This window comes from Capricornis sumatraensis, chromosome 2, assembly GCF_032405125.1.
Source record: "Capricornis sumatraensis isolate serow.1 chromosome 2, serow.2, whole genome shotgun sequence".
In the NCBI taxonomy this organism is placed as follows: domain Eukaryota; kingdom Metazoa; phylum Chordata; class Mammalia; order Artiodactyla; family Bovidae; genus Capricornis; species Capricornis sumatraensis.
Window position 1 is genome coordinate 110,853,753 of NC_091070.1, and position 121,896 is coordinate 110,975,648.

A 121,896-nucleotide genomic window follows, 5' to 3' on the forward strand; every position below is an offset into this window, starting at 1 on the left:
ACCTGGGGCTTCAAGTAGCTTAGGATAGGGCTCTGGGCCAAGGACACACGCGGATCTGGGTAATTCTGCCGTATCTCTGTTTATTCTTTGGCCTCCCTGAGGGGCTCAATAAAGTTCCTTTAGAAAAGATCCCTTTGTCTTAGGTGAACCAAGGGGAAAAGTTTTCTCTTGGCTACAACCAAGGTAATGGGGAAGGAAAGGGTCCCCTATGGTAGCAGCAGCCCAGGAGGTCCAGAGATCATGGTCAAGGCAGAAGGCAGAGGAGGCAGGGAACTTTTCCAGCTTCCTTCCCACGGCAACTGGAGACTTGCTGCAATGTCACAGAAATGGGGCTGCTAATCTTCATCTACTGCAGCCTCGTGTAAAAACAGGACCAGATGCTGGAGAAAAGGGAACCCTCCTGCACTACTGGTGGGAATGTAGAGTGATATAGCCACTACAGAGAACTGTATGGAGATTCCTTTAAAAATTAGAAATAAAACTACCATATGATCCAACAACCCCACTACTGGGTGAATACCCTGAGAAAAACTGTAATTCAAAAAGATATATGCACCCCACTGTTCACAGTATACACTAGTAGATACAATAACTAGGACATGGAAGCCACCTATTTGTCCATCAACAGAGATAAAGATAGGGTATGTATGTGTGTGTGTGTGTGTGTGTGTGTGTGTGTGTGTATATACATATATGGAATATTACTCGGCCATAAAAAAGAATGAATTTGAGTCAGTTCTAGTGAGGTAGATAAACCTAGAGCCTGTTATACAGAGTGAAGTAAGTCAGAAAGAGAAAAACAAATAAAGTATATTAATGTATATATATCGAATCTAGAAAACGGTATTGATGAGTCTATTTGCATGGAAGGAATGACGATGCAGATATAGAGAATAACTTATGGACACACTGGAGAGAGGAAAGAGTGGGACGAACTGACATATACACACTGCCATGCATAAAACAGATAGCTGGCGAGAAAGTGCTCTATAACCCAGGAAAGCCAGCCTGGAGCTCCCTGACAACTTAGAGGGCGGGCTAGCGGGAGAGGAGGGAGGCGATATATGCACGATTATAGCTGATCTCTGCCACTCTATGCACCTTCTGGCAGAAATGAAAAATCACTTTATGGCAGAAAGTGAAGAGGAACTAAAGAGCCTCTCGATGAAGGTGAAAAAGGAGAGTGAAAAAGCTGGCTTAAAATTCAACATTCAAAAAAGTAAGATCATGGCATCCGGTCCCATCACTTCATGGGGAAACAATGAAAACAGTGACAGATTTTATTTTCTTGGGCTCCAAAATCATTGCAGATGGTAACTGCAGCCATGAAACTAAAGGACACTTGCTCCTTGGAAGAAAAGCTACGACCAACTTCAGTTCAGTTCAGTTCAGTCACTCAGTCGTGTCTGACTCTTTGCAACCCCATGAACCACAGCATGCCAGGCCTCCCTGTCCATCACCAACTCCCAGAGTCCACCCAAACCCATGTCCGTATGACCAACTTAGACAGCATATTAAAAAGCAGAAACATTACCTTCGCCAACTAAGGTCCATATAAATCAAAGCTATGGTTTTTCCAGTAGTCATGTATGGATGTGAGAGTTGAGCTATAAAGCTGAGCACTGAAGAATTGATGCTTCTCAACTGCGGTGTCAGAGAAGACTCTTGAAAGTCCCTCAAGGAGATCACACCAGTCAATTGTAAAGGAAATCAGTCCTGAATATTCACTGGAAGGACTGATGCTGAAGCTGAAACTCCAGTACACCTGAAAATCCAATACTTTGGCCACCTGACTCCTTGGAAAAGACCCTGATGCTGGGAAAGATTGAAGGCAGGAGGAGAAGCAGATGACAGAGGATGAGATGGTTGGACGGCATCACCGACTCGATGGACATGAGTTTGAGCAAGCTCTGGGAGTTGGTGATGGACAGGGAAGCCTGGTGTGCTGCAGTCCATGGGGTCGCAAAGAGTCGGACACGACTGACAGACTGAACTGATGGCTGATTTGCACTGTTGTACAGCAGACACCAACACAATTTATAAAGCAATTTTCCTCCAATTAAAAGAAAACTTTTTAAGAAACTAAAAAAAAAAAAAAGGAACAGGGTCAGGGCTCCCCTCCTCCTTCAAAGCCTGGAGGTCACGTGTGAGGAAGGGCAGAGTCCCAAGACCCTCCGTTCCTCCCCTGTAGAAATACCAACAGGTGAAGGGCCCTGGCAAGCAGTCGACACCAAGAAAGAATCTTCAGGCATGAACAGCACTCACATAACAATGTGAACAGGGAAAAAGGAAGCATGAGGACAGTGTTTAAGAATTTACCAAGATATGGGCACTAGAGCCTCATTTTTTGCAGGGAAAATGTACCATCTGCTGAGCATGCCTCCAAGATCTACTGGAAGGAGGACTGGTCCAGCCTCAGCCCCTGCCACTGCCAGGGAGGCTCACGGGCTTTAACGGTCCCTGCCCCACGGTGCAGGCAGAACTCAAAGGCCCCATCCACCCCCACCAGATCCCAGTCCCCTGGTTATCCAATAATCTTGGTATGTTTTGCAGAGGTAATGAACGTGTCAAGTTGGCTGACTTTAAAATAAGGAGGTTACCCTGCAGGTAGTCTTCATCACGAGCCCTTTGAAGTGGAGTTCTCTCCAGCTGGTGGCAGAAGTCAGAGACCTGGTCTTGCTGGCCTCAAGGAAAACTGCCTATGGGTCCAGGTGACCAGGAATTGATTCTGCCAGCAACCAGTGAGCTTGGAAGGGGACCCAGGCTAAAACTAGATTTGTTCTCGCTTTCAGCTCACCTGTGCCTGACTCTCAGGACTGCAAGACAGTAAGTGTGAGCTGTTTCACAGCACCCAGTTCATGGTGACTTATTAAGGCAGCACCAGAAAACGAACGCACACATCCCATCCACATCACCATCGGTTGCAGAAGCCAGGTGGCGCTCCTCTCCCCAGCCTCCCAGCAGCCCCACACAGCCCCACTCCTCCCCGAGACCCACCTGGCCCTCCGCTTGCGCACCCTCCGCTCATGCTCGGCCTCCTCGTAGTAGTACTCGTTGTGGCTGTTGTCCCGCCTGCGGGCCGCCGCTGCGATCACAGCTCGGGACTGACCCGTGGAGTTGTTGGTACTGTTTTCTGTGCAGAAGCAGGAGAGAGAGAGGTTGGTCCCTTCAGAGCGCCGCCTTGATTCCCACTCCAGGAAGTCTGGGGCCAGCCCCCCGACATGTCCAGAGGAAGCCATGTCCACCCCCCAGGAACACCTCCCTTTCCCAGCCCTCCTGGCCACGACGTCTGGGCGAGGCCCACAGGAAGGCCTCAAGGAGGGCGCCAGAGGGCAGGAGTCCCCCACGGGCTCCTCCCCAGTGCGGGAGGGTCGGGCCTCCGAGAGCGAGGGCTGAAGGGCAGACACAGCGGAGCCAGAGGAAGGGGACGCACGGTAGCATAAAGGGAAAGAGAGCAGAATCAGCAGCTAAAACCAGCCACCTGGTGTGGAGGGAGAGGACAGAACGGGAGGGGCTGGGACACAGTCTGAGGAAGGAGAAAGCACGGGAAGAAGGGTGAAAGAGAAGCGGGAGGCAGGAACTTGGGAGTCCTGCTTGGGAGGAGACCAGGAGGCCAAGGAGCAGGGCCGCTCACCCTCTCCGAGGGAATACACCTTGAAGCCAGACACTTTCTTGGCCAGGACGGACTTGGGCAGGTTGAGGAGGGCAGGGTTGTAGACAGGGAAGTCATGGTAATACTTCTCCAGGATCCACACTGCCACACGCTGGATGCTGCGGGGGAGACGGCAGGACGGGCAGGCAGAGAAGACAGACAAGGGGCGCGGGGGAGGGACACAGCAGGGCGGGTCAGCAGGGCAGGCAGGACAGAGGGCAGGGACAAGCTGCTTCCAGGAAGCCTGGCTCGGGGACTGCGGTCTACTCACCAGAGCCCTAAGCCTTCCCCAGGGCTGGGCCTGCTACTCCTTCCCTGCTGTGCTGAAGCCCAGGGGAGCAAGGGCACCGGGCCCGGATCCCCAGCCAGGGGTCACCTCCTCCCCTCCAGCATTCCCCTGAAGATTCCCTGCAGGACTAATGATAATCTGGGTGGCCGGGGCGGGGGGGGGCACCCTGCCCACAAGTCTGGGGGGCCGAAGAATCTTCCTCCTTATCTTTTCCCTGGGGGGCCCTTCCTCTTGCCAGCTCATCTGAGTCCTCTCAAGAGGCTGCACCTCCAAGAGCTAGAAACGCGGTGATTCCAAAGAATCACACCTATCTCCTCTTTGGTCCATCCCTCTGTAAGATCCCCAATCTCTGTTCATCTATTCACTCCCAGCTCCTAACTCCCACCCTATCTGCTCCAGGACCCCTCAAGCAGCAAACACTATCGAAAACCTTGAATGTGCAGAGCACACAACTGCCCACCCAGTCCTCCGAGCGCACCACCTCCGGCCCCGCCATCACACCCCGCCGCCCTGTGCCCTGCAGCCCCCTCCGCCCCCGCCCCAGGCCGGGCTGCCTGTCCCCACGCGCTTGCACCTGAGATGGCCCACGTTGTAGAAGCGGCTGGCCCCGTCGGTGGAGCGCACGACCTTGAGCGTGAACTGCGGCTGCAGCTGGCGCAGCTCCAGCAGGACCACGGCCAGGTAGTGCACAAAGAGCAGGGCGTCCACCAGCGACACGGCAAACTGCACCACGCCCTGGTAGCTGCGCTCGCGGGCGTCCAGAATGCGGACACCATAGAAGAGCCAGTAGGACACGACGAGCAGGAAGACGAGCACCATGAGCAGGGCGCGCAGCACGAAGACGCGGGGCAGAGCGGCCTTGGGCCGGCGGAAGAACAGGGCCCAGCTGCCCAGCAGCAGGATGAGCAGCTTGAAGGCCACGGAGATGAAGAGGCCTTCGCAGGCCGTCCCGCACGGCTCCAGCTCCTCCCGCCACAGCAGTGGCGGCAGCAGCAGGAAAGCCAGAGGCGTGAGGAAAGAGAGCAGGGCCAGCGTAGCCCCCGCCGCGACACCCAGGTGCCGGGAGCAGTCCAGCGGGACGCTGTCTTCCATGTCCTTGGCGATGCGCGTGAGGTCATCGTGGGAGATGCTGTGCTCCGAGGTGCCCGTTACCACTGTGGTCGTCTCCCCCCAGTTGTCGTCCTACAGCCGGAGCGGTCGGAGCGGCCGTGGTGATGGGGAAGAAGAGGAGGAGGAGGAGGCAGGGACACGGAGAAGAGGCGAGTGGGAAGAAGACAGCAAAGCAGGGAGAGGAGAAAAGAGGGAAATCAACACACACGCAGCCGTCCAAGTATTTACTGAGCTCCACTGTCAGAGGAGCCTGGCGGACTACGGTCCACGGAGTCACACAGAGTCGGACCCAACTGGGAGACTAACACTTTCCCTGCATGCCCGAGTCTGGCCCCCGCAGGGATGGCACATCTGAGACCGGGGCCCTCGGAGAGCTTCATGCCATCAGCCAACCAGGAAAAACCTGCACATGCACCCTCATAACAGAGGGTCCAAGAGAGATGCCCAGGAGCTGCTCAGAGCGTGGGATCTGGGGTCAGACTCTCCAGGCGAAGCAGGCAGGCTCGAGCAACCCACTTGCAAGGCCAGGGTGAACCATGCTGTGCTGTGCTAAGGTGCTTCAGCCGTGTCCAGCTCTTTGCGACCCTATGGACTGTAGCCCATCAGGCTCCTCTGTCCATGGGGTTCTCCAGGCAAGATTACTAGAATGGGTTGCCATGCCCTCCTTCAGGGAATCTTCCCAACCTAGGGATCAAACCTGAGTCTCTTACATCTCCTGCATTGGCAGGTGGGTTCTTCACCGCTAGCACTACCTGGGAAGCCCAAGGCCAGGTAGGTAGGCAGTAGGTACCTGTCCTCGGAGTACGGAGGGCCACTCGAGGATCTGGTTAAGGGAGTGAGCTGACCAAGGCGGCATGGGGGAGAGGAGAGGACACCGAGAAGGGATGGGGAGGTGAGAGACTAGCGCAGGGCATGCGAGACACGGTGCAGACTCAGGGCCACTCTGGGTCGCTGGTCTGCCTGGCTGACTCTTCTGGCCCATCTGAATGCCCACCACATGGGCATTTCCCAAGGAAAGGGGAGTCTGAACGGAAGGCAGAAAGTGGAGGCACTGCCTGTCTCAGCTCAGGAAACCCATGAGTAACCACAACCACTATACCTACACGTGTGCTCCAAGTTTCAAGAGCCTGGGCACACTCCCCAACAGAAGAGCTGATCAGGCTCACTTCAAGAACTCAGGAGGCCAGGTCTCTGGGAGAAGATGGGATTGGGAAAGAGGGAGAAAGATCATTTCCCTTAGGTACTGATCTGCTTCCAAGCCCCAGGAATCCCCAGAGTCTCATGCCTCATGAGATCTCCAGCTCCGTAAGATGCTCCTAAGAAGGAGGAATGATACATGGACCACCTCAATCATCCCAAATCCTGCCTCTTCCCTCTTCTAGCACTGGGTGCTGCCTCCTGCCCTCCCTGCCAGGGCCACACAGAGGGCCAGAGAGGCCAGAGCAGGAGCAACCAGCCGAAAACCCCCTCCCATCTCCCCAAGTTCACTTCCTCCCCTTTCTCCATCAACTCCTCCCTCTGACCAGCGGGTGCTATTCTACAGTCAGACACCAGAGGGCACCAGAGTGCCCAGGGGAAACGGGGCTGCCACACCTCCAGCCCCCACCCACCACCGTCCTCCCACTCCACACTCCCAGCCCCTAACTGGCTGGCATGAGCCCAGAGAAGAGGCAATTCCCATTACACAGCCCAGGTCACATGGGCCATAAAAGATGAAGGAGGCTGCTGCTTCCAAAGGGATCTCTGAATTCTACCAAGATTCTACAGAATTCTACTAAGATGAGGTCCTACCTTGGAACCCTTAACAGGGGTATGACCCAAAATGCCCTCCTTTCTCTGTCGAAAGAGGCCAGGTTTCCAGTCCCTTCCCCTTTTGGATGGACCTCCAGCTTCTCCAGAGATCCGAGTGGAAACACCTGGTCCAGACCTCAGCCCCTGACGCTCACCCGCTCATCCCCTCTCGTGGACTCATTGTCCAGCAGGGGCTCCCCTGGAGCCTGGATCGTCACCGACTTGTCCCCCCGGCTCCCGTCTCGGCTCTTAGAGCGGTGTCGGTCCCGGCGGTCCCTGCAGCAGAAGGCCAGGGGAACGGGCACGGAAGGTCAAGGGGAGGACCCGTGCTTCTCAGCGGCCAGCTTCAGCCCGCCGGCCCTGTGGTGCTCCCACCCCGCGCCCCCACCTGCGTCAGCTCTCATGCACACCCACCTGTGCTTGCGGGAGCTGCGGGAGTGGCCAGACTTGTAGGAATAGCCCGAGTACTGGGACTCGGTGTCCATGGCGTCCGAACGCCGCGCCTTGTAGCGCTCCAGGGCCACAGGCTGGGGCCTTCTGGGGGGCCCCCCTGCCACCTCCTTCAGCACCGGCTTCTTCAGGCCAAGGGGCACCTTCAGGAAATCAACCGTCACCCTGAGGGACTCTATTTTGCTGGACAGGTGGGCTTGTCTCAGAGAAAATCAAGCGGCGCTCCTGAGGAAAGGAAGCAGCTGGTTGGGGTGGGGCTGGAGCTCTCTGTGGGGTCAGAGCAGAGAGGGAGGCCGTGCCCAGGAAGCAGCCGCAGGAAGCTCAGGGGAGCCTCGCTCCCACCTGAGAATGTCCCCCCCAGGCTCCTGCTCTGTCCAGTGGGCCCAGTTCCTCCCCCCCTGCCTCCTAGAAAGAGCAGCCCCAGACTGTGCCCCCGGGGTGGGGGAAGATGACAGCAAAGTCCTCCCAGAATGACCCAACTCTGGACCCCCTGCAGGCGAGAGCTGGGCAGCACTTTCCTATTCTCAGCCAGGAACACTGGAGAACGTGGGTTCTGGCCAGGCCAACTGGCTGGCCCGGTGTAGACCGCAGCAGGAGGCAGCTAGCTTCAGTCCAGAGGCTACCCCAGGCCTCTCATCTCCTCCCATTCTTAATGCCTGAGTGCCCACAGGGGGCTGCCTACGGCTGCTTCTCTTGGCGTTGTCTCCCCGGCATGTATGTCAAACATACCCACAGTTACTGTGAGGTTAAGCTGGCTGCTCCCCTTAAGGCTGTGTGTGTGTGTGTGTCTGTGTGTGTCTGTAAGTGGCCTGACTTGTGTGCGTGCACAAATGTGCTCACATGGCCAGGGTGAAGAATGTAAACTACAGATCACATGGTGAGGGGCAGGCGGGGAAGGTAAGCAGAAACCATTCTCTAAAAACCTGACATCCTGAACCAGGCAATGTCAAGAGCTTCTCTGACCACTGTGGACCTAGGGGCAGTGTCTTTCTTCCACACTTTCACCTTCTGGTTCAGCAGAGGAGAGGACCTCTCCGTCTCCCGTCCTCCCTAACTCTCACCCAACCCTGTTTACCACCTCACAACCCAGCCCCAACCCCTTCACAAAAGCCCCCTTCACTCCCAGCACCCAAAGGTACATCCCTGGGCACTGAACAGTTATTCCCCACCTTTGCTCACTGAGTCGTCACCTCTTGCTTAGGCCCCATCAGGAAACCATATCCCCTGCCAAGTCCTGAGCACAGTGGGGAAGAAACCCCAGATTCACAGCCCAGCAGGGTTGGTGTATGTAAACAGGTGCATAGAAACAACTAACTACATCAGAGATGAAAGGAGAAGGACAAGGACAGTATGACAGACAAGTCTGGGGAGCAGGGCTCCTTTAAACTGAGTGGTTCTGGAAAATCTGAGAAAACAACAACTAAGCCTGAAGGAGCACAGGGGCTAAGCAGGTAGAGTGGAGGAGAAAGCCTGCAGAGCAGACAGCCACCCACAGGAAGGCCAAAGGCGGCCGAGAGTTGGGTGGCCCAGTGGAGCCAACTGGGTATGAGGGGGGGAGAGGCAATGGAAGGTGACGCTGAAGAGGTGGCCAGGGGTCGGGGCATTGCAAACCCCAGGGGTGAGGGAAAGAGTGCGCGCATACTAAGTTGCTCAGTCATGTCAGACTCTTTTCGACCCCATGGACCACAGTCCAGCAGGCTCCTCTGTCCAGGGAAGTCTCCAGGCAAGAATGCTGGAGTGGGTTGCCATGCCCTTCTCCAGGGCATCTTCCCGATCCAGGGATCGAACTCGCGTCTCCTGTGACTCCTGCACTGCAGGCGGATCCTTCACTGCTGAGCCACTGGGGAAGCCCCAGGTTGCAGGAAGAGCTAGGTTAATTCAGTGGGAAGCCTGGGAAGGGTTTTAGGTCTCCAGACAGAGACTGGAAAGAAGGGAAGGCAGAAGCAGGGAGACAAGGAAGGAGGTGACTGCAGTGATGGGGCAGAGCAGCACACGAGGTGTGAAATGGTCACATTCGTGACATATGCTGGGCAAGACCAGCAGGACTTAACTGGACTGGCTGAGGGAGAGGGGAGCACCAAGATCTCTGGCCTGAGTGTGAGAGGAGGTGGCAGTGCCATTTCAGGTGGGAAGGCTGGGGAGGAATTGGTGAGTTTGGTTTCCGGCATGCTGAGTTCATGCCTGTGAGACAGGCAGTTAAACAGGCAGCTGAGTGTCAGAGGAGCTAGACTCAGAAAAGAGTCTGAGCTGGAGGTATGGATGGTGTGCAAGGTCAAGGGAACGAATGAGATCACCCAGTGAGAGGGTTAAATAGGGGGTCCCTTTGAACCCCAACATGTAAACACGTCCGAGGACACAGAACAGGCAAAGGGGCTGAGGCCATGAGGCCAGAGGAGCAAGGAGACCCGAAGAGCGGGCTCTTGTGCAGCCAAGAATTACTGTTCCAAGGTGGGAATAAAATCAGCCAAGCCAAGTGCTACCACGAGGTCGATTCTGCTAAGAACTAAAATGAATTTGCCTTATGTAGCTGTTAACTTTTCTCCAACCAAACTGAACCATCAGTGACTTGAGAATAAGAACCATGATTGGTACGGACTTGCAGCCTCCACCTCTCCATCGGCACGCAGCTAGGAACTGACACCGCCTGACTCTCGGGGAAACTGCAAACACTGAGGGGGATGAAATAAATGCTACCTCCATTCATTCATCTTCCTCACAGAGGTATGTGGAGACACTCCATGGCCTGGTGACGTTTGTCCGTAGCCCCACATCAAGACAAGTATACGACACAGACACCCTCAGGCAACGGAGACGACGTCTTCACCCACCCACCCTAAACCCTTCTAGAGACCTTCGCCACAAACAAGGCCCTATTCACCTTCTTACCTGCAACTTATGTTGGACTCCTCTACCCCATCTCCCAAGAACCCATTCCCTGATATAGTTCAGACACATCGCCTGTATCTCTCCTGCTGTGGTTCAGCCCATTCTTTCTGGTCTTCCTCCTACAAACTCAATTTCACCAGGAGGTTCAAAGAGAACACGTGGGTGACAGGGTGAGGGAAGTGGAAAAATTAAGAGGAAAAGGACTGCCATGGCCTCGAGTCTAGACAGAGACACAATAACCCAGACTCTCTGAATTCTCACATCTGCCAGAGGAGTCAACAGCAAAAAGAGCCTGGGATTTGCCCCCCGAGTATCTGAGTTTAAAACCTAACTCTCCCACTGAGGAGCTGTGTGTTCATGCGCAAGTTACTTAACTTTGCTGTTCCTGGCAGCCTGGTAGGCTCATTGGTAAAACAGGGGAAATGATCTTTTACATCAACACCTCATGGGGTTGTTGTTAAGTATACTGGGGATAAAATAAGTACTTTAACAAACTGCTCAGCAAGTAATAAGTTAAGCAATTAATACAATCTGACTTCACGGTCACTCCTGCTCCAATCCCCAGACACTTCCTCTGAGACTTGGGAAAAAGGTGGTATAAATAAATCTTGCTGCTTGTACAACTAAAGTCACACACACAAACACTCACACATACACAGCAGATCAGAACCACCACTTCAAACACAGCCAGGAGGGAAGCTGATGCCATTGTGCTTCCCCTACAGATAAATTTCAAACCAGACAGGGTGCCAGTCCCCTCCCAACCCTTTGTTCTAAACTGTTCCAGCCTAGAGCTCCCTACCTTCCTCCCAGCTGCTGATTAAAGGCCCAACATAAACCTGGCTCCCCTGGCCTGCTTCTCCCCCTCCTACCAACCCAACTCAAGGTATTCAGAAAGCACCCAAACATGCTGCTCCCTCCCCTTCCAAACAGACAGGCCAAAACGAACCCAGTTTCTGAGACCTTTGCCTGCTGTCTCATGGAGCACCCCAGGAATCTAACCCAAGCACTGGAGAGGCTACGGGGAGGGACTTAGGTTGAGAAACAAGAAGGGCAGAAGTTCCCCTTGTTTAATCGGACCCAGGAGTCAGGGGTTTGGAGGGTCTCCCAGGTGGGCAGCATTCCCAGGGAAGAGGGTGGGGGAGGGGATCACTGGATGGGATCAACAAGTGGAAATATGGGAGGCAGGACGGACCCGGACTGGGAGGGAAGTCCGGACTTCGTCCAGGGCAGGGAGGGCCCTGGTTTAAAGGGTGGGAGGCTGTAAAAGGGAATATGTTCCACTGCTTTTCACCATGCCCCCAACCCCACCTCAGACACAAAAACACAGTGACTCGGCCCCCTGCTCAGGCCAACCATGGATTATCTGGGGTTAAAAACAGGCCAGAGAGGAGTGAGGGAAGGAAGAGAAAGTCTGTCACAAAAAGGAGACCCTTCTCCCCTCCAAAGGCCTTTCAGAAATAAAATTAATGGAATGTGTCTCAGTATCATCCCATGAGGACTGGGGTGAGGACCGGGGGGAGAAATGTGGGGGCTTTTGTCCCTGCTGCCCAGCTTCTCCCACATTGATCACCATGGCAACCAAAGCCCCCCGTTGCCTAGGTGATGGCAGCCAGGTCCTGGAACCCATACCCAGCATCCAAAGCGAGAGAGGTTATGGAGGTGGGGGGGTAGGGACAGAGCGGGAGAGAATGGGGTTTCTCCTCTGGCGGCCCCAGCTTTTGTATAAGCTCTGGGATCAGGTTTCTTCAGGAAACAATCAGCGGCCTTTGGAAAAAATACACTCAGAACCTGGCAACAGGCAGAGGGAGTAAGGCCCTGGGTAGACTGGGAGGCATGGGAGGGCTTGGTGTTGGCCAAAAGGCAGACCAAGACTAGACCCATCCCCACTGCCCCACTCGGAGGAGCAGCCTAGGTGGGTGGGACCTTGGACACAGACTCGGCAGCCTCTGGCCAGGCGCGGGCTGAGGACCAGAAGGCGGGCGGCTCTGGCCACCACCTCTCCCCACTGCTCTAGGCCACCACACCACTGGTCCCAGCTCCTTTCAGGAGTGGGGAAAGAAGGCAGTGATGACGACCCGACCCGGACGGGGCTGGGGAAAGCAGTGGGGGCAGGGCAACCAGGCGGAGAAGGGTGGGGAGGGACAGAACAGATACGCACCCGGAAGACAGGCCGGGGAGCTCCAGACCAGTGCTGCCACGGAAGGCCCTCGCAGAGGAGTCCAGAATGAACTTCCAGCTGCAGCGGGCAAGAGGAAGAGGAAGAGGACAGGAGGCCAAAAGTTCTCCTCTGACAGGGGCAGCACTCTGGTCGGACCATCTTTTAAACAAATGGCCTTCCTCTCCTCAGCCCAGGACAGGGGAAGGGTGGTCCTGCCTGGATGCAAGGAAATGGACGTGATCACCCCTTCAGACCCCTCCTGCAGAGTTGTCTGTGGACCCTTGCCCACGAAAGGTCTCTGGCTCCTGCAGCCTTCAAAAAGACTGAATCGCTGTGCTGCACATCTAACACTAACAAACACAGCAGTGCAGATCAACTATACTTCAATTTTTTTTAAGTGTCTGTTTTTAAGAACCTACGTCTTACTGCATGTACCGTGCACCCGTCTCCCCACTAAAACCCATGGGAGGTGTGGCCATGTTGGCCCCCAGCCTCATGGCTCCCTAAGCGTCCCCCACCACAGCCTCAGTGTCCAAGGATATCAATGTGAGTTCCACCCAAAATGCTGGATGCCCACCCTCCAGAAGGCCCGCCTCCCAGCCCGGTATCCAAGGAGCTAGATGTCTGTCCACAGAGACGGAGCCCCTTGCCAAGACATCAGCTAGTAGGAGGCAGGGCAGTTTCCAAGTCACAGCTGACTGTCCAGCTTGGTCCTCCCCTTGCCACATCGCTCCGAGTCTCACGGGCATGCTCAATCCAGGCCGCCCTCTCAGACACTGGTGGACACAGGAGGTGTCTGGTGTTGGGATTGGGGGAGGCAGCCCCTAACACTCTCACACGGAGGAGAGGGAGGTGCCAGGGCCTCTGACCGCGCCCGCATCATTCCCCATGCTCACCCTAACCACCACAGGAGGAACAGTGGGCTGACCCACGCAACTCTTGGTAGACTCCAGCACTAACGCAGAAGAGGCCCTCCAAGGTGCGACCCCAAGCTTCACAGATGAAAAGGTAGGGCCCAGAGAAAAAAGGGCACTCACTCCTGGTACTGCATCTGAGGCAGCCCTTTCTGGCCTCTTTGTTAGAAAGACCTCACTGACACTGTGACTCGGACGTGCTCCTCTCAGAGTGAGACCAGGTCCCTCCCTGGCACTCCTTCCAGACTCCGGTTCTTGAAATAGCCAAGACTAGAAGATGGCCAGGACAGGAGAGAATTCACTGGCTTCTGCCTGTCCCTTCTTCTCTCTAGTGACATGGAGACAGAGACTGGACAGGCCTCAGCTTGTTGAGACAGTTGAGACTGAAGAGCCCCTTGCCCTAAAGAGGTAGTTCCCTTGCCCACCCAGCAACCACTCCTGCCTGAGGATCTCCACGTTTCCTGGTCATTCCCATGTAGCTGTGCACCGGGGACAAGCCCTCCATCCCAGAAGGCCCATGCTGGGTTCTCTCTACCACAAAAACAGCTGAGACACAGAGTGGGCCAGGACCAGCCCCAAGCCCTAGACCACAAGGGGGTTTCGCCCCCAGCCCTCATTCCTGTACCCTGAAAAAAACAGTGTCCTTAAGTGACAATACCGTCCAGGGGGCCAGAGAGAACAGTTGGATCTCAGTGGGCCGAAGGGTAAGAAAGAGCTGGACCCAAGAGTCCAAAAGCTGGCACTGAGCCCTGCCCCCGCCCTATAAACCCGGCACTCTCCCAGGGCAGCCCCAGACATGAGCTCACCATCCTGAGAGCCCTAGGGCAGGGGGCAGGATCCCTCTCCTCCCTGGGCTGAGTAGCAGGGAAAGGCCCATGCTTGGGTCACCCAGACAGCCCATGCGGCTGTTCACCACCAGACCCTGGTGCAAGGAGCCTGCCGGGGAGGGCGGCGGGGGAGCCTCAGACTGGGCTCCTGGCCAGGATACCTGAGCTGGCGTTCTAGCTGAAAGGAGCTGGTGGAGCCAGAGGCAGGCCTTTCTCCATCTATTTCCCTCACTTCCCTCTATCTAAAGCAAGGGGGAGGCTGAGTACCCTCCAAGTCCACAAACACACTTGAACACAGATACACGCACGTGCACCCCCACACTCATATTCCCCCTCGGAAACCTGGAATGGCTCCTGACTGCCCCACCCAGCTCCACCCGCCCTGGCCAGGCAGGTTCTGTAGAGACCTGCTCCGCTTTCTCGCCAGCACCCCCACCCCCACCCCACCGCTCAAAGCCCTGCTCCCAACGCACTGCACACAAGTACACGCATGTTGCACACACACCGCAGCGGTCCATTCCCTGACTCCCCCAGACCCATTCCCAGTCCCTCTGGAAGGGAACCCTGGGTGGGAGGATACAGCATGGGGCAGAAAGGGTGAGTAATCCCTTTGGCATCTCTCCCAGGGGTAGGCCAGAAGGGAGTCGGATGCTGAGCTGTTGAGAAGGGAAGCAGGGCTTCCAGGCGGCTGGATCCTCTGTTTAATTCTCACCCATGAGCAGCCCCCTAATTCCCACCCACCAGGATCTGGACTTCTTCCTCCCTCAGCTGGAGCAAAGGCCCAACCCCTGCATGCCCACCAGGTAAGCTGTGGAAGAGTCAGGCAGGAAAGCGGGCCCCATGAGTTGTCCTCAGGGCCAGGAGAAGGTGGACCATGGGGGGCAGACAAGTTGGGTTGACCCAGAGGCCACACCTCGCCCTCTTCTCAGCCTGCTCTCTGAGGTGGGCCCCAACCGTCCCTGACCCTGAGACCTACAAAGCCTGCTCACCCAGCCGCCGCCTCGGGGTGGAGTCAGGGGGAGTAGAAAGCAGTTTCTCAGGATGAGAAGTCAGCCACCTTAGATCTGCATGTGGATGGGAAGAGCTGTGACGTGGGGACATGGGCAACAAAGGCCGGTTTGTGTGGCAGAAGCAGTAAGGTGCAAGACGCAGTGTGACTAGGGGCAGGGGTGGCAGACCCGGGTCTCCCCATTCTGAAAACCTTTTCCTCCTGCTTCATTCCAGGGCCTCTGGCCTGGTAAATCACCCGGTTCTTATCTAGGAAAACCGCGCCAGCTGAAAGGCCCAAGCACCAACCAACCTCCTCCATCTTGACAAATCCACAACCTGAGGTTTTCACTCTTTTGGAGGGGCCTCAACATGCCCCAACCCTTGTATCTGCCACCCCAATCCTGGAGGAAAGCCAGTGACAAAATAAGTGCTTCTGTTCATACTCGGTTGCTTTTTAAGTCACTGCAGTCACACCTCCTCGGGCTCAGCACCTGCTTCTGCGCACCCCCACTCCTTAAAAGGCCAGAGCCCCTCCCCAGACTCCCTACACAGACACACCTTCTCTTCTAGCCAGAGTGGGGGAGCCAGGAACTCTCTGGTGAAACTCTCTGGCATCTGAGGGATACTGTTAGGGGGTTGCTAGAAAACTCTCCAGGGAGAGCCAGGCCCTTCCAAACAAAACAAGACTCCATGGGTCACGGTGCTGGAGCCCCCATGTGCAAAGTGACCCAGCAGAGAGGAAGACGCCAGCCCCCGAGAATGTTCTGTCCAGGCGGCAGGCCTGCCCCAGGCTGTGCCAGCAAGCTGTTCCACCCAGGAGACCCCCATTCTTCCAGCAGACTGACACCCTCTCTAAGGACAGACTTCTTTTACATCTCAGGCTGACACCTGGACTCATGTCTGCTTTTCAGGAGACAGGGAAACTATTCAAGTTCAAGAATAAAGGCAATAATGAGCAAGCCTGAACAAACGAAACAAAAGGATGGAGAGGTGGAAAGAGCGCTTTGGGAAATGGAAGAGAAATGACATCAGACAGACCTGGCACAGCCTCTGAGGAGCTACATAATCTTAGATGAGCCCCTGGCCCTCTCTAAACCTACTTTCTCATCTGCTAAATAAACCTCAGTTTTCTCACCTGCAAAATGGAGATAATGGTGACAACCTCAGAAGGTGGAGGATTCAACGAAATAATGTATACAGAATACCACAGACTCAAGCACATAATAGATGCTCAATAAAATGTTAGTTTCCCACCTCTTTCTCCAACAGAGGGTGAGCAGCCAGTTCCTTTCACTCACTCCCTGTTCCCAAAACCTCACTGTGAGAAGTAAGACCCCACCCAAAATAAGACGGAACCAGCACTTTGGCTACCGTGTTGGCCTCAGCCCCTATGTGATGGCCGCTCTCTAACCTAGACCACACCCAGGTCTGAGAGAGCAGCCGAAACCCCTCATCCCACTCTCTGCCTCTTTCCTCGGAGGCTCCCGGATCCCCCAGCCTCTCTCTTCCCCTCCCTCCTTCCACATTTAGAGTGAGGCAGGGCCTGAGGTCTAATCACCTCCTTCTCTCCTGCAGGTGCTAAGCCCAGCTGTGTGTGGAGTGGTAGAAGGGGACCCCAAGCCTCCCGCCCCACTCAAGCCCCCAGCTTCTTCCCACTCTCCCCTCTCACTGCCCCACCCTGATTACCAGGATATCCTCGGCTCTGCTGATTCTAAGCCGCTTCTCCCAAGCCCGTTCCCAGCTGTCATGTCTGTAATTACCAGCCTTGCCAGGGGCATCAGACAGGCACAGCAACACCTAATTTCCAAAGTACTCTTGGAAATTAAGTAGAGGCCATACGAGGCCTCTACTCTGTACCAAGCAGGGTGGAGAGAAGAATGGAGGGATTCTTCCTGACCCACCTCATTTCCCTCCAGAACACAGGAGAAAAGGTGACAGAAGGCTGCCCAAGCCAGATCAGCAAAAGACAGGATTAAGAAAAAGGGAAGGCTTCTGGGGAATGGGTGTGAGTAGGATTTACTCCCAGGCCTTTTCCTTCATCTCTGCTATCAAAATCTCCCCATGAACAGGGTCACCCACCTGGAGAGTGTGAGAGAAATTTCAGGTCAATTCAGAGAGAGGGGAAGTCAGTGCCGAGTAAAACAAGAAGATGGGTACCCACAGGGATGACGGCAGATGCATACAGGAGGGAGCTGCCCAGGAAGGAGGAAAGAAAGCAAGTTTTAAAAAGTCCCATCTGCAACCCAGACTCTGAGAACACGCAATAACATCCCAGCCTCTCCTCTCCCTAATACCTCCAACCCCATCCACCACACACGGCTTCGTTTCATAGGCAAGAAAACCGAGGCCAAACCCCCAGTTAATACTTCAGGATCCAGTAACACCCACTGCATGCGGTTCCCTGGCACCCCTGCTCCTTCTTGCTCGTGCTCAGCCTCTACCTGCAGCGCCCTCCCAAATCCCTCCCTGCTTGCCTAACTCATCCTTTAAATGCAGCTAAGGTGGACCCTCAGGGCTAACCCTGAATCTTCACTGGAAGGACTGAGGCTGAAGATGAAGTCCCAGTACTTTGGCCACCTGACTTAAAGAGCCAGCTCAGTGGAAACGACCCTGATGCTGGGAAAGATTGAGGGCAGGAGGAGAAGAAGGCAATAGAGGATGAGATGGTTGGATAGCATCAACGACTCGATGGACATGAGTTTGAGCAAATTCTGGGAGATAGTGAAGGACAGGGAAGTCTGGCATGCTGCATTCCACAGAGTTGCAAAGAGTCGGACATGACTTAACCACTGAATAACAAAGTTTGATCCACACAGTGAAATATCATTCAACCACAAAAAGGAGTGGAGTTATGATGCTCTAATGTAGATGAGCCATGAAAAAATTATGTTAAGTGAAGGAAGTCAGACACAAAGGGTCACACATTGCACCATTCCATTTACATGAAATATCTTGAATAGGTAAACCCATAGAGACAGAATGCAGGCTGGTATTTGCCAAGGGCTGGGAGAAAGGGAACGGGGAGCAACCTCTTAAGGCGTACAGGTTTCCTTTGGGGATAATGAAAGCGTTTTCAGATAGAGGCAGTGGTTGCACAACACTATAGGTGTACGAAGTGCCACTGTTCACTTTAAAACAGCTAACTTTAGGGAATCCCCTGGTGGTCCAGCAGTTAGGACTCCATACTTTCACTGCTGAGGGTGCAGGTTCAATCCCTAATGGGGGAACTAAGATCCCACAGGTTGCATGTGCAGCCAAAATAAATCAATAACTGGCTAATTTTATGTTTTGTGAATTTCACCTCAGTTAAACAATTTCCAGTGGTCACATACAGTTATGTACAGTTGTAACAGTTGGACCATAAAGAAGGCAGAATGCCAAAGAATTGGTGCCTTCAAATTGTGGTGCTGGAGAAGACTCCTGAAAGTCCTTTGGACAGCAAGGAGATCAAACCAGTCAATCTTAAGGGAGAATATTCACTGGAAGGACAGATGCTGAAGCTGAAGCTCCAGTATTTTGGACATCTGATGTGAACAGACAACTCATTGGGAAAGCCCCTGATGCTGGGAAAGGTTGAAGGCAGAAGGAGAAGAGGGCATCAGAGGATGATATAGCTGGATGGCATCACTGATGCAAAGAACATGAACTTGGACAACACCAGGAGATGGTGAGGGACAGACAAGCCTGGCGTGCCGCCGTCCATGGGGTCACAAAGAGTCAGACACGACTGGGCGACAGAACAACAACAAAAACTTCCAATGAAGGGCACATCTCCTCTGGGATGTCTCCCTGCCACCCACACCTGGACCAAGCACTTTTGCTCCATGCTCTGGTAGCCTCAACACACCTCCGTATACTACTCACGGGGTTACAGTGAATCGGCATGTTTATGCACGTCTGCCTTGTGAAAGCCCATCTTCTTCACCCTCCATGCCTGTACTTCACACAGCGCCTGGCAGAGAGTAGGCAGTGCCCAACATGGTCTGCCAGAAGAAGTGCAGAACCAATGTCTAGTTCTCCACCCCCCAACCCAGAACCCGCTCCCTTACTAGTCATCCATCAGAACATGAACCGTTCCAGTTATCACTTGGTGAGGGCGTCCCAAGTGCCAGGTACCGTGCGAAGTGCTCTCTATTACTTCATTTAATCCTCATAAATGGGCTTCCCTGGTGGCTCAGGGGTAAAGAATCCACCTGCGGTGCAGTAGTCCCAGGAGCCACGGGTTCATTCCCTGGGTGGGGAAGATCCCCTGGAGGAGAACATGGCAACCCACTCCAGTATTCTTGCCTGGAGAATCCCCATGGACAGAGGAGCCCCGTGGGCTACAGTCCATGGGATCCCAAAGAGTCAGACATGACTGAAGTAACTTAGCACACACGCACAATCCTCATAAACCTAAGAGGTAGGGCCTATTATTAACTCCATTTTACAGGTGAGGCTTCAAAAGTTATCTAGTCTATCCAAGGTTTCAGATCTAGGAAGTGGCAAAACCAGAACTTAACTGCAAGCTGACATCCTTCTAAGTCCTAATTTCAGCCAACTCTGCTGGACTCTTCACTTTGGCCTCACAGTGTGAGATGCTGGGGGAAAAATAGCAAAGAAGACTGGAGATCCTCAAACTCAGGGGATGGGGGTGGGGGTCCCAGATGTCTTCCCTTTCTGCTGGAAGCTTCTATAAGCCAAGTTCATGCCCCTTTGACTGGAAGGGGCTCTTGGAAACCAAATGAGCAAATAAAAGTCTGTCCTGCTCTAGAGCCAGGGAAGGGTACCCTTCCTCAGGTCTTGAAGAAGCAGAAGGAGCCGAGGGGGCATACCAGAGAGGTCAGCCCCCAAAAGAATTAGAGCGAGAGAGGGAAGGAGCAAGACAATGGGGGCGGAGGGGCCAACTTGACCACTAGTTCCAATCTGAAGTACTTTCAAAGGCGGCCTTTCCTAAGGTCTGACCACAAGTCCTCCTCTTTGGAAGAGCTCCTCACCTCCCCAAACACACCAGTATAATATATCATGCATTCAATCAGAGGACAGAAGCAAACAAGGTACCCCAGAGCACACCATCCTAGATTCAAGTGCCTTACTCACCCCTGGGAACCTTACCCAACGGATAGGTGTCAGGTTTGGGGCAACCATGCATTTTTTTAATCCAGTCTTTTCCTTCTCTGCCCCACTTCTAGTCCCAACATTTTCCAACTCTTACTGCTATTACCACGGGGACTTAACAAATGTGGGGAGCCCTGGGGGCTAAAATGCAAGCATTCCGATTGCACATGGCCCTCAAGGACTCCCATTAGGGAATTACCCAGAGACCCTGACAGGCCTGTGCCTTCACAGTCTCAGCTTCTAAAGCTGGATGCCTCGACCAGTTCCTCTGGCAGCAAGAGGAAAATGACTGACAGTGAGATGTGCAAACAAGATGCATGCCCGCCCTTCCCCTTCATCCCAAAAGAGAAATAATAACAGAGAGAAAACAGCCCTCAATGGGTTCTTGCCTCGACATAGGGACAGCCACCCTCCTGCCGAGTTGAGCCCCCTATCCATCACCCTCAGACCTGGCCCCAGATCGCCTCTCCACCCCAATCATGCTTCTCACCAGGAAAAAGGGGAAAACTGTGAGATAAATCTGTACAAACTCCTGAGAAAACATCCCCCTCTGCTCTCCCCAGAGCTCCCATGCCACCTTCTGAACCCCGTGCAACAGAGAACCGAAGATGTCCGGACCAGGTCTCATCCCTCCGGACATGCTCCTTCCCCCGCCTCTATGCCATACCAGAATCCCCAGACTCCTCAGGAACTGTAGGATCCCAGAGGCAGGGCAGAGTGAGTGGGCTCTGAAGCAGCAAACTCCAAGGCGGCTTTACAAGACAAGTGGGGCCTGAGGGGGCTGAACACCGGCTGAGAAGCCAAGAATGTGGCCTCTCCAAGTACAAGAACCCAACCTGTAAGGTGGAATAAGAGGATATCCCTCTGATTCTTTTCCCTGACTTCTCCAATCCCCCAGACTCCCCTTGGACTACAACCCAAATCCTTATTCCGTATTCCCCACCACGCACACAACCTTTATCTAGAAAAGCCCATTTCCCAAAACAGGTACCTCAGGGGTCTCAAATACTTAAGGCACTACCCTCAAAACCAGGGCAGGGCATCCAAGAAGCCTCAGAACCCCTCTTGGCAGGTACAGCCCTCCCTTTGGGCTCCCTGCCAAGAAAATCCGCCTGCAGAGACAAGTGGCAGTACCCCCAACACACACTCAGAAATACACACACCGCCTAAGGCAGGCACACGGTGGCACTTATCTATCAACACAGGTTGTACACAAGAGAACACAGATTCACTCACATCTCTTTCTAGTACACAGGTGTACACACACCTACCCAGGTTCACCCTATTCTGCTCTTACACACCCACTTTCCTCAGAACCTTTCCCATAAACCCCTCCCCAGTTCACACACAGAGACACACACCCCTTCCCCAGAGTATACCCATAAATACATATCCAAACACACCACACATGGATGATCAGCTGCTCCTTGCGTGCACACACACTCGGGCACAGAAAAACACCTTCATCTCCAAATCTAGGGGCCCACCTGCAGGGACACGCAGCATGTCAAGGCGCACACATACACAAAAACAAAAGAATCACGCACACTGATGCTTCACCAAGCCTCTAAAACTCACCAATGCAGAGCCCACAGCCCCTTAGACGGGGAGAGACAAGTGGAGAGAAGGATGCCGGCGCCTGTCCTCTGGGCCCCGGGATACAGTGCCGGGGTCTCCAGCCTCCAGTCCCATCCTCCAGCCGCACACACGCCTCCTCCACTCCCCTCGGGCGGCTGCCGGGACTCCACCTCACGCCCTGAACGCATACCTGCCCGGGGTCCTCCCCACACTCCTGAGGTGTGTATGCACCCCTAAACATCCTCGCCTTCCAGTACCTCCAGACTGCGATCCTTTCACTGCCTCTGCCTCCACCTCCAACACACACACTCCCGAGTCTCCAGCTCCAACCGGCTCCCCTGGGAACGCTGAGGCCCCCGCCCCGGCCCCGGGCCCAGGAAAGTCCCCGGCTCTCCAGGCCCCGGCTCCGCCCCCTCCCCAAGCGCCCCTTCCTCTCCCCAAAGTTGGGGGGCACTCCGCTGTGCAGTGGGGGGATGGACCGGAAGGGGGCTACCCCACGCCCCCTTTCCCCATAAGCCACCCGCTCGCTCCGGGGCTGGGCACCCCTGGCCCCTTGCATGATTGTCCCTCTTTCTGTTTCTTTTTTTTTTTTTTTTTTTTCAAACTTTGCTCGCGCCCCCGCGGCCCGGCACTCACCCGCCGCTGCGAACTGCCGGGTGGGCTCGGCCGGCGCCCGGCTCGGCCCGGCGCCTTTGTATCCGCAGCGTTCGGGTCGCTCCGAACTCCGCGCTCGTAGATGGGCAGCGCGGACGCTGGGGGGTGTAGAGGGGGGCTCCTGAGTCCGGTCGCCCCCTTTCCGTCCCAGACCGCTGTCTCTTCCCCCTCAGGGCCCCGGGGGCAGGGGGCCAGAGGGGAGTGGGGGCGCTCAAGCTCCCATGGCGGGACCAAGGATCAAGGAATCAGGGATCAGGAATCAGATCGGGAGCCCGCGGAGGAGGGGGAGGGGGTCGAGGGGGAGGGGACGGGAGCCGAGGGGGTGCAGGGGGCGGGGGAGCGCGCGCTCCCGGGTGCCGCCTCCCGGCTGTTCCCGCAGCCGCCGGCCCGCCCGCCGCCGCGTCCATTGTCTGCGGCCCCGCTCTTCCCCGAGTCGCCGCCTCCCCCCCAGCCCTTCGCATCCAGATGCCCGGCGGCCCCCCCAGGATCCTGGGAATCGGCAGCGGGGCTGTGACCCCGGCCCGGGACGGTGGTCTGGGAGATGCCTCGATTCCTGGGCTGGGCCCAGCCCGCAGCCCCTCCTGGGGCTGTTTCCCTCTACCCGCCTGCGGGAGACCGAGCCCCCAGACCCTCGGGGATGGCGATGTTCAATTCTTAGGGCCACAGACCCGGCTACACGAAATCCAGTGGAATCTGGGACGTGGAAAGATTGAGTTTTACCCCCCGAGGGCTGCGAGAAAAGAAAGTCATCCTTGATTTTAATTACTGGCGAGAAACGCTCCCTTCTTGCCATTCATACGGGAGTTTTTCTGACACTGTCACCACCATATCCCCCCCGCTTCCCAAAATAATTTAATTACTTGGTGTTCTAGCTGCGAGCGGCGACCGCCCAGTCAGTCTGGGATGCTCTTTCATTAACACTTTTTTCCTCCCCTCTGGTTTGAGCGTTGGGATTAATTACAAAGGGAACCCTGCCCTGGGGGAGTGGGGGAGGGGGGACGACGAGGGCGCCCGGGAGTTTGGATGGCGAGGGAGAGAGGCCCCTCTCCCAGGAAACCTCCAAGTGTAAAAATGCGTTGGCCTGTCGGGTCCCTAACCCCAAGCAGGCAAGGCTCTCGTCCCCAGGGGTTTCACATATCCTGGAGTTCATAGCACTACACAAGGCTTGTAGGGTATCACCAGTATCCGACATAATCAGGCATTCCTGCCTTAGCGTACACCAAGAAACCAGTTAGGTTCATGAAGTTGGGTTAAAAGCTTTGAACCCAAAGAGATTGACCCCCATTATGAAAGTCTGGGTTTGTGAGAAGTCTATGTAGCCCTTGGAGTGAGTGAAAGCAAAAGTATCATTACAATATCATTAGTATTGTGTGCAATTCTCCACTTACTTAGAATAGTAATACTTCAAAAGCACCTTTGCACACTTCTCCTCCAGCAGGGCAAGGTCTCTCCATATTCTCAACATCCTCTGGCTTCCAATCCTGATACCTTCTCACCCAACCTGTGATTAAAAGTCTCAGGGTAGGAGACTCCCAGACTCTGTTCCTGACTTCTTTGGGGATTTTTCTCCTCTCTGATGAAAATTTTTTTTGAGACTTAATCTCATTCCCTTTGGTCATCCATTCTAACCTGACTAAAGATGAGAACAAAGTCATCTTTGTGCCCTGCACTGTGACCATTCCAATATGTCATTCTTTAGGTCTTAAGAGAGCCTTAGGACACACTTCCCTTCTTCACCCAAACATTTGCCTTTCTTCATCCTCTTTCCCACATCACAGGTTAGCAAGTGACTCAGCACCAAGACTACATGAAATGTGCAGACTCATCATTTCAGGTACCCAAGTCCCTGCATGCATCTGAGTGCTCATGTACTGGGTGCCTATCATGGGCCAGGCCCTGGGCTGCACTGGGGGCCTTGGCAGTGCCCTTGACCAGCTGTATGGGGGGACAGCTGGCAGGAGAGCTGGGGAAGGATAAAGGGAGGTAGGCTTAGGGTACTACCAGCTCTGCCCAGAGCACCCCCCCACACACACCCCCATGCTGGGCAGCAAGTGTGTAATTTGACACAGTGTTAGGCTTGCCCTAGCTGCCACAGCCCTGACTGACTATCCAGCAGGTTTACTGTGAACTGTGTTCAACATGATGGTAGCCTGTTTCACAGACCTCAAAAGGGCCCAAAGAATGGGAAACATGACTTCTGTTGCCAGAATTACAGATAACTCTGTAGTTTCTCCCCACCTAAAGCTTGAAACTTAAGTCAGGAAATCAACAAATGAAGCTTCAGGATTAACAGAAAGAAATCAGGCATCAAACTGGAATAAGTTCATCCCTCTTCTCTCTCTGAGGATGAGATTGGGGGCTTTCACTTTTAGCTCTGTAACGAAACCACTGGATTACAGAGGAGAGGTCCAACATTAAATCTGATTGGTGTGTGTGTGTCCCATGCACCTATTCTCTGAGCTGCCCTCCACCCTAACCCCTAGGATGGAAGCCCATCTGGACTTCACATATCCTTGATTCACAGAATGAAGAAAAGGAGACCCAAAGAAAAGGCCCATACACCTTGGGGCCCAAGGGAACTAGTCTAATTCTTTAGCAGGGAGGAGGATGTTGAGGTGACAGGATTTCCCAAAGAGGTCAACCTCAGTGACAGACGGAAGTCAGGAGCCTGAAGGACAGCAGAATGGAGCAGACTGGAGTTCAAACGCACAGCTCCTAACTTGGAGCACGTAGGCAAGCTTCTTAATTTCTTCAAGCCTCAACTTCTGCATATAAAATGGAACTAATAAGGTAACAGAAGGAACCACCTCGCAAAGCCATAATGCCCCAGTCCATGCCCAACCAAACTTCCCCATTCTGTTATGTGCCTCGGGGATTCCTGCTGCTCTGGTGAATCTTGATTAAGGAAGGGGGCATCCAGACAAAAGCCAGGGTCCTCAGTAATAATCCTTTCAACTCCTTACCAGCTCATGGGCCTGAGGCAGCAGGGTTGGGACAGGCCGACCGCAGGCCCGTCTGGAGCCCTGGAGGTTTGAGTCTCCAGCGGAGATGCAAAGGGCTCAAGACATGGCAGTGGACACTCTCCAGGGAGGGTCAGCTCTGAAGAAGTGTGTGCTTTCCATGCAGATGAAGCTGTTCCCGGAAGTAAGGGCCCGCAGAGTAACAAAGGTTAGGTCTTCAATTCTGATGAAAAGTAGGGCTCTTCCCCAGCTTCACTGCTTAGAAAGAGAAATCCTTAGTATCTTGACCAGATAGGGAATTTACAGCCTATAGGATGGCCATCAAAGGTTTCCAATGTCAGTGATTAACAATATCAGCCACCTCCCAGGTACAGGGAACCCCAGTAATGGACCCCATGCAGGATCAGAACCACCATCTTTTTGTAACCCTGTTGATAAAACTGGGGACAGGTCAATCTCCCAGGTTAACTCGTGCTTTCTCCCCAGCACCCACTTTCCTAGAAAGGCTAGTCTCAGTGCTTACAATAGTATTTCCAGACCCAGTTTGTATTGTGAAATAACTGGACTTTTTTCACTTTCAATGAAAAAGGAAACAAACAAACTAATAAAAAGCCCTTACTTGATTAAGAACTGTGAGATGTAATAGGTTTACTGTGAGGAGTCTCTTTCAGATAAGCTCCTGATCTCTTTGAGAACAAGGACCAAACCTCATTCATATTCACATGAATGTCACATAAAAGTCACTAAGTTAGTACTAGTTTCCTTCCCTTCTAACTTTCCTTCTCTTTCTCTATTCCATATGCACGTGTGTGTGCTAACTCACTTCAGTCGTGTCCGAGTCCGTACAACCCTATGGACCATAGCCCGCCGGGCTCCTCTGTCCATGGGATTCTCCAGGCAAGAATACTGGAGTGGGTTGCCATGCCCTCCTCCAGGGGATCTTCCCAATCCAGGGATTGGCCCACGTCTCTTTGTCTCCTGCATTGCCCAGAGGGTTCTTTACCACTAGCGCCACCTGGGAAGCCCCTCTAATTCCTCACCTATCCCCAGACTTTACTATTCCCTATTCGTCCAATCTCTATCAAGTGCGAGCTTCCTCAGATCCCATCCTATTATCACCAATTTTAAAAGTTGCCTATAATTAAACCAGTGGTTCTCAACCGTGACTGCAGATTTTAATCACCAGGGAAGCTCTGAAAACATACCAATACCCAGGACCCATGCCAGACTAATTAAACCAGAAACTTCCAGGTTGTAGCCGAGCTATCTGCACTTTTGTGTATGTGTTACACTGGATATTTGTTGCTGCACGAGGGCGTTCTCTAGTTGTGGAGTACAGGTTTTCTTTGCAGTGGCTTCTCTTGTTGTGCAGCACGGGGCTCTAGGGTGCTTGGGTTTCAGTAGTTGTGAAGCATAGTTTAGTTGCCCCACGGCATGTGGGATATTCCCAGACCAGGGCTTAAACCCATGTCCTCTGCATTGTCAGGCAGATTCTTAACCACTGGACCATAAGGGAAGTCCCAGGTAAGTTGCCTTAGTGATACTAATGTGAGAACCACTAAATCAAACTCTTTGTGATACTCTTCCTCCTTTCTTGGCACAATAAATGCCCCCACCTCCCTTGCCCAGGACTAATCCCTCCATATTTCATTAGATCCTATCCATTCCCACTTCCAACTCTTATCCCCAGGCTCTCCTATATCTATTATAGCTTCCAACTCTAGTAGCAAAATAAAACATCTCCCACCACTCTGCAGCCTCTTCTTGCTTCAGCCCTCTCTTTTATTTTCTTATCATCCAGTGTTCTCTAAACAGTAGGTTCCTCTCTTGCCTGTTGGTGGGAATGTAAACTGATATAGCCACTATGGAAAAACAGTGGGAGATTTCTTTAAAAACTAGAAATAAAACTACCATCAGTTCAGTTACTCAGTCATATCTGACTCTTTGCAACCCCATGGACTGTAGCACACCAGGCTTCCCTGTCCATCACCAACTCCTGGAGCTTGCTCAAACTCATGTCCATCAAGTCGGTGATGCCATCCAACCATCTCATCCTCTGTCGTCCCCTTCTCCTCCTGCCTTCAATCTTTCCCAGCATCAGTATCTTTTCCAAGGAGTCAGTTCTTCACATCAGGTGGCCAAAGTATTGGAGTTTCAGCTTCAGCATCAGTTCTTCCAATGAGTGTTCAGCACTGATTTCCTTTAGGATGGACTGGTTGGATCTTATTGCTGTCCAAGGGACTCAAGAGTCTTCTCCAACACCACAGTTCAAAAGCATCAATTCTTTGGTGCTCAACTTTCTTTATAGTCCAGCTCTCACATCCATACATGACTACTGGAAAAACCATAGCTTTGACTAGACAGACCTCTGTTGGCAAAGTAATATCTCTGCTTTTTGATATGCTGTCTGGGTTGGTCATAGCTTTTCTTCCAAGGAGTAAGCATCTTTTAATTTCATGACTGCAGTCACCATCTAAAGTGATTTTGGAGCTCAAGAAAATAAAGTCTATCACTGGTTCCATTGTTTCCCCATCTATTTGCCATGAAGTGATGGGACCAGATGTCATGATCTTAGTTTTTTGAATGTTGAGTTTTAAGTCAGCTTTTTCACTCTCCTGTTTCACTTTCATCAAGAGGCTCTTCAGTTCCTCTTTGCTTTCTGCCATAAGGGTAATGTCATCTGCATATCTGAGATTATTGATATTTCTGCCGGCAATCTTGATTCCAGCTTGTGCTTCATCCAGCCCAGTATTTCTCATGATGTACTCTGCACATAAGTTAAATAAGCAGGGTGACAGTATACAGCCTTGATGGATTCCTTTCCCTATTTGGAACCAGTCACTGGTTTAATGTTCAGTTCTAACTGTTGCTTCTTGACCTGCATACACATTTCTCAGGAGGCAGATCAGGTGGTCTGGTATTCCCATCTCTTGAAAAATTTTCCACAGTTTGTCATGATCCACACAGTCAAAGGCTTTGGCATAGTCAATAAAGCAGAAGGAGATATTTTTCTGGAACTCTCTTGCTTTTTCGATAATCCAATGGATGTTGGCAATTTAATCTCTGGCTCCTCTGCGTTTTCTAAATCCAGCCTGTTCACAGTTCATGTACTGTTGAAGCCTGGCTTGGAGAATTTCCAGCATTACTTTACTAGCGTGTGAGATGAATGCAGTTGTGCGGTAGTTTGAACATTCTTCAGCATTGCCCTTCTTTAGGATTGGAATGAAAACTAACCTTTTCCACTCCTGTGGCCACTGCTGAGTTTTCCAAATTTGCTGGCATATTGAGTGCAGCACTTTCACAGCATCATCTTTTAGGATTTGAAATAGCTCAACTGGAATTCCATCAGCTTCACTAACTTTGTCCCTAGTGATTAAGCCTAAGGCCCACTTGACTTCACATTCCAGCATGTCTGGCTCTAGCTGAGTGATCACATCATCGTAATTATCTGGGTCATGAAGATGTTTTTTGTACAGTTCTTCTGTGTATTCTTGCCACCTCTTCTTAATATCCTTTGCTTCTGTTAGGTCCATACCATTTCTGTCCTTTATTGTGCCGATCGTTGCATGAAATATTCCCATTTCATGTGTCTAATTTTCTTGAAGAGATCTCTAGTCTTTCCCATTCTATTGTTTTCCTCTATTTCTTATAAAAGTAAATAGACAATACAGTATTGTAAAGTAAAATAAAGTAAAAATAAAAATTTTAAAAAAATCCTAAAAAAAAATTAAAAAAGTAAATAGAGTTTTCTATTTCATATAAAACTACCATATAACCCAGCAATCCCACTACTGGCCCTATACCCTGAGAAAACCGTAATCAAAAAAGACATATGTGCCCCAGTGTTCATTGCAGCATTATTTATAATACCTAGGACATGGAAGCAACTTAGATATTCATCAACAGATGAGTGGGTAAAGATGTAGTACATATATACAATGGAATATTAGTCATAAAAAGGAACAAATCTGAGTCAGTTTTAGTGAGGTGGATAAACCTAGAGCTTGCTATACAGAGTGAAGTAAGTCAAAAAGAGAAAAACTAATAATGCATACATATGGAATCTAGAAAAATCGTACTGATGAACCTGGTTGCAGGCAGGAATAGAGATGCAGATACAGAACAGAATTGTAGATACAGTGGGGGAAGGAGAGGATGGAATGAATGGAAAGAGTAGCATTGAAACACACGCATTATCATATGGAAAACAGATAGTTAATGGGAAGTTGCTTTATAACACAGGGAGCTCAACTTGGTGCTCTGTCACAACCTAGAGGTGTGGCATGGAGTTCGAGGAGGGAGGGGCGTTCAAGAGGGAGGGGCTGTATGTATACCTGTGGCTGATTCTTGTTGTAAGGTAGAAACCAACACAATATTGTAAAGCAAATATCCTCCGGTTAAAATGTTTAAAAAAGTATAGGTTCCTTACTACCATCCTTCACTCTTCAGCTCCTTATAACCAGCCTTCCTCTCAATAACTCTCCTCTTCCTGATTTCACATATCTATATTTCGAAGAATGCAGCCTTTGGCCCCTTGACTCCTTACCTTAAAAGCTCTCCTGAAGTAATGTCATTCTCTCCCTTAGCTTCAGTCAGTACTTACTTATTGATGTTGTTCAGTCGCTAAGTCGTGTCCAACTCTTTGTGTCCCAATGGACACAGCACACCAGTCTTCCCTGTCCTTCTCTATCTCCTGGAGTTTGCTCAAATGCATGTCCATTGAACTGATGATACTATTTAACCATCTCATCCTCTGCTATTTAACCATCTCATCCTCTCATCCCTTCTCCTTTTGCCTTTAATCCTTCCCAGCATCAGGGTCTTTTATTAATGCTCCTAAATCCAGATCTCTCTTCTGAACATCACGCTCATATTTCTAGGACATTTTAACTTGCCTATTCTTTGGGTCCACTAAATGTAATAGGTTTCAATGAAACATATTATCTTCCCTCCCCCATCCCAAGTCCTTTGGCTTATTCAGACCTTTCTCACTTCCAAACTTGGATCACTCCCTTCCACTCTATCTTTCTCTCTGTTGCCAGTGTGATTTTTCTGAAAGAGAAATCAGTCTACCCCTCCGTCACCTAAAACAATTCAGTGACTCCCCATTGCCCACAAGATGAAGTCAAAACTTCTTGGCACTCTGTGTAAGGACCTTGAGTCTCCCCCTCCAGCCTTATCTCCTGTTGCTCCTTGTGTATTCAAATCTCACACTTGCAACACACACATTTTCTAACTAGACCCACCAACTGGTTGTTCTACCAGCTTGGGGCTTTGTTTCTGCCTCTGCCTTTACATGATATCACAAAAGACTTAGCGACTAAAACAAAGTGCTCCCTTGACATGCTGTTTTCTTTGCCTGAAATCCCATCCCCCTCCTCTCTGCCTAGAGATCCTGTATGTCCTTCAGGACTCAGCTTTGGTCTCCTTTTTGTGCACGTGTGCTCAGCTGTGTCCGACGCTTACAGCCTGGAGTGGGTTGCTGATTCCTTCTCCAAGGGAATCTTCCAACCCAGGGATCAAACCCATGTCTCCTACATCTCCTGCGTTGGCAGGCAGATTCTTTACCACTAGAGACTTCAGAGATGCCCCACATCTTCTCGTTGACTCCTCCTCAACTTTCCTGAACAGAATTAGATGTTCCCTTCCCCAGAGAGCCTCCTTTGCACTCCCAGAGCTCTGCATTTTACGACATTCTATGGCAATTTTCTATTTACTTTTCTCTCTGTCCTGCTGGTCTGTGCACTTCTGGAATGAAAGAAGCAGTGCTTAATGTATCTTTCTGCACCCAGAACTTGGCTCAGTAAGTGAGACTCAGGAGTAAATGTTGTCTAGTGAAACAGAAAGGAGAAGAGTATGAGAGGAGATAAACTAGAAGCTTGATGTCAAAGGGATCTTTCTGTATTTTACAGATAAGGAAATAGGGGTGGAGCAGGTAACTCATTGTCCCAGAATCATGCAGCTAATTAAATGGCAACACCAAAACTGGAAACTAAATGTCCTGATTTCTTGTTCAGTAGTCTGTCAACTGTACCATATTAACTGAATATTCATTGTTTCACTTGAAATAAAGCTACAAGGCAGTGGCTCTTAGCTTTTTGTGGACCCATGCTCTCTTTAAGTGGAGAAGGCAATGGCACCCCACTCCAGTACTCTTGCCTGGAAAATCCCATGGATGGAGGAGCCTGGTGGGCTGCAGTCCATGGGGTCGCTAAGAGTCGGACATGACTGAGCGACTTCCCTTTCACGTTTCACTTTCATGCATTGGAGAAGGAAATGGCAACCCACTCCAGTATTCTTGCCTGGAGAATCCCAGGGATGGGGGAGCCTGGTGGGCTGCCGTCTATGGGGTCGCACAGAGTCGGACACGACTGAAGCCACTTAGCAGCAGCAGCAGCAGCAGCTCTCTTTGAGACTTTAGTGAAAGCTACAGGCTCTCTCCAAAAAAAAAAAAAAAAAAAAATTGCACGTAGAATCTCACATCCATTTTCAGGGGATTCAGAAAGTTAGTGGTTGAGTGAAGGATGACTGGAAGGAAGAAGAATCTAGAAATGGAGAGACCAGTGGAAGACTAATGCAGTAGTTGAGGAGTGAGACAGAGCAAGCAGGCTGCAAGAGTAGGGGGATAGAAAAGAAAGTCCAGCTTTCAGATGTGACCTGCATGTGGGATGCATACAGCTGAGAAAAGAGGAAACATTTAAGATGACTCAGGTTTCTGGTATAGATGTTAAGGAAGATGGTGATGCCACACATCAAATTAGGAGCTGCTGAGAGAGAAGGTTTGAAGGGTAGATAATGTGTTTCATTTGACAGGTGTCTTAAATGTCTGCAGGCCATCAGGGTGGGGATGTCTACAGGAAGCTGGCAACAGCACAAGTAGCTTCCACATCTACTCCTGCCGCTCTTCCTCGGGCCATCTGGATGATCTATTTTTCCCTGAACCAGATGCATACTTTCCTGCCTCCATCCCCTTTGTTCATCCCACAGACCTTACACATTCACCCTTATCCAAAATATTTCAAGGTCCAATTCAGGGGCTGTTTTCTCTGTTAAGTTATTCCTGACACCACCAATGTGATCAATTTAATCTCTGCCCTCTCTAAAATCCTAAATTTTTCTCTGAACCTCTCTTATCATATTTTCCATTTTGAATTTCAGTTGTTTTATTGAGAAAAGGGCAGGAAAAGAGAGAGTAAGAAACCAAGGAAAGATAGCACAAAGAAATGACAAATAGCAAGATGGAGAATTTAAACCTAGCTATATCAATAACCATATTCAATGTAAATGGTCTAAACACACCTATTAAAAGGCAGCATTTGTCAGATTGAATTATAAAGAGTGATATTAAACTATATACTGCCTACAAGAAACACCTTTAAATATAAAGATATGAATAGGTTAAAGGTAAAAGGATGGGAAAATATATGCCATGCTAACACTAATCAAAATAGAGTTGGAGTTACTATATTAATACTGTGCTAAAGTAGATTCCAAGGCAAAGGTATTAATAGAAATAAAGAGTATCATTTGTTAATAATAAAGAGGTCAATTAACAGAGATAAGTACATGAAGCAAACACTGATAGAACCGCAATGAGAAATGGACACAGTTATAATCAGAAATGTCAATAAACATCTCTCAACTCATAAGACAAGAAGACAGAAAATCAATAAAGATATAAAGGACTTGACCATCACTATCAACTCACTTGACCTAATTGACATTTATAGAACAGTCCACTCAACAACAACAGAACACTTCTTTTTCAAGTGACATCGAAGACTTTCAAAGATAGACCATATCTTGGGCCATAAAAATGGGCTTGATAAATTTAAAGAAATCAGATTATACAAAATATATTCTCTGTCCACAGTAGTATTACATTATATATCAATAATAGAAAGATAGCTGGAAAATCTTGAAATATTTGGAAACTAAGTAACACATTTCTAAGTAATTCATGGATAAAATAAGAAATCAAAAGAGAAATTAAAATTTTTGAACTGAATGAAAATAGGAACACAAACATAATCAAATCTGTGGGATGTATCTAAAGCAGTACTGAAAGGGAATTTACAGTTTTATCAACCTACTAATAGAAGAGAAAATATCCTCAAGTCAAAGATACCAGCTTCCACTCTACAAGATTAGGTGAAGAGTGCAAGTTAGGCCCCAAGTAAGTGAAAGAAAGAAAATAATAAAAATCAAGCAGAAATCAATGAAATAGAAAATTAATAGAGCAAATTAATGAAACCAACAGCTAGTTCTCAGAGAAGACAGGCAAAATAATAAATCTAGCCAGACTGATCAGAAAAAAAACAAGAAAAAAAATACAAATGACTAATATCAGTAATGAAAGAGATGACATCACTACAGATTCTAAAGATGTTAAAAGGATATCAGAAAATAAGTATTAAGGTGGCTCTATGCCAATAAATTTGACAGTTTAGATGAATGTAAAAATCTCTTGAAAGTACCAATATGTCAAACTCACTCAAGAAGAAATAGATTATCTGAAACACCCTGTAACTATTAAAGAAATTAAATTGTAGTTAAAAACCTTCCCACAAAGAAAACTCCAGGTGTAAATGGCTTTACTGGTGACTTTTACCAAATATTTCAAAAAGAAACAATATCAATTTTATACAAGCTCTTCCAGAAAAGTAGAACATAGGGAATACTTCCCAAGTCATTATATAAAGCCAGCATTACTCTGAATAAGACAAAGAAATTACAAGAAAACTACAGACCAATATCCAATATAAAATAGTTAAAGAATCCTTGACAAAATTTTAGCAAATCACATCCAACATCATGTAAAAAGGATAATACATCCGGAACAAAAAATTCTAGTTGGATTTAACGTTCGAGACACTGAAAACATTTTAAAAGATTAAAAAGGAGGCAGAGGGAATACATGGTCATCTCAATATCTATCAAAAAAACATTTGACAAAAATTCAATATCAATTTCCAATTTCAAAAAACTTTTAATAAAGTTGTAGCAATAATAGTGGGCATCTACAAAAAATTATGGGTAACATCATATTCAAAGATTGGTTCTCCTAAGATCAGGAAAAAAGCAAGGATGTATGTTCTCCCCACTTTTGTTCAACATTATGCTGGAGGTTCTAGCCAGTGTAATATGCCCCCCCCAAAAAAACCATTGGAAAGATTGGAAAAGAAGAAGTAAGATTGTCTTTATTCAGAAACGACATAATCAGACTTCCCTGATAGTCCAGTGGTTAAGAATTTGCCTGCCAGTACAGGGGGCACAGGTCTGATCCTCGGTCTGGGAAAATCCCACATGCCATGGGGCAACTAAGCCTGTGTGTCACAACTGCTGAAACCCACACACCTAGAGCCCACGCTCTGCAGTAAGAGAAGTCACTACAATGAGAAACCCACGCGCTGCAAGCGCAGAGGAGCCCCCACTCTTTGAAACTAGAGAAAAGCCGATACACAGCAATGAAGACCTAGCCCAGTCAATACATAAAGGAATAATAAATGAATAATTTTTGCTGCTGCTGCTGCTGCTAAGTCACTTCAGTGGTGTCCGACTCTGTGCGACCCCATAGACAGCAGCCCACCAGGCTCCCCCGTCCCTGGGATTCTCCAGGCAAGAACACTGGGGGTTGCCATTTCCTCCTCCAATGCATGAAAGTGAAAAGTGAAAGTGAAGACGCTCAGTCGTGTCCGACTCTTTGCGACCCCATGGACTGCAGCCTACCAAGCTCCTCCGTCCATGGGATTTTCCAGGCAAGAGTACTGGAGTGGCGTGCCATTGCCTTACAAAATCATCTTTAAAGAAAATTCAATGAAATCTTTTTAAAAAGTTATTAGAACTAATAACTAAGTTTAGCAAGTTTTAAATATATAAAATCAAAATGCAAAAATAAATGACATTTCTGAATACTAGCTATATGAATTTCCTAAAGCTGTCAAAACAACAAAATATCACAAACTCCAGTCTTCAATCTTTCCCAGCATCAGAGTCTTTTCCAATGAGTCATCTCTTCCCGTCAGATGGCCAAAGTACTGGAGCTTCAGCTTCAGCATCAGTCCTTCCAATGAATATTCAGGGTTGATTTCTTTTAGGATTTACTGGTTTGATCTTGCAGTCCAAGGGACCCTCGAAACCCTTCTCCAGCCCCACAATTCAAAAGCATCAATTCTTTGGCGCTTAGCTTTCTTTATGGTCCAACTCTCACATCCGTACATGACTACTGGAAAAGCCATAGCTTTGACTATACAAAACTTTGTCATCAAAGTGATGTCTCTGCTTTTTAATACACTGTTTAGATTTGTCATAGCTTTTCTTCCAAGGAGCAAGCATCTTAATTTCATGGCTGCAGTCACCATCTGCAGTGGTTTTGGAGCCCAAGGAAATAAAATCTGTCACGGTTTCCACTTTATCCCCATCTATTTGCCATGAAGTAATGGAACTGGATGCCACGATCTTTGTGTTTTGAATGTTGAGTTTTAAACCAACTTTTTCACTCTCCTCTTTCACTTTCATCAAAGGGCTCTTTAGTTCCTCTTCACTTTCTGCCATTAGAGTGGTATCATCTGCATATCTGAAATTGTTGATATTTCTCCTGCCAATTTTAATTCCAGCTTGTGCTTCACGCAGCCCGCATTTCACATGATGTACTCTGCATATGAGTTAAATAATCAGGGTGATAATATACAGCCTTGTCATACTCCTTTGTCAATTTTGAACCAGTTCATTGTTCCATGTCCAGTTCTAACTATTGTTTCTTGACCTGCACACAGGTTTCTCAGGAGGCAGGTAAGGTGGTCTAGTATGCCTATCTCTTTAAGAATCCTCCCCAGTTTGTTCTGATCCACACAAAGGCTGAAGTAGATGTTTTTCTGGAACTCTCTTGCTTTTTTGATGATCCAGTGAATGTTGGCAATTTGATCTCTGGTTCCTCTGTCTTTTCTAAATCCAGGTAGTACATCTGGAAGTTCTTGATTCATGTACTGCTGAAGCTTAGCTTGAAGGGTTTTGAGCATAATCTTACTAGCATGTGAAAGTGAAAGTGAAGTCGCTCAGTCGTGTCCAACTCTTTGCGACTCCATGGACAGTAGCCTGCATCAGGCTCCTCCGTCCATGGGATTTTCTAGGCAAGAGTACTGGAGGGGGTTGCCATTTTCTTCTCCAGGGAATCTTCCCGACCCAGAGATCAAACCCAGGTCTCTTGCATTGTAGACAGATGCTTTACCATGAGTGCAATTGTGCGGTAGTTTGAACATTCTTTGGCCTTTCCTTTCTTTGGGATTGAAATTAAAACTGACTTTTCCTGTCCTGTGGCCACTGCTGATTTTCCAAATTTGCTGGCCTAGTGAGTACAGCACTTTAACAGCATCATCTTTTAGGATTTAAAATAGCTCAGCTGTTATTCCATCACCTCCACTAACTTTGTTCCTAGTGATGTTTCCTAAGGCCCACTTGACTTCACACTCCAGGATGTTTGGTTTTAGGAACATAACCACACCACCATGGTTATCTGGGTCATTATGATCTTTTTTGTATAGTTCTTCTGTGTATTCTTGCCACCTCTTCTTAATCTCTTCTGCTTCCGTTAGATCCTTACTGTTTCTGTGCTTTATCATTCCCATCCTTGCATGAAATGTTCCCTAGATATCTCCAATTATCTTGAAGAGATCTCTAGTCTTTCCCACTCTATTGTTTTTCTCTATTTCTTTGCACTGTTCATTTAAGAAGGCCTCTTATCTCTCCTTGTTATTCTTTGAAACTCTTTTCTCATGACAAATAGAAGGGGAAAAAGTGGAAGCAATGACAGATTTTATGTTCTTGGGCTCTAAAATCACTGTGGATGGTGACTGCAGCCACAAAATTAAAAGAAGCTTGCTCTTTGGAAGGAAAGCTGTGACAAAACTAGACAGCATATTAAAAAGCAGAGATATCACTTTGCTGACAAAGGTTCGTATAATCAAAGCTATGGTTTCTCCAGTGGTCATATTACGGATGTGAGAGGTGGACCATTAAGAAGACTGAGCGCTGAAGAATTGATGCTTTCGAATTGTGGTGCTGGAGAAGACTTTTGAGAGTCCCTTGGACTGCAAGGAGATCCAACCAGTCCATCCTAAAGAAAATCAACCCTGAATATTCACTGGAAGGACTGATGCTAAAGCTCCAATACTTTGACCACCTGATGTGAAGAGACAATTCATTGGAAAAGACCCTGATGCTGGGGAAGATTGAAGTCCAGAGGAGAAGGGGGTCAGAGAGGATGAGATGGTTGGATGGAATCACTGGCTCAGTGGACATGAGTTTAAGTAAACTTTGGGAGATAGTGAAGGACAGGGAAGCCTGGCATGCTGTGGTCCGTAGGGTAGCAAAGAATTGGACGTGACTTAGCAGCTGAACAACGACTCGGTTCTGGAAGCTAGAGGTCTGATATCAAGGGGTTGACAGGTCCATGTCTCCTCTGAAGGATCTGGGAGAGAATCCTTCCTTGCCTTTTTTAGCTTCTGTTGTTTTCTGGCAAGCCATGGGCTCCTTGGCTCATAAAAGCGTCACTCCAGGCTCTCCCTCCGATGTCACATAGCCATCTGTTCCCTGTGGATGTTTACATTATCTTTCCTCTCTGTATGTTTGTGTCCAAATTGCCCTCGTTTTATAAGGACACCAACCATATTGGATTAAGGACCCACGCTACTTAAGTATGATCTCATCTTAACTCTAATTACACCTGGAGAGAGTCTATTGCCAAAGAAGTCCACATTCATAGGAACTGGGGGTTAGAATTTTTACTCTTGGGTGAGATACAATTTAGCCCATAACATTAGCAAAGAACACTCAAAAAATTAAAATTATAATTTATAATTGCCTTAAAAAAATATAAAGTATTTAAGATAAGTCTGAGAAAAGATGTGCACTGAAAACTGGAAGACATTGCTGAGATGAATTAAATATGACCTAAATAAATGGGAAGATAAACATTGTTTATGGGTCAGAAGACTCAGTGTTAACATTTCAGTCCTCTCAAAATTGATATAAATATTCAATGCAATCCCAAACAAAATCACAGCAATCCTTTTTTAATATAAATTGACAATATGATTCTAAACATGATATATAAATGCAAAGTACTTGGAACAGTCAAGACAACTTTGAAAAAGAAGAATGAATTTGAGCAATTTATATTATGTAAATTCAATATTTGTTATAAAGCTATAGTAATCAAGACAGCATTGCACAGGCAAAAAAAAAGATAAATAGATCAGTGGAACAGAATAAGGAGTTCATAAATAGATCCACATACATATGGTTAACTGATCATTGATAAACATGCAAAGGATAGTCTTTTTAATATAGAGCATTTGGGTATCTACATATCCAGGAAAAGAACACCAATCCATATCTTGCATCATACACAAAAATTAATTCAAAGTTGATCACAAAACTAAATGTAAAACATAAAACTTCCAGGAGAAAATCTTTGTGACATTTGGATGGGAAAAAAGCTCTTAGATATGACATTCGAAACGTGGTCCTAGATATAAAATTATAAATTGGACTTTACCAAAATGAAGAAGTTGTGGTTTCAAAAGACACATCTAACAGGTGAAAAGATAAGTCACAGACTCAGGGGAAGTATTTGCAAATCACATATTTGATGAAGAACTTATCCAGATTATAAAAATAATTCTCAAAATTGAAAAAAAGAAGTGATATATAAAAATATTGCAAAGGTATAAATAAAATTGCTCTTTTAATAAAAAAAAAAAAGATGGATTGTTCAGTAAATGGCATTGGGATAATTAGCTAATCATTGGGAAAAAGCAAAATTGGATTCCTATCTCGTTTCTTATATCTAATGAAATGCAGGTAGATCAAAGGGCCAAAGGTAAACAGCAGCAACACCAGAACAATAATTATAATATAAACACTAGAAGGAGGCCATGGAGTTTCTTTCTTATCTTATGATCTTGGAGCAGGGAAGGCCAAGGCCTAAAATACAAAGTCCATGGAAGAAAACAACTATAAATTTGACTAAATAAAAATGTTTTGCATGGCAAAATAGTTAGTATCTATAATTCTATAGATTTTACAATCCTATAATCCTACAATCAATTAGAAAATTCCCAACAATCTAACAAAACAGTAAAACAATACTTACCACTGTACATCTACCTGAACAGCAAAACTTACAAGCAGGATAATGTCAGATGCTAGTGAGGTGGTAGGAATTAGAGATCATCACAAGCTGTTGGTGTGAAGATGCATTGATACATCTTACAGTACAGTTTAGAGGTGTCTCATACAATTAAATATGTGTGTAGTCTATAACCCAGTTCCACTTCTAGGAATATAGTCACAAAAATGACCCTGCAAAGAATAAATAAACTGACATATTCAAGGATATCCATTGCAGAAAAAAGCTGGCGGGAAGATCTTATATAATAAATACATGGTATCAATAGAATATGCTTATGGCATATGCAGATAAAAAAAGAACTAGTTCAACATATGTTCAGTTACTTCAGTCGTGTTACACTCTCTGCAACCCTGTGGACGGTAGCCTCCCTGGCTCCTCTGTCCATGGGATTCTCCAGGCAAGAATACTGGAGTGGGTAGCCGTGCCCTCCTCCAGGGGCTCTTCCTGACCCAGGGATCGAGCCTGTGTCTCCTGCATCATCTGCACTGCACGCAGATTTTTTACTACTGAGCCATCAGGGAAGCCCATATATTGAGTTTTAAATTCCATCTCACAGGAAAAGCAGAATAGGGTTTTAAAACACAATGTTCAGTAAAAATAAAAAAATAAGATAACTTATACATCACAATATTGTCCTGAAATATAGAAACATGCAAAATAATGTAATGCACTGATCATGGATACACTCATGCATCAGTAAGGGGAGGAAAGGGAGATTCAAAGACGTGCGCTAAGAAAATGAGTAGATTCCTATGGGAGGGGTGGCAAGGAGGATAGGGTCAAGGATGGGGAGAGAGGGCGCAACAAAAAGGGACGCATGGGCAAATTACTCAGTGTGCCACAGACTGAGGCATTTGTTTGATAAAAGTATTGTAGTTGAACAAAAGCAGAACAGAAGCATTTTTGTTTTACTTAAAATCAATTGTATTATTTTATTTTCCTCTTATGTATTTATTTGGCTGCTTCAGGTGTCAGTTGCAGTACAGCAGCTTAGTTCCCCACAGCATGTGGGATCTTAGATCCACAACCATGGATCAAACTGCATCCCATGCATTAGAAGGTGCCTTCTTTATCACTGAAGTACCAGGGAAGTCCTCAATTGTATTTTTAAAAGCAAAAATATTGCCTAAAAATTTTAAAAGCTAAATGAAGAAGCTTTTTTCAATAAGCCAGTGATATGAACAGGGAATTCACAGAATAAACACAAACATCTAATAAGCATATGAAATTATCATCAACCTCAGATAAGGAAAATTCTAACTGAAGAAAAATTTGATATTTCTTTTGCCCATAAAGTTGTAAAAATTAAAAAAGAATGATAATATCCTTTGCTATGAAGGGTATGAAGAAATGTAGACTCTTGTGTGTGGTTGGAACTAGTACAGAAAATAACTTATAAGAACTTCATCTGAAAAGCCAAATGGACTGGAATAGATGAATACATATTCTCAAGGTAAATGGTAACAGGTGCGTGTTCAGAAAATATAGCAACAATGAAAGCATAATTTCTCTTAATATAACCACTGTTTATTGACTTTTGTTATGCGTTAGCGTGGGGTTAAGGGCTTTATCTCTAATAAGAATACAGATATTTGAAGATTTCAAGCAACTCACTCCAGGTCACACCAAAACCCATGTGATAGTAGATAGATGATCTCAGTACAATTCAACGTGGTGATTGAGATGTGCACAGAAACGTGAGTTGAAAGCTAAGAGGAAGCTTAGCTTCCAAGTTTGGGGTGTCCTGGAAGAGAAAACATCTCTGTTGTCTTGAAGGATGAGTAGGACAGACATAGGTGCAGTAAGCAGAGGAACCACAGGAGCAAAGGCACAGAGCTGGGGATGATGTGGAGCGTGTCAGAGACCTCCCCAGAACATCAGAGAACAAAGTGTGAAGGGTGGGATAGTACTAATAGTTGGGGTGGAAAGGTTTGCAGGAGCTGCACCATGAAAGGACTTTCATGCCATGTTGAAGAATTTGGATTTTATTCCAGAAACAGTGTTGTTGTTGTTCAGTCTCTAAGTCACGTCCGACTCTTTGATCATGGACTGCAACACACCAGGCTTCCCTGTCCTTCACTATCCCAGAGTATCCTCAGATTCATGTCCACTGAGTTGGTGATGCTATCTCATCATTTTATCCTCTGCCGCCCTCTTCTCCTCTTGCCTTCAATCTCTCCCAGCATCGGGGTCTTCTCCAATGGGTCGGCTGGAAATAATAGGGAGCCACTAAAGGGTCTGATGAGTTTGGGTGAACTCCAGGAGATGGTGATGGCCAGGGAGGCCTGGCGTGCTGCAATTCATGGGGTCACAAAGAGTCGGCCACGACTGAGCGACTGAACTGAACTGAACTGAACTGAACTGAAAGGATCTGAGTCTAGAACTGTCCTGATTAGATATGCACTGGGGGTGGGTCACTGGTGCCAGTCTGGCGGGCGGACTTAAGGAGAGGAAGCCAAGAGGCAAGGAGACAGCTTGGCAGCTGTCATAGTCCAGGCAGACAAAAGCAGGGGTGGTACTGGTGGAAATACAAAAACAGTTCCAAGTCTCCTTTAGAAAGCAGAATGGATAGATGGTGATGATGGATTGGAGGTGGGAGCAGAAGGAAAGAAAAGTGTGGCAGTCAGGGCAATTGCATGTGGATGGATCATTATTCATTTAAGAATACCAAGGGAAAAGTTGGGTTGAGGGGTAGAGAGAATAAGGGGGCCAGTTTAGGGTTATGAAGGTGGAGATTTCTGGGAGGTATCCTGGTAAAGAGGTCCAGCTCTTTAGTCACAAACCCAGAGAACTAGCTTCTTTCTGGACAGCTCCTCAATGGCTCTTTAAAAAGAAAAAAAAAAAGTATTGATCTGGCTGCACCAGGCCTTAGTTGCAGCACTCGGGAACCTTTCAGCTGTGTCATGCAAACATTTAGTTGCAGCATGTGGGATCTAGCTCCCTGACCAGGGAGAGAGTCTGAGCCCCTGAATTGGGAGCATGGAGTCTTAGCCCCTGAACCCCCAGGGAATCCGCCCTCAGCAGCTGTTGTTCGTTGTGTCCTTAGTATATCACCACTACTGCCACCATCCCCGCCGCAGCCTCCGACAGTTCCTCCCTCCATTTCGTCGGTTTGGGAAGGTAGTACCACCATTCATTCGGGCTCCCAAGCCAGAAACCTGGGGGCTGTCTCCTAACCTAGCACATTTCATAAAGCACCAAGTCCCACTGAATCTACATTTAAGTAGCCTTCCTAAATCTGTCCTCTCCTCTCCATTCCCTCTGCCACTGCCTAAATAGATTCTCTTTCTCTCAGCTGACCCTCTAAAACTGTTCACAGCACAGATCCTACTGCTGCTTGCCTGTCTTCAGAACTGCCCTTAAAGTGATATTTCTAAACTGCAAATCTAACAGCGTTTATCCACCCTACTAGACAACATTTACTGGGCTTCCCAGGTGGCTGCAATACAGGATACACGTGTTCGATCCCAGGGTCAGGAAGATCCCCTGGAGGAAGGCATGGCAACCCACTCCACTATTTTTGCCTTTAGAATCCCATGAGTAGAGGAGCCTGGTGGACTATAGCGCACAGAGTCACAAAGAGTCGGACACAACTGAAGCAACTGAACACGCACTCACAGACAGCATTTACTATTTTCCCATCTCTACGTGGCAAAGGACATGCTCCCTAGCATAGCAAACACCACTGCCATTCATCACTCTCCTGCCGCACCAGCCCGCTGCCTTTTAAGTCCTGACAATACCAGACTGTTCATAGTGTACTGTTGCTCACAAGGCCTCTTCAGGCCTCCATGCCTTCATATCTACAGTGTCTTCTACCTGGAATACTGCTGTCTCACGTGGGGTTTCCTGGGAAAGAGATTCTTACACACTGAGGTATATGCAGGAGAGTGCTTCCCGGAGGGAACTTGGGAATACCTGTTAGGTGTGAGAGAGGCTGGATTAAGCCGCAAGAGAAGTTGAAATACACTGTGACTGCAGAAGAGGCATCTGGCAATCCCATGGGGAATCTCAAGCTGGGAGAGCCCTTCATGGTTGTCCCTGGAATGGGGCTGTGTAAACCCACACGCCAAGCAGTCCCTGCATCCACACTGCCTAGGGAGGGAGGGCAGTCTGAAGCAAGATGGCTTTCCTCCTCCACAGGCAATTCTGGAGAGACTTGGCTGTGAGTCAACACTGCTGTATCTGGGGAGGGGAAGGCTTTGTCCAATGAAGGAGGAGATTTGTAAAGGGGGGTCTTGGCAACATACTGCAGAATTCTCTGCAAGCACCTTCATAGATCTGGCAAATCCCATTCAGTCTTTGAAACCCAGCTCAGATTTTACCTGCTTCCTTTCTCATCGACACTCCCTCTGAATAAATCCTGACTTCTGTTCCTCGCATAGGCTTCTCATCCTCGGGAAATGCATGTTTCCCTGTCTGCCACCCCAGCAGATAGTGAGGAGAGTGTAGGCCTGTATTTCAGAAACTACAACAGTGTCTAGCCCACATTGGCTAGTTAATAAATGGACAATATACTGAATTAAATGGGATTGACTCGTGAAGGAGACAGCTACAAGGTTATAAAAGAAGGCTGGAGTTTAATCGCCAGTAAGGATGGCAGAGAGGTACTCATCTCAGGTCCCCCTCACTCCTCTCACTTCACTTGGGAACCAGGTGAAACCCAAGAGTCCCAGATTAAAGCAAAACAAGGCTCTCCTGCTTGGAATAATCAAAGCAGGGCAGGAAGACTGTCACTTGTAAATAACCGTGAGGCTGATGGAGCTGAGAGGCAGAGGTAAAACCTAGAGGGAAGGAGAGGAAGTTAAACAGCTTCAGGCCTCTGCACCATACCTGACAATTGTCACTTAGATTCCAACATGAAAAGCGACAGAAAAACAAGCACACCGTCATATGCACATAGAGCCGCCGAAGAAGCAGTCAAGCATCCCCAGAGACAGAAAACACACACACACACACACACACACACACGCGCACACACACACAATGAATAGAAATGGACACAGGAAAAGGCAATCTGAAAATTATAGAGCACTGTTATATGTAAATGAAACACCTATGAATTTCTGTCTTTATTTATCCCCAGACAGCAATCAACCCTCATTCACCTTCCAGAAACCTCTGGCAGGAACAGTAGTTTGGATTGCAGGTCCCACCACATCTCCTTCGTCCTTTGTCCCCAGTCTAGCATGGTCTTTTCGTTTCCTGTTTCTCAGCAGCTCCCACACATAAATGCTTAAGCACAGCACAGCACGTATGTGTGTATTTATAAGGGCCCTGGTGGCTCAGACGGTAAAGAATCCACCTGCAATGTGGGACACCTGGGTTTGATCCCTGGGTTGGGAAGATCCCCTGGAGGAAAGCATGGCCACCCACTCCAGTATTCTTGCCTGGAGAATCCCCATGGACAGAGGAGCCTGGCGGGTTGCAGGATCCTCCATGGGGTGGTAAAGAGCAACTAAGCACAGCGCAGCAGCTCCCAGCCAGAGGGAGAAATGTGAGAACATCCCTGACTGTGGCCAGCAGGGGGCAGTGCTCCACAAGAAACAACCAGAACTGGCTTAAAGAAACCTGCTTTAAGTGAAGGAACAGGGAAGAGGAGGAGCAAGAGGTGCAACCAACACAGCGTTCTGATCATATTCCCAGACCCGGGGCTCCCTGCTTTTCAGCTTCCGCAGCACCCACTCCCTCTTCTCAGCTGCAATGTCTCCATGCTCAGTTTAGCAGAGGTCAGACTTTGGCTCTACTCAACTTTCCAGAGAAGCCCGAGCTAAGGGATCCCACTCTCTAGTGCCCCTCCACCGAGTCTCTTGTCCCCTCCTAGCATATCATGGTTTCCAAGATGGTCAGGACTCCCGAGTTTTTGCCTGGACTCCTGACTGATGCCCGGGAACCCACACAGGGAGCTTGATTCCAAGGCCACCTCTTGAAGGAGCCAAGCATCCTCACTGGCACCAAGGGCACAGCTGGTCTGGTGGCCCCTTCTCTTCTCTGGCCTGGCACACGGTACAGTACACAAACTGGGCAACAGTACAGGTTGGTCCTCTTGCTTACTGCCCCTGAGGTGCCGTAAGTGAGCACTCTTCATCCTAAGCACTGCCAGGACGATCTCATTTAATCTTCCTAACTAACATCCCTGTGTTGTTGTTCAGGGGCCAAGTCATGTCCGACTCTTTTCGACCCCAGCATGCCAGGCTTCCCTATCCCTCACCATCTTCCGGAGATTGCCCAAGTTCGTGTCCATTGAATCAGTGATGATTCAGCATCCCTGCAAGGCAGGTCTTACCTTCCCATGTTACAGATGAAAAAGTTGAGGAGCAGGGAGGCATGTGCTTTGCTCGTTATGGCACAAAGCATAAAAGTTGAGGATGGGGCTAGGATGCAGGGCCTTCTCTCCCCTCCGACACAACTCTGCTGCTGCTGCTGTGGCCGCCACACCGCCTCCCTTCTCCCCAGCTCCCTCTCTGCTCTCTTCCCTCTTCTCTCTGGCAAACTAGCATTCAGGGATTGTGACCTTCCTGTCTGCTTCTTTCTCCTGCCTCCAGTCCTCACTCAATCAGGTTTCAAGAGCTTATGGAAAGGACGTAAGAAAGCAAGAGTCGGAAAGAGAAGGCAAAGAAGGCCAGCACTGCACTGGGAAGGAAGGAAGGTGAGTGAAAGAAGGAGAGGAGCCCTGTGCCCAGATGAAAGGGGCACAGGCAGGCTCTCCATTGTGTGGGTACAAAGGGGCCATATGCCTGGCAGCCTACACAGTGTGTGTGTGTGTGTGTGTGTGTGTGTGTGTGTGTGAGGGGAGGAGTGGCTAAGAGGTCCCCTTCAGCCTCTGAAACCCCTGAGGCCCTGCTGTCTGTCACTAGGGGTGGAGTTTACTGATAAAAGGGCAGAGGGGAGTAATTATGACAGACAGCACGGGAGGGTCAAGGCTGGAGTCCACCGGGGATATGCAAGAGGACTTGGAAAGCTGAAAGGGGCAGGGCTTGATGGGAAGGGGCTGGAGGAGGAAAGGGTAAGACCCATTTGCCAGGTGCCTCCAAACCACCCCTGCCCACCCACTGGCCCCACGTGCTGCATTTTGGAGGTTGTGAAATGAGGACCCCCCAGATGCTTCCTCTACTAACCTTCCGTTCCTCCCTGCTCCCTGAATGTTAGCCCCTGAGTGCTCTCTCTCCCCTCATCCAGGGACTTCTACCTCCTTGACAGTCTCCTCTCCCAGGGCCTGGTCCCCTGCTCCCTTCCCCCTCCCCTCCCCACCTCCTTCATCTCCAGTCCCCTGGAGCAGAGCGGCAGCCGAGGCCAATTGATTATCTGAAGAAATTCGGAGCTAGCGGTAGAACAGCTGCAGCTGCCCCCTCTCACCACCTCCAGGCCCTCAGGGATCCTTGAGGGGAGGGGCCCAGTAGCCCCTTCTGCTTTCCAGCGGGACACAGTGTTGAGAGAGAGGCAGGGCGCTCAGGGGACTGAGGTTGCTGTGCAGGGGAAAGCACAACGCCCTCGGGGCCAGGAATGGAAGACGCTGGTTCTAAATCCACCATCACCTTTGCATTTTACCTGCTTTTTAGACAAGGGTGTCGGAGTCAGCAAATTCTGTTTTCCCTTCCAGCCCTGGCCCCTTGTAGTCCTCAGATTCTCCCTGGTCTCTGTGGTCTAGGCAGAGCACATTTCATCAAAATCAGATGGGAAGGGAAGATGTCAGCCTCTTCCTCTATGGGAGTTCCTCCCTGAGTCTAACTCAAACTGCTCCTGCTGCTGATGTCATTCTTTGCCCATCAGAGATGACAAGAGCACCTATCAGGTGCTGAAGGACATCCCAACATTTTCCACCCAGTGTTGGGACCTTATGGTTGAAAAGGATCTTCAAGTTCACCTAGCCAGTGTTTCATCTCTGCGGGAATGGCTCACTGGTAATTCTGCCTATTTGGACTCCTTATTCTTGAGGCAGGCCCCGCCACTGCTGGACAGCTCCAGATGTTGCAAAGGTTTTTGGAGTTAAAAATCTGTTTCCTGTCACTTCCACCTGCTGGTCTTCATTCTGACTCCCAGGGCCTTATAGAATGTCTGTTTTTGTTTTTCTTTCAATATTTGAAGATGGGTATCCTGCTGTCCCTAAGTCCACACTTGTAAAGGGCTTCCCTGGTGGCTCAAACAGTAAAGAATCTGCCGGCAGTGCATGAGACCTGGATTGTTCAATAAGTTCAATCCCTGGGTTGGGAAGATCCCTTGGAGAAGGAAGTGGCTACCCGTACTCTAGTATTCTTGCCTGGAAAACTCCATGGACATAAGAACCTGGGGGGCTGCAGTCCATGGAGTAGCCAAAGTGGACACTACTGGGCAACCTGCACTTTTTCTACACTCGTAAAGACACATGTCCTCCGTGTTTCACCTGTTCCTTCTCTGAAGTTATTTCCAGGCTTCACAGAAGTCAAGTGTGTGGTGCCTTCTTGACCACACAACTCTGAATACTCTCTAGTTTATCGAAGTTCCTGTTAAAATAGGAGTCCATAGAGCAGCACCTGGCAGGCTGGTTCATTTCAGAGAAGCAGAGAGGTCCTGGCAGTATAGGACCCAGAAAAATCTAGGTGTGAACTTCCTCTCTTCCCCTAACTAGCTGTGTGACTTTGGGCAAGGCTCTTGTCCTCTCTGGACTCCAGTTCCCTCATCTATAAGGTAGCTTTAGAGCTGCTCCCAGAGCCCCTTTGCTATTCCTTCAGCTCCCCTTTGCATCCCTGCCCCTATTTCCCTCTTAGTCCCGGGGGCTCCACTGTGTTCTTTCCTGCATCCAAACGCTGAGGAACACAAATGTGCCAAGAACTGTGACGGCGAGGAATTTTGACCCAGCTCAGAGGCGATAACGATTCATAGCCACGGCATGAATTGTTGCATAGCCCAGCAGCAGGGACCCACAGACACACGCTTAACATGGGTTTCACTAGGACACTCAGCTCTTTCTCTGATCCACAGAGAGCAGAAGCAGAAGCACAACATCAGAAGACTCAGGAAGTGTCCCTGGGTGCGTATCAAGGTGGAGGTACTCCACTTTAGGTGGAGGAGTCTGGGACCTGCTACACATTCCCCTACACACTCTGGCACCCCTCTTCTCTCTTTTCTCATTTTCCCACCATAATGAGCTCTCATGACCCCATAAGAAGTCTTCAAAGCTTGGGACCCTCAGTGCCTGCCCTACCGTAACCTGCAACCCAGCGTCCCAACCCAGTCGAATGATCCACAGCCATACCTGGTGCTAGAATGAGGTCACTTTAATTTTTCCTTGTATATGAAATCAGAATTTCAACAGGAGGGACTCACACACGGGACACAGACCCCTGAGGGCCCACTGTTGGGGAGGGGTTCTTGGGAAGAAGTGAGGATTGTGGGGGAGGGTTGGAAAGAGAAAAGAAGCAGGCAGGACTGGGGTGGGATTGTCTGGGGATGAAGGGAGCTGAAGAAGGATCCAGGAGTGCTGGCAGGGTAAAGGGGGTATCATCCCGAGGATTAGGGCGTCAGGACAGATGGGTCCTAGGAGGGGCTATGCTTGTGGTGAGGGAAAGGGATCCCCCACACACCTGGAGTTGCAGAAGGAACAAGAAAGGGAAGGGAATAACCAGGGAGGAAGTAAGGAAGGCCAGGCGAGGGCTGCCAGGAGCCTCCTCACTCTGCCCCAAAGTGCACGACTCGGCAATAAATAGTAATATTTATAAATAAATAAGTAAATAAATAGATGAATAAATAAATACGTAAATAAATAATATCCTTGTAGAGCTTAGGAGTTTGGTGTGAAGGAGGTGGAACATGGGAAGTGTGGGAGCGCATCTCTTCTACACAGGTTCTCTGGCCCTTCATTCTGTCACTGACCCCAGCTAGTGAGCAGGTGGGCTCAGCAACATGGGGGGAGGGTGGGGACAAGAGGGCCTCAAGGTGGGGTGGGGTAGGGGTCTCTCCCCTGCTAAAGGCAGCTTAAGGAAAGAGAAGAAAATACAATAAACAAGTCATGGGGCAGAAGAGCTGAGCTTTCCCAGAGGGCAATAATGGGGCATAACCCCTGCACCCGACAGGGAAACCAGCGTGGGCCTCTCACGTCTTCGTGGTGGGCGGGGAAGGAGGGAGCAGACCCGAGATCCAGCCCACCCACTGCCGCGGCCTTTTGCAGATCCTCTGGGCTGAGTCTGGGGACATGCTCCCCTACCCTACCCCCAGATCTAAGTTTCCCTTTCTCTAGCTGCACACAAGGAAGAAGCAAGTTGGGACGGTTGGGTGGAAGGGGAAGGGAGAGGGCCAAATAGCTCAGAGAGGGCAAGGCACTCACTACCAAGTAAGAACCGAGGTCTGCATATGCTAAGCCTCAGGAAAGACGTAGAAAACAGGGAGTTTTCCCACAATTCCCAGCTACTGAGATGCCCCTCAGAGGAGTTAACTCCCGGAGCCCCCGCCTCCCGGGGCTAGACTGGGATGCTTAAGAAAAAGCCCACCCTACTCTACTCCCAGCCTTCCCCTTCCTGTTCTCATGCCCCTCCCTGCTATGGGCAGGAGAAGCTGGAGCGGGGCAGAAGGAGGGTGGGAGGCAGAGTCGGGGTCTGGGGAAGGGAGGGGGGAGGTCTCTGAAAATCTGGGACTAGGAGTAGAAGAGGGGGCAGCCCATGAGCAAGCCAAGACTATACCCCCCAGCCCAGCAAACATTTCGAGCCAGCTGGGCCCCGACCGCTAACCGTGGAAGGTACCCACGAGAGGGGCCCTCCGGGTGCCTGGGTGAGTCAAAGAAAGTCGCCTCCATGACCCACCAGTGGGCTCTCTGCCTGGGCCCGGGGCCTGTGGGTACATGCCATGCCGAGGTACAGGGGCTCAGGAAGGAGAGGCCGTTCTAAGCAGTGAGAGGGTGAGACGGGACCCCGGCGAGGCCGGGGGAGACGGGTGGACCCGGCTGGGAGGCAGGCCGTGTTCACACGTCCAGCACGTGGTTCAGGTAGGAGATGTAGCAGATGGCCAGGCGCAGGATCTCAATCTTGGAAAGCTTCTTGTCGGGGGGCAGCGTGGGAAGCAGCTTGCGCAGCTCGGCGAAGGCCAAGTTGAAGGCTTCCACACGGATCCGCTCCCGCGTGGCATGGGCCGTGCGGTACTTGGCTGTGGCGCGCCGCCGGCGCCGACGCTCCTCGCGGCTCAAGTGCTGCAGGTCTTTCCGGCCCGGCTCTCCGGGTTCCAGGCCCCGGGCCGGGCCGCCCCTCGGCCCCCCGGGCCCCGCCCCGTCAGGGCCCGCCCCGCCCCCACAGTCGCTGAAGCCGGACTCGGTCTCAGAGTGGGTGAGCGGCAGGTCCAGCTCCATGGTGTCTGAGTTGAGCATCATGATGGATGCCCCCCGCCCAGTGAGATCAGGACCCCCTCCCCACCCCTCCCTCTGGGAGCCTGAAAGCTGGTGGCGGGAGGGGCAGGAAGGGCCTGGGGTGGGGAGGTCTGCCACTGAGCTCAGGAAGCCAGAAAACTTCAGGGTTCCATGGTCAGGGTTCCGGTTGGGAGTCTGGAAGAGAGAAGGGGAAATGAATAAGGTCAGAGGCAGGAAGGAGGGGACCGCTCAGAGACGCGGAGCCAGGAGGAAGGTTTAAGATGGGCTGGGAGGGGGAAGATACTGTAAGCTTGGGGAAAGGACAGCAGAAACATGGGGAGGATTGGGCGGGTGGGGCGCAAGAGAGAGGAGCAGGTGGCCACAGTGTAAAGAAGAGGAAAGCTGGAAAGAAGGGAGGAGACCCAGAAAGTCAGCAACTGGAAAGGAGGAGGACCCATGAGAAGAATACAGGGCAGGATAAAACTAAACAAGAGGATTAAAGACCTACACGTAGGACCTAACGCTGTAGCTCCTAGAAGCAACCGCAGAGGAAAAGCTTCACGACACTGGACCTGGCGATGCTTTCTCACATGACACCAAAAGAACAAGAAACAAAAGCAGAAACAGACAAACTTAAAGTCTCCTGTGCATCACAGGACACAAGCAGCAGACTGAAAGGGCAGCAGGAGAGAATATTTGCAAATAATATGGATGATAAAGGATTAATATCCAGAGTAGTATAAAGAGCTCCCACAGTTCAATGAAAAAAAAAAAATAACTTGACCAAGAAATGGGCAAAGGACTTGAAGACATTTCTCCCAAGATGATATACAAATGGCCAGCAAACATAAGAAAAGATTATCAACATCACTAATTATCAGAGAAATGCAAATCAAAATCACAATGAGATGTAACCTCACATTTGTTAGGATGATTATTGTCACACACACACACAAACACACACACACACACAACAGGATAGGGAGACATTGGGACACTTTGCCCTGTTGGTGGGATTGTAAAATGGTGCAACTGTTATGGAAAGAGTATGCAGTTTCCTTTAAAAATTAAAAATAGAAGTACCACGTGATCTCACAATCCCACTTCCGTGTATATGTCCAAGAGAATCGAAATCAGGATCTTGAAGAGATGTCTGCACCCCCATGTTCACTGTAGCATTATTCACAATAACTAAAATATGGAAACAACCCAAACGTCCATCAAAAGATGTACGGATTAAAACATGTGGCATATACTCACAATGGAATATTATTCAGCCTTTAAAGGGAAGAAAATCCTATCACCAGTGTTACAGTATGGAAGAACCTTGAGGACATTATGCAGAGTGAAATGAATCAGTTGCAAAAATACAAATATCCTTTGATTCCACTTCTATGATGTATCTAAGTAGTTAGCAGAAAGTAGAATGATGCTTCAGAGTCTGAGGCCAGGAGTAAGGGGAGGTATTGCTAAAAAGTTACAGAGTTTCAAGTTTCCAAGATGAAAAAGTTCCAGAGCTCTGTTTCACAACAACGTGAATATACCTAACATTATTGAACCATACACTTAAAATTTCTAATTTTATGTTATGTGTTTTTATCACAATAAAAAAAATGTTTAATAATTAAAAGGACAGAGGACTGAGCAAGACTGGAGCCGCAGCTCCAAGGGAGATGGTCTATGGCTCTAAACCTCTCCCAGTTGTGAGGGGAGCATTGCAAGCCTTGGCCCTGCCACCCCCACCCTCCCAGGGCCCCTCTCCACCCTGGCTGCTTCCAGATGTGTGTGTGGATGGGTACAGGTGATAAACACACAGACTGCCCTTTGTAGAATGAACTAGGGCATTTGGAGCTCAGCACTGCTACCCAGCTCAGTCCTTCCCAGCCCTCAAACCCCACACAACAGGACCATAGCAGACGTCAGATCCTACCACCCTGACCGCTAGAATCAGGGGGACGTAGCTCCTTGGGCAACGGTCCCCCTGCCCAGAACAGCCCCTTCCTCCAGCTCCGTCATCAACACTCTCGACCTTGCTGCTTCCTGGCCCTTTTAGCAACTGTGCAAGGAAAACTGGGGAAAGGGAATGTGATCAGCTCTCCATTCCACAGCCTCCCCCAGCTCAAAGGCAGTTCAGAGATGGTCTGCACAGGAGGATGGGGATAGCTTTGGGGACATCTGTTTGGGGCGTGGCTAGGGTTTGCTTGTCTCTGGGAGCAGAGGAGGTCAGGGAGAGGCAGCTGGAACATGGGCCGGGAAAGGCTGAGGAAAGGGCTTCGCTCTGGGGGAATGTCAAGCCGGAACAGCGGATCACTCATTGTGAGCTCTGCGGACCTAACTTCCAGAAACAGAAGCACAGAGGCTCCTTTGCCATCACCGTCTCCCCTTCCTCACCAGCCTGAGTTCTCCTGCCTGAAGCAGACCTTCACAGGGGTCAGGACTCCGCAGCCTTGCTCCGCCCCACCGTGCAGAAAAGAGGCTCAACCGAGTTGTTCACTAACAGTAAGCTCTGAGGGTTGAGGGGTGTGAGATCATCACCATCTGATGCATGTATACACACAACCATAACAAAAAACAGAAGGAGGTGAGTGCTGAAATTTAGGACACACTCCACACTCCAGGATTCAAAGGAACAGGAAAGAATGCAGGGCAACAGCGCAGGAGGCCCTGAAGTCAGCGCCTCCCAGTATGTCTTCAGTGCAGCAGCCCCCCACTCTCACGCTCCAAGAGTTCAGTGCCGGGTTCTCCGCGCCAGTCACAGCCCGGTTCCCCCTCTCCCCAGCCCCCACATTCCTTCATCCCTGATCACTTTACCCTTCCTTCCCTCAGCCCACTCCATCTGCTCCCAATCGGACCCCAGTCCCATTGCCACCTGCCCCGCTGTCCTCCCCGACTCCAATCTGCACAGCAGCGTCTATTTACCCATCAAGTCAGTCCTCGCCCCAAAATCCACTTCTGCTCTCAAAGTTCCAGGCTCCGAAGATCTGCAGTTCCAAGCATCCGGGGAAGGACTTCCTGCCCCGCTTCTGCCATCCCCAGCCCCACTGAGAATGATAGGCACAAAGAGTCCAAGGGGAGAAGTGGGTAAGAGGGAGGCCCAGGGATTCAGGGAGACACGGCACGAGACAGAACTAGAGGGAGGCTCTGGGAGCGGACTTGAGCCAGAGAACGGGAGGGACACGCCCAGCCTTCCCAGCCCGTGGTTCCCCCTTTACCTAGGAGGACCCTGTGAGGGGATCCAAGCTGGCAGGACAGGGGGCCAGCGCTGACAGCCCCAGTCTCCTCTGGCTGCTCAGAGCTCATCCGTCTGCAAAGTTACTGACCAGCTTTCTAGACCTCTCCAGGGCAGCGTGGCATGGCTGCACAGGCTCCGGGGCAGATGAGAGGGGTACACATGTTGGGAATTAGAGGGCCCAGGTGGAGGTGGTGAGCTTAGCCAGGTACTGGAGCCACCCACACTCACAGACACACACCTGAGCTGGCCCAGCCCTATGTATATATATGGAGATACGCACACACACCCCCAGCTCTCCATTGGCTGGCCCAGCCCTCCTTTCTCATCAATATTAAACAGTCAGGCCAGGCAGCCATTGGCAGAGAGATCTGGGAACCCCCCTGGGAGCTGGGGGCGGGGGCTGGCCCTGGGGGGGGCCGGGAGTGGGGGAGCAGGGACATCTGTTCTCCATGCATATTTCATAAGCAAGAAATGGAGAGCTGGGGAAGGGGTGGGGCTGGGGCGAGAGCCAGGGCAGGATCGCAGATGAACCCCCTCAGTCTCTCACACCAGAGGCGGCAGGGACAGAGGCCCCTGGCAAGCCAGGTTAAACCACGGTCCCTTCGGAGTCCCAGCTGGACTGTGATAGCCGCTTCCCCTGTCTCCTTTTCCCTGGGAGAAAGACTCCCCAAGGTACTAACAGGGGAGTCCAGAAAAGAGCTAGTGGACAGCACTAAAGCACGGAAGAGGACCCTAGAGCCCTTACCCTCACCAAGCTCTCATTCTTTGCAAAGCTGGCTCCCACCAGCCCGCTTGCCAGGCTACCTGTGGCTACTGTTCAGGCCCCTGCCCTCATCACCCCTGAGACTCACTGCACCCTCTTATCCCAGCCCCCAGCTTCCCACCTACCCCATCACCAGAGGAGGAGTGGGGTCAGATGCCTGACGCAGATCCTACAAAGGGTTTTTCTAGGCTGGCTGGCCCAGTCGGACCCACTGGGAATTGGGGACTCTCAGGAGGAAAGAGGTGAGGCTCAAAGGAGCAGAGCACAGGAGTGCCGAGAGAGGAGGAACCGGGCTGGGAAGGACATTGGGGGAGGAGGGCAGGGCACCCAGGCAGGCGCCAAGCATGCTGGGGCATCAGATGAGCAATGCAGAAACCCAGCTATAAAATAATATGCAAATGGGCATTGATTAAGTCCACATCAATAGCTCAGCTGCCTCCAGTCTGCGTGTGCATGTGTGTGCGTATCTGAGGGGGTGTGTTTGTGTGAGATGAAGGTGGCAGGAGCAGGGAGCAAGGGGAGCACCACAGAGAGGCAGTAGGCTTTGCTTCAGTACCTAAAGTTCTCTTCCCCACTCAGCTGTTGAGCGTCTTCCCTGAACCTTTGTGAAGATCCAGAAATGAACCATGGCTGGGAAGACTCCAGAGACTGTACGATACAGTGAAGAAAGCTCTGTCGGCTGTGTGACTTTGGACAAATAACTTAACCTCTTGAGCCTCAGTCATGTCCAACTCTTAGCGACCCTCTGGACTGCAGCCAGCCAGGCTCCTCTGTCCATGGAATTTTCCAGGTGAGAATGCTGGAGTGGGCTGCGATTTCCTTCTACAGGGGATCTTCCCGACCCAGGGATTGAACCCACATTTCTGGCATCCCCTGCATTGGCAAGTGGATTCTCTACCACTAGCACCACCTGGGAAACCCTCTTAAACCTCAACCTTTCTTTTCTGTAAAATGGGATTAATTATAGCTGCCGCTTAGGTTGCCAGGGAGATTAAGTAAGATAATGCATGTCATGGGCCTGGCCCTTAGTAGGCGCACAGCCTACCTTCAGGCTTCTGGAAGCACCTGCCATTTCCCCGTTGCTGATCAACCTTTTCTGGGCTTTCTCCAGGGGAAGGCATTCCCAAAGGGGAATCCTGTAATTCTTTCCCAAGCTCCCCCACCCCTCCCCACTCCCAGGTCTGGGAGGTGCCAAATCCCACCTGGGCAGGCCCAGACAGGTGCCCAGGCGCCAGCAGATGGGCTGAGCTGGAGGGGAAAGGAGGTTTGAGGAGGGGGGCTGGGGGGCAGGGGATCAGGTGGCAGCTCAGTTCTTGCATCATCATTGCCATGGTGCTGATTAAAAACCAATCTCTACCTAATGAGCCCCCAGCAACAACAATCCTACCTCCCCCACCCTCCTGCCCTCCACCCCATCCAAGGAAATTGGGTGACTAAGAGATTCAAGAGAGAGTGCCATGGAGGAGAAGAAAGACACAGGACAACTGGGAAATGGAAAGGAAACAGAGGAAAGGAAGTGGGAGACATGGGGAGACACTGAGACAGGGAAACGAGGAGAAAACAGCGTTGTCAGGGCACAGACACGGGAAAGATGCAGAGGAGTGGGAAGACTCCTGAGGGGGAGAAGGGTAGCGGGGACAGAGGTGTGGGGAGAGACATGAAAAGAGGAGACGGTTAGGGAGACACAGAGCTGGGTGAGCTGCGGATGTGGAGAATACACAGACATTCAGGGACGGACAGAAGCTGATGCTGGGAGAGAGTCCTGAGGGCCTCTGAGACAGCATGGAGATACACAAGACACGAGGGAGGCAGAACGCAGAGGGTTGTGAGGAAACAATAAAATGACTGGAGACAGGGAGGCAAGGTGGGGAGACAGGACAAAGAGAGCGAGAGTGAGGACGTTACTGGCATGGTGAGGCCTGGCTTCAAGGGTGAACAGCGAGAAGAACGGCAGCAGAGCCTGGAAGGACCCTAGAGGCAGAAAGGAAGCGTGGTAGCGTGGAGATGGGAGACAGAAACCAAATCCTGCTCCCAGCCTCCCGCCTTGTGGGCAGTTTGGCTCAGATACGGTGGCTCTGCAGCCTCCATCCCTGCAGCACCCGCCCAGGCTGTGCCCAGCGCGAGTTGAGGGCTGAGGGTACAGACGGGCGAGAGGGTGCTCTAGGACCACCTCCGCCTCCTCTGCTGTCCTTCCAGGATCCTGGACTTTGGAGCCTCCAGCCTCAGTCTTCACTCAGAGATCAGTTTCTGTTCCTTGGGAGAGCAGCTAAGAAGATCATAGGCATGTGATAAAGAGGGCTTCCCAGGTGGCACCTGTGGTAAAGAACCCACCTGCCAATGCCAGAGACACAAGAGACAGGGGTTCGTCGACCCCTGGATCAAAAAGATCTCCTGGAAAAGGGCATGGCGACCCACTCCAGAATTCTTGCCTGGAGAATCCCACGGGCAGAGGAGCCTGGTGGGCTAGTCCACAGGGTCGCAGAGTTGGACAAGACTGAAGTGACTTAGCATGCACACACGCACATGAGATGATCATTGTGGTTTATTTGCTAATTCGTGTCCCACTCTTCTGACCCCATGGACTGTAGCCCACCAGGCTCCTTGCCCGTGGGATTCTCCAGGCAAGAATACCGGAGTGGGTCGTCGTGCCCTCCTCCAGGGCATCTTCCTGGGCTAGGGATCAAAGTCAGGTCTCCTGTGCTGCGGGCAGATTCTCTACCGGCTGAGCCACCACGTGGTGATGAGGAGCTAAAAACAAGCAGTGGTGGGCAGAGCTACTAATTCTTCTGAGCTTGGGGCCGGCAGACCAGGGTCCGAGTCCTGGTGACCTTGGGCACACCATTAACCTTGACTGAACCTACGTTGTCATCTGTGAAAGGGCGACAGTGTCACCTCCCTCATAGGGCTTTTGTGCCACTGTGCGTGGGCAAGTGTTAGGCCGCCTAAGCCCTTAGGTCGTGCACTGTGACTCAAAGGTGGCAAGAAGCTTCTCTGCACATGTATACGAGGCGTGATGACTGAGGGAGGCTGGGGGCAGCTCGGAGGTCAACCTGGGTTGCCAGCAGCCCCACGCCCTGAGTGTGGAGGAGAACCCTGGGAGTTGTATAAGGGCCTTTGCTGTGTTGGGGGGGCAAGAGGATGGGGATGGGGGTGGGAGGGTGTGTGGCTCTGTGGCTTTATTGCTGTTTTGCATTTTATAAGGCATCCCCTTTTTTCAGATTGGTGCTCACTATCTCTTTTCATCACCACACTGCAGGCCTGTGAGGTAGGTGGGGGGGGGGGGAAGGGGGTGGGGTAGAGAAGACACAGGGGCAGGGGCCTGCTCCTTGAGGGTGGGGGTAGGGCCTGGAGGAGCTGGAAGCCGTGGGTTTGGCAGGAGAGGGGGTGACATATGTGGGGAGCCCTGGGGACCCAACCAGGCAAGCGACTGGCAGGGAGAGCAGACGGCATTAACCCTCGCTGTGCCACACCGCCCGACCCTCCCCCAGGAGTGGCTGGGGGGCAGGGCTGTTATCAGCTGTGCTGGGGTCACGGAGCCTCTGGGCTGGAGCCTCTGTGTGCCTAGGAAGCGGCGGCTGTCTCGGATCTCCTTCCTTCCCTCCTTGGCTGCTTCCAGGAGCTCTCCCTCTGTCTCCCTGTCTCCACCCCTCTGTGCCCCGAGGTGACAGCGGGTCTCCACCACCCTGGCGGACAGCGCAATCTGTCCCTTTCTCTGCCGCCAGCCCACTGGAAGCCCCTGAGCCCTCTCTCACTCCCGGGCCCCCTAGGCCTTGTCGCCTTTGTCTTCCCTCCGCTCTGCTCACCTCTCCCCAGCTCCGAGCCCATCCTCAATCTCATTAGGGCTTCCTCCGACCACTGCCCACCCCACCCCCCCCGCCCCCCGCCGCCTCTCCTACCCCCTCCCCCATCCATCTGTCTCCCCCAAGCCCTCCTCTTTGTGTCCACCCATCTGTCACCACCAGCTCTGCGCCCACTCCCCCTGGCCACGCCCGCCCGCCCGCCTGGCCTCTCTCCCCTCAGGCTCAGCTCCCTCGCAGGCTCCTGGGCTCCTTCCCTCCTTCAGCCCAATGAGGACTGCCTACTGCCACTTGCCCTTCCCTCCTTTCTTCTTTTCCCAGATGTCCTTTCGGCTCTGTTGTTCCTTCTTTCCCTCCAGTTTCTCTAACTCCTCCTCAGTTGATGGGGGAAGAAGGAGGGGACTCTGGGGTCCTGGCCCGCAGCCCCTGAGCAGCCAGCCGGCCAGAGCCAGCGCTGGTGACAGTTACTCACAGTTGCATCATCTCCTCAGGCCTCCTGAGGTGCCCCCTCCCCTCCAGCCTCCACGGCCTCTCTGGATGGGGACAGGGGCTCCAGCTGCCCCCTTCACCACAGCTACGTGCAAGCCCCTCTACCTTCTGAGTGTGGGGCTCCGGAAGAAATCAAATCCCACCTGACCCTGACCTTCCAAGGCTCTCTGCTTCCCAAAGGTCACTTCAGCAACCCCTACCAAGCTTGTTTTGAGATGGGGAGGCTGAGTTTCAGGATGGCATTTCTACCACGCTGCGCCACTACCCACAGTCATCTGTCCCTGTGTTAGAGGGCGATCAGCCCCCCCACCCCCACCCAGCCCCCACCAAGGCCTCCCTCTCCCATGGGAGAACTTTCTAACCACCTCAGAAAGCTCGTGAATCAGCCAACCCTTCAAGCCATCCCCTGTTCTGAGGGGTTTAAGATGAAAGGGAAAAGGGAAGAGAGGCGGCCAGAGCCGGGCAGGGCCTCAGAGGACAGCCTGGTCTGACTGCACACAGATGAAAACACTGGGGCCCAGAGAGGGGAGTGCCCTTTCCAAAGTCACACAGAGCGTTGGAGGCACTCCAGAAAATCTGGTCCTGAGCCCTTCCCACAACTTGAAACTCCTCCCTACAAGGCTGCCCAGAGCAAACCCTCCATCCTCTGAACTCAGGTAGAACCTGTTTACAGCACGGATTTTGCACGGAGCAAATGCTGCCTTGCCTGGTTATTTATCCCATGCTGCCATCGAGACTTTGGATCCCAAGTCCCTATGGGAAGGTGCCGTATCTCATACCCTTTTATGATGCTGGGACAGAGTGCCTTGCCCCCTGTCAGGCTCAATAAATGTTTATTACCGCTGTAGCTGCCAGTGGAGATATAAGAAATGTCTCACACAGCTCTAATGTGCTGTGGAGCCTTCAGCAAGCCACGTCACTCCTCTGAGCTGCCGTTTCCCCATCTATCAAATGAGTTAGACCATAAACACAATTCCTAAGGTCTTATTATATGGTCCCTGAAAGAAACAAAGTCCTTTTAAACAAGGTGGGATGTTGGTGCAGAACACCAGACTCTGGATGGGAATACCTCCTCCCAGGGTGCGCCTCTGGGAGCAGTGACCCAGACGTTAGAAACAGGAAAGTAAAGCCTCTACTCGGAGAAGCTGGGAAAGAGAAACTAGGGAACAGAAGAGCCTTCGGTCTAGTTTCCAGGGACCAGGTGTCACAGAGGGGAGACAGGACAGACTGGGCCCCGGAGCAGGGTGGTCAGTTACTCAACTGTGCACGAGGGTTGGGTGGAGGAGGCGCAGTGTGAGCTGGCAGTGGGTAGGAGGCAGGGAGGGAAGCCCTGTGAGCAAGGTGCGGGGAAGGGATGACAAATTTCAGAAGGCACAGGGCTGAGCAAGGCCTTGGACGGAGAGAGAGGAGGAGGCTAAGGAGTTAAGTCTGTGGCCTTACGATGCTGCTGGTCAGTCCTGTGTGGTTTTCGGGACACAGGAGGAGCCAGGGGAGGAGTCAGACTGTGGTCTGAGAGGGGACCCCAGTGAGGGTCTATGCCCCTTCCATGGAGCCCACAAACCATGTGCTTCGGTTTTGTAAGTTTCGGGGAGAGGAGGGAGGGTGGGGTAGGCATAGTGCGGAAGGCGAAAGACAAGCTTTGCTGCAGATTCCTCCCGAGGTGGCGGGGACTGACATCCTGTATCCTTCTCTCCTATCCCTTGATTCTTCCCAACCCTCTGCTTCCCTGTTCAGCCCCCTCACTGGTTCTCAGCCACTTCCCCACTTCCCGAAACTGCCAGCAGGATGAGGGAGCTTAGCGCTCTGTCCGCTGGGAGACCTGTTGGCCGAGGGAGGCGTGGAGTGGGCCCAGGCGATGGTGGCAGCTGTGCTCAGCTCCCGCCAGCACGGAGCAGCCTCTCCAGCTCAAACCGGGAGGGGTGTGGTGGAGGGAAAGCAGCGGGGTTTATTTCTCCCACAGCCCCAAACCCCAAACAGGTCCCCTGAGGGAACCTGGGAAAGAAACCTCGAGAAAAATCACCTCTCAGCAGGATTTGCAAAGGTAAATAGTTCAATCAGGAAACTAAGAGGGGTGCTTAGGACTCTGAAAAAGGCCCGTTCTTTTCCATCTCTGCTGTCTTCACGCACGTTGGAGACAGGCTCTTGGCCAGCAGTGAGGAGAAGGCTGGCTTCAGCTGCCACTCCTGCAGGTTTGCTTCCACGCTCAGCTGATTCAGCCCCTTCCCAGCAACATCCAGCAGCTCTGCCACACTCCAGAATTCTGCCTGTGAGGACCCAGGGAATTCGAGTACCTCCCTAGCGCAGAGATCCTTTCTAGAAGAGTGTAAAACTGCTCGTTTTGGTCTACATCATGCCCACTGACAGAGCCCAGACTGCTTAGCGTGCCACCCAAGCGTCTTTGCGACCTGCCGCAACCTCACTGCCTCAGTTTCTATGGCTCAGGCACACTGAACAACCTAGTCCTCAAACGTGACCCATGCCTTTTCCTGGCTCTGTGCTTCCACATCTGGCGAGCTCTAAATCGCTGCCCAAGTGCTTCCTCTCCGCAGCTTTCTAAACGCCACCACCACTGCCTTGAAGCCCTCCATGTGCTGCCAGAGCACTGTGGAGAGGCTGTGATTTCTCCATTTATTACCCCTAGTTGTGAGTGTATGTTTCTCCCTTCCCCCCAGATGTGAGTTACTCAAGGGTCAGGGCTGCTTGCTGTACTCCATTCATCTCTGTACCCCAGCTTGGGTCTCAGACAGGGAAAGAAATGTCTGTCGAATGCAGAGTTGCAAGACACTGTTCACATCACGCTCACGAGAGGAAAACCAGGGGCCAGAAGGAACTCTTCTGCTAGAGTGACTGTTTTTGACAGTCATACTGCTGGGGTCCTCTGGGGACTGAGAAGAGAGCACGGTGGTTGCAATTCTACGTCTCTAACGTAGGGTCATTGAACAGGGGGCTGGGGAAAAAAATAGGTAATGTTACGGGTTGTGTGGGGCAGTCTCTTTTAATGAAACTCGCTATTTATATATTTACATACACACACATATATACACACACACACACACACACACACACACACACACAGAAAAAAAAAGGAAACAAAAATAGATATGACAGCATAATAAAAATTACAACCAAGTACTGTGGGCTGGAGGTGGGATGCCCCCCTCGGCAGCACACCCCCTTGATGTGCCATCTAAGGGCCTGGAGACGGGACAGCTGGAGGGAGACAGAAGGCTCAGCCCACAGATGGCCCTGTCCTCCTGAGGGCTTCCTTGTCATTTGTTCCTGGCGTTCAACCCTTCATGTCCTTCCTGGTCAGGAAGGGAGAGGCGGGAGCAGGGAGCATGGGGAGGCACAAGACAGGAAGGAGAGAGAAAACGGACGCTGAAGAAGGGGAAGTTAGGGCAGGCAGCTCTAAACCACCGTGGGGCAGGAGTCAGACAGGAGCAGGAAGCTTCTATTTGTCATCCCAGGATCAGGCAGGGGCAAGGAAGAAGGAACGGGGACGAGCAGACAAGAAGGGGGAGATGCGGGCGGTGGGTGACTCGGTTATCTCTCACTGTCTCTTTCGGGCAGTTCCGCTTTATGTCAACGTCAAGTCTGAGCCAGGCCCAGAGAGGTTCCATGACAAACTAGTGGTTTATGTCCCAGTGGGACAGATGATCTAGGAAGCACACTGCAGAGCTGGCAGGAAAAGCTGGGGTCCTCTTCAGTAAGACACAGATCCTGGTTCCCGGGGAGTGATGAAAAGGACGTCGGCTTTGGCATTGATGCAGTAGGTGACGATGAGAGAGAAGACGAGGATGCCGAAGCCCACTATCAGGGTGATAAACTGCAGGAGGGCGTGGGCAGGGAAGGAGAGAGGTGTTCTCAGAGCTCCGGGCAGCTGTGGTGACTGCTCGGGGCGGGGAGGCAGGGCTGGCTCTAAGCACCAAGTACTGAACAATCACAGGCAACATCTCCCCAGTCTGGGGACTCAGTCTCCCCATTTGGGAAGAGGAGTAAAATACCTCTGTCCTTGCTTTTGCATTTTTTACTTAGATTTTAAGCATCCTGAAGGTAGGGCCATGACTTTGATTCTCTGGTGGCCAATAACGTGATTGTGACTGGTGCTCAGTAAGCATTAGAGTGACGTTCTAGCTCTGTAGGTGGGTGTGCTGGGCGGGAGCGGAGCTGGGGAAGGGCTCCATACTGTCTCCTTGGGTCTGCATGGGTGCACACGGCCAGGAAGAACACATCAGCAAACTGTCCGTGAGGACCAGCTTCCTAATGGCGCATGCTGGCTGACCAGGGACAGGTGTGCAGCAGGTTTTGGGGGCAAATGAGAGCTAGCAGGGGTAAGAGACAAGAGGCAATAGAGAGAGGTCAAAGAGACCTCTGCCACCCACCCTCCCTATCTCACCTCCAGCTCTTTGCTGGCTATCAGAAATATCCGGGCGCGGATGTCTTTCCAGCGGCTCTCGGTCCACGTCGAGTATTCGGTAGAGCCCCACTGCTCCAGTTCAAAGGCAGGGGACAAGGCCCTGGCCAGGCGTACCGTGGAACGCACACACCGGGGGAGCCGGTCCGTCTCATTGGCGTTCAAAGGGCCCTGAACCCAGGTGTACTCGTACAGCTGCACAGGACACAGGTCACAGCAAGGGGCTGATGCAGACCTCTCTCACCCGCTCCCTTTACCGTGTGGTTAGTCTGTTTTGACCCAGGGTGCTGCCTCTTCAGCACTCCAGTTCAATGGGCTGCATCCTTCCACCCCTCCACCCCAATCCCTTGGGTCCAACCAAGCCTAGGAGATCCAGCAACCGTCCCAGCGGAAGGAGGGGTGGAGGGGGCCCTGGGGTCCCCTCTGATGTCCACTACCACTCACATCCTTGTTTTCAGTGGGGACTTGACTCGGGTTCTGGCACTGCTCTCGGGTAAGGTCTAGCACCTTGCCGGTCAAGTTAGCCAAGGCATACTGTACAACGTAAGTGGCGTTGGTGGGGCTGGAGACAGCGATGTAATGCTGAAGAGGCCCGTCACCTGGGCAGAGACCACACGGAAAGGGGGGGATTCAGTGGGTGGGAGGGGGCGGGGGGGTGGGAGGCGCAGATGGGCAGGGCCAGAGAGAGAGCCCAAGATTGGCAGCAGCCAGAGAAGAGAAAGTCAAGAGAAGAGAATCCAACAAATTTCAGGAGGAGGAAAGGAAAACGGGGGACAAGAAAATAGAAAAAACAAAGAAGTAAAGATTAAGTCAAAATGATGACTTTTTCTGTATCCCTTCCCTTGGTTAAGGACTCCACCCCACACCAGGTACTCACCCAGGTAGGACCTGAGGTCCGGCCTGAGGATAGACTGGAACCATGAGTTATTGGCTCTAACCAGGAACCCATAGAGCAGGCGGGTAACCTAGGATGGGGATATGGGGGAGACTTGGAGCCCAAGCAAAGTTTTATTAGTGGAGATTTCAGTCATGGGGTAGGAACCAGATTGGCCAGACACTGGGGTAGGGAAGATGGTGGCTGGTGACAAGATACAGATGAGGCCCGCTGGGGGAACACCCAGGGCATCAGCGGTCCTCACCCCCACACATCCAGGCCTGCTAGATGCCAAGGTGTGGGAGACTAGACGGGGACCAGGAGGAAGGACGTGGGAGCCCACTGTGTGCCAGGGAAGTGGCTCAGCCGTGTCCAACTCTGCGATCCCATGGACTGTAGCCCACCAGGCTCCTCCATCCATGGAATTTTCCAGGCAAGAGTACTGGAGTGGGTTGCCATTTCCTTCTCCAGGGGATCTTCCCAACCCAGAGGTCCTGCATTGCAGGGAGACGCCTTACCGTCTGAGCCACCAGGGCAGACAGACAGAAAGGAACCGGGGCTCACTTGCTCCTACCGTGTGGGGGTCAGCCTGTATGGTGTCCCTGAAGCTGGCTCCTCCTGCGAGCTGGTAAAGTGCGCGTGCCAGCACCGTGGCCACACCTGCCAGAGCCTGTGGGAGGGGCAGAGGGGCCCAGATTCCCTGTCCCCCAGCACTGACACGTAAGCCTCGTGCACTGTGGCCCCCATGCGCCCCCCAGCCCGGGTGCTACCTTGGCGGTGTCTGTCACGAAGTTCAGGTCCTCTTCGGGGCTCTGCCCTGCAGGGTAGGTCACATTGATGCTCTCAGCAGTGTCATAAATGCTTTGGTAATAGCTGCCAGGAGAGCCGGAATGAGCCTGGCTGCACTCAGCCAGGGCCCGGCCCTTTCCTCCCTCCACTGTCCCTTCTGTAGGAACTCGGGGTCTCATTTTTCCTCATCCGAGGATGAGGGGAGAGAGAAGATCAGGATTTCATACTGAAGAAGGAGCAGAGGCTGGGGAGGTAGGAATGCAGGTGGGAGTGCTTGAATACAAAGCCTTGTGTGACTGACAAGACAGAAGAGGCAAATGAGACCAAAATGCAGAACCTGTGCCTTCCTGGGAGATCCTAAAACATAAGCAACACTTCTGTGTCGTTTGGGTCAGAGATACAGGAGGGTGGCTGAGAGAACCCTACCACACATTATCAGAGCAATCGTATGACTGTTTCCACGCACATTCATATTGAAGGTGGCTGGGAGCAGAGGGTGACGAGCAGGCCTGTCCACAGACATGTAACACTACACAGGGTTAAACCACCTCAATACCCCTTGGAGCCCCAAGGAGGCAGATCTCAGAAGAGAAGGAAGGAGGAGAGAGCTCCCAGCCTCTACCATCACTGAATAGCCTGCCCCACAAGGAATCAAGTCGATCACATGGTCAAGTCCAGCGTGTGCTCAAATGATGGATCACCTCTCACCACACAGTAGCACAGAAGATAGGTCTGGAGAAGAAAGCTGATCTTACGTACTGGAACTGTCACCACCCCAAATAAATGAGAAGGTGCTACTGGGCAGAGGCTGGAGAACCAGAGCTTATGCATTTTGATTCAGAAACTCACTTGGGGGCTTCCCTGGTGGCTCAGTGGTGAAGCACCTGCCTGCCAGTGCAGGAGATGCTGACTCGATCCCTGGGCCAGGAAGACACCACATACCACGCACCAACGCTGAGACTGTGCTCTAGAGCCCGGGGGCCCCAACTACAGAGACCAGGCAGCACAGCTACTCGGGCCCTCGAGCCCGTGCTCCACAACACACTGAAAGGCCCACGCACGCAACCAGAGTGGTCCCCACGCACCACAGCTAGAGGAAAGCCTGCACAGCGACAAAGACCCAGTACCACCAAAAAAAAGAAAAGTTAAACAAAAAAAAAGAAACTCACTTGGCCTGTAGGACGCAGGGAAGGGAGGCTGGGGGCCTAGCAGTCCAGCCTGAGTAAAGTCCCATTGCCCTTGGCATCGAGTTAGCGGCAGTTTAGGGGTGTCAGGTCTGGCAGGAAAGTGACTAGCATGGCCTTGCCCCAATCTCTGCAGCCCCCTCGGCTGCAGGAACATTTTTATACCCACACTGAACCACATGCAGTTGCCACACAGTAAGAACACATGACACTTCAGGGTGAGTACCGTCTGTGTCCCCCGCGGGCCAGCCCCGGGCAGGGACAGCTCCGTGTCCTCCGGCCACGGGCTCCCCATCACCACTACTGTGCATTTCTAACGATGCCCTCTGCTGGCAGCCCTGGGGAACTCGGGCCCCTGGAGAGCGTGGGGAGGTGGAACAACGGGTTAGGAGTACCGAGCTACGAAGGGGCTCAGCTGAGGACTGTTTTCTAAAATGAACATCTAGTCCAACGAGAGGATCGTGTGAGATGAGAACAGGACACTGAGCAAAGAGGACAGATTGACCTGCGGTTCTGGAGAGGGTGGCATGGGGACAGGAGCGAGCAGGGCTTCCTCTCGACACAGGGACTCTGTTCCTCTGCGGACCTCAAACTGCAGAACAGACTCTCTTCAGGAATGTCAAGGAGGCGGGCTGGGCAACTCTTACAGGTTATGGAAGGAATCCGAGTGGTCAGCAAGAACAACGCCAGAGATGTTTCGTGCCCGAAGAAATCGCTGCAGAGAAGACGGTGGCAGAGGCTGGGACTGATTCAGTCTCCTGAGGACGACGGTGGGGACAGCAGCGCCGCTCTGCTCCAGGGTGCTCAGGAGCGCCTCCACCTGGGAGAGGAGGGGCATGAGCTGACGGAGGCTGCGAGGGGAGGAAGCAGGAGGCCCCTCAGACCTGCAACACTCCCCAACTTTCAAAGCAGCCCTAAATCCACCTGGATCTAAATCCTGCAAGCCTTTTGGTATCAAGCCTCTCTGGATTTTCCTGCAGCATCTACTATCCTGTTTAAATCACCACACAAAGAAGGAAGAGATCTGTGTTTTTTTTTTTTTTTTCTTTTCCATATTTATAGGTAAACCCAACTGTCCTCAGGACATTGTCTTCGCGGATGTGTTACTTATAATTTACTGTGCAGAACTGGAGGAGCAAAAAAATAATACAAAACAGTGCTGAGTGCCATACCAGTAGTCCACTCTAGGCTGTAAGAGGCACGGGGCGTATTGAAGCTGGGCTGGCAGGCAGAGGACCTCAGGGACAAAACAGACCTATAGCTGTACTTTGAGGGAGGGAGGGTCTTGAACAAGAAGTGAGAAAAGTGGAAAACAGTTTGGGTAGGGAGTTTGACACAGCCAGGAATGGGGCAGGGTAAGCAGGACAGCTGGGTCCCTGGGGTAGCAGAGAAGAAAGGAGACACCCACACCCTGTCCTAAGTGGGCAGTGATAGTTCGCTAGGTACCGAATGATCAGAGAACTACCCATCCCAGGGAATAGTGACAAGAGCTGAGCTCATGGTTTCCCCGGGGAACTGGAACAGGTGGGGAGTTCACCCTTTAGTCAACACCCAACCTAAGGTCCTGTCTCACACGCCCTGGAGGCTGGTGGGGATAAGGCCAGGGCAAGCCCATATTTTGAGCTGCTGAAAAAGGAAGTGAGGGGGAGAGATGCTCAGGTTACCTGGTTTAGTACAGTTTCATTTTTCTGAGACATGGGGTCTGTGTGCATCCAAAGCTCTAGTGAGTTTCTTAAGGCCACCTGGAGGTAAGATGAAGGAGCAACGTTTATAGTTAAGTTTCCCCTTCTGGCCCATACCAGGAAGAAAGGAGTGGGAGCAGAAGTCAAGGGAAGGGGCAGCAGCACCTTCAGTGAGGACGAGGGAGTAGCTGAGGGAAAGCTTTGAGGAGGAAAGAAGAGTAGGGAGGAGACGTGCCACACACCTGTCCCAGCTCCACAAATGAGTCGATGTTCTCCAGCTGCACAGGAAAACTACCCTTCTCCATGTCGTAGACCATTCTCGAGCTGCCAATGTAGTCAAAAGTTTCCTGAGGGGCACAGACAGGTGGGAAAGGGAACAGAGATCCCATAGCATGAGGGCAGCCTCAGTGACCTGGGGCCAGATCCTCAGAGCTCTAGGCACAAAGGCTACTACTGTCCGCGCTATCTCAGCTGCCGGCCAGCCGAGTCACACGACCCTGCCCTCCTCCCTACCCTGCCTCGCAGCTGCAGCGAGGCCTCACATGTGTGTGTCTCAGGACTTCTTGAGCCCAGACATGGGGAGGGCACCAGTGGCAGAGGCCCAAGGCGGACACCAGCTGTCATGTGCCTGCTTCTTGCTTCTCCCCTCACCTCCACCCACTCAGCCACAGATGCTGGTTCCCCTACTCCGTGGCCAGGCTGTGGCGGCGGTAGGGAGAGGCGGGAGCCTCAGGGCTCCTGGGTCCACAGAATAAAATAGACTCCATCAGTGGGGGAGTGAGGGAGTTGGCAGTTTAGCAATTCTGGGTCAGGGTGCAAATGTTTCCTGTGATGAGGGAGCCTGAAGGGGAGACTTTCCAGAAGCTGAATAACAACTAGACCAAGTGCTGAGATCTTCCCCAAACCACAGCCCTTCTCACCTTTACTACCTGCTTCTTCCCGCCATCCCACCCCAGCGAAAGAGCCCTCACCCCTTGGAAGAAGACAAACATGACGTTGCGGGGCAGGGTGGCCACGTCAGGTGCCTTCTGCAGGGCTTCAGCTGCAGCCAGCTGCGTGACGAAGGAGGCGACGGCGCTTTCAGCCCCTGGGGCCACGTTCCAGAAAAAAGAACGGCTGTCCAGCTGGGCGCAGCAGACAAGGCAGAGGGGGTACACTTTGAAAACGGAAATTCGAGCCAGACCCTAGTCCCCCTTCCCCTGCTCTGGCCAAGAAAACATCCATACCCTGGGGCAATGGCTAGATGCCCACAGTCCAGAGCCTGCTCCGTCTGAGGCTCCCCACGGTAGCAACTTAGACGCCTGATAACCCCGTCCTTTCTGTGCCAGTCCTGCCCACCCCAATCGGGCCAACACTCACTCGGGTGGCAGCCACTACAACCCTGTCATCGGGCTCCAGCGTCCTAGATGTATTTATAGGCTTCAGCATGCTCCACACGTTGAAGTCGGACAGGGGGTCACAGACGACTTCTGAACAGAACACAGTAAGGGAGAAGGCGGCTGCGGAGGCGGCCTCTGACCAGGGCCCCGCAGACTCTGCGAGTCACTTCCCTGGCTCCGTTCTTCCACGTCACTTTCTCTGCCGCTGGAGACAACCTACCTTGATTTGTGTGGAACCATTCCGGTTCTTCCGCCCAGTGCTCCCTGCTCTGCCCAGCGCCCCCTGCTCGGCCCACCCCACCCGGCCCCTACAGCGGTCTCAGCCACGCCCGCTGGCCGCCCCTTTGGCCCACCCCAGGCAGCCAGCTCACCCCGACGTGCCTCACCTGGGCTGATGGTGAATGAGCTCTGGATGAGGTTGCGTCGCATGCAGGTGACGGTGCTGACGACTGCGTGCATGTGTGAGAAGAGCTGCATGGCGCACAGCGGGAAGGCCGGCGCCGAGCCGTTTGGACTCAGGTTGTGATCTCGGTAGCACTACAAGGGGAGAAGGACCCCGGTGAGGCTGGAGCTGTAGTGGCCCTCCCATACCCCCAAGAGGAGGAGGGCCCGGCTCCATCCTTCAGCCGCTCCCACATCTGTCCCTGAGCTACAGGACTGTGCCCTGTCTGGCACAACCACAGGGGCTATAAGGTCAAAGAGAACAAGTCACCAAGGGTCACAGACTCAACGACTTAGCTGGGGCTGATGAAATTACCCTATACCAAATGGCCTGGCTCAATATGGAGCTTTGGTCACTGTTTCTAGTATGATTTGCTGTAAAGAGCACCAAACTGGGAGATGAAAAAGCAAATTCAAGACAGCCTGGACATCAACTCACCATGAAACTTTTGCACAAACCTCTTAACTGCTCTGTGTATCAACATTAGAGAACATTAGCTTAGAATTAGAGAGCACTAGAGCTAAAAAGAACTTCAGAAATTACTAAACTGAATCTCTCAATTCCTAGTCCAATGCTCTTTCTTACCATACAAAGTGTTCTTAATCATGGCTCTACAGCTTATCTCATATTAAATATTCTTTATGTTTTGTTCTAGTCTAAAAGCCTTTAATGTTATACTTTAAGGCAGAAGAAAAATAGGAGAGGGGAATATGAAAAAAATAAACCTCTTGGCTCTTCTTGGGGCAACGGCCTTTCAGAGGGTAGACTGGTACAATGAGGCTCCCTCCAAACAGGAGGAGAGCCTAACAAATAATTCTAAGTAAGAAGTGCTAAGAGCTGGCGGAGTCATTACCTGCTTAATAACATTAGTTTCATTTTCATCCTCAAGAAGAAAGATGGGGAAACTGAAATCTTCATAAGCCAAGCCGTCGCCCACCTTGTTCCACTGAAAGGCTTTGCAGTGAGCAAACTGTGACCCGTAAGAGTCAGAGTAAATACCTGAAAGGGAGGACAGGAGATAGGATGTTGGGACACCAAGCACTTAGAAACCAGATAAGGGAGGAGGGCTAGGATATCACAGGGTTGGGACTAAGAGTTCCAAAGGAGGGAGTGACTCAAAAAGAAGTAAGCATCAACTTCTCATCACCTACAGTAAAACAGACACTGGCATCAGGGACCCCTAGGCTAGCCAGTTGGGGATCTGAACATGTGACAGAAAGGGAGAGTGGAAGGTAAACAGAGGATGGGGGAGCAGGAGACAGAAGAGATGAGTGGCAAAGACAAAGAAATGTTTGGGAGGTAGCTGCTCACAGTATACACAAACACGTACTCCTTCATAACCTCCACCCCCCAGAGAACGAAGCAACGATGAGCTCTGGGTGACAGCAGTCTGCCCTGACCCACAGGGGCTTACCAAACCCATCATTGGGACATTGCACACTGGGAGAGAAGCCTGAGGCAGGACTGGGCTTGGCTAAAGACACTGCAAGACCAGCAATTCGGCCGGATCTCCCCTTCAGCTTCTCCATCACATCCCTGGAATGGGGCGACAATGCCATGAACGAAGGCAGGGAGATTATCAGGCAGCCTGACATCCTGCCCTCTAGGGTGGAAACGAATGCAGAATTAGGGGCATCACCACTGCTGACTCATTTCTTGTCTTTCAGCTTCTGCATGAAAACTATGACCTAATCTGAGCTCAAGGCTTCATCTCATCTACCATATCTCTGTACATCCCTTTCCTTCCTGGGGTCCTTACGCACCTAGAGTTCTACTTACAAGGTCACTGGGACTCCTTTTGATGGCACATCTTTTGCTCTGAGTACCAACCCACCCCCTGCCTGGCAGGACCAGGGCAGCTTACACTCACAAGCTGGAAGACTGTTCACTGACTCTCCCCTTGTCTGGATGCATTGGCCCAGCAGGAACACCGAGTTCTTACCTGGTAAAGAGTGTGCCCTCTAGCAGAACCACGTAAGGGGGGTTAGGGCCATCAGCCAACACCCACTGCAGGTCCTCTTTCTTCTCTACTACGTGGATAACCCCTGTGTCCCCACTAATGGAAGCTGCCAGGATAGAATGAGTTAAATTAAACCATCTACAGCTAACAATTCTGACTTTGCCTCACTGATTCTGCAGATTATTCACCACCACCACCACCCCCTGCCCCCCACTTCCAAAATGTCACAAGACGCTGGGTTAATGCAGCCAACTCTAGAGTGAAACTGAAGGGCAGAACTGCCCTGGTTCCATCTGATTACTAGGAAGAAATGGAGGACAAAAGAGCTCAGAAGTCTTATTACAGGCCTTGCTTGTTAAATGTCAGAAAGGCTCTGTGATCTTCATTTTCTTGTCCTCTTCCCTCAACCTCACTAAGGCTTACATATGAGATTCTGTAGCAGTAGACACCAAAGTTTTTTAATATGTGTTTTCTCCAGGAAACAGCAGGCTCTAGATGTCAAGCCTGGAGTTCCAGCACTAAATCTTCCTTTGTGCAGACTTCCGTGCCCTCATAGCCTCCATGGATCTCCATTCCTTTGCCCTATTTGGGTAAGACTTCACTTGCTTTTGGTCAGTTTCGGGGAAGGTTAAATCAAGAGCTTCAAGGAGATCTGTAGAACAGAACTTCCCAAATGATGGTCCTCAAAGAGATTAGATGTGCTGATATTAAAGTCCTCTCATTTCTAGGGACCAAGCATCTCCAAAGACCTTAGGCTGTTCACCCCAGGCCAGGAGCAGACACATATATTACTTCAGGATGCTTTATGGATAACTTGGAAGTATCTCATACCATAGGGAAAGAGTTAAAGAAAAGGAACGCAAAGAAAGCTATAGATTACCCCTTTTGAGCACTTTTAAAAGGGTCCAATAGAAACAGCATCAGAAACAGAAAATCAAACCTAGGTCTTTTACTCCAAATTTAAGAGGGTGTAGCTTGCTCAGGATGCACAGATATGCAGTAAGATTTAGAAATAAGTAGGCTGAAAAGGAAACAAGATCCTAATGAGGAAGTGGCCAGAGACCAGCCCCGCCCCTCTCGCCTCTCTGTATTGGCTCCAAGCTTTATCTCCACAGGCTACTGCTTTGCTTCCCACAGGGCTGCTCTAAGGACATGTAGCCGAAGGACTCAGTGCTAGGAGATACTGTAGAGCTCAGCTTCAGGAGGATGGGAGCCTAGCTTTTTGCACTAAAGTGGAGTTCCAGCAAGACCAGCAATACAGTCCGATCTCAGTCCACACTGGACCTGACTCCCCTCTCCTCACAAGACTAGTTTAAGAACGAGGTCCAACAAAAATTTTACTTGGAGCTGTTTGGAACCAGTTAACCCACTCCCAGTACTTGCTGTAACAAGGACGTGGATAATTAACACAGAATATAGCCAAGGGATGGGTGGGTAGAAGAACAGTAATTGCCACCTTAAGCAAGTTCTTCATTTCCAGTGTCTAGTTTTCTCCAACCAAATGAGAAGGTTTCAGACAATTACAAAGTACTGCTGAGATGGCACTTAGCATCACCAATAAACATCTATTAAAGGTGATCTGACTTTCAGCTTTGTGCACTTATATTCCAACCATTTTTACAGGAATGAACAGATTCAGGGGGAACCAATTTGATGAAGAAGCCAAGATCTGACTTTAAGTTTCCTGCATCCCTGCCAAAAACTACATTCTACCAAAGCTACTATCCAACAAACAAAATCTGAAGGCAACAGGTTAAGTAGCAAGGAACTGGAGAATTCGGCCTTTTGATTACAACTTTTTTCCCCTCGTAGTTTTACAACCATAACATGTTGACATGGGACACATTTATAAAACATAAAGACAAATTTAAATGCTTTATTATTTCCTCTTCCAACTATTTGGCTTTCTCAATGTCTTCTTCTTCAAAGGGTTCACTGCCTTAAAGAAGCTCATTTTGGTTCCAAAAAGGGCATTCAGAGTGCAGATGATGACTGGACTTCAGAGAATATGAGGCTTTTTCTCCTAAGAAAGAGTATAGCTTTCTACCTAACTTACTGGGTGGTTAAGAGTCCTAGATTAGAACTTAGACCACCAAATTCAAGCTTCATCACTGACCAGCAGGACAATCTTAGAAGTTACTCACTTCTCTAAGTCTCTGCTTCATATTGGTAAGATGGAGGGTAATAACGGGAGGGGGGGGGGGGGCTACTTCATGAGGTTGTTGTGATGGTTAAATGAGATGCATATATAAGAAGTTTAGCATGTAGTATTTCCTCAGTGTTTGTTCTTATTAATTACCTCGCCTGGTTTGACAAATGGTTCTTTACCACTTACTACCCTCATCGCCTAGTTTGTGTTGAGGTTCCCCACAAGACTTGAATCATTACACCCAGGGGACAGACTGAAATGTCAACAGCCACGAACACAGTTCCCAATTTCAACTCACACTGGCAGCCAATCTGATGTGTAGCATTAAGCAGACGGACACAGGGAGCTGTTTTATTTAAGGGTATGTAGATCTTCCTCTCCACTGAGTTTCCTTCGCACAAACCTGATCAGAAGATAAAAAACCGTAAGAAGAAATTGGAAGACATTGGTGATAGCCTCTGTCAGACCACAACTAGATTGAATGGTTTTGGGTATATCATACTTTCCAAGATGGGACTGATGTCTACCCTTCTCACCTCCTGGGAACATTATTGGAACAAATAAATGCACTCAGCTATGTACCACAGAGGGTTGCTACAAATCATAAAGCAACTGACACTGAAGCTTAAAGAGAAAACACTTGATTCATCAAAACAAAGGCATTTAACATTAGATGTACCTGCTTCTGGTTGCATACTAAACCACACTTCCATTTTTCTACTCTGTATATACATCACTAATTAGTTAATAAACTGGTGCCAGTCTAAGAATATAGATTACAACAACAACAAAAGTCTCCCTGAGACATTTTTCCAGGAATCTGAACAGAACTGAGAGAAAACTTATGCCATATACCCTGCCAGTTAATCTAATATCAGTAAGTAATTTGTGTGTGCCCACAGTGTGGGGCAGCTAGTTTTTCCTTTGTTGTTGTTGTTTAGTCACTAAGTCCAGTGCCACTCTTTTGTGACCCCATGGACTGTATTCCCCCAGGCTCCTGTGTCCATGGGATTTCCTAGGCAAGAATACTGGAGTGGGTTGCCATTTCCTTCCCCAGGGGATCTTCACCGACCCAGGGATCTAATCAGCGTCTCCTGCATTAGCAGGCGGATTCGTTATCACTGAGCCAACAGGGAAGCCCAGTTTCTCCTCTGGAGGTCTTTAACACAAACAACCTCAATTTGGGGGAAGGTATCATCATGTTTATAAACAAGCATGTTTGCATTTTAGGGCCTCATATACCAAAAAGTAAATGTGTGTAGGCAAACACCTGTGCACAGTATAAATGCCTAAAGTTCCTTGAGTCACTATTTCACAGCATAAACAGTTAAAAGAACTAATATCTTACCTTAGTCTCACTTTATTAATGGGACAAACCGAGGTGAAGCACAGGGACGCGTGTTTACGGTGGAATCAACCGAGAAAGAAATAAGGCATCTACCTTCCTTAGCGCCGCAATGCACCCACAGAACCAGGCGCTTTCATCTTAAAAGTCTAAACGCATTGGAAAGAAAGCTGAACTCTTAACACTTGTTCTTTCTGATTTTGAATGGGGTGGCTGGGCCGTGGGGGAAACGAGGTATCCGGACAAAGTGGGAGAGAGTTGAGCTGGAAGTTCAAGAAGAGGCCTGGAAGAGGAAATCGGGAGACTTGACCTGCCGCGGGGGAGAAGGGACCCTCAAGTCCAGGCAAAGGGGGAACTTCTGTTGTAGGAACGAAAAAAAGAGGATTTACAGGGTGGGGGGACGGAGGGGCTGCTGGGACCAGATGGGAGGCGGTAGCGCTCGCGGCTGGGCAGATCCGGAGGGTTCTCCTTACAGACTGGAGCTCACGGGTAGGGGAGGCCTCACCTGCCAGTAGGAAGCAGAAAGACAGAAGGCGAAGAAGACTCCTACTTCCCGGATCGGCCACAGAGCCGCCCCCAGCGGTGGCCATCTTGCCTCTCAGCTGAGCGGAAGCCTCAATTCCCACCTTCTCCGGCAGTGGCCTCTCTAGGCGAACCCTGGATCCGTCTCTATGGCCCGGAGCTCCTTGGGCCGGAAGTTCGTATCCGCGGAACTTCCGGAATCGGGGCGGAGGGACGCTGACGTGGAGGCAACCAAAGGGCGGCAGGGAGTGTCAGGACTCGGATTAACAACTCGGAGCCTGAAGGATGCTAACCAAATTTGAGACCAAGAGTGCGCGGGTCAAAGGTAATGGAGATTAAAAGAGGGGGCGCGGAGGCTGGATGTCAGGGGCAGCCCTGTCACTGGGGAAGAGAGAGGGAAGATTTAACGGGCTGAATTGGGCCCACCGTACGAACCTACAGGAACCTGAGACAGAGGGAGGCTTTTAGGCCTGGCGGCGATTCACCTGCAGTCCTGTCGTCTTTGGTTTGCCCTTGGGATTTGGTTTAACTGTAGTGGTTAACGCACCGCAGGAGGTTCGTTTGGCTCGCCACCTGTTTCTTTCTCCTCCCCTCTCCTGGGTCCTGTACTGCTACTTTTATTCTGATCCCAAAGCTCTATACAGTCATGAACTCTTTATTGCCAAATTCAGACTTAAATTGAAGAAAGTAGGGAAAACAACTAGATCATTCAGGTATGACCTAAATCAAATCCCTTATGATTATACAGTGGAAGTGAGAAATAGATTTAAGAGCTTAGATCTGATAGAGTGCCTGATGAACTGTGGACGGAGGTTCGTGACATTGTACAGGAGACAGGGATTAAGATCATCCCCATGGAAAAGAAATGCAAAAAAGCAAAATGACTATCTGGGGAGGCCTTACAAATAGCTGTGAAAAGAAGAGAAGCAAAAAGCAAAGGAGAAAAGGAAAGCTATAAGTATCTGAATGCAGAGTTCCAAAGAATAGCAAGGAGAGATAAGAAAGCCTTCCTCAGCGATCAATGCAAAGAAATAGAGGAAAAGAACAGAATGGGAAAGACTAGAGATCTCTTCAAGAAAATTAGAGATACCAAGAGAACATTTCATGGAAAGATAGGCTCGATAAAGGACAGAAATGGTATAGACCTAACAGAAGCAGAAGATATTAAGAAGAGGTGGCAAGAATACACAGAACTGTACAAAAAAGATCTTCATGACCCAGATAATCACGATGGTGTGATCACTCACCTAGAGCCAGACATCCTGGAATGTGAAGTCAAGTGGGCCTTAGAAAGAATCACTATGAACAAAGCTAGTGGAGGTGATGGAATTCCAGCTGAGCTATTTCAGCTCCTGAAAGATGATGCTGTGAAAGTGCTACACTCAATATGCCAGCAAACAGAAAACTCAGCAGTGGCCACAGGACTGGAAAAGGTCAGTTTTCATTCCAATCCCAAAGAAAGGCAATGCCAAAGAATGCTCAAACTATTGCACAAATCCACTCATCTCACACGCTAGTAAAGTAATGCTCAAAATTCTCCAAGCCAGGCTTCAGCAATACGTGAACCGTGAACTTCCAGACGTTCAAGCTGGTTTTAGAAAAGGCAGAGGAACCAGAGATCAAATGGCCAACATCCGCTGGATCATGGAGAAAGGAAGAGAGTTCCAGAAAAGCATCTATTTCTACTTTATTGACTATGCCAAAGCCTTTGACTGTGTGGATCACAAGAAATTGTGGAAAATTCTGAGAGATGGGAATACCAGTCTGCCTGACCTGCCTCTTGAGAAACCTGTATGCAGGTCAGGAAGCAGCAGTTAGAACTGGACATGGAACAACAGACTGGTTCCAAATAGGAAAAGGAGTACATCATGGCTGTATAGTGTCACCCTGCTTATTTAACTTCTATGCAGAATACATCATGAGAAATGCAGGGCTGGAAGAAACACAAACTGGAATCAAGATTGCCAGGAGAATATCAATAACCTCAGATATGCCGATGACACCACCCTTATGGCAGAAAGTGAAGAGGAACTCAAAAGCCTCTTGATGAAAGTGAAAGAGGAGAGTGAAAAAGTTGGCTTAAAGCTCAACATTCAGAAAACGAAGATCATGGCATCTGGTGCCATCACTTCATGGGAAATAGATGGGGAAACAGTGGAAACTGTCAGACTTTATTTTTGGGGGCTCCAAAATCACTGCAGATGGTGACTGCAGCCATGAAATTAAAAGACGCTTACTCCTTGGAAGGAAAGTTATGACCAACCTAGATAGCATATTCAAAAGCAGAGACATTACTTTGTCAACAAAGGTCCATCTAGTCAAGGCTATGGTTTTTCCAGTAGTCATGTATGGATGTGAGAGTTGGACTGTGAAGAAAGCTGAGCACCGAAGAACTGATGCTTTTGAACTGTGGTGTTGGAGAAGACTCTTGAGCAACTGAACTGAATTGGATTTGAATTTCAGATAAAAAGTAACATTTTAGTATTTTTGGTGGTTTATCTGAAATTCAAATTTAATTGGACATCTTTTATTTTTATTTCCTGAGTATGACAGCTCTAAAACTTGTGTGTCACTGAATGTAGGTGGATTGCAAACTGCTGTTGCAGTAGGAGTCTCTTAGAATGTTAGAATGGCAGAGTCAGATTTGGGGGAAAGATTTGTACCTTGACTATTTACTAATATAAATTTTTTTTAAAAAAAGATGCAGTATAGCAAAGTGGTTAGAAACTCGCTATATGCAGTCATATGGGCTTACTTTGGAATTCGGAAACATTCAGTAATGAACTCGGAGAAGGCACTGGCAACCCACTGCAGTACTCTTGCCTGAAAAATCACATGGACGGAGGAGCCTGATAGGCTGCACTCCATAGGGTCACTAGTAGTCGGACACAACTGAGCAACTTTACTTTCACTTTTCACGTTCATGCATTGGAGAAGGAAATGGCAGCCCACTCCAGTGTTCTTGCCTGGAGAATCCCAGGGACGGGGGAGCCTGGTGGGCTGCTGCCTATGGGATTGCACAGAGTTGGACATGACTGAAGCGACTTAGCAGCAGCAGCAGCAGTAATGAACTGCAGGACTTTGGGCAACTTAACATTTCTAAATCTTATTTCCTTATTTGTAATACATGAATAATTAACATTCTTTTTTAAAGAGAATTAAAATGGGAAAGTATATAAAAGATGACTGGCTTAGACTCAGTAGCTCAAAAACTGGAGCCATTATTAATGTAAGAATAAATTTTGAGACGTTTCTATGTCTCTTGGGAATCTTGATCATAAAGAAGAGTGCCATTAAGAATTCCTGGACGGTTGAAATGTGTCTTTATAATCCTTCAGCTTTCTCTTCTGCTCCTAATTTCCTTATCAGGCATAGGGGAGAAAATTGGCCAGGGAGGGGATATCTAGATATTTGAGAGTTAATATCTATTAATGAATGTTCCTGTATATAATGGGAATGAGAGTGGGGAATGAGCAACCTAATGGAAAACGGACAGCTTAGAAGAAGAAATAAAAGTGTTAAATAAATAAATGAAAATACTCTTTCCCTCACTAGTAATGAAAGAAGTGGTGTTAAAGTACTAAAACAAAACAACAAATAACTGATAACATCCCATTCTCAGTACCTTCAGAAACTTGGTGAGACTGTATATTGATACAGTCTTTTTGCAGTTAAATAGTATCTACCAAAATGTTAAATGCACATACCCCTGTTCCTGAACAAATCTCATTTCTAGTCTTTAGTGTAAATCAGTAATAATACAAACAGACTGGATTATGTGTGGAAACATTTTCATTGGATCATCTTTTCTGGTAGATAAAAGGGGAAAAAACTTATATGCCCATTAGTAGAATAGTTTAAAAAGTGGTGTATTTGTACATTGCAGTCATTAAAAAAAGGGGGCTAAGTCTAGATGTACTTAAAATGTTATGAGATACATTGAAGTTGAAGTGAAGTGACGTCGCTCAGTCGTGTCCAACTCTTTGCGACCCCATAGACTGTAGCCTATCAGGCTCCTCCATCCATAGGATTTTCCAGGCAAGAGTGCTGGAGTGGATTGCCATTTCCTTCTCCAGGGGATCTTCCCGACCCAGGAATCGAACCCAGGTCTCCCACATTGCAGGCAGACACTTTACCATCTGAGCCACCAGGAAAGCCCCATGAGATACATTATATGAGATGCATTATATGTAGTTAAGTGAAAATAAGTTTGTAGAATATTATAATGTTATCTCCATTTTCATAAAACAATATGGATTGCATTAAAAACCTGAAAGTATAGTCTCCAAACTTCTGTGGACTCCCATTTCCAGTGATAATGGAGTAACAGAGACCAAGTTTATCTTCCCACCTTAAATATCTGCACAACTGAACAAAACATGTGAAACAAAGGTTTTCAGGCTTTGGAAAACAGGCAGTGCAGGAGAGTGATTCTTTCTTGTTCAGTCACTCAGTCATGTCCCAACTCTTTTGCGACCCAAATGGACTGTAGCTCACCAGACTCCTTTCTCTGTGGAATTTTCCAGGTAAGAATACTGGAATGGGTTGCCATTTCTTACTCCATGGGAATGACTCTTGAGAAAAGGGAAATAAACAAGATGAGTCCGGCTTCCCTCGTGGCTCAGTAGTAAAGAATGCCTGCCAATGCAGAAGACACGGGTTCAATCCCTAGTCTGGGAAGATCCCACATGCCACAAAACAGCTAAGCCTGTGAGGCTTAACAGCTGTTGAGCCTGTGCTCTAGGACTTGGGAGCCTCAACTACTGAGCCCATGTGCCTTGGTACTGAAGCTCGCGTGCCCAAGAGCCTGTGCTCCACAAGAGAAGTCACTGCAATGAGAAGACCACACACTGCAATGAAGAGTAGCCCTTGCTCACCACAACTCGAGAAGAACCTGCACAGCAGAAAAAGACCCAGCACAGCCATATATAAATAAGTAAAATTATTTTTAAAAAAATCAAGATGAGTCCTAAGATTGTGTTAGCTTGTTACCTGGAGAGAGTTTCCAGGCTGAAGTACAGGGATGGGGAGAAGAGCCCTGTGGTCTCACTGAGAAGACAAGAGTTTAGAGTTCGGGGAAGCTGAGATAGCTAGAATTTGCTGGACAAAATACTAGAGAAGGAAGAACTGTACAGAGGAACTTGAAGTTCTGCAGGAGATCCTGTCAGGCCTTTGTCCGAGTACTAACGCATGTGAGGAAATAAACCAGGGCCTGGGAAAGAACCACTGGAGAGGAGAAGACAGAACTATCCGTGGAGCTCACATAGAGCTGGGAGTAATTTGTGTTCCCACTGGCCAGTATAGACCTCCTAATACTATAGGGCATCATATAGAGACCTCAAATGGGTATTGCTTTAACAGTAATGCCACATTAGGTCTAGGCTAAAGGCTGCTGTGGACCCATCCAAAACTTAAAAAGCAAGCCTCAAAAGGATTAACTAATTCCAAGTAACTGCATTCTAAACCAGAGCCCAGCAGTATTTAAGGAAATATAACAAAAAATCCAACACATGATACCAAAGAAGTCACAATGTGTGGCATCCAGTGAATGAATATATAAACCCAGTTTTTACCTAGCTGTCCCATTTTCTTATCACAGTTGGCAGGAGGTGACATTGTGGGGCTTGCTTTGCTCATTGGATCATTGTCTTTTTTTTTCTCTAAATCCAGGACTCAGCTTTCACCCCAAAAGACCCTGGATCCTGACCAGTTTACACAATGGGGTCATCCAGTTATGGGACTATCGGATGTGTACCCTCATTGACAAGTTTGATGAACATGATGGTAAGATAACAGTTTCTAGGACGAGGCTAAAAGAAATATAAGTATTGTCTTCTGGAGAAGTTTAACCTTTCTTTAGGATTAAAGAACATGGGAGGGATAGAACTGGAAAATTCTGAATAAGAATCACCTTGGAGACTTGGAGCATAACTGTCTTTTTAACATGTATTGCCTGCTTTCTTCCCTAGGTCCAGTACGAGGCATTGACTTCCATAAGCAGCAGCCACTGTTTGTCTCTGGAGGAGATGATTATAAGATTAAGGTAGAGTGGGTCTGTCATGACTGGGAGTAAAGGACAGGCGATGTGAAGTTTGGGAATCACAGAAGGGACTGAAAAGCCAGATGTCTCATTCATATAGAGCTCACGCTTTTTATCCAGAGCACTTACCCAGTGAACATTTATTGAATGTTTACTATGTTGCAGATGCTGGTTTTTATTTTTAGAATTCAAAAGTAAATAAGAAATGGTCTCTGTTCTCAAGGAGCTTTTATTCTAATGGAGGAGTTAAATATTCACCCTAATAATAGAGTGTACAGATTAGTGAATATACCATAGATAAACAAAGTGAAATGGGTAAGGACAATCTAGGTACAAGAACAAAAAGCATGACATAGCTGGATACATTTGAGAAACTATAATTAGTTTTGGATAAACTCTGGAAGAAAGGTGAGAGGAGCAGAAGATGAGCAGGGCCGGATTATGGAGTATCTCTCTGTAGCACTCAGAAGTTTGGATGTTATCAAACAAACAACAAGGAACCGTTAAAGGAGTTTAAATAGAGGAGTGATACTAGATTCATGTTTACGTATTTATTTATTTAGCTGTGCTGGGTCTTCGTTGCTGTGCAAGCTTTTCTCTGATTGCGTGAGTCGGGGCTACTCTCTACTTGCAACGTGCAGGCTCCACATTGTGGTTTCTTCTCTTGCTGTGGGGCACAGGCTCTAGAGTGCACGGGCTCAGGAGCTGAGCGTGTGCACAGGCGTAGTTCCTCCATGGCATGTGGGATCTTCCCGGACCAGAAATCAGATCTGTGTCTCCTGTATTGGCAGGCCGTTTCTCACCACTGAGTCACCAGGGAAGCCCCCAGGTTCACACTTCTTTTAAAAAAAATAGGTTACTTAAATGGCAATATAGAGAGAAGATTGGATGACTTGGGCAAGACTGGAGGCAGATACTAGTTAGGAGACTGTTGCAAAAGTCCACGTGGGAAAGGGGCAGAGCATGAGCTTTGGCAGTAACATTAAAAATGCAGAGGAGATGATGCATCCAACCACACCAGAGAAACTTACTTCATGGAAAAAATAATCTTTTTCAAAAGCTGCCTTAGGAAGCTATAAATTATACAGTAGGACTTACATGACAGGCATGAGGAGTGACAGCTGCCTGTAGAGAAAATGTGCGTTAGAATGATAGGGAGGACAGCTCCCTTCCTAGATTTTAGGCACTGATCCTGGGGGCAGGCAGTAGAAGCTTGGACCACCTGATGGGCCGCAGAAGCTCCTCAGGCTGTCCCTCCCTGGTCATATTTCTAGTAAAGTGATGACCATAGAGTATTAAGAATGGTTAACTTGGGTTCTTCATGATCTGTTTAAGACAAACACTGAGTGACATTTAAGAAAACATTTTTTTCTCAAAGTCACTAATACTTTTGAAAATGAATTATCTTTCATTTACTTGCAGTGTTCAGATCAGTAGAGCAAATCAGTAGAGACAGTTGATTAATGGTTGTCTGGAGGTTGAGGGGATTGCGAGAAAATGAGGAATGACTCCTAATGGGTATAGTTTTCATTTGGTGGTAATGAAATGTTCTAAAATTGATTGTGCCAATGGTTAAATAACTATGTATTAAGAACTACTGAATTCTAGAATGGGTGAATTATATGGGATTTGAATTATATCTGAAAGATGTTATTAAATAAAGGAATTATCTAATTGATGGCTATGTAGTGCTGTCATGCTGGGATTTATATTTCTCTGATGAAAGTAGGATCATCTTGAAAAGTCATGTTTGTGGACTATCATATTTTTTGCTACACCAGGTAAAGGTAGCATTAGTATAATCCTGATTTACAAACAGTAAGACAGGAATCACAAATGGCCCGGGTCTAAAAACCCTACAGGTCTTTCAGAATTCATAGTTCTGGAACTTGATAGAGGGCTATAAAGGAATCAAGATGATTTGAAGCAAGAAATAATGAAAGTTCAAAAAACTGAACTCTATATAAGGGAGAAAAAGCTAGTTACATGATAGTATTTATGGTATGATCTAATTTTTGGGTGAAAGTCAAACTCCACTGTATACATGTGTATTTATTTATAGATGACTCATGAAGGTGAGGGTATTCTAATATTTTCACTTTTCTTGTTATTTATCTTTTCTCATTTCTGCCGCACATCCCTTTTGTGCACCTACTAAGTGTTAACTGCTACATTAGATGCTGGAGGAGTAGTGTTGAGCATGATGGACAAGGACCCTGCCTTTAGGGAGCTTACATTCTTGTTTGGAAATGCTGGATTTGGGGTTATTCAGATTTGTTACAGGAAATGGCTTACTTGTGATTTATGAAAGAGAACAATTTTTAAGTAAAAATAGGAAAAAACAGTAATAGCCTGGCCTGGATAGATTATAAACAAGCATTAAATTTTATAGAAGGAAAAAAAGCATCTGACTTCTTTTTATACTTTTGGGAGTTTTTCTGGATGGGAAGTGTGAGCTATCTTACCTTTATGGTCTTGGTTTCAGCATCTTTCTCAATTGTGTCCATTGATACCTGATGCTTGGTAGCTGTGTTAACTTCTTATCTAAATATGATATTTTTCTGCTTAGCTCAGCCTATCTGAGCAGTGTTGTATTTTCCATAGTGTTGAGTTAAAGTATATTTGCATGATAGATGAATACAGACCATGAATGTATGGGCATCATTTGCCACCAAGCCTAACAAAAGATGATGCTATATGTTATATTACTGTTTCCTTTGAAGTCATATCTGTCCTCCTTTTTTTACCCACAATTAAGGTGATAGGTAAGCACCAAGTAAGGGGTCTGTTTTCAAGCTAAGAACACAATTATTCAGGAGAAGAGTTTCAAGCTGAGCCTTAGATAAACATTTTGTCTTATTAAATAGACATGATTTCTTCCCAGAAAAAAAGAAAAACCTTTCCATCATTTTATCTTTTAGGTTTCCCTAGCCTTGCTTTTTCCTCTCCCCACACGTGTGTAGCCGACTTACATTTTCATTCGTAGTCTTTTCCCCTCCAACCTTAAACAAGATTCCCTGTCAAGATTTCTACCTATTTAAAGATGCCAAAAAATAAATCCCAGCTTGTTTATTGAGAAACCTGGGCCTTATAGAGGCTCACAACTTAATGTCCTTATTCCTTTAGTTGAATTTTTCTCTTTGCAGGTCTGGAATTACAAGCTTCGGCGCTGTCTCTTCACATTGCTTGGGCACTTAGACTACATCCGCACTACGTTTTTTCATCATGTAAGTAACTGTTGTGGCTCTGGTTTGGAGCACTCTTCAGTTTCCCTGTAGGAATCTTCTCCATGCTCCTGAAGAATGCTTTTGATAACAGAATCACGTTATTGATTCTTCTAGGATCTGTGGAGTGTTGGCCTCTCGGCCTTGTTTCCTTGTGTAAGAGGAAACACTCGGGGTTATATTTGAATTTAATTGGATTCAGTGGCCTTTATGAGGAAGGCATTGATTCTCTGTTGGGAAAAGTAGAGATTTTATTTTAAATTTGCTGAACTGGCAAACAGAAGTTTACAGGCTAATCACATGTATGGTGTTACTAAGTAGGTGTTTCTTGGAGGAATGTCAAGATAAGATGCCATTTTGATGCTAACTAATGTTTTGACTGGCATTCCAGTTGAGCTATTAAAGATGATGCTGTGAAAGTGCTGCACTCAATATGCCAACAAACTTAGAAAACTCAGCATTGGCCACAGGACTGGAAAAGGTCAGTTTTCATTCCAATCCCAAAGAAAGGCAGTGCCAAAGAATGCTCAAACTGCCACACAGTTGCACTCATCTCACACGCTAGTAAAGTAATGCTCAAAATTCTCCAAGCCAGGCTTCAGCAATAGGTGAACCATGAACTTCCAGATGTTCAAGTTGGTTTTAGAAAAGGTAGAGGAACCAGAGATCAAATTGCCAACATCTGCTGGATCATCGAAAAAGCAAGAGAATACCAGGAAAACATCTATTTCTGCTTTCTTGACTATGCCAAAGCCTTTGACTGTGTGGATCACTATAAACTGTGGAAAATTCTGAAAGAGATGGGAATACCAGTCCACCTGACCTGCCTCTTGAGAAACCTGTATGCAGGTCAGGAAGCAGCAGTTAGAACTGGACATGGAACAACAGACTGGTTCCAAATAGGAAAAGGAGTACGTCATGGCTGTATATTGTCACCCTGCTTATTTAACTTCTATGCAGAGTACATCATGAGAAATGCTGGGCTAGAAAAAACACAAGCTGGGAGAAATATCAGTAACCTCAGATTTGCAGATGATACCACCCTTCTGGCAGAAAGTGAAGAGGAACTCAAAAGCCTCTTGATGAAAGAGGAGGGTGAAAAAGTTGGCTTAAAGCTCAACATTCAGAAAACGAAGATCATGACATCTGGTGCCATCACTTCATGGGAAATAGATGGGGAAACAGTGGAAACAGTGTCAGACTTTATTTTTTGGAGCTCCAAAATCACTGCAGATGGTGACTGCAGCCATGAAATTAAAAGACACTTATTCCTTGGAAGGAAAGTTATGATCAACCTAGATAGTGTATTCAAAAGCAGCGACATTGCTTTGTCAACAAAGGTCCATCTGGTCAAGGCTATGGTTTTTCCAGTAGTCATGTATGGGTGTGAGAGTTGGACTGTGAAGAAAGCTGAGCGCCGAAGAATTGATGCTTTTGAACTTTGGTGTTGGAGAAGACTCTTGAGAGTCCCTTGGACTGCAAGGAGATCCAACCAGTCCATTCTGAAGGAGATCAGCCCTGGATGTTCTTTGGAAGGAATGATGCTAAAGCTGAAACTCCATTACTTTGGCCACCTCATGCGAAGAGTTGACTCATTGGAAAAAACTCTGATGCCGGGAGGGATTGGGGGCAGGAGGAAAAGGGGACGACAGAGGATGAGATGGCTGGATGGCATCACTGACTCAATGGACGTGAATCTGAGTAAACTTTGGGAGTTAGTGATTGACAAGGAGGCCTGGCGTGCTGCGATTCATGGGGTCGCAAAGAGTCAGACACGACTGAGTGACTGAACTGAACTGAACTGACTGAATGTTTTGAAGCATTGACAATTGTGTTCTTTTTTATCCTAGGATTTTAGGGTCTGGTAGAGGCTGTTCCCTTAGCCAAGCTTACTACCTTTTTTGATTTGTTAGGTTTCATAGTAGACAGATACTGAGTTAAAGATTAAGACACCCAGCCTCTTGATCTCATCCCATCCTGACTGGATTTCTCTATAATTATTAATATATGCTATTAGAATTAACTTGTACTATTCCTGGCTCTTAGTAAACTTAAGTTCTTGAATTAAGTAAGAAAGCGTATAGCAAAATAAACAGTAAACTTCAGGCTAATTACACTGTATCTCCTTTTTTAAAATTAAAAAGAATTAGGGTAGAATAGTAGAAGATGAATGTGAAAATTATAGCTGTAATAGTTGAGAATGATAACCATTCAATAGGCAACCTATTCAGAAGGAACTGTTTGTCATTGCCACGAAGGGCTCGCTAAAGACTCTTGCCCAGAACAAGTTACCATTCAGCTGGCAACTTATGAACAGCTTATTTTCTTTTATTTTTTTTCAGTTTAGTAAGTGTGTGTGTACCTTGTGCTCGTTAAGTTCTTTGTTAAACACTGGAGAGACAACTGTGACTAAGAAATACTTCCTTCTCTTTAAAAGTTTAAAGACTGTAAAAGGGATGAATTGCTTTTACATGTTACTTTGTGCTTTCTTTTCTGAGACTCTGGAATTTTTTTGAGACTGGATGGTCTGGCAGGGACAAGTCAGACTTTAAAACAATATTCCAGTCTTAGAGTTAAATAGAGATCGTTTCACAGGATCTTGATTTATAAGATTAACTGTTTATAAATATAAATCACATATACATAAGCATATATGCAAAAGTAAATGTAAATATTATACTATTTGTCCCTGAGAATCTATTATGGTCTTGCTTCCACTCTTAAGCCTTATAGTTGAAAGTACTGAAGTTGGGAAGAGCTGGTAGCATGGTGAGGAGAAATAGACCACTAGCTTGGCAGCTCAGCATCGTTTAAAGACTAGCTGAGATGTCAGATAATGAGATATTTCCTCCACAGAGAGAACTGGAACCTGGAAGGACACGTCTGTTAATGTTCAACTCCTGTGTCTGGACTATTTTTCAGGAATATCCTTGGATTCTGAGTGCCTCAGATGATCAGACCATCCGAGTGTGGAATTGGCAGTCTAGAACCTGTGTCTGGTAAAGCCGAGGATAGAGAGCTCAAGAAAACCTTCATTTCTAGTTTTTCCATAGTCAACTTCTTTTTAGAACAATCATCTCCTGTCCCTAATGGGCCATGTCTGCTGATTAATTACTGATTGTATTTGTAAGACACTCTTGTATATAAAAAGATAAATACAGAAGCAAGCTCATTAGTAGTATGTGAACCTGGATTTTCTGATCATTTCTTTCCAGGGGAAAGAAGTCATATAGCTAGGCTTTTGGGACAAACTTTTTAGCTGGTTTTCAGTTCTGTTTCTAAGAAACCTGAGTCAGGGTCTAAACCTCTGTCCTGCCTCGTGTTTGGTTATAGAGATTTTTATAAGTATGTAAGGACCATTTAAAGTGACGTCCTTTAAAAGGGATAACCCCCTTAAAATCTAACAGTTTTAGTATGAATAAGATTTCATTTATTTTGATATTTTAATGCATCTTTAATGAGAGGAATGCTGTGCAGTCTCAGTTCTTTTGAAACTAGTAATAAACACTGAAACATTACAAGCAAGAGGAGAGCCAAGCTTGAAACAGCCAACTCTGCTTATTATTATTAATTCAGAATTGTTAGGATGACTTGCCTTGGCCTCCGAAAGAGTGTACTTGGAGGTGCACCTGTTAAGTGTGGAATATGGCATTTGACAGGTAGGAGCCTGTTGGTTCCTGCCTCTGATTTGGTATTGTCTTTCTTTCCCTCTTGCAGTGTGTTAACAGGGCACAATCATTACGTCATGTGCGCCCAGTTCCACCCTTCAGAAGACCTGGTCGTGTCAGCCAGCCTGGACCAGACTGTGCGCGTTTGGGATATTTCTGGTGAGCTGCCCAAGTTCAGGGGACAGCCTAGTTGTGTCTGGCGCAAAACTGCAATTGCTTAAAATAGTCAGGGTAGTTGAGTTGGAACAGAAAAATTTAGAGTATTCTGTTTTCATGTAATAGTGTCTTTGTTTCTGAGGATATTAAATGTGCTTTGACGGTTCATGTTAGAAGTATTCTAAGGAAAGTGGTTGCTCTGGAAAATTTAATTTTAAGAAAATGCCACATTTTAGTTAGATCCGTCTTTGTACTGTTGGGAGTATTTAAGAATCAAGCTTTTCACTAAAATAAGAAAAATCTTTGGCAGAAATGAATTTTGGGTATAGATTAGTACAGGGAAACAGGGCTTTTAGAACCTGTGGCTTCATTTAGAAATAGGAAAATCCTTCTATTATATACCGTCTACTGTAAAGAGAATGAGGGTTGGAGAAAGGATTTTCATGTCCAGAAAACCTTTTAACAGGCAGACTTCTAGGATGAAAAATTAAATAACTTGTAGATTTTGAGTAGTTGGGATAATTCCTCCTTTCACAGTTTATATACAGTATCTTAATTTGGGGATAAGAATTTAAATTTTTAGGACTGTATAGAGGAGAACTGAGAATTTAAATGCAGAGAAAGGGCTGTACCTATGAGATTGACATGCTGGAAAAACGGAAGTGCTTTGTTGAGAAATTCAGTAGGGAAATGAAACTAAATGTTATAGTTCTCTGCCGGGTGAAATTTATTTAGCAGTTGCTAAATTGTTTCTAGTTGTTTGTTGCCTGAGAAATTCTTAGAGATTGGACTCTTTGAAAAGTCCATGGTTAGTCCACAGAGCACTATTTTCATTCTGTGAAAAGGACTCCTCGTAGGTCTTTACCTGGTTCTTTGTGGTAACAAAGAAAGTTGATAACTTTTCCCAACTCCTTGTGTCATGGTGGGCTGGAGCAGTATGATATTAATACTTGCTGTTCTAACAAACCATTAATAAACAGCAAGTTGAAAATTTGGATTCCTGGGCATAACATTTGGAATGTTGTAATAGCAGTTATTTAAGATTCTGTAGTATGGAAACAAGCCAAGGGGAAGATGAGGATAGTTGGAAAGTGAAAGCTCTGCCTCATGCTCTGCAGTTTTCAGAAGTTCAGAATTAAGAAAGAAGTGGTGTAAACAAGATTGTACTGGAGACAGGGCAGTCGCACTCTGTTCTGCTAAGGGCTTCTGCCATTGCAGTTTTTCGTCAGACTAGCTAGGTTTTTTGAAGTACACCCAGATGTGACCAGCCATGCCAGCAGGAAGAGGTGGGCACAGGCACTGTGGATCCTGTGCCCTCTCCTCACTGCTAGTACCAGGGAGCTTATTATTCACTCCTCCAGTAACCAGTCTTTGACTTTCAGTAGTTTTTAACTGTGCATACTTTCAAAGCACCCTCTCTGTCTCAGCATTTAGGAGCCAAATGGGGCTGGATCCCAGTTTATGCTGTTTCAGCTGACCAGGGGCAGTTACTTAGACTAGCCTTTCTCAACTGGGGATCTGTGAGAGAGTTAGCTGCTACTAAGACACTTTTTAGTGACTGTTTTCTCAGTTCTAAGAATGGTGTACAAGTACTGCCATTCTAGATCACAGAGAAGTGAATTTGTTATATGCATAAACCGATCCTTAGACCACTGGGGCTTAAATCTTTCCTAGAGCATGGGATGAGAAGGGCCTTACACTGCTCCACTCTTTAAGAGTAATGTTTATGCCACCTGAAGCTGGCAGAGCAGTTTCCTTGTGACCTAGCTAAAGCAATTTGGGGTCCTTAGGTAAATGGATTCTCTTTGGTCATCATGAAATGCCCAGGGTAAGAAATCACTTTCTTCACTTTCATAGGAAAACATATTTGCATCAGAATCAAAGGCCCTAAATCAGAGAAGAGAGGGAGAAAGTATGACCCTAGTTGGGGTTTATGCTTGCTCTTGAATGTGTAAAGTGCATGGATTACTATATAATAACATTACATTTGCTATACTTAGTATGTGTGGTACTGAAAATTTTGTACTAATGTTACTAATGTTAATGCTCTCTCTACCATTTCTAAGTGTTTTTCTGTACTCACAACTCTCTTGATTTCCGGTAACCCCTTAACCAGAGTGGAAGAAGATGCTTTGGTATTTAACCAAGCGGAAGGAGCCTTTGGGATAGACTTATACATTCTTCCTCCTCAAGAAGTCAGCATACTCTTTTTAGCAGGGTTCTTTTGCCTTGGTTCAAATAAATCTGAACACAGGAAGAGAAATTACCAGTCAGCTTTGTTAGGAACTAGAGCTAATATTGACAGTATTTCCAAGAGGAAAAAATTAGTTCTGAGTCAGAAGACAAAAACCCTCAAATCTAGAGGACTGGTTAAAATTCTAATCTTTCCGAGTAACTCTCTTTGAAGAGGGACACTCTCTGCACTAAGTAAATAATAAGAAAACAGAGATCTTTAAGGAAAACCTGTGTTCTAGACACCTCTCCCATGAGGATTAAGCCAGGGGGCTTAGCGTAACCTGATCTTTTATATTAGCCTGGGCAAAAAATATTTGTTTAAAAGGGAATATATTTACGACCTAGATTTTTAAAATGTTATTTTTTTAGCTTGAGCTTCCAAGTAAATTGACAGTGAAATTATTTTAATGTGCTTATACTTTTGCATGTCAAGCCCATGTAATTCAGGCTTAATCTTTGAAGTGACTACTAAAAAAGTATTAATTTGCTGCCAAATCCTGTGCTCATGCCTCTCTTTTTACTGCTTCCCCTGGTTCCCATTGGGAAGTGTGCATCACACTGGTCCATTCTGAGAGTGTCCTCCCCTCCCTCTGGATTTGAGTAGCTGCTGTAGAAATTTTCCATCTGTTGTTCAGTCCTAGTGAGTAGCTGGTTGAAGGCTCAAATATTTCTTCTCAGAGTATCTTTTCACTGCCTGTCACTATTCATCTATCTGTTTTTGCTCTCTCCCTTTTCCTGGATTGTTACAAGCAATCACAACAAAGGCTTCCATTCTGTCATACAGCTTTCCTTTTAATGTGTTTGTTGAAGCTTATTGGAGGTGAAGTTCCTCACAGCTGTCTGTCTTTGTATCTTCCTCTGAATCTGTTTCATGCATCAGACTCATTAGAAAAAGTTGACAGATCCCATTAAAGGGATAAAGTGAAATAAGTGAAAAGAGGCATCCCTGTGATAATGTATTTATGAAGCCTTGGAAGAATGCTTATTTTATTTTTTTAAGCATTGGCTTTATTTCTGTGTACCAGTTGGCTAAATGCTTATCATGGACAGGATGCAAGATAAGTAAAACTGTTGTGCCCTTTTAAGCACTTGCTTCTCTAATGCTGATGTTTATATGCCATTATAATAGAAAAGTTACTTTGTAATTTTAAAACAGTGAAGATAAATACAGTCATTGAACTTAATTTTTTGTACTTTCTTACAGGTGCCAACATTTAGACTTAAAACTACTTAAGTTTTGTTTTCAATGATAGCTTTTCCCCCCTTCTATTACAGATATTTGGCTTTTTAATTTTGTAAATGTCAAGTAGTTTCATTTTCTTCTCCCCACCTTCCAAATACTCCAGAAGATAGGATTTTAGTCCCAGTTGCATTTTCTCGTCTATAAACTAGTATTATTATACCTACTTGCCTACCACAGAGGGTTGTTAATCAGATCAACTTTGAAAACTGCAAGATGCTTTTCACCTGTAAGGTAGTAGTGTTATCGTAATTTGGGTTCTGACTATAGCACAGATAGTTCAGATTTTAAAGACAGATTGTTGTTGAGCCACAAGTGTCAGTCCTATACACATAAGACTCACCTTCTCCTGGAGTCTTTTTTCTGTTGTTTTCGAATTACAGGCTGATTTCTCCCTGTAGCTTCTGAAAATTTTAATGACAAAATACATATGTTCAGATCTATAACCAGTCTCTTGAGCAAGTGTTTAAAGGAATAATGAGAGTTTTAATCATTTTGTCCACTGCCCAAGAGTCAAGAAGGAAATAATAGTACACTTTTTGCAGTTTATAGTTTTACAGTATCATCCACCAAATAAACTGTTTTATATTTGAGATACATAAGAGCTCTTGCATCTTTCTTTAGTCTCTTTAAATTTCTTTTTCCCTTTTCCCTTAATTTTAGTATATCAGTGTACCTTTGGGTGCTTCAATTACTGTGCTCTTTTTGGTAACATTATGTTTACATCTTTCATCCCACTCCTCACCCCTTCAAAGGTCTAAGGAAAAAAAACCTGTCCCCTGGTGCAGTGGAGTCGGATGTGAGAGGAATAACTGGGGTTGATCTGTTTGGAACTACGGATGCAGTGGTGAAGCATGTACTAGAGGTACTTCTCTCTATAGCCAGTGGCTGCATATGGGCTCTTCTCCAGGGAAACAGTGACAGTATGCTGTTCATGTATTCATTCCTTCAACAAAGACTTATGCAGGGCTTACTGAGTGCCAGGTGCCATTTGAGGCACTGAAAATAGAATGGTAGGTGAGCCAGTAGACAATTGAAGTTTAAATGCTACCTGAGGGAGAATCATGTTACCTTTTAAACCCGCTGGGGAGAGAGGGCGAAAGCTGGCATAGGCTCCATCATCATCCCAAAGCAGAGTCCATTGTCAAGCCTCTTGGGAAAGGGGAGGATAGTTAATCAAAGTTACTGAGAACCAGCCATGTGTAAGTAACTTCTTTGCATGGTGGGAAAATAGAAAGGCGTAAGAGAAAGAAACTAGATTTTTTAAAGTATCTAATCTTTACAGCTGTCTGCTGGTAGAGATACTGTTAACTTCCTTTTGCAGATGAAAAATTTGAGATTTAGAGAAAGTAAGTTATTTACCAAAATCTACATGTGTCTTGAAGAAGGAAATGGCAACCCATTCAAGTATTCTTATCTGAAGAATTCCATGGACAGAGGAACCTGGCAGGCTACAGTCCATGGGGTTGCAAAGAGTCGGACACAACTGAGTGACTAACACGCACACATTCACTCACACACACACACACACACACACACTCTCACACACACACGTGTCTAGTAAATTGAAGAACTGAATTTTGAATTTGTATCTGTCTGACTCCAAAACCCAGGTGTTTTTCACCACAGTATGGTACCTCAAAAATACTGCTAATTTGACACTACTTTATCTGTGATTCCGATACAGATTATAAACTTATAAGTAGGTTTATAAGATATCTTATAAAAGATATCTTAAAATCAGCAGTTCTTGAACTTTTTGGTCTGAGAACCTTTTTATACTCAAAACTTATTGAGGACCCCAGAGAGTTTTTATGTGCATTATATTTGTCAGTTTTTACCATATTTGAAATTGAAACCAAGAACTTTTAAAAATGTGAGATACATAAGGATATAATCTATTAGCCATCAAAGCAGTGACATCATCACATGTCATGTAACCTCTGTAAAACTGTATATGCATGGGAAAATAGGAGTGAAAAGGGTAAATAGCATTTTAGTATTATTATAAAAATCATTTTTAACATTGCTGGGGTTTCCTAAAAAGTTCTTGGGGATAGAGTTTTTTGACTGCACTTTGATAATTTCTTCATTAAGTTACAGAATTGGTCTTTATTTTTGAGATGCTAATAGCTGGTTGGAGAAATACAGTACAGTTGGCCAGTAACAAAGCAAGGCAGTATATCCCAAATGCAAATGAAGCTGAATTTGGAGGAGAAAGGCTTTGGGAATTCCCATGAGAGTTTGGGAATAATATTGGATAGATTGATGTAGTTAGTGACTCTCATGGTCAGATCTTACAGCAGCAGTCCCCTGAGTCTTTTTCACATGGAGTGAAAATCAGAGACATCTTTTATGACCATGAGCATGGTCCATTGGCCCATTGCTTTGAGTAATGGATATGAAGAATCACTTTTTTTGGTTTTGCAAACCACTTTTTTTTTGGTACAGGGTCATGATCGTGGAGTTAACTGGGCTGCATTTCACCCTACTATGCCACTCATTGTATCTGGGGCAGATGACCGTCAAGTGAAGATCTGGCGTATGAATGGTGAGTGAAATAACAGTGTTATCATACCTAAAATATTGGCTACTGACCAGCAAGCTGAAAAAGTCAGGGGTTCTGGATTTAGTGACCCATTTTTCAACCTTAGGTTGTTATGCTTATCCTGGGACCATGACAGTTGCTCTATTCCCTTTTTTTTATTTGATGTATCCTGATTTGGAGGAGTATTAATGTAATTTTAAATGAGAATTCCATTTATTCAACAGCTATTTATTGAGTACCTACTTTGTACTAACCATTGTTCAAGGCTCTGAAGATACAATGATGACTGAACCAGATAAACTTCCTGCCATATGAAGCTTCTATAACGGCAGCTAGTGACGGCAGGATAAGATGAAGAATGACAGAGAAGAGGTGCTGTAGTCGAGAGGCGGGTCAGAATGAAACAAAGAAGTACTTAGAGACATAAATGAAGAAAATTGACCTATTAGAAAGAAGTGGGATACTACTTAAGACTTTGTAGTATCTAGCATTTGGTTAAAGGATGTCATAATTCAAAATCCCAAACTTAGAGTAGTAGGGAATTGTGGTGACCTAGTTCTTTTTTGTCTTTCAGAATCAAAGGCATGGGAAGTTGATACCTGCCGGGGCCATTACAACAATGTATCTTGTGCTGTCTTCCACCCTCGTCAAGAGTTGATCCTCAGCAATTCTGAGGACAAGAGTATCCGAGTCTGGGACATGTCTAAGCGGTAAGGGGGTTACAGTGGTGTGTGACCAAACCCAGGAGAAAGCTCCTTTCTCTCTTTTACTCTGTTCTTTTTAAAAATCAGATTAAGAATTTTTGTTTCGTACCATCCTCTGCATATAGAAAAATCAAATTATATTTTATGAAAACTTGAAGGTGATAGGGTAACAGGCAGGAAGGCCAGGGGTCTCCAAACGGAGGAAATAGCCTCAAGTGTCAGACATTTTTATTTCTCTTAAGCGGCAGGAGGAAACAAACTAGTGATATTTTTTTCCTTCTCTATACAAATTTAAAAGGAGGTTTCTCTTAAAATACTGTGTTGCCATAATGACACCTGGTTTCACCTGAAGTTAACTATTCTCAAACCTTGAGATAGCCAACTCATTTTTTATGGAAATGTTTGTCTTAAGCTATGCTAATGTTCCCCAAACTCTGTCTTCAAGTCAGTCCTGCCTAATAGCTCAGAACCTACTTGACAAACCAGTATGTTATACTCAGATATTCTTGCCCTAATCTATGTAAACGAAACTATTTGTGTGGTAACCTGTCCCTCTACAAGATTCAAGTTAATCATTTTATGGCCCAGGATGAACCCTTTGGTGCCAAGATTATCCCAAAATGCATCTCATGAGTGAGGGGCCTGGTACCATTCTGAGTTTTAAGACATTCCTTTCCTTTATTAACAGGCTGCTAGTGACTATATAACATCCAGCTGAAGACTAACAGGGGGGGTAACTCTTTCTGCCCCCTTCTGATGCCTATGCCAAAAGCTTTCTCTATCTCCTTTATACTTTAATAAAACTTTATTACACAAAAGCTCTGAGCGATCAAGCCTCGTCTCTGGCCCCAGATTGAATTCTTCTCCTCCGGGGGCCAAAAATCCCGGTGTCTTTGTGTGATTCAACAACAACCTTTCAAAGGGACCCAGAGATTAGCCATCATTTACAAATTTTCCATCAAATAGAAATTTCTGCTTGTGTTCTTTTTCTGCTTTGTATTTAAGCAGTTTCTTCTGTAGCTACAGAAATAAGGAATATTAAATGAAAACAGTATGGTAGAAAATTATGATGAGTGGAGAAGTCTTAATATCAAAATAATAGTGTCAGTTTAAAGTCCTCTTTCTGTTCTTTGGTAGAATTTGTGACTGTCTTTATTTAAAATATGCCCCTCCACTGTACTTGACTTACTTTTTAATCAGTGTGTTGGCCTACCAGTCTTGTATGTGATAGGCTGAAGTTTTCTTGGAAATTAATATTTTTCTTTGTATACCTTTTGCTTTCCTAGGACTGGAGTTCAGACATTCCGCAGGGACCATGATCGTTTCTGGGTCTTAGCTGCCCACCCTAACCTTAACCTCTTTGCAGCAGGTAAGGGCCATTTCTTCTCTTTTTCCCTTTGGTTCAGTTTTTAAGACTTGAGAGTGATTCTCCATTAACTTTGTCTCCAATAAATATAAAGTAGGATGACAAGGAAAAGTAAAAGTCTAAGAGCCATGTAGTTGAAGCTTTTCTCCTTTTCCCCCCTATATCTTCTTGGCACAGTGTTCTTTTGGTGTTCTTTTTCCTCCAAACTTCATTTAATAAGGAAGCCCATTCTCTCTCTCTTTTTTGGGTGGGTGGGGGGCACACCATGTGGCTTGTGGAATCTTAGTTTCCTGACCAGGGATTGAACCTGGGCCCTTGGCAGTGAAAGCACTGGGTCCTAACTACTGGACTGCCAGGGAATTCTCCTAAAGCCCATTCTCTTTGATTAGTACCTTAGTTCTTTTTTGATTAGGAGACTTAGAGACTAATACTGGACACTTGAGGTTCTCAGACTGAGGAGCTAGAAGCTGAGTGTTACGCATTCATTTAGCAGCTGCGTACTGAGTGTCAGCCCTAGTCTGGGTGCGGGTATTCCAGGAGTGTATAAAGCAATGTCCCTTACTTTATGGAACTTTTTGAGTTATAATAATTTAATGTATTGTATTTGGTTTGTTAATATTTTGTTAAGGATTTTTGCGTCTATGCTCATCAGGGATATTGGCCTTTTTTTGGCTTCGTATGGTCTTTGTCAGCTTTTAGTATCAAGGCAATGTTTTATTCATTAAATGAGTTAGGAAGTGTTCTTTCCACTTCAGTCTTTGGAATAATTTGAGAAGGATAGGTGTTAACTCTCAGTGTTGGTAGAATTTGCCAGTGAAACCATCTGGACCTGGACTTGTGTTTTTGGGGAGTTTGTGGGTTACTGATTCAATTTTGTTAGTAGCATTTGGTCTATCCAGGTTTTCTATTTCTACATGACCCTTTTTTTTCTAGGTTGTCTAATTTGTTGGCATATCATTGTGGTATTCTCTTATAATCCTTTGTATTTCTGTGGTACCAGTTGTAATTTTTCCTCTTTCATTTCTAATTTTATTTGGGCTTTCTTTTTTTGTGATGAGTCTGGCTAAGGGTTTGTAGATTTTATCTTTCAGAGAGCCAATTCTTAATTTTTTTCCTTTTTTTTTGGTCTCTATTTCATTTATTTCTGCTCTAATCTTTATCGTTCCTTCTTCATACTCACTGACCTTTGCTCATTCTTCATTTTCTGGGTTTTTTAATATATCTAGATTGCTTGAGATTTTTCTTTTCTTGGGAACAAACCTGTTTCACTGTGAACTTCCTCTTAGAGCTGCTTTTGCTGTGTCATATAGATTTTGTTTCCATTTTCATTATTTCCAGCTATTATTTCTTCTTTGTTATTTTTGTTGACCCATTTGTTGTTTGTAGCTTATAGTTTAGTCTCTGTTTGTGTTTTATCTAGATTTCTTTTGTAGTTGATTTCTAGGTTCATACTTTTGTGGTTGAATAAGTCACTTGAAATTATTTCAGTCTTAAATGTATTGAGCCTTGTTTTGTGGCCTAGCTTGTGATCTGTCCTGGAGAATGTTCAGTGTGCACTTGAAAAAAATGTTCAGTTCAGTTCACTCAGTCGTGTCCAACTCTGCAACCCCATGGACTGCAGCATGCCAGGCTTCCCTGTCCATCACCAACTCCCAGATGGAAAAGAATGTATTCTGTTGCTTTTGGATGGAATGTTCTCTATTAATTCTGTCTGGAAGTGTGTCATTTAAGATCAGTGTTTCCCTGTTGATTTTCTGTCTGTATATGACCTGTTCATTGATGTTGGTAGAATATAGTGTCCTTTACTATTATTGTCTTGTCACTTTCTCCCTCTATGTCAGTTTCTCCCTTTATTTCTATTAATGTTTGTTTTATATATTTAGGTTTTCCTGTGTTGTGTGCTTAAATGTTTGCAAATATTATATCCTCTTGTTGGATTGACCCCTTTATCATTATGTAATGCCCTTTGTCTTTTGATATGATCTTTGTTTTGAAATCTATTTTGTCTAATATGAGAAATGTCCCAATTTTCTTTTCTTTTACATTTCCATTCCTTCACTTTCAGTCTGTGTGTGTCTTTAAATCTGAAGTGAATCTCTTGTAGGCAGCATATAGATCTCGTTTTTTTTTTATCCATTCAGCCACCCTAAGTCTTTTGGTTGACACATTTAGTCCATTTACATTTAAAATAATTAGCAATAAGTATGTGCTTATTGGAGGAGGGCATAGCAGTCCACTCTAGTACTCTTGCCTGGAGAATGTCATGGACAGAGGAGGAGACTGGAGAGCTATAGGCCATAGGATCGCAAAGGGTCAGACACGACTGAAGTGACTTAGCACAGCGCAGCATGGCATGTGCTTATTGACATTATGTTCATTTTTTTCTGGTTTTTGTAGTTCTTCCCTGTTTCTGTCTTGTTCTCTTGGTTTCTTCCCTTGCAGTTTGATGGATTCCTTTAGTGTTAGTATGTGTGGATTTGTTTCTCTTTATTTTTTGTCTGTCCATTGTTTGTTGTTACCATAAGGTTCATATATATTGAACTATATATATATATATGTCTATTTTAAGCTGATAGTCACTTAAGTTCAAAGAGATTCCAAAAGCGCTCCATTTTTAACACACACCTCATTTGTTTTTGATGTCATGTTTTTGTTTTGTGTATCCCTTAACTATTTTTTTTTTAATTTTTATTTATTTATTGTTTTGTTGGGACTTAGTTGCCGCACACAGGATCTTTCATTGCAGTGTGCAGGCTTCTTTCTACTTGTGATATTCAGGTTCAGTAGTTGTGGCTTGGGAGCTTAGATCTCACACCCTGCATTGTGGCATCTTAGCTCTCCAACCAGGGATTGAACCCACATCCCCTGCAGTGGAAGGCAGATTCTTAACCAGTGGACCACACAGGGAAGTCCCTCCCTTAACTATTTATTATAGTTGATTGTACTACACCTGACCCTTTAACAGTGTGGCGTTTAGGGGCACTGACCATCTGTGCAATCTAAAACGTGTGTATAAGTTTACAGTTGAATCTCTGGATGTGTGGTTCCATATTTGAAGATTCAACCAACCATGGATTATGTAGTATTATCATACATATTTAGTGCAAAAGAACTGCATATAAGTGAGCCAGTGCAGTTAAAACCCACATTGTTTAAGGGTCAGCTGTTCTCCCTGTCTTTAACCTTCATATTAGCTTTTTAAGTGGTTGATCCACTGCTTTTACTATGTGTTTGCTTTTACTAGTGAGATTTTTCCCTTCATTCATTTATTTTTTTAAATTTTATTATATTTTATTATTACATTTTATTTTTTGTTTTTTCATTCATTTTTCTTATTTCTAGTTGTGGCCTTTTCTGCTTAAAGGAGGCCTTAACATTTCTTGTAAGGCTGCTTTAGCTGTGGTGAATTCTGTTAAGGTTTTGCTCGTCTGAGAAACTCTCCAATTCTGGATGATAGCTTTGCTGGATAAGTAGTACATCTTTTCCTTTCAGCACTTTAAATGTATCGTGCCATTCCTTTCTGGCCTGTAAAATCAGCTGATAGTCTTACAGGATTTTTCTTGTGTGTGATTGTTTTTCTCTTGCAGCCTTTGAGATTCTGTCTTTAACTCTTGCCATTTTAATTAAAATACATCGTGGTGAAGATCTCTTTGGGTTCATCTTATTTGGGAATCTCTGTACTTCCTGGCCCTTGATATCTATTTCCGCAGGTTAGGGAAGTTTTCAGTCATTATTATTCAAATAAATGTTCCGTTCCTTTCTCTCCTTTGGGAATCCTATAATGCGAAAGTTAGTATGTTCGGTGTTGTCCCAGGAGTCCCTTGAGTCTCCTCACTTAAAAAAATCTTTTTTGCTGTTCCGATTGGTTGATTTCCACTATTCTGTCTTACAGATTGCATATCTGTTCTTCTGTTTCATCTAATTTGTTGATTCCCTGTAGCGTAATTTTTCAGTTATTGTAGTCTTCACTTTTGATTGGTTTTCTTATATTTTCTAAGTCTTTGTGGAGTTATCACTGAGTTCTTCCATTCTTCTCTCAAGTTTGGTGGGCGTTATTATGATTGCTTCTTTGAACTCTTTATCAGGTAAATTACTTACCTCTTTCATTAGGGTTTTTTTCTGGGGTTTGTTTTGTTTGGAACATCTTTTCTTTTCATTTTGAATGACTTTTGGCATTTGTTTCTATGGATTTAGGCAAAACAGCTACCTTTCCTGGTCTTAAAGAGTGGCCTTGTGTGAGAGCATCTCCTGTGTAGAACGCACCTGGCGGCTTTGGCAGGCTGGCTGGAGCTGGAGTGCACGTGGGCAGGCGTAGTCCCTGGGGAGTGTGGGCCGGTAGCCGTCTTGCTGGGGTGGCTGGGGCTGGAAATGGGCCTGGGGCAGTCCCTGGGGAGCGCTGTGCCTGAGGCCATGGAACTTTTATTTGTAGTGAAGGGAAGTAGACCCATAAAACAATGAATATGTGAAACATTGTGTGGTGAAAACTGCTTTAAAGGGGAGTTAAGCAAAAGTAGGTGGGAGAGAGAGGGGAGAGTGTGGGACTGCTGCTTCGGAAAAGTGAAGGGGGATGACAGATGCACTGACAATAGGAACAGCAGATACAGAGACCATGATGTGAGAGATGCTTAACATGTTGAGGAGCATCGGAGTGGCCAGTAATGCAGAATGGACTTTGCCTTGTAGGCCACTAGAATTTAAGATTTTATCCTGAATGAATGGAAAGCCATTGGAAGGTATTGGGTAGGGAAGTGACATGATCTGGTTTATGTGTGGAGTGCACACTTGGAGGACAAAGATTGAAAGTTTTTCTGAAGAATGGATAATGCTGGTAGAGAAAAGTGAAACGTTTTTAAAAAACAGAATGAGGAAGTCTTTTTAAACTAATATCCATTTGTTCAGTACATACCTTTTATGTTCATTATATGATAGTGACTAGGGAATGATGGAAGTTATTGTAATTTATGCTTTCAGGGAGCTCAGTATATAGTGGGGGTGATATACCTAAACAATTACAGTGCAAGATAAGTGCTATGGTGGAGGTTTGTACAGGCTGTTAGGAGAACACAAAGGAGGACTTGTCTAATGTGCCAGTATGATAGAGTGAGTATTCGGAAAGGATTTACAGGTGTTCACTTGAATAAAAATTCCAAGAATTGTGGGAATTCAGACAAGGATTGCATTTAAATGTCTTAACTTTGTTTGTAGCGTACATACACAGTCATTATCTTCATGTATCTGCTGTTTCCAGTTTTCTTTCTTACCTGCAGCTAATTCTTTCCTCCCTTTCCCTGTGGCCCAGGCCATGATGGTGGCATGATTGTATTTAAACTGGAACGAGAACGGCCAGCCTATGCTGTTCATGGCAATATGCTCCATTATGTCAAGGACCGATTCTTACGTCAGTTGGATTTCAACAGCTCCAAAGATGTGGCTGTGATGCAGTTGCGGAGGTAAATTAGACTTAATTCTTCCCTCCAAATTGTCTCATCTGTTACCATGATACAGTACCTACAAACTGGATGCTTGTTCTTTTAACAACATTTTGGATCTCATCTCCTGTCACAGATAGAATCCCCAGGGGCATGTTGGGCAAGGTCCTGAGACAAATGGGAGCACCCCTGTTAAGAATGTTAGAGATCCTGAGGAAAGGAAATCATACAGCCAGTTTGGCAGGTGTCTTGAAAACTGGAGAAAGTTTCCTGGTTGAGAGTAGCCCAGCTTGGTGACAGACCTGTTTGCCTTTATTTGGCATTTCTTTTCTATAACTCCTTCTTTGCTTTTTGGCAAAATGCACACAACTCTAAACCAGAATATATGTCTCTGGAAACTCTTAACTCTGAAGATATGATAACCTCTGGGGTGCCTGGGAAAAGGAGCTATCCTCTTGGAAAGCCAGCTGTATTAGCATGCTGAAACATTCATGGTAGCAAGCTTTGGCATAAGGGTTTGATACCCTCCAGCATTACTACAATAAAAAGATGGGTTTATGTTAATATTCCAAGGGACAGGAGAAACTAGCCCAGAGCAAATCACATCATGTTACTCTGTGGTGTCCACTGCAATTATGTGTAGGAATTTGTACCCAGGAAGAACCAGTCCCACTCACTACAGTGAGTGCTCAACATACCTTCTGTTGAATAAGTAGACTTGTACTAGGTGAGCTTTTTAAAAACACTTCACTCAAAGCTGCAAGAGGGGAGTCCCTAAGTCTTAAAGGAAGGAAGAAATGGATGCATTCATTAATTTTTTATTCTTGATTATAAAAGTGATAAGTATATGTGTAAAGATTAGATAAGAAGGAAGTATAGGAGTAATGCCTTTTTTCCTGTTTTCATTATATCTCTTTCCTAAATTTCTTTTTTCTTGGTATACATATCTCTAGTGGTTCCAAGTTTCCAGTGTTCAGTATGTCGTACAATCCAGCAGAAAATGCAGTCCTACTCTGTACAGTAAGTAAACCTCCTAGCATTTCCTCGTTTCCCATAGGTCTGTTTCTCATGCCCTTAGAGGATCTCTGATGGCTTCGTAGAATCTATTTAATGGTCATTTTGAGAGCGCTGAAATAGTAAACAAAGGCTCAAACCAGGTAGACTTCAGTTCTCATGTTCAGGGTTTGTGTACTTACATCTGTCATAAGGTTGACAACTTCTAAACTTAATGGAGCATGCAGTTGAATCACCCAAATCACCAAAAGTAATTTGAAAGTATGTTTGGGGCTATATCCTATGCAAAGGAGATGCTTATCTTGATCTCTCTATTTGGGTGAAAATAGTAGAGCGGATTTTGAGACGCATTCCTTTCACTATTGTTATCTTGGGGCCTCATTTCTTGCCATACAATTTTTTTTAAAAAGAAACAACATTCTAATTTTAGTGCCCTGGTTGCCAAATCAGAAGAATGAAAACTTCTTTTTCCCAATAGGACTTCTAGTTTCTGATCCCAGTCCTTTTTCAATATGTAACTGTCCCATATTTTCCTCCTGGCAATTTTCTTTAATGTCTTTTTTTTCCCTTCAAACAGACTTTAAGTTGATGAGTTTACTCAGGTGGGCCATTGGAATATTGGTCTCTTAATCTGTTAATTTGTGGAATAGAGAGCAGTCCTTGCTTTCATTCAGAAACTGTCTGTGTCTTTGGAAGATAAAAGGAAAAGTTGCGAAGAGTTGGACATGACTTAGCGACTCCAACAACAGCAACAAAACTTATGTGAATGCTGAGTTCTCTGGCAATGCGCGCTATAATTTTTAGCTGTAGAAGCATCCAAATGTCCTCTGAGTGAAGGGTGTGAAGAGTATAGTTTCAGATTGCTGCCTGTGTAATGATACTGTTTTCTGTGTCAGAGTAAACTGGTATCCTGGGGACTCCTACTAACAATTTAATTTCTCCCATTCCTTTACAGAGAGCCAGCAATTTAGAAAATAGTACCTATGACTTGTACACCATCCCCAAGGATGCTGACTCCCAGAATCCTGATGGTAGGCATCTCTTTGTGTGCCCAGCTCTGCTCCTAGCTCTCCTCACCCACATCGTCTCTTCTCTTCAAGTTTTTCATTCCATCCCCAGGCCATGGCCACATCACTCATGCCTGTTGGCAGGTGCTGCTGCCAATTGCATCGGAGGCGACCACGGTGTGAAATATTCATGTTCCTCCTCCATTTCATTACTCCAGCTAGATATATATATTTTATAATTTGGTTATTAGACACTCTCCATTTTCTCTTTCAGCACAGCATGTTATCCTAGTTTATTGTCAGCTGATATGACTTTCACCCTGGTAGTTTCATTTATTTAAAAATGTGGTTCCAATCTTGCAATGTCTCATCCTGGGACTAGGGATTTATGCCCTCCCATCCATATCCAGATCCGATTTGCTTCCTTTTGCATGTCAAAACGATGAGGCTGTTAACAGCCCCACACCCCACCAGGGATCCCAGGATCCAGCTGAGACCCTGCCTGCCTCTTCCATCACCACCATCCCTTGTTAATGTCCTTACCATTAGCACTTGCTGACAAAACATTCTCAGAACAGATTTGAGTCTCACTATGCTTCCTTTAGTGTACTTCCTCTGGTGGATTTGTAGGTCAGAGGCTTGCGCCCCAGGTCCCTACTCTTAACAGCATACTTCCATGATATTCCGGACCCTATCAACAAAGTCTGAGAGATATTTTGCTAGTTCTGCCCTATTGTGGGTGCTCCTCTGTCATTATTGCTGCTAATATGATCACTGTTCTGTAAGTGTGGTCATGGTGGGAAGAGAGAAAACCTATATGTCTTTGGTATCCATAAATGAAAATTCTCCCTTATACATTAATCAGTTGAGCCATTTCTGACCAATTTTTATTTGGTCCCTGCTTATCCATCCCCTTGCTTCCTTTCCCCATCTGTTTACAGTTAATAGAGTCTAAAATATTTTTGCTTTCTCTTATAACCACTTTTATTTTCTCCTTTCCATTTTATGAGGGAGATGATAATTATTAAAGGAATAAAGATACAGTCCAATGATAGGGAGCATAGAGGAAGAGAAAGAGCAAAAACTTGAATAATGTGGTTCTCCAGCCCCTGGAAAATGGGGCTTTTGGTTGTGATAATAATTAATTTTGTTAAAATTGCCTGAGACCTCTGGTTGTCAAGGGGTGGCCTGGCAAGGCTGGCCAGTGTGTATTGTCCAGTGTCCTGCTGATACTGATAGATAGAGTATTTAGTGCATCCTTCTGTGTATTGCCTTTGAAGTTTCCCAGGGGGTGGAGTGCCTATTTAGAATTCTAATTAGTCAGTGAAATACTTGGAAACTGAGAAGCATTCTGTAACTTTCTTCCTGGTATTAAGAATGATTGATTGACATTAATGGAGCAACAACTTGGTGCAAAATTCTGCCCAGCATAGAGCTGCCTGGATTTAGTTAGGAACTCTGTGCCCCACCCTGCTCTACTAGGAGGTCTGTATTTGCATGTTAAAAGCAGCAGAGCAGCTGGGTCCTGGAGAGAGAGCTGTATCTCTCCTCTAGCTTGTTGAGACAGGAGGTCCAAGATACTCACAGGCTGCTTGCTTTGTGCCACAGCTTGGCCAGAGAGGCCCTGCTCGTTAGCTTGATGGAGTGTGCTGTCTCCCAAGATGGGTGGTCCTTCTCTGCCAGTATATGGTGTTGGCTCAAATCACTTGGCCTAGAGAAAAGAGGCTTGGCAGGGGTAGAGGTTGGAGTTTGGAGGGGACTGGTGGGGAAAAGTCCCTGACAATAGCCTCAGGTTATGGCTGAATTAGTTAGGAAGCAGCTGAACTGGCAAAGCCAACATGGCAGCCAGCAAGACTGGCAGCTTCATGGCACCTGACTGTGTCACCTGCCAGTGGCTTACCACATGCTCCTGCCCTTTGGTTTTGTTCTTCTTAGCTCCTGAAGGGAAACGATCCTCAGGCCTGACAGCTGTTTGGGTTGCTCGAAATCGGTTTGCTGTCCTAGATCGGATGCATTCGGTGAGTTAAGACTAAAAAGGGAAATTAATTTGGGAAGTGTAGTGGCAGTGACCTCTGTATTGCAAAATAAATGCATGATTTTTCTCTTATTCTCCCTTGGGTAGCTGTTTTCCTTGTGTATTAGCTTCTTTCTCCTAAAAAAGTGAAAGTGTTAGTCCCTCAGTTGTGTCCCCACAGACACAACAAAGTGTTAGTCCCCATTGTGACCCCACGGATTACAGCCGGCCAGGCATCTCTGTCCATGGGATTCTCCAGGCAAGAAGAAGTAGGAGTAGGTAACCTTTCCCTTCTCCAGGGGATCTTCCTGACCCAGGGATTGAAGCCAGGTCTTCTGTACTGCAGGCAGATTCTTTACCATCTGAGCCACCAGGGAAGCCCTCTTTCTCCTTAGTTCTACCCCATACCCCTTGGGGATAAAAGGCCTTAAAAGTGATTTGATTGGGTGGAGGACCACTGTGGCTCTGGGCTTAAGAACCAAGCAAAGCTCACTCCTGATTACACAGGGGCCAAAAAAACATCAAATTTGAAATAGATGAGCTGGGAAGTCCCTGGCGGTCCAGTGGTTAGGACTTAGTGCTTTTACTGCTGGGGCCAGAGTTCAGTCCCTGGTCAGAGAACTAAGATCCTGCAAGCCATGCAGCTTGGGCCTGACCCCCACCCCTCCCCCTGCCCCCCGCCCCCAATAGGCGAGCTGGATAAGGAGTAGATCCTCTGCCTTATCCTACTACATCCACTGGTATTTAAAATGTAAGGGATTCTAAAAATGTCAAGCAAAGCTCTCTCAAGAAAATATTTAACAAAAATTTAAGCCCCAGAAGTGCTCCGTTCTCTCTCTGGTTGATTAAGGAATTCAGATTTTAGTTAGACTTCATAGGATATTTCAATTGAAGAAAGAAAAAAGGCTATTAAGACCCTATCAAGAGGATCTTAGCTAGAGTGGTCTACATATAGTGGTGATTGACCTGTACAGCCAGAAAAAAAAAAAAAAAAACAAATGGTTTATCAAAGCTGAGGAATAATTGCTAAGGGACATTGTCACCTGTCATCATCTTATATGTATTCCTCTTAACCCTACCTTTTATATTCATTTCAGCTTCTGATCAAGAATCTAAAGAATGAGATCACCAAAAAGGTACAGGTGCCTAACTGCGATGAGATTTTTTATGCTGGCACGGGCAACCTCCTGCTTCGAGATGCAGAATCCATCACGCTCTTTGATGTACAGCAGAAGCGGTAACATGTCAGATATCCCTAAGCAGACAGGTTTATAGTGGGGGAGAATGGAAATCTTTAGTGGGAGCTTTTTTCCCCAAGTAAGTTTGACTTGTGGCTTGGCCAGTTTTTGTGCTATAATTCCAAGGCTCTTTCTCATCACTTTTTTCCCTCTGTGATCACCCTCCATCCTGTACACACACACACATGCGTTACAAAGGGCTTGCTAATTTGTTTTCAGAGCATTTATCTGAACAAAGATAGCTCTTGGAACTTAGAATAATAGGATCACAGGAATGAATGGCATAGTTCCTATACTTAAAGGAGCTTATGGTGCAGTGGTGAAAATAGACATACACAAGTTCCGAATAACATGGAAATGAGGGTCATGGAGTTGAGGAAGGTGGAAGTGAACAGTATAAGCCAAAATACTTGTCACCGAACTGTAATACAAAAATGCTTATTTAGTATTAAGAAATTAGGGGGAGAATGGATACATATGTATCTACGGCTGAGTCCCTTTGCTATTCACTTAAAACTGCCACAACACTGTTAATCAGCTATACGCCAGTACAAAATGTTTTCCGTGTTAAAAAATTAATTAAATGCTAAAAAAAAAAAAGAAGAAATTAGGATTTACATTAATTTGGAGATGAAAAGGAGGAAAGTCATAACCTGGAACAGGGGAATCAGGCCCACTCATATTTGCCCTTCTCTCTATCCCAGGACTCTGGCATCTGTGAAGATTTCCAAGGTGAAGTACGTTATCTGGTCAGCAGACATGTCCCATGTAGCACTACTGGCCAAACATGGTAAGTCTTCATTATATCCACCCTGATTTAGAGACCAGCCCCTCCCTCCCCATCCCTGCCAGTCTGCTTCACTCACCCTGTCCAGCAGAGCACTCATGTCCTATGCCTCTTACAGCCATTGTGATCTGTAACCGCAAACTGGAGGCTCTATGTAACATTCATGAGAACATTCGTGTCAAGAGTGGGGCCTGGGATGAGAGTGGGGTATTTATCTATACCACAAGCAACCACATCAAATATGCTGTCACCACTGGGTAAGTTAATTATCTGAAAATACAGAATGGGAGAAAGTGGCTTCTTAAAATCACTATCCTGTCTCAAGAGACATACTGAAGTCCTCTTTGAACTGTCTTTATGGAAAAGCATTGTTTGGCATATATGTGCTGGAGGCATCAGAGCATTCTTTTTTCAGCTCTTTTAAAATTGTGTGAAATATGACACAAATATAGAAAATTATACATATTATAAATATATGAAATAGCAAACAGTTATATAATGAACATCTGTGTAACTGCCACCCAAGTTAAGAAATAGAACGTTTCCCTTTGCCATGTGGTCCCTATTGATCACAACCCTCTCTCTTCACCACACAAAGAAAACGTTATTCTGACTTTTATGATAATTTCTTCCTTGGTTTTCTTTGCAATTTTACCACCATTATTTTTTCAATAAAATAATGATTTAATTTTGCCTGCTTTTGAACTTCATATTAATTAAATCATGCTGAATATATTATTTCATATTTTGCTTGTTTTGCTCAATATACTGTTTGTAAGATTCATCCATGTTATAGCTCTAATTTACTTGTTTTCATTGTTGTATAATACTGTTATATGAATATAGCACAGTTTATCAGTTCTATGCTAGACCGCTAGTTGGGCGATTTCTAGGTTGTGGCTGTTAGGAACAGTGTTCTTTTAAACATTCTTATATGTACTCTGGTTCCTATGCACATACATTGCTCTAGGGCATTTCCCTCGAGCAGAATTGCTGGGTCATAGAACATGCTTATCTTCACGTTTGCTCACTAATGTGAAAGAGTGGTTTTAGCAATTTGCACGTCCCGCCCAGCATTGTATAAAAGTTTCCTTGCTTGTCACCCTGGCCGGCACTTGCCTTTGTCAGACTCATTTTTGACTGGCAGATATGTGATGTATTTTGTAATTTTACGTTGCTATTATCTGATTTCCAAGGAGATTGGACAACTTTTTTTATTTAGCCATCCATCAGTATTTCCTTTCCTATGAATTTTGTTCATGGCTTTTATCCTTCATTTAAATAAGTTATCCTTGTTCTTTTATTATAGGAGTTCTTTATTTGACTATCGATCCTTTGTGATGGCAGTGTATTGCAAATACTAATATCACCTCCCATTCTGTTGCATATTATTTGATTCTTTTGAGATCCTTTAATGAACAGATGTTCTTAATGTAGTAGAGTTTATGCATCTTATCATTTATGGATATCAAGTTTTGTGTCCTAGTTAAGAAATCTTTATTGGCTCCAAGATCATAAAAACATTCTTTTACCTCTTCCTATGACAACTTTATAGTTTTGCCTTTTGCATCTAGGTCTATAATCTACCTGAAGTTGATTTTTGTATATAGTGTAAGGTGTAGTGGGCTCAGCTTTACTTTTTCATAAGGACACTCAGTTTTGTACCAACATCATATATTGAAAAATACCAACTTTTCCCCATAGTTCTGCAGAGCCATCTTTGTGATATATGAATCACATTTACAGAAATACAAAGATGTGTTTTCTTGTGGTCTTTTGTCTATCTGTGATCGAATTCTCCACTGTCTTGAGTGTTATCGTTTTGTAAGTCTTTACATCTGGTAAAAGAAAGTGAAAGTGTTAGTCTCTCAGTTGTGTCTGACTGTCTCAGGGGACTATAGCCTCCAGGCTCCTCTGTCCATGGAATTCTCCAGGCAAGAATATTGGAGTGGGTTGCCATAGTAGGTCTACAAATCTTTTCCACTTTATTTTTAGTTTATTAGGCTATTTTCAAATAATTTGAACTTCTCTATTGTATTTTTGTTTTCTATTTCTTAATTTCTACTATTGGCTTTATTTTTTTCCTTCCAAGTATATTCTTTGTTTTAACTTTTAAAAGAACAATAAAATTTTTGAGATGGATACTTATTAATTTTTAGTCTTTATCCTAATATTAAACATATAGAGCTCATTAATTTTTGAGTATTCTTCTAATATGTGAGTACTTAACATTATAAATTATCCTTCAAGTATTGTGTTAGCTATAGTCACAAGTTTTCATTTGTAAACTTTTAATTTTCGTTTAGTTTAAAACATCACATGCTTTGCGTCATTTCTTTGTATGTCAGGAGTCTTCACATGTACCTGTCTTCTGCTCTCACTCACAGCTTATAAGGAAGGATTGACCTGTTCATGGTGGTCTAGTGGTGCTCCCTGGTGGCTCAGTGGTAAACGAATCTGCCTGCAGTGCAGGAGACCCGGGTTCAGTCCCTGGGTCCGGAAGATCCCCTGGAGGAGGGCATGCCAACCCAATCCAGTACTCTTCTAGAGAATCCCATGGACAGAGGAGCCCGACAGGCTATAGTCCCTAGCGTCAGAGAGTCAGACACAACTGAAGTGACTAAGCAGTCGCAGCAGTGGTCTAGTGATTCTATATCAGAACTTAAGATTCTTAACTTTCAGGTCTGGTTCTGATAGCTGTGTCTCTTAGATTGTAGAATATTAGCTTATAAAGAGAAATCATACCATCTGCCCCATCTTTTCTCACTTCACACAAGAGAATAAAATAAGTAAGTCTGGCATTTAGTTCTGCTCTTTTTTGATTCACTTCACATCTATACCATTGTTCAAATGGCACTTGAGAAAGGGATAATGAGAAGATAAAAGACTAGGTCCTAGACTTGTCTTACTTCCATATAGGCTGGATTTACCCACGCATTTGCTGAAAATTGTGCTCTTTAACTCTTATTCTTAGGGACTATGGGATCATCCGAACTCTGGATTTACCTATCTACGTCACGCGGGTGAAGGGCAACAATGTATATTGCCTGGACAGGGAGTGTCGTCCTCGGGTGCTCACCATTGATCCCACTGAGTTCAAGTTCAAACTGGCCCTGATCAACAGAAAATATGACGAGGTATGAAATGAGGAAGCATATTAGGAGTATTGGGAGGGGCAGTGCTCCTTTTTTCCTATAAATGATCTCTCTTTCCTGCCTACCCCACCCCAAATGTCTAGGTGCTACACATGGTGAGGAATGCAAAACTCGTAGGCCAGTCTATCATTGCTTATCTTCAGAAGAAGGGATATCCTGAAGTGGCGCTGCATTTCGTCAAGGATGAGAAAACTCGCTTCAGTCTGGCACTGGAGTGTGGAAACACTGAGGTGAGAGAAATAGTTATAAGCCCCGTATTGTGGTAGAGGAGGCGAAGGGGTTCCCGTGGCCTTGGGAAGACATTATTCTGGGCTTGCTTCTTCAGCCAGTGTAATGAATTTTAGGATTTTTTAAGTTATTGAGCCATCTTCCTGTTGCTTATTTGCCCATTTTTGCTTCTGCCACAGCATTTCTACTGTTATTGTCATTCTGAGTTACTCTGAATTCAGTAACTTTTACAACAGAAGCATGATAGCATAGAATTGGAAAAATCTCATTGTTTCCTTGACATTGATTTGCTGATTGGCTGCTTGGATGAAGGAACACTTACTAAAGGTTGAGGTCTAGAGTCTGTGAACATTATTTTTAAATGGATGGAAATAGTTCTGAACTTCCTTCTTCCATTACTTCTTCTGAGGAGCCACATTGTTCGTCAGACCTGGCAGATAGGAAATAAGATAGCTAAGCAAGAATTGACTGTATGGAATCAGCAACTGCTAAAAGATAATTTTGTTGTAAATTTCTGAGGAGGAGGATGATGTGATGTGATACTTCGATCCATGGATCCTAAGGGATCCTATTTATTGATTGAATTTTCAGTAGAATTACTGAAAGCAAAGCTAGGCGGAATGAAGTATAAAGAGTTGCTTGGGAGATTTATTTAGAGATGGACATTTTGACTGCAGACCCTGGTTTTCAGTCATAATAACCTCCAACTTGTTACCTCTAATCCTGGGGATTCTTTAGATTGCTCTGGAAGCAGCCAAAGCACTGGATGACAAGAACTGCTGGGAAAAGCTGGGAGAGGTGGCCTTACTACAGGGGAACCACCAGATCGTGGAAATGTGCTACCAGCGTACCAAAAACTTTGACAAACTTTCCTTCTTGTACCTTATCACTGGCAACCTAGAGAAACTTCGCAAGATGATGAAGATTGGTGAGACCCCAGAAACTAAGGATAGGAAGAGGGGTCCTTGTGGGGAGGAAGATGGCAAATAGAGGCAAGAGAGAACTTGAGAGAGAAGACCTAACTTAGTGCCTCTTACTGTCTTGGTGCAGCTGAGATCCGAAAGGACATGAGTGGCCATTATCAGAATGCTCTCTACCTGGGAGATGTGTCCGAGCGAGTGCGGATCCTGAAGAACTGTGGACAGAGTAAGTATCCAGAACTCACATGGGGTGGGGGCGGCCTTAGGAAGTACTTCCTTTATGGCAAGTTATTCATGTATAGTGGTGAGGAGATTTCCTTCATTGCACATTTTTCAGAAGAGACCGCATGCTCCTACCATGCTCAGAAGACTTCCTTCAAAGCCAGATGGAGGGACAGCCAGAAAATATAGTTTTTCTAGACACTGGTAGGAAAATAGCTAATATCATGGAGAAAGTGGATTTTAAAAGATCCTGGAGCAGATACTATAGTAAATGTAGTTGGTTGAATGCCGTTAGAGTTTTTATTATTTACTTCCAAGTCTGGGGGTTTTACTCATATTTATTTTATATTTAAGGGATATTTTTTGAGAACCCACTGTATACACCAGGCATTACACTAGCACTTGAGATACCCTAGGGAATAAGAAAGGTGAAAGATGTGGTTTGGACCAAGGTGCTACCTGTGGACCGCTGAGCAATGGTCAGATTTGGCATACATTTTAAAGGTTGAACCAACATAATTTGTTGAAGGGGACTGATGTGAGATGTGAAAGAGAAGAGAAAGGAGGGAGTTCAAGGTTCTTGTTAACACTGATAGATCTTAAGGATAAGCAACTGTTTTAGTTATTTATTGCTGTATAGCTGGTTACCCAAAACAGTAGTTTAAAACAATAAACATTGATTATCTCAGTTTGCAGTGCCTCTGGCTCACTAGCTTTCATTAGGCTGCAATCAAGGTGTTGGCCAAGACTGCAGACTCCCCAAGCTCAAGTGGAGGAGGATCCACTCCCACGTTCACTGTGTGGCTGTGGGCGAGCCTTGGGTCCTCACTAGCTATTTGCTGGGAGACGTCAGTTTTCTGCTATATAGGCTTTTCCACAGGGCGGTTCACAGTATGGCAGCTGGTTTCCCTTAGAGCAGGTGGGGGCACCTCAGATTAAGCCATATCTTTGTATCCTAATTTCAGAAATGACATCCCATCATTTCTCCCACGTGCTGGTCATTAGAAGTGAGTCAGTAAGTCCAGCCCACACTTAAGGGAAGCGGATTATGCCAGGACTTGAATACCGGGAGGCTGACATCAGGACGCTGATGGGAGTACACTTGGAAATGCATGTTTACCACACAGTCTGTTTTCTTCACAGAGTCACTGGCCTATCTCACAGCTGCTACCCATGGCTTAGACGAAGAAGCTGAGAGCCTGAAGGAGACATTTGACCCAGAGAAGGAGACAGTGAGTCTTTATGTAAAGTGTCTCTGATTACAGGATTAACTCTGATATCTTTGGACTATTTAAACTTACAAATGTCACTCCCACTGAGATCTAAGAAAGCTCCATGACCTCCCCTACAATGTTCCTGAGAGCTGTTTGCTTTTAACCTTCTTCTGCCTTCCAGATCCCAGACATTGACCCTAATGCCAAGTTGCTTCAGCCACCTGCACCTATCATGCCATTGGATACCAACTGGCCCTTATTGACTGTGTCCAAAGGGTTCTTTGAGGGCTCCATTGCCAGCAAGGGTAAATGTCCACTTCTTCCATAACATTTTTGTTGTGTGCTTGTTTTGTGAGAAACTGTTCTAGAGAGTACCCTTAGCCATAATGTCCTTTCTCTCTGTTCTTTTTCCTGTGTGATGCCCATGGAGCACTGAGATGCCAATCAGTGTTATTGTACAGCCTTTTAAACACTAAATAAAAGCATGCTGAGATCATGAAAATTCAGAAAATAGGAGGGAAAGAGCTCTCTTAGTTCATGCTTCTAACAACCACTGTTAACTTTTGGTGTATTTTCTTAGGTTTTACCATATATGTAGTCATACTCTCCTTTCTGTGTTTTATCATTCATGACATACAATCTTGAGATACAAACCTCAGCTCCCTCAGTTCTGTCATGTGAGTATACCCACTGCCACTCTTATCTTTACCCTGTTTGCTTGGAAAAGTCTACTGATACGTTTCTTCCGAGTTTCTTGGCAACTAAGAACCTACCTAAATAGACCTTGGGTATTTTGTGCCTAGCGCTGCTCTTTCCTCCATATCCTCTCCTCTAACCTTTGTCCTCACGCCCTGTTTACACAGTAGTGGTGCTAACTTAGCAAAGATCTCAGCAAGAAATGCCAAGAATTGGTACCAAAGGCTTGTTAGTAAAAAGACTGTTTAAGAGGAAGTTTTTGGTAGCAGGAAGGTCAGTTGTTTTCATCTCTCTTCTATTCCTTCATTCTGTGAAACCTATGCTAACCTGCATGTTAGCATGACATAGATACCACAAAAACAAATAATAAACAAAAACAGTAAGTAGACAAAGCATTGACACCTGCTTCTGTAGGGATACATCTTGCCTGCAGAGGAGGCCGGATCTCAGAGTTAACCGACTGTAACCAGCTCGTTTCTGTCCCTTTGCGCTGTAGGGAAGGGAGGCGCGCTGGCTGCTGACATCGACATTGACACTGTTGGTACTGAGGGCTGGGGAGAGGATGCCGAGCTGCAGCTGGATGAAGGTAAGATGCTCATCTCGGGCTGTTCTGGGCAGATCGGCTCCTTGGAGTGGGACTGGGCTGTGGGCAATTCTGCAGGGTCCTGGACAATGGGATCCCAACATTTTCTTGCCTTTGGCTAAAATTGTCATGTTGCAAATCTTATTTTGTGCCTGGATTTTCCTTACAGATGGGTTTGTGGAGGCTACAGAAGGTTTGGGGGATGATGCTCTTGGCAAGGGACAAGAAGAAGGAGGTGGCTGGGACGTGGAAGAAGATCTGGAGCTTCCTCCTGAGCTGGTAGGTGGAATTCTCACCCTTGTATGGTTCTCTCCATTTCCCCCTGTGGAGGCCAATAGCCTTGTCACCCCCTGACCCCTGTCCTAAGGACCCCAAAAGGGAGGACATCTAGATCCTCCTAACCTGCTCTTTATCTCCCACTTGAAAGATAGAAGAACATAACTAGGGTTGTGCAATGGCAGCTTATGAAAAGGCAGCAAGCTTTTTTGTGTGAATTGGAGCTTTTGGTATACAGCTTTTGTTACAGCTACTGAAATTTCTACTATTTTGAGAATCATCTTCCACAACCACCACCCCTCACCAGCAGAGGCTGGGAATAAGATAGAGTTTTGTTTAGATTTATCAGGACAGATTGATGCTTTTGAAGCATCAATTGAAGAATTGATGCTTTTGAACTGTGGTGTTGGAGAAGACTCTCGAGAGTCCCTTGGACTGCAAGGAGATCCAACCAGTCCATTCTAAAGGAAATCAGTCCTAAATATTCATTGGAAGGACTGATGCTGAAGCTGAAACTCCAGTACTTTGGCCACCTGATGCGAAGAGCAGCCTCATTGGAAAAGACCCTGATGCTGGGAAAGATTGAAGGTGGGAGGAGAAGGGGACAACAGAGGATAAGGTGGTTGGATGGCATCGCCGACTCATTGGGCATGAGTTTGAGTAGACAGGGAGTTGGTGATGGACAGGGAGGCCTGGCATGCTGCAGTCCATGGGGTTGCAAAGAGTCGGATGCTACTGTGCGACCGAACTGAACTGATCAGGACAAATTGCTTGAATGACTTAAAAAATGACTCATTTCTCTTTTTCCCCTAGGATATACCCTCTGGGGCAGCTGGTGGAGCTGAGGATGGGTTCTTTGTGCCCCCAACCAAGGGAACCAGCCCAACTCAGGTAAGCAGAGAAATATAGCCCTGTAGGGATAAATGTTTCTAAGGTGGCTGTACTTGATTACATGTGTAAAGAATATTGACACTCTTCTGTTACAGAGTAGGATTGTTGGGAAGAGAAAGAGCAAAATTTCACTTGTCTTGGGTTTTCTGTTCCTTGTTAGATCTGGTGTAATAACTCTCAGCTTCCAGTTGATCACATCCTGGCCGGCTCTTTTGAAACAGCCATGCGAGTGAGTCTTAAAGTTACCTTGGCTTTCACTGAATGTGCCTGGGGTCCCAGGGGGATGGCTGACTCATCTTAACCAGATAACAAGGGCAGAGGTGTATATGTATCACCTCTTATCTGCTTTCAGTATGGCTTAGTAATCTCTTAAAGTGGATTCTTCCAGCCATTTTCCACTGGTTTATAGCCTGCTTTCTGGCTCACATCAATGAAGTCAGCACCCCTTCACCCCTTCATGAACAGGTGTGTGTTTTGAACACTAAGCCATGTGCTGTGGTAGCAATAACAGTACCAACAGCTGCAGCAACCACTAATATTTAATGCTGACTGTTTGCCAGTCACTATCATGAATGCTTTATGGGTATTATTAAATGAAGTAGATCCTATAATTTAATATAATTTATTGATGAAGAACCAAGTAGAGAGAACTTAAATACCTTGCCCAAGGTCAACTAGTTTTTAAGTAGCAGAGCTCAGATCCCTATGTTTCCTTTCTCTTGTATTCCAGCTCCTTCATGACCAAGTAGGGGTAACCCAGTTTGGCCCCTACAAGCAACTGTTCCTGCAGACCTATGCTCGAGGCCGTACCACCTATCAGGCTCTGCCCTGCCTGCCCTCCATGTATGGCTATCCTAATCGCAATTGGTAAGGCCCCTTGCTTCTCTCTGTTCCAGCTTGTGGTAGATATTTCAGATGGTAGCCTCAGGGAATATCAGCATTGTCCCAAAGCTGATGTTTCCTAATAGGAAAAGATCTTTGGCTTGCCACTTTTCCCTGGCTTTTTTCACTGTAGGCTGTTGTGATCATGTTTCCAGAAGTTAGGTTGAAGTGGGCTCCTAATCATCCTGTCTTCTTTCTGCTTTTCTCTTTCAGGAAGGATGCAGGGCTGAAGAATGGTGTACCAGCTGTGGGCCTGAAGCTTAATGACCTCATCCAGCGGTTGCAGCTGTGCTACCAGCTCACCACAGTTGGCAAGTTTGAGGAGGCTGTGGAAAAATTCCGTTCCATTTTACTCAGTGTGCCACTTCTTGTTGTGGACAATAAACAAGAGATTGCAGAGGTAAGAGCAGTCTAGCTGCTTGTCATAGTGCTCGGCACCCCCCTGGTCTTGCATCTGTACCGTGACCTTCTTTTGTCCCCTCTCTCCAGGCTCAGCAGCTTATCACCATTTGCCGTGAGTACATTGTGGGTTTGTCCATGGAGATAGAAAGGAAGAAACTGCCCAAAGAAACTCTAGAACAGCAGAAGCGCATCTGTGAGGTAAGCCCTCTGAGCAGTACAGAGGCATCGTCCCTTTTACCCTCTGAATGAATGAATAGTAAGTCACTTCAGTCGTGTCTGACTCTTTGCAACCCTCTGGGCTGTAGCCCGCCAGGCTCCTCTGTCCATGGGATTCTCCAGGCAAGAATACTGGAGTGGGTTGCCATTTCCGTCTCTAGGGGATCTTCCCCACCCAGGGATCGAACCCGGGTCTCTTACCTCTCCTGCCCTGGCAGGTGGGCTCTTTACTGCTAGTGCCACTTGGGAAGCCTCTATGGAGTTTGAATTCTTTAGGTCTCAATATGGGGAGTGAGAGAAATTTGCGCCTGTTTCTGTGACAGTAGTATGTATTTCTCCACCCTTCTTCCTCATCCCATAAGTTCTCTATAACTAGGAGGCAGAAGCATTCTCTGTTTTATAGCCAGTCCGGTGTTTATTTGGTGGTTTTGTTGTGTTTTTAATGCATGTGCAACAACTTATAAATGACCTATCCTAGCTTTAGCATCAGCCTGACATGTGGTCCTCCTTCTGTCCACCAGATGGCAGCCTATTTCACCCACTCAAACCTGCAGCCAGTGCACATGATCCTGGTGTTGCGTACAGCCCTCAACCTCTTCTTCAAGATCAAGAACTTTAAGACTGCTGCCACCTTTGCTCGGCGCCTGTTGGAACTTGGACCCAAGCCGGAGGTGGCTCAACAGGTATATGGGAACTCCTTCAGTGAGCATAGGAGAACTGGATCTCCTCTTACATGGAGGGGGTCAAAGACCAAGGTTCTTGTCTCAGAAACAAAGTGCTGTATTACAGCATTCAACAAAAGAGGCAACAAGATGCCATCCTCTGTTTACATACAGAGGATGAGGACCTCTGTATGGCATGCTGCTGCTAAGTCGCTTCAGTCATTTCCAACTCTGTGCAACCCCATAGACGGCAGCCCACCAGGCTCCCCTGTCCCTGGGATTCTCCAGGCAAGAACATTGGGGTGGGTTGCCATTTCCTTCTCCAATGCGTGAAAGTGAAAAGTGAAAGTGAAGTCGCTCAGCCATGTCCGACTCTTAGCGACCCCATGGACTGCAGCCTACCAGGCTTCTCCATCCATGTCATTTTCCAGGCAAGAGTACTGGAGCGGGGTGCCATTGCCTTCTCTGTGTATGGCATGAGGACCCCCTTTTATTCCTGGAAACTAAACAAATACCTTACTCAGACATGGCTCCACTGTGAAAGTGTGACCTGTGACATCAGATAGCTCCTCTATAGCTGAAAGTCAGCCCCGAACTGTCCTTAAGTTCTAGGTTTCTCCTTATCAACACTAGTTACCTCTATGTATATACATGTCCCATTACTTGTGCTTTCTGAAAGCTTTTTTATTTGGGCAGTGAAAGCCAGTTTTAACCCTTTCATGGCCAACCCTGAGAATTCTCAGACTTAGTGGAGAAGTATGGGTCTAGTTAGCCTTCCCCTGTAGCTCAGCTGGTAAAAGAATCCACCTGCAATGCGGGAGACCTGGGTTCAATCGTTGGGTTGGGAAGATCCCCTGGAGAAGGGAAAGGCTACCCACTCCAGTATTCTGGCCTGGAGAATTCCATGAACTGTATAGTCCATGGGGTCGCAAAAGTTGGACACGACTGAGCAACTTTTACTTCACTATGGGTCTAGTTCCATAGGGCCACTTTGGGATAGAAAAGGAAAAACCCTAATACAATAGGAATGGCAATTATTATTCCTTCATATGACCTGTGCAGAGAACTTACTCTGTATTCAGTCAGTACAATTGCTTCTTACATCAAAGAAACTACTAACCATGGTGTTGAGGTCATTTGAGTTGTGGTGTGCAGTTTTCAGTCCTTTTAAACAAAACATTCCTTCCTTCCCTTAGACCCGCAAAATCCTGTCTGCCTGTGAGAAAAACCCTACGGATGCCTATCAGCTCAATTATGACATGCACAACCCTTTCGACATCTGTGCTGCATCTTATCGGCCCATCTACCGTGGAAAGCCAGTGGAGAAATGTCCGCTCAGTGGGGCCTGCTATTCCCCTGAGTTTAAGGGTCAGATCTGCAAGGTCACTACAGTAAGTACTGTCCTTGAGAAATGAATCTAGAATATTGAGGGAAGGGGAAAGAAGGCATATTGGTCCTTTTGTCCCCTGTATTCCCGCCTCACACCTTAAGGTAATGACATTGGAGAAAGGTAGAACTTCTCCCCACCACTCCTTACGAATCAGTAACTATAACAAAGCACTCTCCTGTCCTCACTAGGAGGGCAGGGAGTAGACCCTCTAGGCTTCTCACCCTCAAAAACCCCTAATTTTTTTTCTTCTTCCACAGGTGACAGAGATTGGCAAAGATGTGATCGGTTTGAGGATCAGCCCTCTGCAGTTTCGCTGAGGCCCCTTTCTGTGTATAGGGTCAAACACCATGTTTCCCACATCTTCCTTAACTACTCTTCATGTTGGTGTTTAGTTCTCCCTGCCCTAAAATCTAATGTCCTTTTCTCTTCTTGTATGGCTAATCAAGTCTAAACCTGACTTTTTTTTTTGCCTCTGAGAACCTCTCATCTTCTCAAGGTGACTTATAGTTGTGGTCACACTTAGCCTTGCCTTCCCAGCGTAGATCTTTCAAAGAACATTTGTGATGAACATTTAAATAGTAAATTCCTTCAATATTTATCCTTTCCCTTTCCACCCCATGTGTACCTTTTGTTAGAAAGGAATGAGATGTAATAAATAAGATAACATCTTTTACTCAGTCATAGCAAGCTCTTAGCCATCCCCATTTTCCTTGGACATTTAAACTCCTAAGCAGATAGAGCCTCTCTGTGCCCAGAAACTTAAAGTCTGAGAAGAAAGTGTTTGTTTTCCCAGAAATGCATATCACTTTTTGTTGATTTATTCTTTCCAAACATTGTTCTTGTATTTGTTTCTCACACAAAATAGATTTTTTTATGAGAGTTTTGTGGCTTGTCATTTGTTTTCTGGACACACTCACATTCCTCCTTACTTCATGTAGCTGCCCCATCCAACCAGATATCTTTCCTTCAATAATTATTTTTAATTACAAAGGTAGTAAATACCCATTGATTTTTTTGTTTTTAAAGTAAACTGCTGTGAGAATGGGAGAAAGCAAGTAGTTCCCTATTCCATTGTTGACTGCAACCTTCCGTCTATTGCTAATTAGTAATACACTGTATATAGTACAACATATTTTGTTTGTCATGTAGTAAGATTAATTTGGTAGAGTGATATAGTGTACCTTTGATTAAAATATATACTGTCATTTCAAATTCATGTTTTCAATAAACAGTACATTTAGTTCACAAATCAATAAATTTAGAAAGCTATTCAGTAATGTCTTCCTCCTCTGCTTTCCCTCAGCCACCCAGTTCCTATCACCTTCCCCAAAACAGGTAACTGCCGTTGTTAGCTTCCTTAAATCCTGCCAGAGGTATTTTTTAAAATGTATATACAAGCAGATGTCAATTGTTCTTCCCTATCCCCCTGTTGTATCTAAATGGAAGCATACCACTTAAGGATTTTAAGTTGCCTTTTTATTGATGGATATACTTATTGATTGATATTTGACTGTTATAAACAGTGGTGCAATGAACATCTTGAACATACATTGTACAGGTGGGGAAAGTGAGCCTGGAGGATAAACTCCTAGAGTTGTGTGATTCCTACA

General features: G+C 46.9%; 4 protein-coding genes across 9 annotated transcripts in view; 1 reads left to right on the forward strand and 3 right to left on the reverse strand.

Moving 5' to 3' along the window:
• Positions 1-7,327, reverse strand: part of VANGL2 (VANGL planar cell polarity protein 2) — a 9,547-nt gene extending 2,220 nt beyond the window's left edge. The window contains exons 1-5 of one of the 2 annotated variants that reach the window (XM_068966561.1): positions 7,257-7,327; positions 6,998-7,118; positions 4,516-5,123; positions 3,631-3,771; positions 2,998-3,126 (exon numbers count right to left, since the gene is read on the reverse strand). In XM_068966561.1, coding sequence (XP_068822662.1) covers positions 2,998-3,126; positions 3,631-3,771; positions 4,516-5,123; positions 6,998-7,118; positions 7,257-7,327 — 1,070 coding nt within the window. Of the gene's footprint in view, positions 1-2,997; positions 3,127-3,630; positions 3,772-4,515; positions 5,124-6,991; positions 7,119-7,256 lie in introns of both variants that reach the window. The other variant, XM_068966560.1, reaches the window with a different exon arrangement.
• A 43,153-nt stretch (positions 7,328-50,480) lies between these two features.
• On the reverse strand, positions 50,481-50,882 carry NHLH1 (nescient helix-loop-helix 1). The gene has a single exon (XM_068962733.1). The coding sequence runs from the start codon at positions 50,880-50,882 to the stop codon at positions 50,481-50,483; it is 402 nt and encodes a 133-aa protein (XP_068818834.1).
• An 11,283-nt stretch (positions 50,883-62,165) lies between these two features.
• NCSTN (nicastrin) lies at positions 62,166-75,967 on the reverse strand. 4 transcript variants are annotated; one of them, XM_068963338.1, is made up of 17 exons: positions 75,863-75,967; positions 74,311-74,415; positions 71,846-71,969; positions 71,318-71,439; positions 70,757-70,902; positions 69,848-69,998; positions 69,442-69,551; positions 69,054-69,206; positions 68,325-68,429; positions 68,065-68,142; positions 67,048-67,220; positions 65,198-65,300; positions 65,002-65,097; positions 64,431-64,518; positions 63,998-64,152; positions 63,536-63,748; positions 62,166-62,965 (listed from the first exon to the last, which is right to left on the reverse strand). In XM_068963338.1, the coding sequence occupies exons 1-17, from the start codon at positions 75,945-75,947 to the stop codon at positions 62,843-62,845; spliced, it is 2,130 nt and encodes a 709-aa protein (XP_068819439.1). In that variant the 5' UTR covers positions 75,948-75,967; the 3' UTR covers positions 62,166-62,842. The 4 variants fall into 4 exon arrangements, with proteins under 4 accessions (XP_068819439.1, XP_068819446.1, XP_068819453.1 ...); XM_068963345.1 differs by lacking the exon at positions 65,002-65,097; XM_068963352.1 differs by lacking the exon at positions 63,536-63,748.
• Positions 75,968-76,092: 125 nt separating this feature from the next.
• COPA (COPI coat complex subunit alpha) lies at positions 76,093-121,577 on the forward strand. 2 transcript variants are annotated; one of them, XM_068965413.1, is made up of 33 exons: positions 76,093-76,204; positions 81,550-81,663; positions 81,849-81,922; positions 85,066-85,146; positions 88,066-88,142; positions 88,861-88,970; positions 93,198-93,307; positions 94,894-94,993; positions 95,565-95,700; positions 96,981-97,063; positions 102,360-102,510; positions 103,443-103,509; positions 104,459-104,534; positions 106,446-106,528; positions 107,622-107,761; positions 108,467-108,552; positions 108,668-108,806; positions 111,524-111,686; positions 111,788-111,934; positions 112,671-112,860; positions 112,983-113,078; positions 114,218-114,306; positions 114,470-114,593; positions 115,481-115,570; positions 115,737-115,846; positions 116,657-116,734; positions 116,895-116,963; positions 117,465-117,601; positions 117,830-118,016; positions 118,106-118,216; positions 118,756-118,917; positions 120,093-120,287; positions 120,544-121,577. In XM_068965413.1, the coding sequence occupies exons 1-33, from the start codon at positions 76,165-76,167 to the stop codon at positions 120,601-120,603; spliced, it is 3,675 nt and encodes a 1,224-aa protein (XP_068821514.1). In that variant the 5' UTR covers positions 76,093-76,164; the 3' UTR covers positions 120,604-121,577. The 2 variants fall into 2 exon arrangements, with proteins under 2 accessions (XP_068821514.1, XP_068821515.1); XM_068965414.1 differs by lacking the exons at positions 76,093-76,204; positions 81,550-81,663; positions 88,861-88,970 and having other exon boundaries at positions 81,874-81,922; positions 120,544-121,575.
• Positions 121,578-121,896: the final 319 nt, after the last annotated feature.

What these genes read in the sequence shown, in the direction of transcription:
- NHLH1 (XM_068962733.1), bottom strand. Translation starts at nt 50,882, where the DNA reads ATGATGCTCAACTCAGACACCATGGAGCTGGACCTGCCGCTCACCCAC.
- NCSTN (XM_068963338.1), bottom strand. Translation starts at nt 75,947, where the DNA reads ATGGCCACCGCTGGGGGCGGCTCTGTGGCCGATCCGGGAAGTAGGAGT. An exon ending in GGACCTCAGGTCCTACCTGG is followed by an intron (nt 64,153 to 64,430) that starts GTGAGTACCTGG and finishes GTCTCTGCCCAG; the next exon opens with GTGACGGGCCTCTTCAGCAT. An exon ending in TAGCCAGCAAAGAGCTGGAG is followed by an intron (nt 62,966 to 63,535) that starts GTGAGATAGGGA and finishes GCCCTCCTGCAG; the next exon opens with TTTATCACCCTGATAGTGGG.
- COPA (XM_068965413.1), top strand. Translation starts at nt 76,165, where the DNA reads ATGCTAACCAAATTTGAGACCAAGAGTGCGCGGGTCAAAG. An exon ending in CAAGAGTGCGCGGGTCAAAG is followed by an intron (nt 76,205 to 81,549) that starts GTAATGGAGATT and finishes CTCTAAATCCAG; the next exon opens with GACTCAGCTTTCACCCCAAA. An exon ending in AGCACTACTGGCCAAACATG is followed by an intron (nt 108,553 to 108,667) that starts GTAAGTCTTCAT and finishes TGCCTCTTACAG; the next exon opens with CCATTGTGATCTGTAACCGC.